Raw genomic sequence first — 144,179 nt, 5'->3', positions numbered from 1 at the left:
AGCCCTCGCTGGTCCTGGACTTAACCTGGCTAGTTCGCAGGCCAGCGAGACACTAGTCTCACCACTGCAATAGGACACACAAGAAAGGGAAGACTAACAATAGGAAGATAACAACATAAAATACACTTATCTCACCAACAGAAAACTTCACCTCTACAACAGCAACGAACACCGCAGCTTCTCCAAAGACTGGCTCCTTCAAAGAGGTCAGCATAGAATGAACTATAACCAGTGGTCAGCTGATGGATTATGTGGCTATTTAAAGGGAGGTGGGAGTGTCACCAACCAACATCAGCTGACCGTTAACAAAAGGCTGCCACCAAGAGACTAACATTATCCCTTGCTGGACAAAAAGGAAAAAAATACATTTAAATTACAGCATAACCAGAGCTGCCACGAATCTCCAAATTATTTGTGACAACCAGCAAACTAAGGAGATGGTGGCCTCTACCATCATAAAGGAGTTTGCTCGTTGTCTAGGAGACCGACCACCACTGCTGTTTACCTTGTGAACATAGTGTTGAAGCTTTATTGACCCAGGGCCCACAATCCTCTGGGTCGGGAGGATGTGTTCTATCCCAGGGTCCGACTGGGTCCCTGCTTCCACTATATTAACTCAGTGTGCCGTCAGTGAGATGTACCATCCCTGGCCACAAGCACTTGTCCATGTGTCTGCTTAGGTGGTCCTTCCCCGTAACTGCGTTGGTGAGGGTACGGGTAATGTTCTGGGACCCGTGCTTGTATAAGGCAGGGACGGCACACCGGGAGAAATAGTGGCGGCTGAGGACTGAGTACCGAGGGACAGCCGCCACGAGGTTGCGGAAAGCTTCCGCCTCCACGACCCTAAAAGGCAAAATTTCTAGTGCGAGCAGTCGAGAAATGTGGCAGTTTAGTATTGTAGCCTGTTTGGCTCGTATATGCGCTTGCATTCCAAGGACTGGGGTAGGGACAACTGAATGCTGAAGGACAACTGAGGAATATGCCGACTCCAAGCAAGAAAAAAAAATCTCCCTGATCTGCACATTCCTCAAACAAGAATCTGCAAAAACAATTGCTCTTGCCCTCATCATCTCCCGCCTCGACTACTGCAACCTTCTGCTCTGCGGCCTCCCTTCTCGCACCCCTCCAATCTATCCTAAACTCTGGTGCCCGACTAATCCACGCCCCCCTCCGCTATTCCCCGGTCTCTCCTTTCTGTCAATCCCTTCACTGACTCCCCATTGCCCAGAGACTCTAGTTCAAAACCCTAACCTTGGCATACAAAGCCATCCACAACCTGTCTCCTGCATACATCTGTGACCTAGTCTCCCGATACTTACTGCACGCAATCTCCGATCCTCACAAGATCTCCTTCTCTACTCCCCTCTTTTCTCCTCTGCCCACAATCGCATACAAGATTTGTCCCGTGCATCCCCCCCTACTTTCTAACTCTTTACCCCAACATATCAGGCTCTCTTCTACCGTGGAAACCTTCAAAAGGAACCTGAAGACTTACATCTTCCGACAAGCCTACAAGATTATTGTAATTGTTTTTGCTATCTATACCCCTTTTTCACATGTAAGGCGCTATAATAATAATAATGTGGTCCAGACTCACGCTGCGGAGACTGGACCGTGTGGAAGACAGGGTGGTGATGGTTGCAAACTGACTGGAAGCATTATCTTTTTATCTGCTATCCAACCAACAACCCTTTCACACTAGTCTGCCTTCAAGAGTGGTATTCCACGGCCTCGTAGAAAGTGGGACAGGAAGCTAGATCGACATGATGTGGGTGCTTGTTGTGCTCCCTCAGCAGGCACAGTTTCATCTTGCCCATGGCCTCGGCCTCTGCGTGCACCGTCACCATTACGTCCACTTCCAGGTCCCTTGCCATGCACCTTTCCCATTTTAAATGAAGTTTAATATTTGTCACGTTGCCAAAAATGTCTGTATTATTACCGCAATAATATAGGATCATGTCTAATGACCACAGTTTTAGGCAGTGACCTGGGAATCAGAGATGCTTCCAGGGGTCTTGCCCATACTGTTCCCATGTCATTTCAGCACTGTATGGTGGATGTGTCTGATCATGTCTCACACACATGACCAGTTTAAGATAGTAAAATGTTAAAATTACATTTACCGGTGAATGTATTTTTCACCATTGAAAGCAATGCAGAAACGCATCAAAAACGCTACATGTGAACATAGGCCAAGGTGTGGAGGAGCATTTTTGTTTTTGGTTATTTATTTTGCCTTATATACAAGTCATTACCCTGGAAAGAATGTTCCTTAACATTTTTTCCAGGAAAATCCATTTTGGCTTTGTTTTTGTATGTATTATTGTGAGTCCATAAAAGTGGCATAATACTCTGACCACATTGTTCACAGCAGTGACCTGGGAGTCAGAGATGCTTCCAGGGGTCTTCCCCATGCTGCTCCCATATCATTTTAGCACTGTTCCCATCGATTTGTTCAATTTTTAGGCCCCCTCCAGACCTCCGATGGGGGGGAGGGGCACCGGAAAATGCTTGCGTTTCCCATTGACTTACATTGGGCTCGTTAGTCGGGTCGAGCACCCGAGCATTTTAGTTCTCACTCATCACTATTCCTTACCTTTCTATATGGTCAAATAAATGGTGGCCCCACATAGTCCTCCACATGGTATAATATGGCTCCACACAGTGTAATGGGCACCGCATAGTCCTCCATACAAGTAAACAATTATTCACCTCTCCCCGGTCCCTCGCTGCTCCAGTCTTGGCACGAGCAATCTGAAGCTCTTCAGTGCTCGGCACTGCGGGCGCAAATTATTGACATGATCACGCCCTATGCACTGAAACATCAGACACAGAGAGAGAATGATGGCTGCAGGAGTGTCAGCTGACAGCTCCCTCTGTTGTCATTGCTTTCAACTATATCGGCATCCAGGATGCCGATACAGTTGAAAATGTGATGCTGGGCAGGGGGTGGCCTGCCCGGAGTTGCAGGCCAAATATGCCCGCCCCGTGGGCCAGATTTGGCCCGAGGGCCAGAGTTTGATATGTGTGATTTAAATGATGAGCAATGCAATCATAACTCACGACGCACAAACAGTGTTTATATAGGATGAGAATCATGAATGAAACAGTTGAATAGTGATAGTTACATCGTAACATCGAGCATTGTGGTTCAAGTGAACAATCTTCATTTACATTACACAATTGTGTAAGCTTTTTTTTTTTAGACACATCGATCAGTTGCTCAACCCACTCACATTACACAATTATCGTAAATAATGGGTCGTTAGCGTTCGACTCTGAACGATTATCAGCTAGTGTAAATGCACCTTAACAGTTGTCTACCACTGGTAATCATTAGTATAGATCTCATATGCAGATTGTATGTTGTAATTTATCTGCTTGAGATAATATTTAAAAATATGTTAAAATGCATTTTTTTATTGCAGGGTGGTTCAGATCTAATCATTAATGGATATGGACAGATTGTCAAGCAAAGCACAAAGAATAAATGGTTATTTTTCAAGGGCAATACTAAAGACAATGCAGGACAAGTAAGCATTTATGGTGTCAATGTTTAATACATTTCTGTATTTACCGTATTTTTCGGACTATAAGGCGCACTTTTTTCCTCCAAAATTTTGGAGGAAAGTGGGGGGTGCGTCTTATAGTCCGAATACTATATTATTGTATGGCCGCATGGTGGTGGGTGTGGGGGAGCGGCAGCGGGGGATCAGCGGGGCACAGGAGGCAGCAGCCGCCTGCTGCAGCCTACACTGTGCCCGCTACTAAGGAAAATGAATATTCCCTGCTCCCCACGCCCATGGGCGTGGAGAGCAATGAATATTCATTTCTCTTAATAGCCGGCACACTGGAGCCGCAGCACGGCTCCTGCTGCCGCTCTGCGGTCAGTGTGCCCGCTATTAAAGCTCATGAATATTCGCTACAACCCACGCCCGTGGGTTGTAGTGAATATCCATGGTCTTTAATAGCAGGCACACTGACCACAGAGCGGCAACAGGAGCCGCGCTATGGTACAGTGTACCGGCTATTGAACAGACTGAATTGTCACTGCTCCCCACGCACAGAGTCCCGGTGCGAGGAGCAGTGACTATTCCAGCACAGCATCTCACACTGTGTGAGGGCGCATGGGGGCTCAGAGGGTGCCATACATACCAGAATGGGGGCTCAAGGGGTGCCATGCATACCAGGATGGTGGCTCAGAGGGTGCCATGCATACCAGGATGGGTGCTCAAGAGGTGCCATGCATACCAGGATGGGGGCTCAAGGGGTGCCATGCATACCAGGATGGGGGCTCAACGGGTGCCATGCATACCAGGATGGGAGCTCAAGGGGTGCCATGCATACCAGGATGGGGGCTCAAGGGGTGCCATGCATACCAGGATGGGGGCTCAAGGGGTGCCATGCATACCAAGATGGGGTATAAAGGGGTGCCATGCATACCAGGATGGGGGCTCAAGGGGTGCCATGCATACCAGGATGGGGGCTCAAGGGGTGCCATGCATACCAAGATGGGGTATAAATGGGTGCCATGCATACCAGGATGGGGGCTCAAGGGGTGCCATGCATACCAAGATGGGGTATAAATGGGTGCCATGCATACCAGGATGGGTTATAAAGGGGTGCCATGCATACCAGGATGGGGGCTCAAGGGGTGCCATGCATACCAGGATGGGGGCTCAAGGGGTGCCATGCATACCAAGATGGGGTATAAAGGGGTGCCATGCCTTCCAGGATGGGGGCTCAAGGGGTGCCATGCATACCAAGATGGGGTATAAAGGGGTGCCATGCATACCAGGATGGGGGCTCAAGGGGTGCCATGCATACCAGGATGGGGGCTCAAGGGGTGCCATGCATACCAGGATGGGGGCTCAAGGGGTGCCATGCATAAGAGGATGGGGGCTCAAGGGGTGCCATGCATACCAGGATGGGGGCTCAAGGGGTGCCATGCATACCAGGATGGGGGCTCAAGGGGTGCCATGCATACCAGGATGGGGGCTCAAGGGGTGCCATGCATACCAGGATGGGGGCTCAAGGGGTGCCATGCATACCAGGATGGGACTCAAGGGGTGCCATGCATACCAGGATGGGGGCTCAAGGCGTGCCATGCATACCAGGATGGGGTGTAAAGGGGTGCCATGCATACCAGGATGGGGTATAAAGGGGTGCCATGCGTACCAGAATGGGATGGGGGCCACTTCTATCAGGAAGGAGGGGCCATACATACCAGGATGGAGGATATTAACAGAATTGGGGGACATTACCCCAATACCATTGTCAGCAGCAGACCCCCTCCCCCATAACAGGGCATCATGACCACATTTTTTGCTTGAATTTTTTTTTCCTATTTTCCTCCTTTAAAACCTAGGTGCGTCTTATGGTCCGGTGCGTCTTATAGTCCGAAAAATACGGTATATATAAAAATAGTGCATTATATTTATTTTTTTTTTTTTTTTACGCAGTACAAAAGAAAAACTAAGACTTCTGTATATTGTCCTGGCACAACGGTCCTGATGGGAGAGGACGGGTCTCCCACATCACCTGGTCATCCTGGCACATTCCAGATGTGACATAGCATAGCAGCAGATACAGAACATTCTGGGAACAGCGAGGAAAGTCATGAAACCAGTGATTCTGGGCGGTATTCCCATGAGTCTACTGATGAAATTCACCTCTGCTCTGTGATCAGTACCTCACCGCCCACACCCGACTCATTCAGTGTTGAAGAATGTGGAAAGGACCCTTCCTTAAGCAAACATGGAAAATCTCCCAGTGTCAATTCTTGAGGAGCGCATTTCCTCAATACCTCAAATTATCCATATTTCCTAAACATTTCAAGAAAAAAAAATTCCTGAAGCCAGATATTCCAGCCATTTGCCTGTTCGAAGGACAAGGACAGAGCAAAAAAAAAGAAAATGTTTGTGAAATCTGGTGTCTCAGATCAAATCTATCATTTTTCTTCAGAATGTTTCGCTGAGTAAATCTATTGACATTGAAGGTTGCTTTGCTGGATGGTGAATGGCTCTGAAACTCTCCAGGTTTTATGACATTTGTCTTTGTTGTAAAGAGACGTCAAGCAGTCTCTTTGATTTATGTCTACCTCAGCTGGTCACATTATGGACTTCATTTCGCTGCTTTACCCACATTTGTGCTTGTTTGTCTCCCCTTAACCTTCATCCAAGGTACTTCCTAAATGTATGTATGTTTGTGGGTTTTTATTATTATTGCTTTTTATGTGTGATGAATGTGTTACTTAAGGAGTTGTAAAGGCAACACCCATTACATGGCTTTTTCTAAAGCTCTGCTAACGTATTACAAATGGATAATGCTATGAACCATCTCTACCTTAATGAATTGATGACTGCCTCTATATGTGTCTTTAAGGAGACCAATTTTTCTCATGAACAGTCACTACCTTGTAACAACTGTGCCTTCAAGTATCTCCGTTACACAGAACTGCCTTACTGCGAGGAATTCAGGACATCACTCAGGACGATGACAAGATGCCTTAACTCCTAGAAATATATTGGAAACGATGAAATCAAACCATATCTTACCGTTTACAGATGCTGAGTTTTAATGAGGCAGTGATCTACCTATGCTGGTCTGTGCTGAGCTTACCCATATTGCTCAGTCCATAGTTCCCATCTGCTACCTGTGTAACACTACAACTACGATGTCCCCATGGCACAAGCCAGCCTTACCGCTGGGATCAGTAACCTGGACATCCACCAGTGATCCCCACAAGGACAGTGGAAATTACATGGAGACACAAGTCAATGTATTTTATTCTTTTTATGCTATTTAAAAGATGTAAAATCCATGTTTCTACCGAGTCTCAGGTTGACCAAGGGTGGTCAGTTTTTTTACAATAGCCCTTTCACTTCTTTTCAGTGGATGGTGTAAAAACCAGCAATTAGACTGTTCATTGCTGATTCAGTGTTAAGCAGAGGCTTTAGAAAATGACTTCTTACAGGGCTATTACTGAATGCTGCCTTTACAATCCCTGTTTTATACGACCTCTTTTTTACTTTTATGTACATTTCCTGGACTCAGGGAATAGTGTTTTTTGTGTCTATCCCATAAATATATGGGGCTAATGTGACAGGGTATCATGCTCATATTTGATTTTGAAAGGAGATGAAGTAGGTCAGTTACTTGGCTACATTATAAAAGATTACCTGTCACGTGTGACTCATTGAGAGCAGAGATAACGTGGCTAAAATTAAGACGCAAAGCCTTCTATAGACATTAGGAATGTGCAGGACAATGCTGCTTTCAGCCTAAACGGTGACGGATTCCTTCATGTGCCTGTTTGGTTGGGTCTGATGTGCATCTTCGTTCCATGGAGGAGAACGGGAGCAGTTGCCAGACACTTTGGACAAGTCGTATAGAAGTTATATCGTCCATCCTGCATATTTAATGTCTATAAGCAGCTTAACACCTGATAGTTAAGATGTGGGAGCAGATAATCTCATTTCCAACTATCCAAAATTCTTCTGTACAGCAGTTCTGGAAGCTGGGATCTGAGGAGTCCTTACACTGCATTAATGGGAGTCTGTCATCAGAAATTATCCTGTTGTTTAAATCCAGTTTTTCTGCTGCATGTATCTAAAAAAACAAAACGGGTAATTTTCTTTTTCTTTTGTTTTCTCTAAAATTTTAACACTGGTCACTTGGGCTTTTTTAGACTTCTACTTTCTTGTCCTTTTACTAAGGGTTTTCAGGAGGCTCCTTATCATCAGACATTATTACAATGACAGCTAACAACTTTATACACAGCTGATAACACAAGTTCCACCATTCACAGTAGTGATTTCACCTCCCTTCACAATGTCACTTTGCACAGGATCATCTGACACTTCAATACAAAAGATAGTCGGTAGCGGACCATTGTGGTTCCTGAATCAATAGTCTAAAAAGCCCATTGTGAAAATTGCAAGATTTCTTTTTTTTTTACATTTTTTTTAATACAGATTGCAAAATGTTTACACTTAACACAAAAAACCTGATTTAAACAATAGGTCATTTTTTGATGATGCCTGTACACATGAAATATTTGCCCACTGAACTGGCATTTTGGCTATCAGCTCCTTCCTGTCTCCCCCAAACACATGAACACTTGGTTTATCTGGCAGGAGAATAAGAGGACTGGGAATTTGATTCCAATCTGCCCAATCTTTCTCTTTCCTGACACCTTTGATTGGGCCTGAGCTGGTCCCATCAAAATATGTGGGTTCCGACTACTTTCAGGTAATGAGTATGGAAGCCTATAGTATGGAGGAGAACTAAAGGACAAGGTGATCAGTGGTGTTTTCAGGCATAAGCCAGCTCTCTAGTGTAAAGACCCTGCGGAAGGACACCCAATATCTCAGCTTCTGCAGCTCCTGAGAGTATGAATTATTTGGTGAATACTTTTGATAAAGTAATATTTTTTTAAGTTCATTAGGTACTTCATTCCTCAGTCATGTTTTTAGTACCTACAGTGGTGGCCAAAAGTATTGGCACCCATGCAATTCTGACAGATAATACTCCGTTTCTTCCTGAAAATGATTGCAATCACAAATTCTTTGGTATTATTATCTTCATTTAATTTGCTTGCAAGGAAAAAACACAAAAGAGAATGAAGCAAAAATCAAATCATTGATCATTTCACACAAAACTCCAAAAATGGGCCAGACAAAAGTATTGTCACCCTCAGCCTAATACTTGGTTGCACAACATTTAGTCAAAATAACTGCGAACAACCGCTTCCGGTAACCATCAATGAGTTTCTTACAATGCTCTGCTGGAATTGTAGACCATTCTTCTTTGGCAAACTGCTCCAGGTCCCTGATATTTGAAGGGTGCCTTCTCCAAACTGCCATTTTGAGATCTCTCCACAGGTGTTCTATGGGATTCAGGTCTGGACTCATTGCTGGCCACCTTAGAAGTCTCCAGTGCTTTCTCTCAAACCATTTTATAGTGCTTTTGGAAGTGTGTTTTGGGTCATTGTCCTGCTGGAAGACCCATGACCTCTGAGGGAGACCCAGCTTTCTCACACTGGGCCCTACATTATGCTGCAAAATTTGTTGGTAGTCTTCAGACTTCATAATGCCATGCACACGGTCAAGCAGTCCAGTCCCAGAAGCAGAAAAGCAACCCCAAAACATCAGGGAACCTCCGCCATGTTTGACTGTAGGGACCGTGTTCTTTTCTTTGAATGCCTCTTTTTTTTTTTCCTGTACACTCTATGTTGATGCTTTTTCCCAAAAAGCTCTACTTTTGTCTCATCTGACCAGAGAACATTCTTCCAAAACGTTTTAGGCTTTCTCAGGTAAGTTTTGGCAAACTCCAGCCTTGCTTTTTTATGTCTCGGGGTAAGAAGTGGGGTCTTCCTGGGTATCCTACCAATCAGTCCCTTTTCATTCAGACGCCGACGAATAGTACGGGTTGACACTGTTGTACCCTCGGACTGCAGGGCAGCTTGAACTTGTTTGGATGTTAGTCGAGGTTCTTTATCCACCATCCGCACAATCTTGCGTTGAAATCTCTCGTCAATTTTTCTTTTCCGTCCACATCTAGGGAGGTTAGCCACAGTGCCATCGGCTTTAAACTTCTTGATGACACTGCGCACGGAAGACACAGGAACATTCAGGTCTTTGGAGATGGACTTGTAGCCTTGAGATTGCTCATGCTTCCTCACAATTTGGTTCCTCAATTCCTCAGACAGTTCTTTGGTCTTCTTTCTTTTCTCCTTGCTCAATGTGGTACACACAAGGACACAGGACAGAGGTTGAGTCAACTTTAATCCATGTTAACTGGCTGCAAGTGTGATTTAGTTATTGCCAACACCTGTTAGGTGCCACAGGTAAGTTACAGGTGCTGTTAATTACACGAATTAGAGAAGCATCACATGATTTTTCAAACAGTGCCAATACTTTTGTCCACCCCCTTTTTTAGGTTTGGTGTGGAATTATATCCAATTTGGCTTTAGGACAATTCTTTTTGTGTTTTTTTTCATTGAAGACAAATTAAATGAAGATAATAATACCAAAGAATTTGTGATTGCAATCATTTTCAGGAAGAAACTGAGTATTATCTGACAGAATTGCAGGGGTGCCAATACTTTTGGCCACCACTGTATTGAATTGAACTTTGCTTTATCACAAAATAAGTTCCCATAATCTCTTTACTTCGTATGTGACTGGTAAATTATATACAGTCTTCAAAAACTGTGCTTGCTTTTTTTTTTTGCCTTATCATACCAAAGATTGTTCTTTATTGCTTAAGGGATAAAATATTTTTTTTCCCAAAAGAAAAAAAAAATCTACTATTTTGTTGTTGGCATAGCTGCCAAGTAGTAGTAGTGACTGTATTAGTGCAGAAATGCATTTTAAACTACCTTAGTCTTTAACTAGTCAAGTCCAAAAACTTCCAAGTTACAAGTTTAGTATTTAGCTATTAGCTCTTTATTATAACAGTATTAGATGACCTATTTTTTAACATATTGCTTTATATACTAAGGGAAAAATTGTAACCAAAGATGTATTTTTCGGTCGTGTCTTGCTATTTTAGTGTACAGAAAGCAGCTTTTGCTATAAAAACTGAGTAGTTTTAGATGCTTTGCGTATAACTGTTCATATCTTGTGATCATCACTTAATGTTAACCAGATGACATGCAGGGGTAATTAAAAATCATAATCCTTTACTTTGTTAATCGTTCAGACAGGTTTGCTATTGGAAAGTGTGCGCAAATTATCATGATATGGCACGCCAGGTACCATGTCTGTGCGCAGTGTCTAGCAAACATAAGTTATATGTGTCCACTAGTGTTGAGCATTCTGATACTGAAATATCGGGTATCGACCGATATTCGCGGTATCGGAGTTCCGATACTTTTAGAATATCGAATACCGGAATCGGAAGTTCCCATAATGCCTGCGCTCTGCAGTGTCTCTGAAGGATGACAAGCTGGATGGCAGCGCTCAGCTTACTGTACTTGTCATTTAGTGTTAAAGGATTTATTAAAAAAAATAATAGTGTTTTCATGCACCGTCTCTTTAAAAAAGCCGGCCGGCAATTCAGCATCGGTACCCGACAATTTTGAATAGAAAGAATAGAGCATCACACATAGATTAGATAGATAGAAACATGTCAGTCACATATATAATAAGTACAGCGATAGTGTTGATTACTGTACTTGTCATTTAGTGTTAAAATAAAGGATTTATTAAAAAAAAAATTGGCGTGGGGTTCCCCGTAATTTTAGTCTCTAGCGGAGGTTAAGCAGACTGCTGGGGCAGATGTTTGAAGCCTGGGAAGGGGGTAATACCCACGGAGCTTCGCAGGCTACTAATATCAGCCCCCAGCTGAATACCTAGCCTTTACTAGCTATTAAAATGGGGGACCCCCAAAAAAATGACGTGGGGTCCCCCCTATTTTAATAGCTAGCGAAGGCTAGGCAGCCAGCTGGGGGCTGATATTACTAGCCCAGGAAGGGTGCCATGAATATTGGCCCCCTCCCAGGCTAGAAACACCAGCCTTCCGCTGCCCCAGAAATGGAGCAACCATAGGATGCGCCAATTCTGGCACTTAGCCTCGCTCTTCCCACTGCCCATAGGCGGTGGCAGTGGGGTAATAGGCTTGGGGTTGATGTCAGCTTATAATGCCAGCTCACATCAAGCCCAGGTTAGTAATGGAGAGGCGTCTATAAGACACCCCCATTACTAACCCCATAGTCAAAGTTAAAAAATAACACAAACACCCAGAATAAAGTCCTTTAATTGAAATAAACACACAATTCTTTACTGTTCTAAATTAAACCCTACTTACCATCACGCCCATTCCAGCTGAAGCCAATGTCTTCTGCAATAAAAGTAAAATAATAAAGCAACCTCATCCTTACCTTTCCATGGTTCCCAGGACAGCTTCAGCTCTGCTAAATTCACATGACAGGCTGGATCACAGCCGAAAGCTGCCATCCAGCTTGCCATGCCGCAGACACTGAGAAGCGCAGGCATGCTTGCGCTCCTCAGTGTCTGGCTGTGACGAGCCGAGGTCATGTCCAATGAACTCAGCTCACCTCATGCATTTTTGAAAACTGCAGCGTGTCTCTTCTTTCAGCGTTTTTGCAGCGTTTGTGCAAAAACACAACAAAAATGCAGCAAAAAATACTGGTATCAGGTTTTGCTGTGTGAAAAAAGCTGGTACAGCAGAATGTGAAACGCATTTATTTTTGTGATCTTCCCAACTTTTAACCATAATGTCTTGGTCTCCTCACCTTAGAATGGCAGTTAGGATTAGTACAGTTTAATTAAATTAGTCATATGCATAAAGTAAAAATTGGCTGACCAAAGTGTGAAATTAAACAATACCCAACCAACTCAAGGACTGACCAAATTGTGAAAGTAAAGTGTCCTACAAACTCAATGCTCTGCCAATGTCTTAGGAAACCAGCTCCTGATCAATTCACTCCCCCCTGTTATGTTTGTAATTGTGTATTTTTTCATGAACTCATGTAAACTTTTTTTTTTGTTCAGAATAGTCACTATTTCTTCACATATAAAAATATTTTCCCACTACACTAAATAAATTGATCAAATTGCCTTTTTTTCCAAAATAGTTTTATGGGTCTTTCATTCGTGACCTAGCACCTTGCATTGTTCATGCTTCTGTGGTGGAAGCAAAGCTGAACTTTGTGATCCTAAAGTATGCAGCTAAACCTGCTTTTTGTAAGCAGCTTCTTTACTGCCAAGAGAGCAGGTTTTGCCTGCAGAAAAAAAAGCAACAAAAACCAATGTGTGAACATAGCCTTACAGTTTCTTGTATATGGTAATTAAGCTCGATACAATGTAGATTATTTTATTAAATACTGGCACCTGTGAAACATTTCCTACTATTAATCATAATTTATATGTTCACATGAAATCAAGCCACAAGGGTTATTAAAAATATAGGATTTGTGCCAAAAAGAAAAATATAACCATTTTAAGTAAACTTCTCTCCTTTGGTTTCTAATTCATCAAGCTGGCATATGGGTAATTTCACCATCAAAGGATGGATACGACTCCTTCATTCATAGCTAGAAGTGACCATTCTGGAATTATGTACAAACATTATTGTGGGCGTTCAATAAAAGGATTCTTTGGTATTAAAACAAAAGATTTCTTTTTAAGTCAATCACACCAGTTCATACTCATTTTGCACTTTTGCATGTCTTTACTTTACCATTCCTTTAGACAGACACCAAATGTACAACCATAATTCAATATAAGTTGTGATGTTGTGTAAATATAAAGAAAACAAGAATGCAATGATTTGAAGTCTTATAGCCATATTTTATTCACACCAGATGATAGAACATATAGTAGAAGATAAAAGTTACACATTTTTCCATTTCATTTGCAAAAAAATAATTATCTAATTTAGAAACTGAGATGAGTTGCTGCCAGTGGCGTACCGCCAATGGCGGCAGACCACGCCACTGCTATGGGGCCCGTGGCCGGAGGGGGCTCATGAGGGCCCCAAGCAGAACGTGGGAACGAGGAGGATAGGTGAGTAGGAGGTTGCGGCGGCAGAGGAGCGGGTTGCGGCAGTGGAGGAGCGGAGCACACACAGTAGCCGCTGCTGCAGCTACCACGTGTGCCCGCTGCTAAAGAGACATGAATATTCCCTCTTCTCCACTCCCATGGGCGTGGAGAAGACGGAATATTCATTCTCTTTAGTAGCGGCAGGGAGGAGCGCAGAGCAGCGGCTCCTGTCAGTGCCCGCTGCTGAAGAGAAAGCATATTCACGCTTCACGCCCATAGTCCCGGCGTGGAGAGGAGTGAATGTGCCGGCAGCTGCTCACCTCGGCTTCTGAGAGCGCGCGCAGCTCAGATGCCGACATGAGCTGCTGCAGACAGGACGCAGCGCTGGAGCAGAGGGGGGGAAGGAAGGTGAGTATAAGTGTTTATTGTTTTATGTGCAGTGATTGGGGGATGAGGGGGCCACACATACCAGGATACTTGGATTGAGGAGGCCACACATACCAGGAATGGGGGATTGAGGAGGCCACACATACCAGGAATGGGGGATTGAGGAGGCCACACTTACCAGGATTTAGGGATTGAGGAGGCCACACATACCAGGAATGGGGGATTGAGGAGGCCACACATACCAGGAATGGGGGATTGAGGAGGCCACACATACCAGGATTTAGGGATTGAGGAGGCCACACATACCAGGGATTGGGGGATTGAGGAGGCCACACATACCAGGATTTGGGGATTGAGGAGGCAACACATACCAGGATTTGGGGATTGAGGAAGCCACACATACCAGGATTGGGGGGTTGAAGAGGCCAAACATACCAGGATTGGGGAATAGAGGAGGCCACACATACCAGGATTGGGGGATTGAGGAAGCCACACATACCAGAATTGGGGGATTGAGGAGGCCACACATACCAGGATTTGGGGATTGAGGAGGCCACACTTACCAGGATTGGGGGATTTAGGAGGCCACACTTACCAGGATTGGGGGATTGAGGAGGCCACACATATCAGGGATTGGGGGATTGAAGAGGCCACACATACCAGGGATTGTGGGATTGAAGAGGCCACACATACCAGGGATTGTGGGATTGAAGAGGCCACACATACCAGGGATTGTGGGATTGAAGAGGCCACACATAGGGATTATGGGATTGAGGGGGCCACACATACCAGGGATTGTGGGATTGAGGGAGCCACACATATGAGGATGGGGAAATTTACCAGTAGCTGCTGCATTTCCCACCCTAGGCTTATACTCAAGTCAATAGGTTTTCCCATTTTTATGTGGTAAAATTAGGGGCCTCGGCTTATACTCGGGTCGGCTTATTTAAAATATACGGTATTTTAAAATCAGTGAGTACGTGGTGCCCATAATACTGCAGGACTGTGGCGTGCATTATACTATATGGGGGCTGCATTTTACCCTGTGGGGTGTGTAATATACTGTATGGAGGACTATGGGGAATGGATTATATTCTATGGAGGACCATGGGAAGTTCATTATACTATATGGAGGTTTATGGGGGGCGCATTATACTATATGGAGGTTTATGGGGGGAGCATTATACTATATGGAGGATTATGGGGGCGCATTATACTATATGGAAGATTATTGGTGGTGCATTATACTACATGGAAGGCTATGTGGGGCCATTATAATATTTTGAGGGCTATGTGGGGGCCATTATACTGTATGAAAGCAATTATACAGTGTGAATGTTTGTGTGGGGTCATTATACTGTTTGGAGGGCTGTGTGGGGGCCATTATACTGTTTGGAGGGCTGTGTGGGGCCATGAGAGTGTATGGAGGGCTCTGTGGGGTTCACAGGTGGGGGATTATACTGTGTTAGGGTCACCATACTTTGTCGGGGGAGTTGAAGTGGGGTACAAAAGGGTCATTATACTGTGCATGTGGAGGAATGCACCATAGGGGTATCATACTGTTTGGGGGGCACTCTTGTTGGCATAATACTTTATGGGGGCAATGAAAAAGGAATCTACGACTTCAGAAAGAGGTAAATTACTATGTAAAGGCTGGAAAGTTATGAGATCTGCTTTTCTGTGACACAGACAAATATTTATTTTTTGTAGGGGGGGGGGGGCCCAATTAGAGCTTCTTCTATGGGGCCCCATGACTTCTATGTACGCCCCTGGTTGCTGCCATCAAAGTTTGGCCAGGGCCATAGCGGTTATTTCAATGCAGTACTGCCTGAGGGCACATGGCTCACAATCATCCAATATTGACCGTCCGCTTTGTCTCTTGTGCACATGGATTTCTCCAGAATCTCTGAATCTTTTGATGAAATAATGTGCTATAGGTGGTGGGATATTGAAAGTTTTTGCAATTTCAGGTTGATGAACATTTTTCTGAAATTGTTCCACAATTTTTAGACACAGTTGGTTACAACCTCTGACAATCTTTGCTTCTGAGAGACTCTGCCTTTCTAACATGCCATTTTTATACAAATTCACATGATTAAGTTGAAAATTAACCCTTGAGCTGTTCCTTAGTACCGCTTACTTTTTCAGACTTTTGTTAACCTTGTCCCAACTTTTTTTTTTTTCGATGCCATTCATTTTTAGATGAGTTAATTTTTTAAAATTAAATAGAAAAATGTCCAACTTTCTTCTTGTGATCTATGTTCTGTTGTGAATAAAATATTACTATGGGAGATTTCCAAATCATTCCATTCTTATTTTCATTACATTTTACACATTGTGCCAACATTTTTGGAATTGTACAGCATTATTATGCAAAGTATTTTAGGCTACCTTCAACTAAGAGCAGTGATAACCATTTCTAACAAGTGTGCTAGCCATTAATATGGAAATAGTGTGGCATTATATATGTACAATATATAAAGAAGTTTCAAATATTTTAGTATGTTTACCTTTGCAATGTATTTTGTTTTTGTTCTTTACCTTTACACCCATTTTTTTTTTATTTGTTTTCACCGTTTCTTTCTTTATGTAAAGGTGATACTGGTAGTTTATGGTAGGTAACAGAGCTAATTTAGTATGAACTCTTCTCAGGGGATCCGTTCTGACACTCTACCTCATTCTACCCGATGTTCTCCTTGAATAGTGAATGTAACTCATATTTCCTGCTTTACTATAATTCTTTTATTATTGTGTTCTGTTAAATATTTTTTTACATTGTTTTTTTTTATATATAAATAGAGAATGGTTTTAGCTGTTTTACTCTGCCTTTTGTTTAATTATTCATTTTATTGGAGAAATGAATTGCTCCATGAGTCTTGCCAAAAAGTATAACTATTGAAATGCCAAATGTTTGTTTATGCTGTGATAAGTCAAAATATCAGTGAGTTGCACAGTTCTAATAAAGTTTTTTTTAATTTTTTTATTAAACTTGGATGAATCATGGTGTTAATTATTTTATTAATGTGTTCCAACTTAAACAATGTTAAAGGGGTTGTCCGGTCAAAGTGATAAGACTGCAGTCACTCTGTGTGACTGCAGACTTATGACTCACCCCAGCGCTCGCACTGTGCGCCTCTGGGATTTGCGGGTTTCAGACCCGGTAATAGAAGGTATGTAAAAACTATACATACCACCGGCCATTCAGCGCCGCCTCGCTCCAGATGTATGAATTTCCCCAGTGCACGCACTGTGCGCTGCGGGGATTTCTTCAGTATGAGACCCGGGACCGGAGGGTATCTATGCGCACTATACATACCCCTGGCCAAGGGGCGCGGTCTCGGTCTCCATAAACTTGTATGGAGCGAGGCCGCGCCCCGTCTAGTGACATGGACGGCCAGTGGGGGCATCCGACTAGAAGGCCTCGCTCAATACAAGTTTATGGAGAGCTAGACCACGCCCCTTGGCCGGGGGTATGTATAGCACATACGTACCCTCCGGTCCCGGGTCTCATACCGTCGAATCCCCGCAGCGCACAGTGTGTGCGCTGGGGAAATTTATAAGTCTACAGTCGCACAGAGTGACTGCAGACAAATCACTTTTGACCTGACAACCTCTTTAAGTGTTTTTCTAAGTTTAGTAAATCCTATGAAAACATTGGAGGTTTAGCAATTATTTTAAAGGTGCATATTTTTTCCATCCATGGATATTTATGCGATCTGTGGACATTATTGCTTCTTTGTATTCAAGTGCAAGGATTTTAAGCCCCGGAGCATTTTCCGTTTTTGCATTTTCGTTTTTTGCTCCCCTTGTTCCCAGAGCCATAGCGTTTTTATTTTTTGGTCAATATGACCATGTGAGGGCTTATTTTTTGCGGGATGAGTTGTACTTTTCAACGCCATTACTAGTTTTACCATCTCATGTACGGGAAAACGGGAAAAAAATTCCAAGTGCGGTAAAATTGCACAAAAAGTGCAATACCACAGTTGTTTTTTATTTATTTTTTTTACCACGTTCACTGAATGCTAAAACTGACCTGCCATTCTTATTCTACAGGTCATTATGAGTTCAGAGACACTAAACATGTATAGGTTCTTTTATATTTAAGTGGTGAAAAATTTTTCCAAAATTTGGTAAAAAAAATAGCGCCATTTTCCGAGACCTGCAGCGTCTCCATTTTTCTGGGGCTGGGTGAGGGCTTATTTTTTGCGCGCCGGGCTGACGTTTTTATTGATAACATTTTGGGGTAGATCCGATGTTTTGATCGCCCGTTATTGCATTTTATTGCAATTTTGCGGCGATCAAAAAACGTAATTCTGGCGTTTAGAATTTTTTTCTCGTTACGCCGTTTACCGATCGGATTCTTTCTTTTTTTATATTGATAGATCGGGCGATTCTGAACGCGGCGATACCAAATATGTCTATGTAGGGTTTTGTTTTTTTATATTTTATTTTGAATGGGGCGAAAGGGGGGTGATTTAAACTTTTATATTTTTTATTTTTTTTTATATTTTTAAAAACTTCTTTTTTTTTTTACTTTTTGCATGCTTCAATAGTCTCCATAGGAGACTAGAAGCAGCAACTATCCGATCACCTCTGCTACATACAGGGGATCAGCAGATCCCCTGCATATAGCAGAATTGGTCCTGTGCTATGAGCGCCAACTACTAGGTGGCGCTCATAGCGACCAGCTCATGACTACTGCAGGCGTCTGCTGCAGACCCTGGGTTGTCATGCACGCCCATCGGTGAACCGCGATCACGTGACGGGGTCACCGATGGGTGGGGCTTATGACGCGCTACCCTGAAGCGCGCGTTAAATGCCGCTGTCGGAGATTGACCGTGGCATTTAACATGTTAACAGCCGCGGGTGGATCGCGATTCCACCCGGGGCTGTTGCGGGCACATGTCAGCTGTAAGAATCAGCTGACATGTGCTCGGTTCAGTGAGGGCTCAGCGCAGCAGCCCTCACTGAATGGGGGGTACGCAAATGTGCGTACTAATACGGCAAGGGTTGTTAAGGGGTTAAGCCTTGAAAACCCCAATATTTTAATATAAATCCAAATTATGGCTCTATTATTGTGCGCGTCTAAAATGGTGAAAGTATTTTCGAAAATATAACATATGATTCCACTAGGAGGTTTCTGAAGATATGACATTCTAATATATGTGTTCTCCCATGTCTTTGCATACAATTAGCCATTCTCCTCACCTGGCCAGGAGGGAGGGTTGAGGGGTGTGGATGAGATCCTATATATTAGATCCAAAAAGTCTGGTGGTTTGCGAAAATATTCACTCCCTTGGCTTTTTACTTACAGGTTCATCTCACTAAATTAGAATATCATTAAAAAGTTAATTTATTTCAGTTCTTCAATACAAAAAGTGAAACTCATATATTATACAGAGTCATTACAAACAGAGTGATCTATTTTACGTGTTTATTTCTGTTAATGTTGATGATTATGGCTTACAGCCCATGAAAGCACAGAAGTCATTATCTCAGTAAATTAGAATACTTTATAACAAACAACTTGAAAAAATTATTTTAAAATCTGAAATGTTTTTCTACTGAAATGTATGTTCAGTAGTTCAGGGCTTGTCTCGGGTCCTACTGGTTGTCGCGGGCCCTGCTGGCTTTAGCCAGTCTCCTACCCTGCTGGCATTGACCTTGGCCTGTCTCAGGCCCTACTACTTGTCTCGGGCCCTGCTGGCTTTAGCCATGGCCTGTGTCGGGCCCTATTGGTTGTCTCGGGCTCTGCAGGCTTTGGTTTGTCTCAAGCCCTACTGATTGTCTGGGGCCCTGCTGGCTTTGGCCTTGGCTTGTCTAAGGCCCTACTGGTTGTCTCGGGCCTTACTGGCTTAGAGAAGACCTGTCTCGGACCCTACTAGTTGTCTCGGGCCTTGCTGGCTCGGCCTAGACCTGTCTTGAGCCCTACTGGTTGTCTCGGGCTTTGCTGACTTTTGCCTTGTTCTGTCTCGGGCCTTACTGGTTGTCTCGGGCCCTGCTGGCTTTGGCCTTGGCCTGTCTCGGGCTCTACTGGTTGTCTCGGACCCTGCTGGGTTTGGCCTTGGCCTGTCTCAGGCCCTACATGTTTTCTTGGGCCCTGCTAGCTTTGGCCTTCTTCTGTCTCGGGCCCTACTGCATGTCACGGGCCCTGCTGGATTTTGCCATGGCTTATCTCGCACCCTACTGGATGCCTCAGGCCCTGCTGGATTTTGCCATGGCTTGTCTTGCACCCTACCGGTTGGCTCGGGCCCTTCTGGCATTGGCTTTGACTTGTCTCGGGCCCTACTAGTTGTCTCGGGCCCTGCTGGCTTTGGCCTTGGCTTGTCTCAAGCCCTACTAGTTGTCTCGGGCCCTGCTGACTTTGGCCTTGGCTTGTCTCGGATCCTACTGGTTGTCTAAGGCCCTGCTGGCTTTGGCCTTGGCCTGTCTCGGGCTCTACTGCTTGTCTCGAGCACTACTGTTAGTCTCGGGCCCTTCTGGCATTGGCTTTGGCTTGTCTCGGGTCCTACTGGTTGTCTCGGACCCTGCTGGCATTAACCTTGGCTTGTCTCAGGCCTTACTGGTTGTTTCGAGCCCTTGGCCTTGGCCTGTTTTGGGCCCTACTGGTTGTCTCAAACCCTGCTGACTGTGACCTTGGCTTGTCTCGGGTCGTACTGGTTGTCGCGTGCCCTGCTGGCTTTAGCTTTAGCTAGTCTCGTGCCCTGCTGGCATTGGTCTTGGCCTGTCTCAGGCCCTACTACTTGTCTCGGGCACTGCTGGCTTTAGTCTTGGCCTGTCTCGGGCCCTAATGGTTGTCTCGGACCCTGCTGGCTTTAACCTTGGCTTGTCTCAGGCACTACTGGTTGTCTCGGGTCCTTCTAGCTTTGGCCTTGGCTTGTCTCGGGTCGTACTGGTTGTCTCAAGCCCTGCTGGCTTTGACCTTGGCCTGTCTCAGGCCCTACTGGTTGTTTCGAGCCTTTGGCCTTGGCCTGTTTTGGACCCTACTGGTTGAAAAGAGCACTGCTGACTGTGGCCTTGGCTTGTCTCGGGTCCTACTGGTTGTTGCGAGCCCTACTGGCTTTAGCTTTAGCCAGTCTCCGACCCAGCTGGCATTGACCTTGGTCTGTCTCAGGCCCTACTGGTTGTTTCAGGCCTTTGGCCTTGGCCTGTTTTGGGCCTTACTGGTCGTCTCGGGCCCTGCTGACTGTGGCCTGGGCTTGTCTCGGGTCCTACTGGTTGTTGCGAGCCCTACTGGCTTTAGCTTTAGCCAGTCTCCGACCCAGCTGGCATTGACCTTGGTCTGTCTCAGGCCCTACTACTTGTCTCGGGCCCTGCTGGCTTTAGCCTTGGCCTGTGTCGGGCCCTATTGGTTGTCTCGGGCACTGTAGGCTTTGGCTTGTCTCAAGCCCTACTGATTGTCTGGGGCCCTGCTGGCTTTGGCCTTGGCTTGTCTAGGCCCCTACTGGTTGTCTCGGGCCTTGCTGGCTTAGACTAGACCTGTCTCGGACCCTACTAGTTGTCTCGGGCCTTGCTGGCTTGGCCTAGACCTGTCTCGGGCCCTTCTGGCTTTGGCCTTGGCTTGTCTCGGGTCCTTCTGGTTGTCTCAGGCCCTGCTGGCTTTGGCCTTGGCCTGTCTCGGGCCCTACTGGTTGTTTCAGGCCTTTGGCCTTGGCCTGTTTTGGGTCCTACTGGTTGTCTCGAGCCCTGCTGACTGTGGCATTGGCTTGCCTCAGGTCCTACTGGTTGTCGTCGGCCCTCCTGGCTTTAGCTTTAGCCAGTCTTGTGCCTTGCTGGCTTTAGCCTTGGCCTCTCTCGGGCCCTATTGGTTGTCTCGGGCACTGTAGGCTTTGGCTTATCTCAAGCCCTACTGATTGTCTGGGGCCCTGCTGGCTTTGGCCTTGGCTTGTCTAGGGCCCTACTGGTTGTCTTGGGCCTTGCTGGCTTGGACTAGACCTGTCTCGGGCCCTACTGGTTGTCTTGGGCCCAGCTAGCTATGGCTTGTCTCAGACCCTACTGGTTGTTTCGGGCCCTGCTGACTTTGGCCTTGGCTTGTCTCAGGCCCTACTAGTTGTCTTGAGCCCTTCTGGCTTAGACCTTGGATTTTCTTGGGCCCAACTGGTTGTCTCGGGCAGTCCTGGCTTTGGCCTGTCTCGAGCCCTGCTAGATTTGGCTTTGGCTTATCTCAGGCCCTACAGGTTGTCTCGGGCCCTTCTGGCTTTGGCCGTGGCTTGTCTCAGGTCCTACTGGTTGTCTCGGGCCCTTCTGGCTTTGGCCTTGGCTTTTATCGGGCACTACTTGTTGTCTCGGGCACTGCTGACTTTGACCTTGGCTTGTCTCAGGCCCTATTGGTTGTCTCGGGCCCTTCTGACTTTGGCCTGTCTCAGGCCCTGCTAGATTTGGCTTTGACTTGTCTCAGGCACTACTGGTTGTCTCGGGCTCTTCTGGCTTTTAGCCTTGGCTTGTCTCGGGTCCTACTGGTCGTCTCGGGCCCTACTGGCTTTAACCTTGGCTTGTCTCTGGCCCTACTGGTTTTCTTGGGCCCTGCTAGTTTTGTCCTTCTTCTGTCTCGGACCCTACTAGTTGTCATGGGTCCTGCTGGCTTTTGGCATGTCTTGTTTTGCACCATACTGGTTATCTCAAGCCCTGCTGGCTTTGGCCTTGGCTTTTCTCGGGCCCTACTTGTTGTCTCAGGTCCTGCTGGCTTTGGCCTTGGCTTGTCTCAAGCCCTACTGGTTGTCTCGGGCCCTGCTAGCTTTGGCCTTGGCCTGTCTCGGGCCCTACTGGTTGTTTCGGGCCTTTGGCCTTGGCCTGTTTTGGGCCCTACTGGTATGTCTCGGGCCCTGCTGACTGTGGCCTGGGCTTGTCTCGAGTCCTACTGGTTGTCGCGGGGCCTGCTGGCTTTAGCTTTAGCCAGTCTCCTACCCTGCTGGCATTGACCTTGGCCTGTCTCAGGCCCTACTACTTGTCTCGGGCCCTGCTGGCTTTAGCCTTGGCCTGTGTCAGGCCCTATTGGTTGTCTCGGGCACTGTAGGCTTTGGCTTTTCTCAAGCCCTACTGATTGTCTGGGGCCCTGCTGGCTTTGGCCTTGGTTTGTCTAGGGCCCAACTGGTTGTCTCGGGCCTTGCTGGCTTAGATTAGACCTGTCTCGGACCCTACTAGTTGTCTCGGGCCTTGCTGGCTTGGCCTAGACCTGTCTCGAGCCCTACTGGTTGTCTCGGGCTTTGCTGACTTTTACCTTGTTCTGTCTCGGGCCTTACTGGTTGTCTCGGGCCCTGCTGGCTTTGGCCTTGGCATGTCTCGGGCTCTCCTGGTTGTCTCGGACCCTGCTGGGTTTGGCCTTGGCCTGTCTCAGGCCCTACTGGTTTTATTGGGCCCTGCTAGCTTTGGCCTTCTTCTGTCTCGGGCCCTACTAGATGCCACGGGCCCTGCTGGATTTTGCCATTGCTTGTCTCGGGCCCTACCGGTTGGCTCGGGCCCTTCTGGCATTGGCTTTGGCTTGTCTCAGGCCCTACTGGTTGTCTCTTGCCCTTCTGGCTTTGGCCTTGGCTTGTCTCGGGCCCTACTGGTTGTCTTGGGTCAAGCTGGCTTTGACCTTGGCTTTTCTTGGGCCCTACTGGTTGACTCGGGCCCTGCTGGCTTTGGCCTTCACCTGTTTGGGCCCTACCGATTGTCTCGGGCCTTTGGTCTACGCCTGTTTTGGGCCCCACTGGTTGTTTCGGGTCCTATTGGTTGTCTTGGGCTCTGTTGGCTTTGGTCTTGGCCTGTTTTGTGCCCTGCTGACTTTGGCCTGTCTCAGGCCCTACTACTTGTCACGGACACTGCTGGCTTAAGCCTTGGCCTGTCTCGGGCCCTATTGGTTGTCTCGGGCACTGTAGGCTTTGGCTTGTCTCAAGCCATACTGATTGGGGCCCTTCTGGCTTTGGCGTTGGCCTGTCTAGGGCCCTACTGGTTGTTTTGGGCCTTGCTGGCTTGGCCTAGACCTGTCTCAAGCCCTACTTGTTGTCTCGGGCTTTCCTGACTTTTGCCTTGTTCTGTCTGGGGCCTTACTAGTTGTCTCGGGCCCTGCTGGCTTTGGCCTTGGCCTGTCTCGGGCTCTACTGGTTGTCTCGGACCCTGCTGGCTTTGGCCTTGGCCTGCCTCAGGCCCTACTTGTTTTCTTGGTCCCTGCTGCCTTTCGCCTTCTTCTGTCTCGGGCCCTACTGGTTGTCATGGGCCCTACTGGATTTTGGCATGGCTTGTCTTGCACTCTACTGGTTGCCTCGGGCCCTGCTGGCTTTGGCCTTGGCTTTTCTCGGGCCCTACCGGTTGGCTCGGGCCCTTCTGGCATTGGCTTTGGCTCGTCTCGGGTCCTACTGGTTGTCTTGGACCCTGCTGGCTTTGACCTTGGCTTGTCTCTGGACCTTCTGGTTGTCTCAGGCCCTTCTGGCTTTGGTCTTGGCTTGTCTCGGGCCCTACTGGTTGTCTTGGGTCCAGCTGGCTTTGATCTTGGCTTTTCTCTGGCCCTACTAGTTATCTTGGGTCCAGCTGGCTTTGACCTTCACCTGTTTTGGCCCCTACTGGTTGTCTCGGGCCCTGCTGTCTTTAGCCTTGGCCTGTGTCAGTTGTTTTGGGCCTTGCTGGCATTGGCTTTGGCTTGACCCCGGCCCTGCTAGCTTTGGCTTTGGCCTGTCTCGAGCCCTGCAGACTTTGGCCTTGTTCTGTCCCGGGCCCTGCTGGCTTTGGCCTTGGCCTGTGTCAGGCCCTTCTGGCTTTGGCTGTCTCGGGTCCTAATGGTTTTCTTGGGCCCTGCTAGTTTTGGCCTTCTGTCTCGGACCCTACTGGTTGTCATGGGCCCTGCTGGCTTTTGGCATGACTTGTCTTGCGCCATACTGGTTGTCTCGGGCCCTACTGGCTTTGGCCTTGGCTTTTCTCGGGCCCTATTTGTTGTCTCAGGTCCTGCTGGCTTTGGCCTTGGCTTGTCTCGGGCCCTACTGGTTGTTTCGGGCCTTTGACCTGTTTTGGACCCTACTGGTTGTCTCGAGCCCTCTTGACTGTGGCCATGGCTTGTCTCGAGTCCTACTGTTTGTAGCGGGCCCTGCTGGCTTTAGCTTTAGCCAGTCTCGTGTCCTGCTGGCATTAGTCTTGGCCTGTTTCCGGCCCTACTACTTGTCTCAGGCACTGTTGGCTTTAGCCTTGCCTGTCTCGGGCACTGTTGGCTTTGGCTTGTCTCAAGCGCTACTGATTATCTGGGGCCCTGCTGGCTTTGGCCTTGGCTTGTCTAGGGCCCTACTGGTTGTCTTGGGCCTTGCTGAATTGGACTAGACCTGTCTCAGGCCCTAATGGTTGTCTTGGGCCCTGCTAGCTATGGCTAGCCTCAGACCCTACTGGTTGTTTCGGGCCCTGCTGACTTTGGCCTTGGCTTTTCTCGGGTGCTACTTGTTGTCTCGGGCCCTGCTGGCTTTGGCCTTGGCTTGTCTCGAGCCCTACCGGTTGGCTCGGGTCCTTCTGGCATTGGCTTTGGCTTGCTTCGGGTCCTACTGTTTGTCTCAGACGCTGCTGGCTTTGACCTTGGCTTGTCTCAGGCACTACTGGTTGTCTCGTGCCCTTCTGGCTTTGGTCTTGGCTTGTCTCGGGCCCTACTGGTTGTCTTGGGTCCAGCTGGTTTTGACCTTGGCTTTACTCGGGCCCTGCTGGCTTTGGCGTTCGCCTGTTTCTGGCTCTGCCGGCTGTCTTGGGCCTTTGGCCTAGGCCTGTTTTGGGCACCACTGGTTGTTTCAGGTCCTACTGGTTGTCTTGGGCTCTTTTGGCTTTGGTCTTGGCTTGTCTCGTGCCCTGCTGGCTTTGGCCTGTCTCGGGCCCTACTGGTTGACTCGGGCCCTGCTGTCTTTAGCCTTGGCCTGTGTCAGCTGTTTTGGGCCTTGCTGGCATTGGCTTTGGCTTGACCCCGGCCCTGCTAGCTTTGGCCTTGGCCTGTCTCGAGCCCTGCAGACTTTGGCCTTGTTCTGTCCCGGGCCCTGCTGGCTATGGCCTTGGCCTGTGTCAGGCCCTTCTGGCTTTGGCTGTCTCAGGCCCTACTGGTTGTCATGGGCCCTGCTGGCTTTTGGAATGACTTGTCTTGCGCCATACTGGTTGTCTCGGGCCCTGCTGGCTTTGGCCTTGGCTTTTCTCGGGCCCTATTTGGTGTCTCCGGTCCTGCTGGCTTTGGCCTTGGCTTGTCTCAAGCTCTACTGGTTGTCTCGGGCCCTGCTGGCTTTGGCCTTGGCCTATCTCGGGCCCTACTGGTTGTTTCGGGCCTTTGGCCTGTTTTGAGCCCTACTGGTTGTCTCGAGCCCTCTTGACTGTGACCATGGCTTGTCTCGGCTTCTACTGTTTGTCGCGGGCCCTGCTGGCTTTAGCTTTAGCCAGTCTCGTGTCCTGCTGGCATTAGTCTTGGCCTGTCTCAGGCCCTACTACTTGTCTCAGGCACTGTTGGCTTTAGCCTTGGCCTGTCTCGGGCCCTATTGGTTGTCTCGGGCACTGTTGGCTTTGGCTTGTCTGAAGCGCTACTGATTATCTGGGGTCCTGCTGGCTTTGGCCTTGGCTTGTCTAAGGCCCTACTGGTTGTCTTGGGCCTTGCTGGATTGGACTAGACCTGTCTCGGGCCCTACTGGTTGTCTTGGGCCCTGCTAGCTATGGCTAGTCTCAGACCCTACTGGTTGTTTCGGGCCCTGCTGACTTTGTCCTTGGCTTGTCCCAGGCCCTACTAGTTGTCTTGAGCCCTGCTGGCTTAGACCTTGGATTTTCTTTGGCCTAACTGGTTGTCTCGGGCCCTCCTGGCTATGGCCTGTCTCGGGACCTGCTAGATTTGGCTTTGGCTTATCTCAGGCCCTACTCGTTGTCTTACACCCTTCTGGCTTTTAGCTTTGGCTTGTCTCGGGTCCTACTGGTTGTCTCGGGCCCTACTGGCATTAAACCTTGGCTTGTTTCAGGCCCTACTGGTTGTCTCGGGCCCTTCAGGCTTTGGCCTTGGCTTTTATTGGGTCCTACTTGTTGTCTCGGGTCCTGCTGGCTTTGGTGTTGGCTTGTCCCGAGCCCAGCTGGTTGTCTCGGGCCCTTCTGCCATTGGCTTTGGCTTGTCTCGGTTCCTACTGGTTGTCTCGGACCCTGCTGGCTTTAAGCTTGGCTTGTCTCAGGCCCTACTGGTTGTCTCGGGCCCTTCTGACTTTGGCCTTGGCTTGTCTCGGGTCCTACTGGTTGTCTCAGGCCCTGCTGGCTATGGCCTTGGCCTGTCTCGGGCCCTACTGGTTGTTTCGGACCTTTGGCTTTGGCCTGTTTTGGCCCCTACTGGTTGTCTCGGGCCCTGCTGTCTTTAGCCTTGGCCTGTGTCAGTTGTTTTGGTCTTCTTCTGTCTCGGGCCCTATTGGTTGTCTCGGGCACTGTTGGCTTTGGCTTGTCTGAAGCGCTACTGATTATCTGGGGCCCTGCTGGCTTTGGCCTTGGCTTGTCTAGGGCCCTACTGGTTGTCTTGGGCCTTGCTGGATTGGACTAAACCTGTCTCGAGCCCTACTGGTTGTCTTGGGCCCTGCTAGCTATGGCTAGTCTGAGACCCTACTGGTTGTTTCGGGCCCTGCTGACTTTGGCCTTGGCTTGTCCCAGGCCCTACTAGTTGTCTTGAGCCCTGCTGGCTTAGACCTTGGATTTTCTTTGGCCCAACTGGTTGTCTCGGGCCCTCCTGGCTATGGCCTGTCTCGGGACCTGCTAGATTTGGCTTTGGCTTATCTCAGGCCCTACTGGTTGTCTTACGCCCTTCTGGCTTTTAGCCTTTGCTTGTCTCAGGTCCTACTGGTTGTCTCGAGCCCTACTGGCATTAAACCTTGGCTTGTTTCAGGCCCTACTGGTTGTCTCGGGCCCTTCAGGCTTTGGCCTTGGCTTTTATTGTGGCCTACTTGTTGTCTCGGGTCCTGCTGGCTTTGGTCTTGGCTTGTCCCGAGCCCAGCTGGTTTTCTCGGGCCCTTCTGGCATTGGCTTTGGCTTGTCTCGGGTCCTACTGGTTGTCTCGGACCTTGCTGGCTTTAAGCTTGGCTTGTCTCAGGCCCTACTGGTTGTCTCGGGCCCTTCTGACTTTGGCCTTGGCTTGTCTCGGGTCCTACTGGTTGTCTCAGGCCCTGCTGGCTATGCCCTTGGCCTGTCTTGGGCCCTACTGGTTGTTTCGGGCCTTTGGCTTTGGCCTGTTTTGGCCCCTACTAATTGTCTCGGGCCCTGCTGTCTTTAGCCTTGGCCTGTGTCGGTTGTTTTGGTCTTCTTCTGTCTCGGGCCCCACTGGTTGTCTCGGGCCCCGCAGGCTTTGGCTTTTCTCGGTCCCTACTTGTTGTCTCAGGTCCTGCTGGCTTTGGCCTTGGCTTGTCTCAAGCCCTACTGGTTGTCTCGGGCCCTTGTGGTCTTGGCCTGTCTCGGGCCCTGCAGGCTTTGGAATGGGCCTGTCTCAGGCCCTAGTGGTTTTCTCGGGCACGGCTTGTTTTGGCCTCTCTCGGGCCCTGCTGGTTTTGACCTAGGCCTGTCTCAGGACCTACTGGCTTTGGCCTTGGCCTGTCTCGGGCCCTACTATTTATCTTGGGCCCTGCTGGTCTTGGCCTTGGCCTGTCTCAGGCCCTACTGGTGTTGGCCTTGCCTGTCTCGGGCTCTACTGGTTGTCTCGGGCCCTGCTGGCTTTGGCTTTTGCCTGTCTCAGACCCTACTGGTTGTCTCGGGCCCTGTTGGCTTTAGCCTTGACTTGTCTCGGGCCTACTGGTTGTTTTTGGCCCTGCTGGCTTTGGCCTTGACTTCTCTCCGGCACTGCTGGTTGTCTCAGGCCCTGCTGGCTTTGGATTTGGCTTCTCTCAGCCACCACTCGTTGTCTCGGGCCTTGCTGGCTTAGGCCTTGGCTTTTCTCGGACCCTACCGGTTGTCTTGGGCCCTACTGACTTTGGTCTTGGCTTGTCTCGGGCCCAGTGGCTTTGACCTTGGCTTGTCTCGGGCCCTGAGGGCTTCGTCTTGGCCTGTCTCAGGCCCTACTGATTTTCTCAGGCCATGCAGGCTTTGGCCTGCCCGGGCCCTTTTGGATGTCTCGGGCCCTGCTGGCTTTTACCTTGGATTGTCTAAGGCCCTTCTGGATGTCTCGGGCCCTGCTGGTTTTTGTCTTGGCCTGTCTCTGGCCCTACTTGTTGTCTCGTGCCCTGCTGACTTTGGCCTTGGCCTGTCTCGGGCCCTACTGGATGTCTCGGGCCCTGCTGGCTTTGGCCTTAGCCTGTTTCGGGCCCTACTGGTTGTCTCGGTCCCTGTTAGCTTTGGCCTTGGCCTGTCTCGGGCCCTACTACTTGTCTCGGGCTCTGATGGCTTTGGGCTTGGCCTGTCTCGGGCCCTACTGGTTATCTCGGGTCTTTGGTCTTGACTTGTTTTGGGCCCTACTGGTTGTTTCGGGCCCTGGTAGCTGAGGCCTTGGCTTGTCTCGGGGAGTACTGGTTGTCTCGGGCACTGCTGGCTTTGGCATTGGTCTGTCTCGTGCCCTGATGGCTTTGGCCTTCATCGGTCTCGGGCCCTACTGGCTGTCTCAGGCCCTGCTGTCTTTAGCCTTGGACTGTGTCAGGCCTTACTGGTTGTGTCGGGCCTTGCTGACTTTGGCCTTGGCTTGTCTCGGATCCTACTGGTTGTCTCAGGCCCTGCTGGCTTAGGCCTTGGCCTGTCTTGGGCCCTACTGCTTGTCTCGAGCCCTACTCGTAGTCTCGGATCCTTCTGTCATGGGCTTTGACTTGTCTCGGGTCCTACTGGTTGTCTCGGACCCTTCTGGCTTTGGCCTTGGCTTGTCTCGGGTCCTACTGGTTGTCTCGGGCCCTTCTGGCTTTGGCCTTGGCTTGTCTCGGGTCCTACAGGTTGTCTCAGGCCCTGCTGGCTTTGGCCTTGGACTGTCTCCGGCCCTACTGGTTGTGAACTGAGGTCTAAGATGGTAGACATGCAAGAAATAGGAGCATGTTCACACTAGCAAAAAGAAGCAAAACCTACAACAGACAAAAATATATCTCATACCCTACCAGTAGGGTATGAGATATAGTAGTATATATGTAGTAGTATATATGTAGCTTACCACGGGCCTAGGTGGTCTGGAGTTGGGACCCGGTCCTATTTGTCTACCCTTTTATATGCATTACTTCAACTTTGATATACAGTAAGGTTTTTAATATAGGCAGTATAGGTACCGTCCCAATTTAGGGTCACCTTGCCGCTGGTGGGACGGCTTGTATACTTTTTTTGATCAAAAATAGTTCACTAAGTACCCTATATTTATTATGCAACTTTGCTTTACATTTATATATAATGATGGTAGGGTATGAGATATATTTTTGTCTTTTGTCTTTTGTAGGTTTTGTTTCTTTTTGCTAGTGTGAACATGCTCCTATTTCTTGCATGTCTACCATCTTAGACCTCAGTTCACATTGCTTGGTTTTTTGTCTTGTTTGCATTCTGTGCAATTTAAGGGTGTGGCATCCCCTTTGTTGAGCTGACTGGTATATATGTAGCTTACCACGGGCCTGGGTGGTCTGGAGTTGGGACCCGGTCCTATTTGTCTACCCTTTTATATGCATTACTTCAACTTTGATATACAGTAAGGTTTTTAATACAGGCAGTATAGGTACCGTCCCAATTTAGGGTCACTTTGCCGCTGGTGGGACGGCTTGTATACTTTTTTTGATCAAAAATAGTTCACTAAGTACCCTATATTTATTATGCAACTTTGCTTTACATTTATATATAATGATGGTAGGGTATGAGATATATTTTTGCCTTTTGTCTTTTGTAGGTTTTGTTTCTTTTTGCTAGTGTGAACATGCTCCTATTTCTTGCATGTCTACCATCTAAGACCTCAGTTCACATTGCTTGGTTTTTTGTCTTATTTGCATTCTGTGCAATTTAAGGGTGTGGCATCCCCTTTGTTGAGCTGACTGGTATATATGTAGCTTACCACGGGCCTGGGTGGTCTGGAGTTGGGACCCGGTCCTATTTGTCTACCCTTTTATATGTATTACTTCAACTTTGATATACAGTACGGTTTTTAATATAGGCAGTATAGGTACCGTCCCAATTTAGGGTCACCTTGCCGCTGGTGGGACGGCTTGTATACTTTTTTTGATCAAAAATAGTTCACTAAGTACCCTATATTTATTATGCAACTTTGCTTTACATTTATATATAATGATGGTAGGGTATGAGATATATTTTTGTCTTTTGTAGGTTTTGTTTCTTTTTGCTAGTGTGAACATGCTCCTATTTCTTGCATGTCTACCATCTTAGACCTCAGTTCACATTGCTTGGTTTTTTGGCTTTGGCCTTGGACTGTCTTTGGCCCTACTGGTTGTTTCGGGCCCTTGGCCTGTTTTGGGCCCTACTGGTTGTCTCAAGCCCTGCTGACTGTGGCCTTGGCTTGTCTCGGGTCCTACTGGTTGTCGGGTGCCCTGCTGGCTTTAGCATTAGCCAGTCTTGTGCCCTGCTGGCATTGGTCTTGGCCTGTCTCAGGCCCTACTACTTGTCTCGGGCACTGCTGGCTTTAGTCTTGGCCTGTCTCGGGCCCTACTGGTTGTCTCGGACCCTGCTGGCTTTAACCTTGGCTTGTATCAGGCCCTACTGGTTGTCTCGGGCCCTTCTGGCTTTGGCCTTGGCCTGTCTCGGGCCCTATTGGTTGTATCGGGCACTGTAGGCTTTGGCTTGTCTCAAGCCCTACTGATTGTCTGGGGTCCTGCTGGCTTTGGCCTTGGCTTGTCTAGGGCCCTACTGGTTGTCTTGGGCCCTTCTGGCTTTGGCCTTGGCTTGTCTCGGGTCCTACTGGTTGTCTCAGGCCCTGCTGGCTTTGACCTTGGCCTGCCTCAGGCCCTACTCGTTCTTTCGGGCCTTTGGCTTTTGCCTGTTTTGGGCCCTACTGGTTGTCTCGAGCCCTGCTGATTGTGGCCTTGGCTTGTCTTGGGTCCTACTGGTTGTCGCGGGCCTTGCTGGCTTTTGCCATGGCTTGTCTCAGACCCTATTGGTTGTCTCGGGCCCTGCTGACTTTGGCCTTGGCTTGTCTCAGGCCCTACTAGTTGTCTTGAGCCCTGCTGGCTTAGACCTTGGATTTTCTTGGGCCCAACTGGTTGTCTCCTGGCTTTGGCCTGTCTCGGGCCCTGCTAGATTTGCCTTTGGCTTGTCTCAGGCCCTACTGGTTGTCTCGGACCCTTCTGGCTTTGGCCTTGGCTTGTCTCGGGTCCCACTGGTTGTCTCGGGTCCTGCTGGCTTTGGCCTTGGCTTGTCTCGAGCCCTACTGGTCTTCTCTGGCCCTTCTGGCATTGGTTTTGGCTTGTCTGGGGTCCTACTGGTTGTCGCGGGCCCTGCTGGCTTCAGCCAGTCTCGTGCACTGCTGTCATTGGTCTTGCCCTGTCTCAGGCCCTACTACTTGTCTCGGGCACTGCTGGCTTTAGCCTTGGCCTGTCTCGGGGCTACTGGTTGTTGACCTTGGCCTGTCTCAGACCCTGCTGGTGTTGGCCTTGCCTGTCTCGGGCCCTACTGGTTGTCTCGAGCCCTGCTGGCTTTGGCTTTTGCCTGTCTCAGGCCCTACTGGTTGTCTCGGGCCCTGTTGGCTTTAGCCTTGACTTGTCTCGGGCCTGCTGGTTGTTTTTGGCCCTGCTGGCTTTGGCCTTGACTTCTCTCCTAAACTACTGGTTGTCTCAGGCCCTGCTGGCTTTGGATTTGGCTTCTCTCAGCCACCACTTGTTGTCTTGGGCCTTGCTGGCTTTGGCCTTGGCTTTTCTCGGACCCTACCGGTTGTCTTGGGCCCTACTGACTTTGGTCTTGGCTTGTCTCGGGCCCAGTGGCTTTGACCTTGGCTTGTCTCGGGCCCTGAGGGCTTGGTCTTGGCCTGTCTCAGGCCCTACTGATTTTCTCAGGCCATGCAGGCTTTGGCCTGCCCGGGCCCTTTTGGATGTCTAGGGCCCTGCTGGCTTTTACCTTGGATTGTCTAAGGCCCTTCTGGATGTCTCGGGCCCTTCTGGTTTTTGTCTTGGCCTGTCTCTGGCCCTACTCATTGTCTCATGCCCAGCTGGCTTTGGCCTTGGCCTGTCTCGGGCCCTACTGGATGTCTCGGGCCCTGCTGGCTTTGGCCTTAGCCTGTTTCGGGACCTACTGGTTGTCTCGGTCCCTGCTAGCTTTGGCATTGGTCTATCTCGGGTCTTTGCTCTTGGCTTGTTTTGGGCCATACTGGTTGTTTCGGGCCCTGGTAGCTGAGGCCTTGGCTTGTCTCGGGTAGTACTGGTTGTCTCGGACTCTGCTGGCTTTGGTCTGTCTCGTGCCCTGATGGCTTTGGCCTTCATCGGTTTCGGGCCCTACTGGCTGTCTCAGGCCCTGCTGTCTTTAGCCTTGGACTGTGTCGGGTCTTACTGGTTGTCTCGGGCCCTGCTGACTTTGGCCTTGGCTTGTCTCGGATCCTACTGGTTGTCTCAAGCCCTGCTGGCTTAGGCATTGGCCTGTCTTGGGCCCCACTGCTTGTCTCGAGCCCTACTCGTAGTCTCGGGCCCTTCTGTCATGGGCTTTGGCTTGTCTCGGGTCCTACTGGTTGTCTCGGACCCCGCTGGCTTTAACTTTGGCTTATCTCAGGCCCTACTGGTTGTCTTGGGCCCTTCTGGCTTTGGCCTTGGCTTGTCTGGGGTCCTACAGGTTGTCTCAGGCCCTGCTGGCTTTGGCCTTGGACTGTCTCCGGCCCTACTGGTTGTTTCGGGCCCTTGGCCTTAGCCTGTTTTGGGCCCTACTGGTTGTCTCAAGCCCTGCTGATTGTGGCCTTGGCTTGTCTCAGGTCCTACTGGTTGTTGCATGCCCTGCTGGCTTTAGCTTTAGCCAGTCTCGTGCCCTGCTGGCATTGGTCTTGGCCTGTCTCAGGCCCTACTACTTGTCTCGGGCACTGCTGGCTTTAGTCTTGGCCTGTCTCGGGCCCTACTGGTTGTCGCGGGCCCTGCTGGCTTTGGCCTTGGCTTGTCTCAGACCCTACTGGTTGTCTCGGGCCCTGCTGACTTTGGCCTTGGCTTGTCTCAGGCCCTACTAGTTGTCTTGAGCCCTGCTAGCTTAGACCTTGGATTTTCTTGGGCCTAACTTGTTGTCTCGGGCCCTCCTGGCTTTGGCCTGTCTCGGGCCCTGCTAGATTTGCCTTTGGCTTGTCTCAGGCCCCACTGGTTGTCTCGGGCCCTTCTGGCTTTGGCCTTGGCTTGTCTCGGGTCCTACTGGTTGTCTCGGGTCCTGCTGGCTTTGGCCTTGGCTTGTCTCGAGCCCTACTGGTTGTCTCGGGCCCTTCTGGCATTGGTTTTGGCTTGTCTCGGGTCCTACTGGTTGTCGCGGGCCCTGCTGGCTTCAGACAGTGTCGTGCACTGCTGTCATTGGTCTTGCCCTGTCTCAGGCCCTACTACTTGTCTCGGGCCCTGCTGGCTTTAGCCTTGGCTTGTCTAGGGCCCTACTGGTTGTCTTGGGCATTGCTGGCTTGGACTAGACCTGTCTCGGGCCCTACTGGTTGTCTTGGGCCCTGTTAGCTATGGCTTGTCTCAGACCCTACTGGTTGTCTCGGGCCCTTCTGACTGTAGCCTTGGCTTGTCTCGGGTCCTACTGGTTGTCGTGGGCCCTGCTGACTTTAGATTTAGCCAGGCTCGTGCCGTGCTGGCATTGGTCTTCGCCTGTCTCAGGCCCTACTACTTGTCTCGGGCACTGCAGGCTTAAGCCTTGGCCTGTCTCGGTCCCTATTGGTTGTCTTGGGCACTGTAGGCTTTGGCTTGTCCCAAGCCCTACTGATTGTCTGGGGACCTGTTGGCTTTGACCTTGGCTTGTCTAGGGCGCTACTGGTTGTCTTGGGCCTTGCTGGCTTGGACTAGACCTGTCTCGGGCCCTACTGGTTGTCTTGGGCCTTGCTGGCTTGGCCTAGACCTGTCTCGGGCTTTCCTAACTTTTGCCTTGTTCTGTCTCGGGCCTTACTGGTTTTCTCGGGCCCTGTTAGCTTTGGCCTTGGCCTGTCTCGGGCTCTACTGGTTGTCTCAGACCCTGCTGGCTTTGGCCTTGGCCTGTCTCGGGCCCTACTGGTTTTCTTGGGCCCTGCTGGCTTTGGCCTTCTTCTGTCTCAGGCCCTACTGGTTGTCACGGGCCCTGCTGGATTTTGGCATGGCTTGTCACGCACCCTACTGGTTGCCTCGGGCCCTGCTGCCTTTAGCTTTTCTCGGGCCCTACTTGTAGTCTCGGGCCCTGCTGGCTTTGGCCTTGGCTTGTCTCAAGCCCTACTGATTGTCTGGGGCCCTGCTGGCTTTGGCCTTGGCTTGTCTAGGGCCCTACTGGTTGTCTTGGGTCTTGCTGGCTTGGATTAGACCTGTCTCGGGCCCTACTGGTTGTCTTGGGCCCTCCTAGCTTTGGCTTGTCTCAGGCCCTACTAGTTGTGTTGAGCCCTGCTGGCTTAGACCTTGGATTTTCTTGGGCCCAACTGGTTGTCTCAGGCCCTCCTGGCTTTGGCCTGTCTCGGGCCCTGCTAGATTTACCTTTGGCTTGTCTCAGGCCCTACTGGTTGTCTCGGGCCCTTCTGGCTTTGGCCTTGGCTTGTCTCGGGTCCTACTGGTTGTCTTGGGTCCTGCTCCCTTTGGCCTTTGCTTGTCTCGAGCCCTACTGATTGTCTCGGGCCCTTCTGGCATAAGTTTTGGCTTGTCTCGGGTCCTACTGGTTGTCGCGGGCACTGCTGGCTTTAGCCAGTCTCGTGCACTGCTGGCATTGGTCTTGCCCTGTCTCAGGCACTACTACTTGTCTTGGGCACTGCTGGCTTTAGCCTTGGCCTTTCTCGGGCCCTATTGGTTGTCTTGGGCACTGTAGGCTTTGGCTTGTCTCAAGCCCTACTGATTGTCTGGGGCCCTGCTGGCTTTGGCCTTGGCTTGTCAAGGGCCCTACTGTTTGTCTTGGCGTTGCTGGCTTGGACTAGAGCTGTCTCGGGCCCTACTGGTTGTCTTGGGCCCTGCTAGCTTTGGCTTGTCTCAGACCCTACTGGTTGTCTCGGGCCCTTTTGACAGTGGCCTTGGCTTGTCTCGGGTCCTACTGGTTGTCGTGGGCCCTGCTGGCTTTAGCTTTAGCCAGTCTTGTGCCATGCTGGCATTGGTGTTGGCCTGTCTCAGGCCCTACTACTTGTCTCGGGCACTGCTGGCTTAAGCCTTGGCCTGTCTCGGGCCCTATCGGTTGTCTTGGTCACTGTAGGCTTTGGCTTGTCCCAAGCCCTACTGATTGTCTGGGGCCCTGCTGGCTTTGACCCTGGCTTGTCTAGGGCCCTACTGGTTGTCTTGGGCATTGCTAGCTTGGACTAGACCTGTCCTGGCCCTTGCTGGCTTGGCCTAGACCTGTCTCGAGCCATACTGTTTGTCTCGGGCTTTCCTGACTTTTGCCTTGTTCTGTCTTGGGCCTTACTGGTTGTCTTGGGCCCTGCTAGCTTTGGCCTTGGCCTGTCTCGGGCTCTACTGGTTGTCTCGAACCCTGCTGGCTTTGGCCTTGGCCTGTCTCGGACCCTACTGGTTTTCTTCGGCCCTGCTGGCTTTGGCCTTCTTCTGTCTCGGGCCCTACTGGTTGTCACGGGCCCTGCTGGCTTTGGCTTTTCTCGGGCCCTACTTGTAGTCTCGGGCCCTGCTGGCTTTGCCCTTGGCTTGTCTCAAGCCCTACCAGTTGGCTCGGGCCCCGCTGGCTTTGGCCTTAGCCTTTCTTTGGCCTTACTGGTTGTCTCGGGCCCTGCTGGCTTTAGCCTTGGCTTGCCTCGGACCCTGCTGGTTTTGGCCTTGGCCTGTCTGTGGCCATACTGTCTTTGACCTTGGCATGCCTCGTGCCCTACTGGTTGCATCGGGCCCAACTGCCTTTGGCCTGTTTTGGGCCCCATTGGTTGTCTGAGGCCCTGCTGGCTTTGGCCTGTCTGTGGCCCTACTGGCATTGACCTTGGCTTGTCTCGGGACCTACTAGTTGTCTCGGGCACTGCAGACTTTGACCTTGGCTTGTCTCGGGCCTTACTGGATGTCCCTTTGGCGTTGGCTTATCTCGGGTCCTACTTTTTGTCTCGGGTCCTACTGGCTTTGGCCTTGGCTTGTCTCGAGCCCTACTAGTTGTCTCGGGCCTTTCTGGCATTGGCTTCGGCTTGTCTTGGGTACTACTGGTTGTCTCGGGCCCTTCTGGCTTTGGCCTTGGCTTGTCTCGGGTCCTACTGGTTGCCTCAGGCCCTGCTAGCTTTGGCCTTGGCCTGTCTCGGGCCCTACTGGTTGTTTCAGGCCTTTGGCCTTGGCCTGTTTTGGGCCCTACTGGCTGACTCGGGCCCTGCTGACTGTGGCCTGGGCTTGTCTGGGGATCAACTGGTTGTCGAGGGCCCTGCTGGCTTTAGCTTTAGCCAGTCTCCTACCCTGCTGGCATTGACCTGGGCCTGTCTCAGGCCCTACTACTTGTCTCGGGCCCTGCTGGCTTTAGCCTTGGCCTGTGTCGGGCCCTATTGGTTGTCTCGGGCACTGTAGGCTTTAGCTTGTCTCAAGCCCTACTGATTGTCTGGGGCCCTGTTGGCTCTAGCTTTGGCTTGTCTAGGGCCCTAATGGTTGTCTCGGGCCTTGCTGGCTTGGCCTAGAGCTGTCTCGAACCCTACTGGTTATCTGGGGCTTTGCTGACTTTTGCCTTGTTCTGTCTCAGGCTCTACTGGTCGTTTCGGATCCTGCTGGCTTTGGCCTTGGCCTGTCTCAGGCCCTACTGGTTTTCTAGGGCCCTGCTAGCTTTGGCCTTCTTCTGTCTCGGGCCCTACTGGATGTCACGGGCCCTGCTGGATTTTGCCATGGCTTGTCTCGCACCCTACTGGTTGTCTCGGGCCCAGCTGGCTTTGGCGTTGGCTTGTTTCGAGCACTACCGGTTGGCTCGGGCCCTTCTGGCATTGGCTTTGGCTTGTCTCGGGTCCTACTAGTTGTTTCGGATCCTGCTGGCTTTGACCTTGGCTTGTCTCAGGTCCTACTGGTTGTCCCAGGCCCTTCTGGCTTTGGCCTTGGCTCATGTCAGGCCCTACTGGTTGTCTTGGGTCCAGCTGGCTTTGACCTTGGCTTTTCTCGGGCCCTACTGGTTGCCACGGGCCCTGCTGGCTTTGGCCTTTACCTGTTTCGGGCCTCACTGGTTGTTTCCGGTCCTATTAGTTGTCTTGGGCTCTGTTGGCTTTGATCTTGACCTGTCTTGTGCCCTGCTGGCTTTGGCCTGTCTCAGGCCCTACTACTTGTCTCGGGCACTGCTGGCTTAAGCCTTGGCCTGTCTTGGGCCATATTGGTTGTCTCGGGCACTGTAGGCTTTGGCTTGGCTCAAACCCTACTGATTGTCTGGGGCCTTGCTGGCTTGGACTAGAGCTGTCTTGGGCCCTACTGGTTGTCTCGAGACTTGCTGGCTTGGCCTAGACCTGTCTCAAGCCCTACTCGTTGTCTCGGGCTTTCCTGACTTTTGCCTTTTTCGGTCTCGTGCCTTACTGGTTGTCTGGGGCCCTGCTGGCTTTGGCCTTGGCCTGTCTCAGGCTCTACTGGTTGACTCGGGCCCTGCTGGCTTTGGCCTTGGCTTTTCTAGGGCCCTACTTGTTTTCTCGGGCCCTGCTGGCTTTGGATTGTCTCGGGTCCTACTGGTTGTCTCAGACCCTGCTGGCTTTGACCTTGGCTTGTCTCAGGCCCTACTGGTTGTCTCGGGCCCTTCTGGCTTTGGTCTTGGCTTGTCTCGGGCCCTACTTGTTGTCTCGGACCCTGCTGGCTTTGGCCTTGGCTTGTCTCGAGCCCTACCGGTTGGCTCGGGCCCTTTTGGCTTTGTTCTTGGTTTGTCTCGGGCCCTACTTGTTGTCTCGGGCCCTGCTGGCTTTGGCCTTGGCTTGTCTCGAGCCCTACCGGTTGGCTCGGGCCCTTCTGGCATTGGCTTTGGCTTGTCTCGGGTCCTACTGGTTGTCTCAGACCCTGCTGGCTTTAACCTTGGCTTGTGTCAGGCCCTACTGGTTGTCTCAGGCCCTTCTGGCTTGGCCTAGACCTGTCTCAAACCCTACTGGTTGTCTCGGGCTTTCCTGACTTTTGCCTTTTTCTGTCTCGTGCCTTACTGGTTGTCTGGGGCCCTGCTGGCTTTGGCCTTGGCCTGTCTCGGGCTCTACTGGTTGCCTCGGGCCCTGCTGGCTTTGGCCTTGGCTTTTCTCGGGCCCTACTTGTTGTCTCGGGCCCTGCTGGCTTTGGCTTGTCTCGGGTCCTACTGGTTGTCTCAGACCCTGCTGGCTTTGACCTTGGCTTGTCTCAGGCCCTACTGGTTGTCTCGGGCCCTTCTGGCTTTGGTCTTGGCTTGTCTCGGGCCCTACTTGTTGTCTCGGACCCTGCTGGCTTTGGCCTTGGCTTGTCTCGAGCCCTACCGGTTGGCTCGGGCCCTTCTGGCTTTGGTCTTGGTTTGTCTCGGGCCCTACTTGTTGTCTCGGGCCCTGCTGGCTTTGGCCTTGGCTTGTCTCGAGCCCTACCGGTTGGCTCGGGCCCTTCTGGCATTGGCAATGGCTTGTCTCGGGTCCTACTGGTAGTCTCAGACCCTGCTGGCTTTAACCTTGGCTTGTGTCAGGCCCTACTGGTTGTCTCGGGTCCTTCTGGCTTTGGTCTTGGCTTGTCTCTGGCCCTGCTGGCTTGGCCTTGGCTTTTCTCGAGCCCTACCGGTTGGCTCGGGCCCTTCTGGCATTGACCTTGGCTTTTCTCGGGCCCTACTCATTATCTTGAGTCCAGCTGGCTTTGATCTTGGCTTTTCTCGTGCGCTGCTGGCTTTGGCCTGTCTCGGGCCCTACTGGTTGTCTCGGGCCCTGCTGTCTTTAGCCTTGGCCTGTGTCGGTTATTTTGGGCCTTGGTGGCATTGGCTTTGGCTTGTCCCGGGCCCTGCTAGCTTTGGCCTTTGCCTGTCTCGGGCCCTGCAGACTTTGGCATTGTTGTGTCCCGGGATCTGCTGGCTTTGGCTGTCTCGGGTCCTACTGGTTTTCTTGGGCCCTGTTAGTTTTGTCCTTCTTCTGTCTCGTGCCCTACTGGTTGTCACGGGCCCTGCTGGCTTTTGGCATGGCTTGCCTTGCACCATACTGGTTGACTCGGGCCCTGCTGGCTTTGGCCTTGGCTTTTCTTGGGACCTACTTGTTGTCTCAGGTCCTGCTGGCTTTAGCCTTGGCTAGTCTCAAACCCTACTGGTTGCTTTGGGCCCTGCTGGCTTTGGCCTTAGCTTGTCTCAAGCCCTACTGGTTGTCTCGGGCCCTGCTAGCTTTGGCCGTGGCCTGTCTCGGGCCCTACTGGTTGTTTCGGGCCTTTGGCCTTGGCCTGTTTTGGGCCCTACTGGTATGTCTCGGGCCCTGCTGACTGTGGCCTGGGCTTGTCTCGAGTCCTACTGGTTGTCGCGGGCCCTGCTGGCTTTAGCTTTAGCCAGTCTCCTACCCTGCTGGCATTGACCTTGGCCTCTCTCAGGCCCTACTACTTGTCTCGGGCCCTGCTGGCTTTAGCCTTGGCCTGTGTCGGGCCCTATTGGTTTTCTCGGGCACTGTAGGCTTTGGCTTGTCTCAAGCCCTACTGATTGTCTGGGGCCCTGCTGGCTTTGGCCTTGTCTTGTCTAGGGCCCAACTGGTTGTCTCGAGCGTTGCTGGATTAGACTAGACCTGTCTCGGACCCTACTAGTTGTCTCGGGCCTTGCTGGCTTGGCCTAGACCTGTCTCGAGCCCTACTGGTTGTCTCGGACTTCGCTGACTTTTACCTTGTTCTGTCTCGGGCCTTACTGGTTGTCTCGGGCCGTGCTGGCTTTGGCCTTGGCCTGTCTCGGGCTCTACTGGTTGTCTCAGACCCTGCTGGCTTTGGCCTTGGCCTGTCTCAGGCCCTACTGGTTTTCTAGGGCCCTGCTAGGTTTGGCCTTCTTCTGTCTCGGGCCCTACTGGTTGTCACGGGCACTGCTGGATTTTGGCATGGCTTGTCACGCACCCTACTGGTTGCCTCGGGCCCTGCTGGCTTTGGCTTTTCTCGGGCCCTACTTGTAGTCTTGGGCCCTGCTGGCTTTGGCCTTGGCATGTCTCAAGCCCTACTGATTGTCTGGGGCCCTACTGGCTTTGGCCTTGGCCTGTCTCGGGCCCTACTGGTTGTTTCGGGCCTTTGGCCTTGGCCTGTTTTGGGCCCTACTTGTTGTCTCGAGCTCTGTTGACTGTAGCCTTGGCTTGTCTCGGGCCCTACTGGTTGTCTCGGGCCCTGCTGGCTTTGGCTTTTGCCTGTCTCAGGCCCTACTGGTTGTCTCGGGCCCGGTTGGCTTTAGCCTTGACTTGTCTCGGGCCTACTGGTTGTTTTTGGCCCTGCTGGCTTTGGCCTTGACTTCTCTCCGGCACTGCTGGTTGTCTCAGGCCCTGCTGGCTTTGGATTTGGCTTCTCTCAGCCACCACTCGTTCTCTCGGGCCCTGCTGGCTTTGGCCTTGGCCTGTCTCGGGCCCTACTGGTTATCTCGGATCTTTGGTCTTGGCTTGTTTTGGGCCCTACTGGTTGTTTCGGGCCCTGTTAGCTGAGGCCTTGGCTTGTCTCGGGGACTACTGGTTGTCTCGGGCTCTGCTGGCTTTGGCATTGGTCTGTCTCGTGCCCTGATGGCTTTGGCCTTCATTGGTCTCGGGCCCTACTGGCTGTCTCAGGCCCTGCTGTCTTTAGCCTTGGACTGTGTCGGGCCTTACTGGTTGTCTCGGGCCCTGCTGACTTTGGCCTTGGCTTGTCTCGGATCTTACTGGTTGTCTCAGGTCCTGCTGGCTTAGGCCTTGGCCTGTCTTGGGCCCTACTGCTTGTCTCGAGCCCTACTTGTAGTCTCAGGCCTTCTGTCATGGGCTTTGGCATGTCTCGAGTCCTACTGGTTGTCTCGGACCCTGCTGGCTTTAACCTTGGCTTATCTCAGGCCCTAGTGGTTGTCTCGGGCCCTTCTGGCTTTGGCCTTTGCTTGTCTCGGGTCCTACAGGTTGTCTCAGGCCCTGCTGGCTTTGGCCTTGGACTGTCTCTGGCCCTACTGGTTGTCTCGGGCCCTGCTGACTTTGGCCTTGGCTTGTCTCAGGCGCTACTGGTTGTCTCGGGCCCTCCTGGCTTTGGCATGTCTCGGGCCCTGCTAGATTTGCCTTTGGCTTGTCTCAGGCCCTACTGGTTGTCTCGGGCCCTTCTGGCTTTGGCCTTGGCTTGCCTTGGGTCCTACTGGTTGTTTCGGCTCCTGCTGGCTTTGGCCTTGGCTTGTCTCGAGCCCTATGGGTTGTCTCGGGCCCTTCTGGCATTGGTTTTGGCTTGTCTCGGGTCCTACAGGTTGTCGCGGGCCCTGCTGGCTTCAGCCAGTCTCGTGCACTGCTGTCATTGGTTTTGCCCTGTCTCAGGCCCTACTACTTGTCTCGGGCACTGCTGGCTTTAGCCTTGGCCTGTCTCGGGCCCTATTGGTTGTCTCGGGCACTGTAGGCTTTGGCTTGTCTCAAGCCCTACTGATTGTCTGGGGCCCTGCTGGCTTTTGCCTTGGCTTGTCTAGGGCCCTACTGGTTGTCTTGGGCATTGCTGGCATGGACTAGACCTGTCTCGGGCCCTACTGGTTGTCTTGGGCCCTGCTAGCTATTGCTTGTCTCAGACCCTACTGGTTGTCTCGGGCCCTTCTGACTGTGGCCTTGGCTTGTCTCGGGTCCTACTGGTTGTCGTGGGCCCTGCTGGCTTTAGCTTTAGCCAGTCTCGTGCCGTGCTGGCATTGGTCTTGGCCTGTCTCAGGCCCTACTACTTGTCTCGGGCACTGCTGGCTTAAGCCTTGGCCTGTCTCAGGCCCTATTGGTTGTCTTGGGCACTGTAGGCTTTGGCTTGTCCCAATCCCTACTGATTGTCTGGGGCTCCGCTGGCTTTGACTTTGGCTTGTCTAGGGCCCTACTGGTTGTCTTGGGCCTTGCTGGCTTGGACTAGACCTGTCTCGAGCCATACTGGTTGTCTCGGGCTTTGCTGACTTTTGCCTTGTTCTGTCTCGGGCCTTACTGGTTGTCTCGGACCCTGCTAGCTTTGGCCTTGGCCAGTCTCGGGCTCTACTGGTTGTCTTGGACCCTGCTGGCTTTGGCGTTGGCCTGTCTCAGGCCCTACTGGTTTTCTCGGGGCCTGCTGGCTTTGGCCTTCTTCTGTCTCAGGCCCTACTGGTTGTCACGGGCCCTGCTGGATTTGGCCTTGGCTTTTATCGAGTCCTACTTGTTGTCTCGGGCACTGCTGACTTTGACCTTGTCTTGTCTCGGGCCTTACTCGATGTCCCTGTCCTGCTGGCTTTGGCCTTGTCTTTTCTCGGGTCTTACTTTTTGTCTCGGTTCCTGCTGGCTTTATCTCTAGCCAGTCTCCTACCCTGCTGGCATTGACCTTGGCCTGTCTCAGGCCCTACAGTTTGTCTCGGACCCTTTTGGCTTTGGCTTCTCTTGGGTCCTACTGGTTGTCTCGGGCCCTTCTGGCTTTGGCCTTGGCTTGTCTGGGGTCCCACTGGTTGTCTCAGGCCCTGCTAGCTTTGGCCTTGGCCTGTCTCGGGCCCTACTGTTTTTTTCGGGCCTTTGGCCTTGGCCTGTTTTGGGCCCTACTGGTTGTCTCGGGCCCTGCTGACTGTGGCCTGGGCTTGTCTCGGGTCCTACTGGTTGAAGAGGGCCCTGCTGGCTTTAGCTTTAGCCAGTCTCCTACCCTGCTGGCATTGACCTTGGCCTGTCTCAGGCCCTACTACTTGTCTGGGGCCCTGCTGGCTTTAGCCTTGGCCTGTCTCGGGCCCTATTGGTTGTCTCGGGCACTGTAGGCTTTGGCTTGTCTCAAGCCCTACTGATTGTTTGGGGCCCTGCTGGCTTTGGCCTTGGCTTGTCTAGGGCCCTACTGTTTGTCTCGGGCCTTGCTGGCTTAGACTAGACCTGTCTCGGATCCTACTAGTTGTCTCGGGCCTTGCTGGCTTGGCCTAGACCTGTCTCGAGCCCTACTGGTTGTCTCGGGCTTTGCTGACTTTTGCCTTCTTCTGTCTTGGGCCTTACTGGTTTTCTCAGGACCTTCTGGCTTTGGCCTTGGCCTGTCTCGGGCTCTACTGGTTGTCTCGGACCCTGCTGGCTTTGCCCTTAGGCCCTACTGGTTTTCTTGGGCCCTGCTAGCTTTGGCCTTCTTCTGTCTCGGGCCCTACTGGATGTCACGGGCCCTGCTGGATTTTGCCATGGCTTGTCTCGCACCCTACTGGTTGTCTCGGGCCATGCTGGCTTTAGCCTTGGCTTTTCTAAGGCCCTACTTGTTGTCTCGGGCCCAGCTGGCTTTGGCTTGTCTCGGGCCCTACCGGTTGGCTCGGGCCCTTCTGGCATTGGCTTTGGTTTGTCTCGGGTCCTACTAGTTGTCTCGGACCCTGCTGGCTTGGACCATGGCTTGTCTCAGGCCCTAGTGGTTGTCTCGGGCCCTTCTGGCTTTGGCCTTTGCTTGTCTCAGGCCCTACTGGTTGTCTTGGGTCCAGCTGGCTTTGACCTTGGCTTTTCTCGGGCCCTACTGGTTGCCTCAGGCCCTCCTGGCTTTGGCCTTCGCATGTTTCGGGCCCTACCGGTTGTCTCGGGCCTTTGGCATAGGCCTGTTTTGGGCCCCACTGGTTGTTTCGGGTCCTATTAGTTGTCTTGGGCTCTGTTGGCTTTGGTCTTGGCCTGTCTTGTGCCCTGCTGGCTTTGGCCTCTCTCAGGCCCTACTACTTGTCTCGGGCGCTGCTGGCTTAAGTCTTGGCCTGTCTCAGGCCCTATTGGTTGTCTCGGGCACTGTAGGCTTTGGCTTGTCTCAAGCCCTACTGATTGGGGCCCTTCTGGCTTTGGTCTTGGCCTGTCTCGGGCCCTACTGGTTGTCTTGGGCCTTGTTGGCTTGGACTAGACGTGTCTCGGGCCCTACTGGTTGTCTCGGGCCCTGCTGGCTTGGCCTAGACCTGTCTCAAACCGTACTTGTTGTCTCGGGCTTTCCTGACTTTTTCCTTGTTCTGTCTCAGGCCTTACTGGTTGTCTCAGGCCCTGCTGGCTTTCGCCTTGGCCTGTCTCGGGTTCTACTGGTTGTCTCGGACCCTGCTGGCTTTGAACTTGGCCTGTCTAAGGCCCTACTGGTTTTCATGGGCCCTGCTGACTTTGGCCTTCTTCTGTCTTGGGCCCTACTGGTTGTCATAGGCCCTGCTGGATTTTGGCATGGCTTGTCTTGCACCCTACTGGTTACCTCGGGCCCTGCTGGCTTTGGCCTTGGCTATTCTTAGGCCCTACTTGTTGTCTCGGGCCCTGCTGGCTTTGGCCTTGGCTTGTCTCGAGCCCTAGAGGTTGGCTCGGGCCCTTCTGGCATTGGCTTTGGCTTGTCTCGGGACCTACTGGCTGTCTAGGACCCTGCTGGCTATGACCTTGGCTTGTCTCAGGCCCTACTGGTTGTCTCGGGCCTTTCTGGCTTTGGTCTTGGCTTGTGTCGGGCCCTACTGGTTGTCTTGGGTCCAGCTGGCTTTGACCTTGGCTTTTCTCGGGCCCTGCTGGCTTTGGCCTTCGCCTATTTCGGGCCCTACCGGCTGACTCGGGCCTTCGGCCTAGGCCTGTTTTGGGCACCACTGTTTGTTTCAGGTCCTACTGGTTGTCTTGGGCTCTGTTGGCTTTGGTCTTGGCCTGTCTCATGCCCTGTTGGCTTTGGCCTGTCTCGGGCCCTACTGGTTGTCTCGGGCCCTGCTGTCTTTAGCCTTGGCTTGTGTCGGTTGTTTTGGGCCTTGCTGGCATTGGCTTTGGCTTGTCCCGGGCCCTGCTAGCTTTGGCCTTGGCCTGTCTCGGGCCCTGCAGACTTTGGCCTTGTTCTGTCCCGGGCCCTGCTGGCTTTGGCCTTGGACTGTGTCGGGCCCTTCTGGCTTTGGCAGTCTTGGATCCTACTGGGATTCTTGGGCCCTGCTAGTTTTGGCCTTCTTCTGTCTTGGGCCCTACTGGTTGTCATGGGCCCTGCTGGCTTTTAGCATGACTTGTCTTGCACCATACTGGTTGTCTCGGGCCCTGCTGGTTTTGGCCTTGGCTTTTCTCGGGCCCTACTTGTTGTCTCAGGTCCTGCTGGCTTTGGCCTTGGCTTGTCTCAAGCCCTACTGGTTGTCTCGGGCCCTGCTGGCTTTGGCCTTGGCCTGTCTCAGGCCCTACTGTTTGTTGCGGGCCTTTGGCCTTGGCCTGTTTTAGGCCCTACTGGTTGTCTCGGGCCCTTCTGGCTTTGGCCTTGGCTTTTATTGGGCCCCACTTGTTGTCTCGGGTCCTGCTGGCTTTGGCCTTGGCTTGTCTCGAGCCCTACTGGTTGTCTCGGGCCCTTCTGGCATTGGCTTTGGCTTGTCTCTGGTCCTACTGGTTGTCTCGTTCCCTGCTGGCTTTGCCATTGGCTTGTCTCAGACCCTACTGGTTGTCTCGGGCCCTTCTGGCTTTGGCCTTGGCTGGTCTCGGGTCCTTCTAGTTGTCTCAGGCCCTGCTGGCTTTGGCCTTGGCCTGTCTCGGGCCCTACTGGTTGTTTCAGGACTTTGGTCTTGGCCTGTTTTGGGACCTACTGGTTGTCTCGAGCCCTGCTGACTGTGGCCTTGGTTTGTCTCGGGTCCTACTGGTTGTCGTGGGCACTGCTGGCTTTAGCCAGTCTCGTACCTTGCTGGCTTTGGCCTTGGACTGTCTCGGGCCCTACTGGTTGTTTCGGGCCTTTGGCCCTGGCCTGTTTTGGGCCCTACTGGTTGTCTCGAGTCCTGCTGACTATGGCCTTGGATTGTCTCGGGTCCTACTGGTTGTCGCGGGCCTTGCTGGCTTAGACTAGACCTGTCTCGGACGCTACTAGTTGTCTCGGGCATTGATGGCTTGGCCTAGACCTGTCTCGAGCTCTACTGGTTGTCTCGGGCTTTGCTGACTTTTGCCTTGTTCTGTCTCGGGCCTTACTGGTTGTCTCGGGCCCTGCTGGCTTTGGCCTTGGCCTGTCTCGGGCTATACTGGTTGTCTCGGACCCTGCTGGCTTTGCCCTTGGCTGTCTCAGGCCCTACTGGTTTTCATGGGCCCTGCTAGCTTTGGCCTTTTTCTGTCTCGGGCCCTACTGGATGTCACGAACCCTGCTGGATTTTTCTTGGCTTGTCTCGCACCCTACTGGTTGCCTCCGGCCCTGCTGGCTCTGGCCTTGGCTTGTCTCGGGCCCTACCGGTTGGCTCGGGACCTTCTGGCATTGGTTTTGGCTTGTCTCGGGTCCTACTAGTTGTCTCGGGCCCTCCTGGCTTTGGCCTTGGCTTGTCTGGGGCCCTACTGGTTGTCTTGTGTCCAGCTGGCTTTGACCTTGGCTTTTCTCGGGCCCTACTGGTTGCCTCGGGCCCTGATGGCTTTGGCCTTCGCCTGTTTCGGGCCCTACCGGTTGTCTCGGGCCTTTGACCTAGGCCTGTTTTGGGTCCCACTGGTTGTTTCGGGTCCTATTGGTTATCTTGGGTTCTGTTGGCTTTGGTCTTGGCCTGTCTTGTGTCCTGCTGGCTTTGGCCTGTCTCAGGCCCTACTACTTGTCTCGGACACAGCTGGCTTAAGCCTTGGCCTGTCTCGGGCCCTATTGGTTGTCTCGGGCACTGTAGGCTTTGGCTTGTCTCAAGCCCTACTGAATGTCTGGTGCCCTTCTGGCTTTGGCCTTGGCCTGTCTCGGGCCCTACTGGTTGTCTTGGGCCTTGCTGGCTTGAACTAGACCTGTCTCGGGCCTTACTGCTTGTATCGGGCCCTGCTGGCTTTGGCCTTGGCCTGTCTCGGGCTCTACTGGTTGTCTCGGACCCTGCTGGCTTTGGCCTTGGCATGTCTCAGGCCCTGCTGGTTTTCTTGGAACCTGCTGGCTTTGGCCTTCTTCTGTCTCGGGTCCTACTGGTTGTCACGGGCCCTGCTGGATTTTGGCCTTGGCTTGTCTTGCACCCTACTGGTTGCCTCGGGCCCTGCTGGCTTTGGCCTTGGCTTTTCTCGGGCCCTACTTGTTGTCTCCGGCCCTGCTGGCTTTGGCCTTGGCTTGTCTCGAGCCCTACTGGTTGACTTGGGCCCTTCTGGCATTGGCTTTGGCTTGTCTCGGGTCCTACTGGTTGCCTCGGGCCATGCTGGCTTTGCCCTTGGCCTGTATCGTGTCCTTTTGGTTGTCTCGGGCCTTTGGCCTTGGCCTGTTTTTGGCCCTTCTAGTAGTCTTGGGCCATGCTGGCTTTACCCTTGGCCTGTCTCGGGTTCTACTGGTTGTCTCGGGCCCTTCTGGCATTGGATTTGGCTTGTCTCGGGTCCTACTGGTTGTCTCGGGCCCTGCTGGCTTTGGCCTTGGCTTGTCTAGGGCCCTACTGGTTGTCTTGGGCCTTGCTGGTTTGGACTACACCTGTCTCGGGCCCTAATGGTTGTCTCAGGCCTTGCTGGATTGGCCTAGACCTGTCTCGAGCCCTACTGGTTGTCTCGGGCTTTGCTGACTTTTGACTTGTTCTGTCTCAGGCCTTACTGGTTGTCTCGGGCCCTGCTGGCTTTGGCCTTGGCTTTTCTCGGGCCCTACTTGTTGTCTCAGGTGCTGCTGGCTTTGGCCTTGGCTTGTCTCAAGCCCTACTCGTTATCTCAGGCCATGCTGGCTTTGGCCTTGGCCTGTGTCGGGCCCTTCTGGCTTTGGCTGTCTTGGGTCCTACTGGTTTTCTTGGGCCATGCTAGTTTTGGCCTTCTTCTGTCTCGGGTCCTACTGGTTGTCTCAGGCCCTGCTGGCTTTGGCCTTGGCTTTTCTCGGGCCCTACTTGTTGTCTCAGGTCCTGCTGGCTTTGGCCTTGGCTTGTCTCAAGCCCTACTGGTTGTCTCAGGCTATGCTGGCTTTGGCCTTGGCCTGTCTCAGGCCCTATTGGTTGTTTCGGGCCTTTGGCCTGTTTTGGGCCCTACTGGTTGTCTCGAGCCCTCTTGAATGTGGCCTTGGCTTGTCTTGGGTTCTACTGGTTGTCGCGGGCCCTGCTGGCTTTAGCTTTAGCCTGTCTTGTGCCCTGCTGGCATTAGTCTTGGACTGTCTCAGGCCCTATTACTTGTCTCAGGCAGTGTTGGCTTTAGCCTTGGCCTGTCTTGGGCCCTATTGGTTGTCTCGGGCACTGTTGGCTTTGGCTTGTCTCAAGTGCTACTGATTATCTGGGGCCCTGCTGGCTTTGGCCTTGGCTTGTCTAGGGCCCTACTGGTTGTCTTGGGCCTTGCTGGCTTGGACTAGACCTGTCTCGGGCCCTACTGGTTGTCTTGGGCCCTGCTAGCTATGGCTAGTCTCAGACCCTACTGGTTGTCTCGGGCCCTGCTGACTTTGGCCTTGGCTTGTCACAGGCCCTACTAGTTGTTTTGATCCCTGCTGGCTTAGACCTTGGATTTTCTTGGGCCCAACTGTTTGTCTCGGGCCCTCCTGGCTTTGGCCTGTCTCGGGCCCTGCTAGATTTGGCTTTGGCTTGTCTCATGCCCTACTGGTTGTCTTGGGCCCTTCTGGCTTTTAGCCTTGGCTTGTCTCGGGTCCTACTGGTTGTCTCGGGCCCTACTGGCTTTAGCCTTGGCTTGCCTCAGGCCCTACTGGTTGTCTGGGGCCCTTCTGGCTTTGGCCTTGGCTTTTATCGGGCCCTACTTGTTGTCTCGGGTCCTGCTTGCTTTGGCCTTGGCTTGTCTCGAAGCTACTGGTTACCTCGGGCCCTTCTGGCATTGGCTTTGGCTTGTTTCGGGTCCTACTGGTTGTCTCGGACCCTGCTGGCTTTAACCTTGGCTTGTCTCAGCCCTACTGGTTGTCTCGGGCCCTTCTGGCTTTGGCCTTGGCTTGTCTCGGGCCCTACAGGTTGTTTCAGGCCTTTAGCCTTGGCCTATTTTGGGCCCTACTGGTTGTCACGAGCCCTGCTGACTGTGGCCTTGGCTTGTCTCGGGTCCTACTGGTTGTCGTGGGCCCTGCTGGCTTTAGCTTTAGCCAGTCTCGTACCCTGCTGGCTTTGGCCTTGGCCTGTCTCGGGCCCTACTGTTTGTTTCGGGCCTTTGGCCTTGACCTGTTTTGGACCCTACTGCTTGTCTTGAGCCCTGCTCACTGTGGCCTTGGCTTGTCTCAGGTCCTACTGGTTGTAGCGGGCCCTGCTGGGTTTAACTTTAGCCAGTCTCGTGCCCTGCTGGCATTGGTCTTGGCCTGTTTCAGGCCCTACTACTTGTCTCGGGTACTGCTGGCTTTAGCCTTGCCTGTCTCGGGCCCTATTGGTTGTCTCGGGCACTGCAGGCTTTGGTTTGTCTCAAGCCCTACTGATTGTCTGGAGCCCTGATAGCTTTGGCCTTCGCTTGTCTAGGGCCCTACTGGTTGTCTTGGGCCTTTCTGGCTTGGACTAGACCTGTCTCGGGCCCTACTGGTTGTGTTGGGCCCTGCTAGCTATGGCTTGTCTCAGACCCTACTGGTTGTCTCTGGCCCTGCTGACTTTGGCCTTGGTTTGTCTCAGACCCTACTGGTTGTCTCGGGCCCTCCTGGCTTTGGCCTGTCTCGGGCCCTGCTAGATTTGGCTTTGGCTTGTCTCAGGCCCTACTGGTTGTCTCGGGCCCTTCTGGCTTTGGCCTTGGCTCGTCTCGGGTCCTATTGGTGTCTCGGGCCCTGCTGGCTTTAACCTTGGCTTGTCTCAGGCCCTACTGGTTGTCTCGGGCCTTTCTGGCTCTGGCCTTGGCTAGTCTCAAGCCCTACTGGTTGTCTCGGGCCCTTCTGGCATTGACTTTGGGTCGTCTCGGGTCCTACTGGGTGTCTCGGACCCTGTTGGCTTTAACCTTGGCTTGTCTCAGGCCCTACTGGTTGTCTTGGGCCCTTCTGGCTTTGGCCTTGGCTTGTCTCGGGTCCTACTGGTTGTCTCAAGCCCTGCTGGCTTTGGCCTTGGCCTGTTTTGGGCCCTACTGGTTGTCTCGAGCCCTGCAGACTGTGGCTTTGGCTTGTCTCGGGTCCTACTGGTTGTCGCGGGCCCTGCTGGCTTTGGCCTTGGCTTTTATCGTGCCCTACTTGTTGTCTCGGGTCCTGCTGGCTCTGGCCTTGGCTTGTCTCAAGCCCTACTGGTTGTCTCGGGCCCTTCTGGCATTGACTTTGGCTCGTCTCGGGTCCTACTGGTTGTCTCGGACCCTGTTGGCTTTAACCTTGGCTTGTCTCAGGCCCTACTGGTTGTCTCGGGCCCTTCTGGCTTTGGCCTTGGCTTGTCTCGGGTCCTACTGGTTGTCACAGGCCCTGCTGGCTTTGGCCTTGGCCTGTTTTGGGCCCTACTGGTAGTCTTGAGCCCTGCAGACTGTGGCTTTGGCTTGTCTCGGGTCCTACTGGTTGTCACGGGCCCTGCTGGCTTTAGCTTTAGCCAGTCTCGTGCCCTGCTGGCATTGGTCTTGGCCTGTCTCAGGTCCTACTACTTGTCTCGGGCACTGCTGGCTTAAGCCTTGGCCTGTCTCGGGCCCTATTGGTAGTCTAGGGCACTGTAGGCTTTGGCTTGTCTTGAGCCCTACTTTATGTCTGGGGCCCTGCTGGCTTTGGCCTTGGCTTGTCTAGGGCCCTACTGGTTATCTTGGGCCTTGCTGGCTTGGACTAGACCTGTCTGGGGCACTACTGGTTGTCTCGGGCCTTGCGGGCTTGGCCTAGACCTGTCTCAAGCCCTACTGGTTGTCTCGGGCTTTCCTGACTTTTGACTTGTTCTGTCTCGGGCTTTATTGGTTGTCTCGGGCCCTGCTGGCTTTGGCCTTGGCCTGTCTCAGGCTCTGCTGGTTGTCTCGGACCCTACTGGCTTTGGCCTTGGCCTGTCTCAGGCCCTACTGGTTTTCTTGGGCCCTGCTGGCTTTGGCCTTCTTCTGTCTCGGGCCCTACTGGTTGTCACGGGCCCTGCTGGCTTTGGCATGGCTTATCTCGCACCCTACTGGTTGCCTCGTGCCCTGATGGCTTTGGCCATGGCTTTTCTTGGGCCCTACTTGTTGTCTCGGGCCCTGCTGGCTTTGGCCTTGGCTTGTCTCGAACCCTACCGGTTGGCTCGGGCCCTTATGGCATTGGCTTTGGCTTGTCTCAGGTCCTACTGGTTGTCTCGGACCCTGCTGGCTTTGACCTTGGCTTGTCTCAGGCCCTAATGGTTCTCTCGGGCCCTTTTGGCTTTGGTCTTGGCTTGTCTCGGGCCCTATTGGTTGTCTTGGGTCCAGCTGGCTTTGACTTTGGCTTTTCTCGGGCCCTACTGGTTGTCTTGGGTCCAGCTGGCTTTGACCTTGGCTTTTCTCGGGCCCTACTGGTAGTCTTAGGTCCAGCTGGCTTTGACCTTGGCTTTTCTCGGGTCCTACTGGTTTTCATGGGTCCAGCTGGCTTTGACCTTGGCTTTTCTCGGGCCCTACTGCTTGTCTTGAGCCCAGCTGGCTTTGACCTTAGCTTTTCTCGGGCCCTGCTGGCTTTGGCCTTCGCCTGTTTCAGGCCCTATAAGTTGTCTCGGGCCTTTGGCCTAGGCCTGTTTTGGGCCCCACTGGTTGTTTCGGGTCCTATTGGTTGTCTTGGGCTCTCTTGGCTTCGGTCTTCGTCTGTCTTGTGCCCTGCTGGCTTTGGCCTGTCTCAAGCCCTACTACTTGTCTTGGGCACTGCTGGCTTAAGCCTTGGCCTGTCTCGGGCCCTATTGGTTGTCTCGGACACTGTAGGCTTTTGGCTTGTCTCAAAATCTACTGATTGTCTGGGGCCCTTCTGGCTTTGGCCTTGGCCTGTCTCGGGCCATACTGGTTGTCTTGGGCCTTGCTGGCCTGGACTAGACCTGTCTCGGGCCCTACTGGTTTTCTCGGGCCTTGGTAGGTTGGCCTAGACCTGTCTCAAGCCCTACTTGTTGTCTCGGGCTTTCCTGACTTATCCCTTGTTCTGTCTCGGGCCTTACTGGTTGTCTCAGGCACTGTTGGCTTTGGCGTGTCTACAGCGCTACTGATTGTCTGGGGCCCTGCTGGCTTTAGCCTTGGCTTGTCTAGGGCCCTACTGGTTGTCTCGGGCCTTGCTGGCTTGGAATAGACCTGTCTCGAGCCCTACTGGTTGTCTCGGGCTTTGCTGACTTTTGCCTTGTTCTGTCTCGGGCCTTACTGGTTGTCTTGGGCCCTGCTAGCTTTGGCCTTGGCCTGTCTCGGGTTCTACTGGTTGTATCGGACCCTGCTGGCTTTGGCCTTGGCCTGTCTCGGGCCCTACTGGTTTTCTTGGGCCCTGCTGGCTTTGGCCTTCTTCTGTCTCGGTCCCTACTGGTTGTCACGGGCCCTGCTAGATTTTGGCATGGCTTGTCACGCACCCTACTGGTTGCCTCGGGCCCTGCTAGCTTTGGCTTGCCTCAAGCCCTACCGGTTGGCTCGGGCCCCGCTGGCTTTGGCATTAGCCAGTCTCGTGCCTTGCTGGCTTTGGCCTTGGCCTGCCTCGGGCCCTACTGGTTGTTTCGGGCCTTTGGCCTTGGCCTGTTTTGGGCCCTACTGGTTGTCTAGAGCCCAGCTGACTGTGGCCTTGGCTTGTCTCGGGTCCTACTGGTCGTTGTGGGCCTTGCTGGCTTTAGCTTTAGCCAGCCTCGTGCCCTGCTGGCTTTGGCATTGGCCTGTCTCGGGCCCTACTGTTTGTTTCGGGCCTTTGGCCTTGGCCTGTTTTGGGCCCTACTGGTTGTCTCGAGCCCTGCTGATTGTGGCCTTGGCTTGTCTCGGGTCCTACTGGTTGTCGCGGGCCCTGCTGGCTTTAGCTTCAGCCAGTCTCGTGCCCTGCTGGCATTGGTCTTGGCCTGTTTCAGGCCCTACTACTTGTCTCGGGTACTGCTGGCTTTAGCCTTGCCTGTCTCGGGCCCTATTGGTTGTCTCGGGCACTGCAGGTTTTGGCTTGTCTCAAGCCCTACTGATTGTCTGGAGCCCTGCTGGCTTTGGCCTTGGCTTGTCTAGGGCCCTACTGGTTGTCTTGGACCTTGCTGGCTTGGACTAGACCTGTCTCGGGCCCTACTGGTTGACTTGAGCCCTGCTAGTTATGGCTTGTCTCAGACCCTACTGGTTGTCTCGGGCACTGCTGACTTTGGCCTTGGTTTGTCTTAGGCCCTACTAGTTGTCTTGAGCCCTGCTGGCTTAGACGTTGGATTTTCTTGGGCCGAAATGGTTGTCTCGGGCCCTCCTGGCTTTGGCCTGTCTAGGGCCCTGCTAGATTTGGCTTTGGCTTGTCTCAGGCCCTACTGGCTGTCTCGGGCACTTCTGGCTTTGGCCTTGGCTCGTCTCGGGTCCTATTGGTTGTTTCGGGCCTTGCTGGCTTTAACCTTGGCTTGTCTCAGGCTCTACTGGTTGTGTCGGGCCTTTCTGGCTTTGGCCTTGGCTTGTCTCAGGTCCTACTGGTTGTCTCAGGCCCTGCTGGCTTTGGCCTTGGCCTGTTTTGGGCCCTACTGGTTGTCTCGAGTCCTGCAGACTGTGGCTTTGGCTTGTCTCGGGTCCTACTGGTTGTCGCGGGCCCTGCTGACTTTAGCTTTAGCCAGTCTCGTGCCCTGCTGGCATTGGTCTTGGCCTGTCTCAGGCCCTACTACTTGTCTCGGGCACTGCTGGCTTAAGCCTTGGCCTGTCTCAGGCCCTATTGGTTGTCTCGGGCACTGTAGGCTTTGGCTTGTCTCGAGCCCTACTGAATGTCTGGGGCCCTGCTGGCTTTGGCCTTGGCTTGTCTAGGGCTCTACTGGTTATCTTGGGCCTTGCTGGCTTGGACTAGACCTGTCTGGGGCACTACTGGTTGTCTCGGGCCTTGCGGGCTTGGCCTAGACCTGTCTCAAGCCCTACTGGTTGTCTCGGGCTTTCCTAACTTTTGCCTTAATGGTTGTCTCGGGCCCTGCTGGCTTTGGCCTTGGCCTGTCTCGGGCTCTACTGGTTGTCTCGGACATTACTGGCTTTGGCCTTGGCCTGTCTCAGGCCCTACTGGTTTTCTTGGGCCCTGCTGGCTTTGGCCTTCTTCTGTCTCGGGCCCTACTGGTTGTTAAGGGCCCTGCTGGCTTTGGCATGGCTTGTCTCTCACCCTACTGGTTGCCTCGTTCCCTGCTGGCTTTGGCCTTGGCTTTTCTTGGGCCCTACTTGTTGTCTCGGGCCCTGCTAGCTTTGGCCTTGGCTTGTCTCGAGCCCTACCGGTTGGCTCGGGCCCTTCTGGCATTAGCTTTGGCTTGTCTCGGGTCCTACTGGTTGTCTCGGACCCTGCTGGCTTTGACCTTGGCTTGTCTCAGGCCCTACTGGTTGTCTCGTGCCCTGCTGGCTTTGGCCTTAGCCTGTCTCGGGCCCTGCAGACTTTGGCCTTGTTCTGTCCCGGGCCCTGCTGGCTTTGGCTGTCTCGGGTCCTACTGGTTTTCTTGGGCCCTACTGGCTTAGACCTTGGATTGACTCAGGCCCTACTTATTGTCTCGGGCCCTTCTGGCTTTGGCCTTGGCTTTTATCGGGCCCTACTTGTTGTCTCGGGCACTGCTGACTTTGACCTTGGCTTGTCTCGGGCCTTACTGGATGTCCCTGTCCTGCTGGCTTTGGCCTTGGCTTTTCTCGGGTCGTACTTTTTGTCTCGGGTCCTGCTGGCTTTGGCCTTGGCTTGTCTCGAGCCCTACTGGTTGTCTCGGACCCTTCTAGCATTGGCTTCGGCTTGTCTTGGGTCCTACTGGTTGTCTCAGGCCCTTCTGGCTTAGGCCTTGACTTGTCTCGGGTCCTACTGGTAGTCTCAGGCCCTGCTAGCTTTGGCCTTGGCCTGTCTCGGGCCCTACTGGTTGTCTCGGGCCCTGCTGACTGTGGCCTGGGCTTGTCTCGGGTCCTACTGGTTGTCACGGGCCCTGCTGGCTTTAGCTTTAGCCAGTCTCCTACCCTGCTGGCATTGACCTTGGCCTGTCTCAGGCCCTACCACTTGTCTCGGGCCCTGCTGGCTTTAGCCTTGGCCTGTGTCGGGCCCTATTGGTTGTCACGGGCACTGTAGGCTTTGGCTTGTTTCAAACCCTACTGATTGTTTGGGGCCCTGCTGGCTTTGGCCTTGGCTTGTCTAGGGCCCTACTGGTTGTCTCGGGTCTTGCTGGCTTAGATTAGACCTGTCTCACACCCTACTAGTTGACTCGGGCCTTTCTGGCTTGGCCTAGACCGGTCTCGAGCCCTACTGGTTGTCTCAGGCTTTGCTGACTTTTGAGCTGTTCTGTCTCAGGCCTTACTGGTTTTCTCGGGCCCTGCTGGCTTTGGCCTTGGCATGTCTCGGGCTATACTGGTTGTCTCGGACTCTGCTGGCTTTGCACTTGGCCTGTCTCACACCCTACTGGTTGTCTCAGACCCAGCTGGCTTTGGCCTCGGCTTGTCTCGGGCCCTACCGGTTGGCTCGGGCCCTTCTGGCATTGGCTTTGGCGTGTCTCGGGTACTGCTAGTTGTCTCGGACCCTGCTGGCTTTGACCTTGGCTTGTCTCAGGCCCTACTGATTGTCTCGGGCCCTTCTGGCTTTGGCCTTGGCTTGTCTCTGGCCCTACTGGTTGTCTTGGGTCCAGCTGGCTTTGACCTTGGCTTTTCTCGGGCCCTACTGGTTGCCTCGGGCCGTGTTGGCTTTGGCCTTCGCCTGTTTCGGGCCCTAAAGGTTGTCTCGGGCCTTTGGCCTAGGCCTGTTTTGGGCCCCACTGGTTGTTTCGGGTCCTATTGGTTGTGTTTGGCCCTGTTGGCTTTGGTCTTGGCCTATCTTGTGCCCTGCTGGCTTTGGCCTGTATCAGGCCCTACTACTTATCTCCGGCACTGCTGGCTTAAGCCTTAGCCTGTCTCGGACCCTATTGGTTGTCTCGGGCACTGTAGGCTTTGGCTTGTTTCAAGCCCCACTGATTGTCTGGGGCCCTTCTGACTTTGGCCTTGGCATGTCTTGGGCCCTACTGGTTGTCTTGGGCCTTGCTGGCTTTGGCCTTGGCTTGTCTCGAGCTCTACTGGTTGGCTTGGGCCCTTCTGGCATTGGCTTTGGCATGTCTCGGGTCCTACTGGTTGTCTTGGGCTCTGTTGGCTTTGGTCTTGGCCTGTCTCGTGCCCTGCTGGCTTTGGCCTGTCTCGGGCCCTACTGGTTGTCTCGGGCCCTGCTGTCTTTAGCCTTGGCCTGTGTCGGTTGTTTTGGGCCTTGCTGGCATTGGCTTTGGCTTGTCCCGGGCCCTGCTAGCTTTGGCCTTGGCCTGTCTCGGGCCTTGCAGACTTCGGTCTTGTTCTGTCCCGGGCCCTGCTGGCTTTGGCCTTGGCCTGTGTCGGGCCCTTCTGGCTTTGGCTGTCTCGGGTCCTACTGGTTTTCTTGGGCCCTGCTAGTTTTGGCCTTCTTCTGTCTCGGGCCCTACTGGTTGTCATGGGCCCTGCTGGCTTTTGGCATGACTTGTCTTGCGCCATACTGGTTGTCTCGGGCCCTGCTGGCTTTGGCCTTGGCTTTTCTCGGGCCCTACTTGTTGTCTCAGGCCCTGCTGGCTTTGGCCTTGGCTTGTCTCAAGCCCTACTTGTTGTCTCAGGCCCTGATGGCTTTGGCCTTGGCCTGTCTCAGGCCCTATTGTTTGTTTCGGCCTTTGGCCTGCTTTGGGCCCTACTGGCTGTCTCGAGCCCTCTTGACTGTGGCCTTGGCTTGTCTAAGGTCCTACTGGTTGTCGCAGGCCCTGCTGGCTTTAGCTTTAGCCAGTCTCGTGCCCTGCTGGCATTAGTCTTGGACTGTCTCAGGCCCTACTACTTGTCTCAGGCACTGTTCGCTTTAGCCTTGGCCTGTCTTGGGCCCTATTGGTTGTCTCGGGCACTGTTGGCTTTGGCTTCTCAAGCACTACTGATTATCTGGGGCCCTGCTGGCTTTGTCCTTGGCTTGTCTAGGGCCCTACTGGTTGTCTTGGGCCTTGCTGCCTTGAACTAGACCTGTCTCGGGCCCTACTGGTTGTCTTGGGCCCTGATAGCTATGGCTTGTCTCAGACCCTACTGGTTGTTTCGGGCCCTGCTGACTTTGGCCTTGGCTTGTCCCAGGCCCTACTAGTTGTCTTGAGTCCTTCTGGCTTAGACCTTGGATTTTCTTTGGCCTAACTGGTTGTCTCTGGCCCTCCTGGCTTTGGCCTGTCTCGGGCCCTGCTACATTTGGCTTTGGCTTGTCTCAGGCCCTACTGGTTGTCTTGGGCCCTTCTGGCTTTTAGGCTTGGCTTGTCTCGGGTCCTACTGGTAGTCTCGGGCCCTAATGGCTTTAACCTTGGCTTGTCTCAGGCCCTACTGGTTGTCTCATTTCCTTCTGGCTTTGGCCTTGGCTTTTATCGGGCCCTACTTGTTGTGACGGGTCCTGCTGGCTTTGGCCTTGGCTTGTCTCGAGCCCTACTGGTTGTCTCGGGCCCATCTGGCATTGGCTTGTCTCGGGTCCTACTGGTTGTCTCGGACTCTGCTGGCATTAACCTTGGCTTGTCTCAGGCCCTACTGGTTGTCTCGGGCCCTTCTAGCTTTGGCCTTGGCTTTTCTCGGGCCCTACCGGTTGGCTCGGGCCCTTCTGGCATTGGCTTTGGCTTGTCTCGGGTCCTACTGGTTGTCTCGTACACTGCTGGCTTTGACCGTGGCTTGTCTCAGGCCCTACTGGTTGTCTCGGGTCCTTCTGGCTTTGGTCTTGGCTTGTCTCGGGCCCTACTGGTTGTCTTGGGTCCAGCTGGCTTTGACCTTGGCTTTTCTCGAGCCCTATTGGTTGTCTTGTGTCCAGCTGGCTTTGACCTTGGCTTTTCTCGGGCCCTACTGGTTGTCTTGGGTCCAGCTGGCTTTGACCTTGGCTTTTCTCGGGCCCTACTGGTTGTCTTGGGCCCAGTTGGCTTTGACCTTCGCCTGTTTCGGGCCCTATCGGTCCACTCGGGCCTTTGGCCTCGGTCTTTTTTGGGCCCCACTGGTTGTTTCAGGTCCTATTGGTTGTCTTGGGCTGTGATGGCTTTGGTATTGGCCTGTGTTGTGCCCTGCTGGCTTTGGCCCGTCTCAGGCCCTACTACTTGTCTTGGGCATGCTGGCTTAAGCCTTGGCGTGTCTCGGGCCCTATTGGTTGTCTCGGGCACTGTAGGCTTTGGCTTGTCTCAAGCCCTACTGATTGTCTGGGGCCATTCTGGCTTTGGTCTTGGCCTGTCGCGGGCCCTACTTGTTGTCTTGAGCCTTGCTGGCTTGGATTAGACCTGTCTCAGGCCGTACTGGTTGTCTCGGGCCTTGCGGTCTAGGCCTAGACCTGTCTCAAGCCCTACTTGTTGTCTCGGGTTTTCCTGACTTTTGCCTTGTTCTGTCTCGGGCCTTACTGGTTGTCTCAGGCACTGTTGGCTTTGGCTTGTCTAAAGCGCTACTGATTGCCTGGGGCCCTGCTGGCTTTAGCCTTGGCTTGTCTAGGGCCCTACTGGTTGTCTCGGGCTTTGTTGGCTTGGCATAGACCTGTCTCGAGCCCTACTGGTTATCTCGGGCTTTGCTGACTTTTGCCTTGTTCTGTCTCGGGCTTTACTGGTTGTCTCGGGCCTTGCTAGCTTTGGCCTTGGCCTGTCTCGGGTTCTACTGGTTGTCTCGGACCCTGCTGGCTTTGGCCTTGGCCTGTCTCGGGCCCTACTGTTTTTCTTGGGCCCTGCTTGCTTTGGCCTTTTTCTGTCTCGGGCCCTACTGGTTGTCACGGGCCCTGCTGGATTTTGGCATGGCTTGTCACGCACCCTACTGGTTGCCTCGGGCCCTGCTGGCTTTGGCTTTTCTCGGGCCCTACTTGTAATCTCGGGCCCTGCTGGCTTTGGCCTTGGCTTGTTTCAAGCCCTACCGGTTGGCTCGGGCTCCGCTGGCTTTGGCCTTGGCCTTTCTTGGGCCCTACTTTTTGTCTCGGGCCCTGCTGGCTTTAGCTTATCTCGAGCCCTACCGGTTGGCTCTGGCCCTTCTGGTATTGGCTTTGGCTTGTCTCAGGCACTACTGGTTGTCTCGGGCCCTTCTGGCTTTGGTCTTGGCTTGTCTCAGGCCCTACTGGTTGTCTTGGGTCCAGCTGGCTTTGACGTTGGCTTTTCTCGGGCCCTACTCATTATCTTGGGTCCAGCTGGCTTTGACCTTGGTCTATCTCGTGCCCTGCTGGCTTTGGCCTGTCTCGGGCCCTACTGGTTGTCTCGGGCCCTGCTGTCTTTAGCCTTGGCCTGTGTCGGTTGTTTTGGGCCTTGCTGGCATTGGCTTTGGCTTGTCCCGGGCCCTGCTAGCTTTGGCCTGTCTCGGGCCCTACAGACTTTGGCCTTGGTCTGTCCCGGGCCCTGCTGGCTTTGGCCTTGGCCTGTCTCGGGCCCTTCTTGCTTTGGCTGTCTCGGGTCCTACTGGTTTTCTTGGGCCCTGCTAGTTTTGGCCTTCTTCTGTCTTGGGCCCTACTGGTTGTCATGGGCCCTGCTGGCTTTTGGCATGGCTTGCGTTGCACCATACTGGTTGTCTCGGGCCCTGCTGGCTTTGGCCTTGGCTTCTCTTGGGCCCTACTTGTTGTCTCAGGTCCTGCTGCCTTTGGCCTTGGCTTGTCTCAAGCCCTACTGGCTGTCTCGGGCCCTGCTGGCTTTGGCCTTGGCCTGTCTCGGGCCCTACTGGTTGTTTCGGGCCTTTGGCCTTGGCCTGTTTTGGGCCCTACTGGTTGTCTCAAGCCCTGTTGACTGTGGCCTTGGCTTGTCTCGGGTCCTACTGGTTGTCGCGGGCCCTTCTGGCTTTAGCTTTAGCCAGTCTCGTGCCCTGCTGGCATTAGTCTTAGCCTGTCTCAGGCCCTACTACTTGTCTCAGGCACTGTTGGCTTTAGCCTTGGCCTGTATCGGGCCCTATTGGTTGTCTCGGGCACTGTTGGCTTTGGCTTGTCTCAAGCGCTACTGATTGTCTGGGGCCCTGCTGGCATTGGCCTTGGCTTGTCTGCGGCCCTACTGGTTGTCTTGGGCCTTGCTGGCTTGGACTAGACCTGTCTCGGGCCCTACTGGTTGTCTCGGGCCCTGCTGACTTTGGCCTTGGTTTGTCTCAGGCCCTACTAGTTGTCTTGAGCCCTGCTGGCTTAGACGTTGGATTTTCTTGGGCCCAACTGATTGTCTCGGGCCCTCCTGGCTTTGGCCTGTCTCGGGCCCTGCTAGATTTGGCTTTGGCTTGTCTCAGGCCCTACTGGTTGTCTTGGGCTCTTCTGGCATTGGCCTTGGCTCATCTCGGGTCCATTGGTTGTCTCGGGCTCTACTGGCTTTAACCTTGGCTTGTCTCAGGTCCTACTGGTTGTCTTGGGCCCTTCTGGCTTTGGCCTTAGCTTTTATTGGGCCCTACTTGTTGTCTCGAGTCCTGCTGGCTCTGGCCTTGGCATGTCTCAAGCCCTATTGGTTGTCTCGGGCCCTGCTGGCTTTAGCCTTGGCTTATCTCGGACCCTGCTGGCTTTGGCCTTGGCCTGTCTGTGGCCATACTGACTTTGACCTTGGCCTGTCTCGTGCCCTACTGGTCTCATCGGGCCCTGCTAGCTTTGACCTGTTTTGGGCCCCATTGGTTGTCTCGAGGCCCTGCTGGCTTTGGCCTGTCTGTGGCCCTACTGGCATTCACCTTGGCTTGTCTCGGGACCTACTAGTTGTCTCAGGCACTGCTGACTTTGACCTTGACGTGTCTCGGGCCTTACTGGATGCCCCTATCCAGCTGGTTTTGGCCTTGGCTTTTCTCGGGCCCTACTTGTTGTCTCGGGACCTGCTGGCTTTGGCCTTGGCTTGTCTCGAGCCCTACCGGTTGGCTCGGGCCCCGCTGGCTTTGGACTTGGCCTTTCTTGGGTCCTACTGGTTGTCTCGGGCCCTGCTGGCTTTAGCCTTGGCTTGTCTCGTACTCTGCTGGCTTTGGCCTTGGCCTGTCTGTGGCCATACTGACTTTGATCTTGGCCTGCCTCAGGCCCTACTGGTTGCATCGGGCCCTGCTGGTTTTGGCCTGTTTTGGGACCCATTGGTTGTCAGAGGCCCTGCTGGCTTTGGCCTGTCTGTGGCCCTACTGGCATTAACCTTGGCTTGTCTCGGGACCTACTAGTTGTCTCGGGCCCTGCTTACTTTGACCTTGGCTTGTCTCGGGCCCTACTGGATGTTCCTTTCCTGCTGACTTTGGCCTTGGCTTTTCTTGGGTCCTACTTTTTGTCTTGGGTCCTGCTGGCTTTGGCCTTGTCTTAACTCGAGCCCTACTGGTTGTCTCGGGCCCTTCTGGCATTGGCTTCGGCTTGTCTTGGGTCCTACTGGTTGTCTCGGACCCTGCTGGCTTTAACCTTGGCTAGTCTCAGGCCCTACTGGTTGTCTCGGGCCCTTCTGGCTTTGGCCTTGGCTTGTCTCGGGCCCTACTGGTTGTCTCGGGCCCTCCTGACTGTGGCCTTGGCTTGTTTCGGGTCCTACTGGTTGTCGCGGGCCCTGCCGGCTTTAGCCAGTCTCCTGCCCTGCTGGCATTGACCTTGGCCTATCTCAAGCCCTACTACTTGTCTTGGGCCCTGCTGGCTTTAGCCTTGGCCTGTCTCGGGCACTGTAGGCTTTGGCCTTGGCTTGTCTAGGGCCCTCCTGGTTGTCTTGGGCCTAGCTGGCTTAGACTAGACCTGTCTCGGACCCTACTGGTTGTCTCGGGCCTTGCTGGCTTGGCCTAGACCTCTCTCGAGCCGTACTGGTTGTCTCGGGCTTTGCTGACTTTTGCCTTGTCCTGTCTCGGGCCTTACTGGTTGTCTCGGGCCCTGCTGGCTTTGGCCTTGGCCTGTCTCGGGCTCTACTGGTTGTCTCAGACTCTGCTGGCTTTGGCCTTCTTCTATCTTGGGCCCTACTGGTTGTCACGGGCCCTGCTGGATTTTGGCATGGCTTGTCTCGCACCCTACTGGTTGCATTGGCCCCTACTGGCTTTGGCCTTGGCTTTTCTCAGGCCCTACTTGTTGTCTCGGGCCCGGCTGGCTTTGGCCTTGGCTTGTCTCGGGTCCTACTAGTTGTCTCGGACCCTGCTGGCTTTGACCTTGGCTTGTCTCAGGCCCTACTCGTTGTCTCGAGCCCTTCTGGCTTTGGCCTTGGCTTGTCTCGGGCCCTACTGGATGTATTGGTTCCAGCTGGCTTTGACCTTGGCTTTTCTCGGGCCCTACTGGTTGCCTCCGGCCCTGCTGGCTTTGGCCTTCACCTGTTTCGGGCCCTTCTGGCTTTGGCTGTCTCGGGCCCTACTGGTTGTCTCGGGCCCTGCTGGCTTTTCCCATGGCCAGCCTTGGGCAGTTCTGATTGTCTCGGGTCTTTGGCCTCGGCCTTGTTTTTGGCCCTACTGGTTGTCTCGGGCCCTGCTGGCTTTGATCATGGCCTGTCTTGTGCCCTTCTGGCATTGGATTTGTTGTGTCTCGGGCAACAATGGTCATCACAGGCCCTGCTCGCTTTGACCTTGGCTTGTCTAGGGCCCTAATGGTTGTCTCGCGCCCTGCTGTCTTTCGCCTTGGCCTTTCTCGGGCCTTACTGGTTGAGTAGGCCATTTTTACCTTGGCCTGTTTTTGGCCCTACTGGTTGTCTCAGGCCCCGCTAGCTGTGGCTTCGGATTGTCTCAGGTCCTACTGGTAGTCTCGGGCCATGCTGGCTTTGCCCTTGGCCTATCTCGTGCTCTTCTGGCTTTGGCCCTGGCTTGTCTTGGGCCCTACTGGTTGTCTCATGCCCTGCTGGCTTTGGCCTTCGCCTGAAACATGCCTTGCTAGCTTTGGCCTTGGCCTGTCATGGGCCCTGCTGGCTTTTCCCATGGCCTATCTCAGGCCCTTCTGGTTGTCTCGGGCCTTTGGACTTGTCCTGTTTATGGCCCTACTGATTGTCTCGGGCCCTGTTGGCTTTGGCCTTGGGCTGTCTCGTGCCCTACTGCCTGTGGCCTTGGCTTGTCTCGGGTCCTACTGGTTGTCTCTGGCCCTGCTGCCTTTGGTCTTGGCATGACTCGGGCCCTACTGGCTCTTGCCTTGGCTTCTCTTGGGCCCTGCTGATTTGACGTTGGCTTGTCTCAGGCAGTACATGAAGTCTCTGGCCCGGCTGGCTTTGACCTTGGCTTGTGTCTGGCCCTACTGGTTGTCTCAGGACCTGCTGGCTTTGATCTTGGCTTGTCTCAGGCCCTTCTGGCTTTGGCCTTGGCCTGATTCTGGCCCAACTGGTTGTCTTGGGCCCTGCTGACTCTAGCTTTGGCCTGTCTCAGGTGCTACTGGCTGTCTCGGGCCCTGCTGGCTTTGGCCTTGGCCTGTCTCGGGCCCTACTGGTTGTTTCGGGCCTTTGGCCTTGGCCTGTTTTGGGCCCTACTGGTTGTCTCGTGCCCTGTTGACTGTGGCCTTGGCTTGTCTCGGGTCCTACTGGTTATGGCGGGCCCTGCTGGCTTTAGCTTTAGCCAGTCTCGTGCCCTGCTGGCATTAGTCTTAGCCTGTCTCAGGCCCTACTACTTGTCTCAGGCACTGTTGTCTTTAGCCTTGGCCTGTATCGGGCCCTATTGGTTGTCTCGGGCACTGTTGGCTTTGGCTTGTCTCAAGCGCTACTGATTGTCTGGGGCCCTGCTGGCTTAGGCCTTGGCTTGTCTACGGCCCTACTGGTTGTCTTGGGCCTTGATGGCTTGGACTAGACCTGTCTCGGGCCCTTCTGGTTGTCTCGGGCCCTGCTGATTTTGGCCTTGGTTTGTCTCAGGCCCTACTAGTTGTCTTGAGCCCTGCTGGCTTAGACGTTGGATTTTCTTGGGCCCAACTGATTGTCTCGGGCCCTCCTGTCTTTGGCCTGTCTCGGGCCCTGCTAGATTTGGCTTTGGCTTGTCTCAGGCCCTACTGGTTGTCTCGGGCTCTTCTGGCATTGGCCTTGGCTCGTCTCTGGTCCTATTGGTTGTCTCGGGCTCTACTGGCTTTAACCTTGGCTTGTCTCAGGTCCTACTGGTTGTCTCGGGCCCTTCTGGCTTTGGCCTTGGCTTTTATTGGGCCCTACTTGTTGTCTCGGGTCCTGCTGGGTCTGGCCTTGGCATGTCTCAAGCCCTATTGGTTGTCTCGGGCCCTGCTGGCTTTAGCCTTGGCTTGTCTCGAACCCTGCTGGCTTTGGCCTTGGCCTGTCTGTGGCCATACTGACTTTGACCTTGGCCTGTCTCGTGCCCTACTGGTCTCATCAGGCCCTGCTAGCTTTGGCCTGTTTTGGGCCCCATTGGGTGTCTCGAGGCCCTGCTGGCTTTCGCCTGTCTGTGGCCCTACTGGCATTGACCTTGGCTTGTCTTCGGACCTACTAGTTGTCTCAGGCACTGCTAACTTTGACCTTGACGTGTCTCGGGCCTTACTGGATGTCCCTGTCCTGCTGGCTTTGGCCTTGGCTTTTCTCGAGCCCTACTTGTTGTCTCGGGAGCTGCTGGCTTTGGCCTTGGCTTGTCTCGAGCCCTACCGGTTGGCTCGGGCCCCGCTGGCTTTGGACTTGGCCTTTCTTGGGTCCTACTGGTTGTCTCGGGCCCTGCTGGCTTTTGCCTTGGCTTGTCTCGTACTCTGCTGGATTTGGCCTTGGCCTGTCTGTGGCCATACTGACTTTGATCTTGGCCTGCCTCAGGCCCTACTGGTTGCATCGGTCCCTGCTGGTTTTGGCCTGTTTTGGGACCCATTGGTTGTCAGAGGCCCTGCTGGCTTTGGACTGTCTGTGGCCCTACTGGCATTAACCTTGGCTTGTCTCGGGACCTACTAGTTGTCTCGGGCCCTGCTGACTTTGACCTTGGCTTGTCTCGGCCCCTACTGGATGTCCCTGTCCTGCTGGCTTTGGCCTTGGCTTTTCTCGGGTCCTACTTTTTGTCTTGGGTCCTGCTGGCTTTTGGCCTTGGCTTATCTCGGGCCCTACTGGTTGTCTCGGGCCCTTCTGGCATTGGCTTCGGCTTGTCTTGGGTCCTACTGGTTGTCTCGGACCCTGCTGGCTTTAACCTTGGCTAGTCTCAGGCCATACTGGTAGTCTCGGACCCTTCTGGCTTTGGCCTTGGCTTGTCTCGGGTCCTACTGGTTGTCTCAGGCCCTGCTAGCTTTGGCCTTGGCCTGTTTAGGGCCCTACTGGTTGTCTCGGGCCTTCCTGACTGTGGCCTTGGCTTGTTTCGGGTCCTACTGGCTGTCGCGGGCCCTGCCGGCTTTAGCTTTAGCCAGTCTCCTGCCCTGTTGGCATTGACCTTGGCCTATCTCAAGCCCTACTACTTGTCTTGGGCCCTGCTGGCTTTAGCCTTGGCCTGTCTCGGGCCCTATTGGTTGTCTCGGGCACTGTAGGCTTTGGCCTTGGCTTGTCTAGGGCCCTCCTGGTTGTCTTGGGCCTAGCTGGCTTTGACTAGACAGTCTCGGACCCTACTGGTTGTCTCGGGCCTTGCTGGCTTGGCCTAGACCTCTCTCGAGCCGTACTGGTTGTCTCGGGCTTTGCTGACTTTTGCCTTGTCCTGTCTCGTTCCTTATTGGTTGTCTCGGGCCCTGCTTGCTTTGGCCTTGGCCTGTCTCGGGCTCTACTGGTTGTCTCGGACTCTGCTGGCTTTGGCCTTCTTCTATCTTGGGCCCTACTGGTTGTCACGGGCCCTGCTGGATTTTGGCATGGCTTGTCTCGCACCCTACTGGTTGCATTGGGCCCTACTGGCTTTGGACTTGGCTTTTCTCGGGCCCTTCTTGTTGTCTCGGGCCCAGCTGGCTTTGGCTTGTCTCGGGTCCTACTAGTTGTCTCGGACCCTGCTGGCTTTGACCTTGGCTTGTCTCAGGCCCTACTCGTTGTCTCGAGCCCTTCTGGCTTTGGCCTTGGCTTGTCTCGGGCCCTACTGGATGTATTGGTTCCAGCTGGCTTTGACCTTGGCTTTTCTCGGGCCCTACTGGTTGCCTCGGGCCCTGCTGGCTTTGGCCTTCGCTTGTTTCGGGCCGTTCTGGCTTTGGCTGTTTCGGGCCCTACTGGTTGTCTCGGGCCCTGCTGGCTTTTCCCATGGCCTGCCTTGGGCAGTTCTGGTTGTCTCAGGTCTTTGGCCTCGGCCTTGTTTTTGGCCCTACTGGTTGTCTCGGGCCCTGCTGGCTTTGATCTTGGCCTGTCTTTTGCCCTTCTGGCATTGGACTTGTGTCTCGGGCAACAATGGTCATCACAGGCCTTGTTGGCTTTGACCTTGGCTTTTCTAGGGCCCTACTGGTTGTCTCGCGCCCTGCTGGCTTTCGCCTTGGCCTTTCTCGGGCCTTACTGGTCCTTGGCCTGTTTTTGGCCCTACTGGTTGTCTCAGGCCCCGCTAGCTGTGGCTTCGGATTGTCTCAGGTCCTACTGGTAGTCTCGGGGCATGCTGGCTTTGCCCTTGGCCTATCTCGTGCCCTTCTGGCTTTGGCCTTGGCTTGTCTTGGGCCCTACAGGTTGTCTCATGCCCTGCTGGCTTTGGCCTTGGCCTGAAACATGCCCTGCTAGCTTTGGCCTTGGCCTGTCATGGGCCCTGCTGGCTTTTCCCATGGCCTATCTCAGGCCCTTCTGGTTGTCTCGGGCCTTTGGACTTGTCCTGTTTTTGGCCCTACTGATTGTCTCGGGCCCTGTTGGCTGTGGCCTTGGCCTGACTCTGGCCCAACTGGTTGTCTTGGGCCCTGCTGACTCTAGGTTTGGCCTGTCTTAGGTGCTACTGGTTGTCTCGGGCCCTGCAGGCTATGGCCTTGGCCTATCTCGGGCCCTACTGGTTGTCTCGGGCCATGTTGGCTTTGGCCTTGGCTTCTCTCAGGTCTTACTGGTTGTCTCGGGCCCGGCTGGTTTTGGTATTGGATATTCTCTTACCCTACTGGTTGTATCGGTCCTGCTTGCTTTGGCCTTGGCCTGTCTCGGTTCCTACTGGTTGTCTCTGGCCCTGCTGCCTTTGGTCTTAGCTTGTCTCGGGGCCCTACTGGCTCTGGCCTTGTCTAAGGCACTGCTGGTTGTCTTGGGCCCTGCTAGTTTTGACCTTGGCTTGTCTCAAGACCTTGTCCTGACTTTGGCCCAACTGTTTGTCTCGGGCTCTGCTGGCTTTAACGTTGGCCTGTCTTTGGCCCAACTGACTTTAGCCTCGGATTTTCTCGGGCTCTACTAGTTCTCACCTGCCCCACTTGCTTTGGCCTTGGCCTGTCTCCAGCCCAACTGGTTGTCTCCGGCCCTGCTGGCTTTGGCCTTGGCTTGTCTCAGGACCCACTGGTAGTCTCAGGCGCTGCTGGCTTTGGCCTTGGCCTGTCTCAGGCCCTGCTGACTTTGGCCTGACTATGGCCCTAATGGTTTTGACCTTTGCCTGTTTCGGGCCCTACAAGTTGTCTCGGGCCCTGCTGGCTTTGGCCTTGACTTGTCTCGGGCCCTACTGGTTGTCTCGGGCCCTACTGACATTGACCATGGCTTAGCTTGGGCCTTACTGGATGTCTCAGGCCCTACTGGATTTCGGCATGGCTTGTCTCGCACCCTACTGGTTGCCTCGGGCCCTGCTGGCTTTGGCCTTGGCTTGTCTCGAGCCCTACCGGTTGGCTCAGGCCCTTCTGGCATTGGCTTTGGCTTGTCTCGGGTCCTACTGGTTGTCTCGGGCCCAGCTGACTTTAGCCGTAGCGTGTTTCAGGCCCTACTGGTTGTCTCAGGCCCTGCTGGCTTTGGCCTTGGCTTGTCTCGGGCCCTGCTAACTTTGACATTGGCCTGTCTCAGGCCCTACTGGTTGTCTCGAGCCCTGCTAGCTTTGGCCTTGACCTTTCTCGGGTCCTATTGGTTGTCTCGGGACCTGTCGCTTTGGTCTTGGCCTGTCTCAGGCCATACTGGTTGCCCTGCTGGCTTTAACCTTGGCTTCACTCGGGCTCTACTGTTTGTCTCCACCCAATCCAGATGGTTTGGGGTGAGCTGGACCGCAGAGTGAAGGCAAAAGGGCCAACAAGTGCCAAGTAGTGTTGAGCGAGTATGTTCTATTAACCCTTTCGCCGAGTATGCTCGGGCTGAGCTCCGAGTATTTACAGCTGCTCGGTGATATGTTTGAATCGCTCCCGTCTGCATGATTTGCGACTGTTTGACAGTTTTAACACATGGGAGGAATGTCTATTTCTTACACATTCCTCACATGTAATAAGGCTGTCAAACAGTTGCAATTCATGCACACGGGAGCAATTCAACTATATCACCAAGCAGCTGTAAATACTCGTAGCTCGGCCCGAGCATACTCGGAACAGAACATTTTCGCTCAACACTAGTGCTAAGCATCTCTGGGAAAGCCTTCAAGATTGTTGGAAGACCATTTCTGGTGACTACCTCTTGAAGCTCATCAAGAGAATGCCAAGAGTGTGCAAAGAAGTCATCAAAGCAAAAGGTGGCTACTTTGAACAACCTAGAATATAAGATATATTTTCAGTTGTTTCACACTTTTTTGTTAAGTATATAATTCCACATGTGTTAATTCATAGTTTTGGTGCCTTCAGTGTGAATATACAATTTTCATAGTCAAGAAAATACAGAAAAATCTTTAAATGAGAAGGTGTCCAAACTTTTGGTCTGTACTAATTATATATATATATATATATATATATATACACACACATATATATATATTTACATATATACACTGCATATGTTTACATACAGTTCAAAAACTCACCATACACACTCATGCACTATTAACATATATGCAGCCATTTCACACATGTATACACACAATTACACAATTATACATACACTAACCATATGAAATAAATAACGCCCCTCTTTCCTGGCACATACTTGTAGCTTATTCAGCGTTTAGTTTCTCTGTCATGTTGTGGTGACATGGGGGAGGGGCACAATCACTACTCCAGCAGGCATCAGCGCTTAATAGTGTGAGCAAGGGAAACGGGGAGGAGGAGGAGGATGTGAAGGAGGAAGCACAGGAGAAGCCTCCAGCTCACTGACTTATGGAGCACAGTCAGCACATACCCAGAGCCGCACGCTGGACTGAACACATCCAGTCCAGTCACAGTGCCTGGGCTCAGACCGGCAGACTGCCGTTCACTTTCCTTGATGCACTGCATCATGGGAGAGTGACGTCAGCACAGCAGAGAAGCCGGGGAATCCCCATCCCTGCCTGGAGGAGACTTCAGCTGAAGTCGCTCAGTTGGATCAGAGGCTCGTGCAAGAAAGGGAGTTTTTCTCCTACCTACTTAATTTAAATACCCCCCCCCCTCCACTGCCCTTCCCGCACGTCACCGCGCCCTGTGACGTGCAGTCTAGGTCTGGAGATCCAGCGCATGTGCAATGCGCCAATAACGTAAGGAGCATTTTTTTCTCTCTGGCATATTTTACACTGCTGGGCTCTAGTGCGCAGGCGCCGGGGAGTCACTGCGACCTCCGGCGTGCTCAACAATAAGGTTTGGTGCCCGCTTCCTCCCGACATCCTGATAGTTAGGAACTATGTTGTATATACTCGTGTATAAATATATACAATATAGTTCCTAACTATCAGGATGTCGGGAGGAAGCGGGCACCAAACCTTATTGTTGAGCACGCCGGAGGTCACTGGAGTGGAAGTCGCGGTGACTCCCCGGCGCCTGCGCACTAGAGCCCAGCAGTGTAAAACCGGGCAGGGAGAAAAAAGAACGTGCCTTGCGTTATAGGCGCATTGCGCATGCGCGGGTTCTGCAAACATGGCAGGGGAAGGAGGGAATATTTAAATTATGTAGGTAGGCAGGAATTTCTTGGCGTCACCCAGACCCCAAGAATAGGGATTTTATAAAAAGATATTTCAAAGCAAGCAGACCTCTACTGTGGGCCATACAGGTAAGTATAGATTTACATGTCTATCACCTGTATGCCCATAGTAGAGGTCTGATAAGTCCTAGGGGGTGACACATTCCCTTTAAAGCTTGTGTCCTGGTTGGCCCCTGGCCCAGTGTCTCCTGGGTTGGATTTGCCCACCCCGGGTCCTCCTGAAGGAGGGAGTAGGAGTGGTCTTTATATTTTGTGCTTTTGGCTTCTTGTCCAGTGATAGGGGCAGATCTCATTCTCTCAGGCGCTTCCAAAGTTTCAGGAAAATCATATTACCGGTACGTTATTAGCATTTTTTTGCATAAAAGAAAAAAACATTTCCATATTGATGGTAGAAATAGAGACATGGACCAGGTTGAAAATTGCTCTGTCTGATTTTTTTCTTGGACACAAAAGCGCAAACCTGGTTGTCTGAATGAGGTCCAAGAGACATTTTCTTGGAAATGTATTTCTGTAAAGGGATCACTGTGCAAAGGCAAGTGATGTAATGGACTGTTGATGATGTCACGTGCCCTGTGATGTCATCATTACTATCACTGTTTTTTATGGATCCATATTTCAAGATTAACAAGAAATTAATTTAATAAAAAGACAAAAAACCCTGCCCCCTTCTATAATTATAATACACATTTAAAGAGGCCTTTTTATTTTATGTATATTACCTACTGCTCTATGTACTAAAAGAAAACACAGGACTTCTTACTGCCATTCTGACCGCATTAACCTTTTAAAGACTATGGGATTTTTTTTGACATTTGTTTTTTATCCCCCCCTTCTTCCCAGAGCCATAACTTTTTTGATTTTTCCATCAATATGGCCATGTCCGGCCTTGTTTTTTGTGGGACGAGTTGTACTTTTGAACTACACCATTGCTTTTACCATATTTTGTACTGGAAAACAGGAAAAAAATTCCAAATGCGGTGAAATTGCAAAAAAAGTGCAATTCCACAATTTTTTTTTTTTTTTACCATATGCATTAATTGCTGAAACTGACCTGCCATTATGATTCCCAGGTCATTCTGAGTTCTTAGATAGCAAACATGTATAGGTTATTATTAAAGTATGTAAAAAAAAATGACGCCATTTTCCGAGACCATTTCTCCATTTTTTGTGATCTGGTGTTTGGGGAGAGTTTATTTTTTGCGCGCAAAGCTGTAGTTTTTATTGATACCAATTTAGGGTAGATACAATGTTTTGATCGCCCGTTATTATATTTTATTGCAATGTTGCAAAGACCAAAAAAACATAATTCTGACGTGTTGACTTTTTTCCCCGTTATACCGTTTACAGACCGGATTAATTCTTTTTATATTTTGTTAGATCGGGTGATTCTAAACACGGCGATACCAAATATGTGTATTTATTTTTTAAAATTGTATTTATTTTGAATAGGGCAAAAAGGGGTGATTTGAAATTTTTATATTTTTAAACATATTTTTTTTTTTTACTTTTTACCTCCTCCAATAGTCTTCATGGGAGACTAGAAGCTGCGATCTTCTGATCGCTTGTGTTACCATTTGTGTAACAAAAATGCTCCTCTGCTATGAGCACCAACCACCGGGCAGTTTGGCAATGAGAACCATAGGGGTCATGCCAACCCATCAGTGCCCCGTGATCATGTGACAGGGACGCACATCCGGTTTGCTCAAGTTAAATGCAGCTGTCAGAGATTGACAGCGGCATTTAACTAGCTAACAGCTGCGGTTGGATCGCGAATCCAACCGTGGCTGTTAGAGGCCCATGACAGCTGATCAGATTAGTGATCAGCTGTAATGTGCCGGAAGAGGTGCGGGTTCATCGACGGAGCCCGCACCAAAGAGAGGGAGGCGACCTATGACATGTATACGCGTCACTGGTCGTTAAGGGGTTAAACTACAACTCCAATGTCAGCCCCTAATTCAATAGGAACAAAAGAGCTGAAAACAGAGAATGATAATAATATAATTTGTCCACGTAAATGGCAAAACTACCCAAAAATGGAGCCACATAACGATGTCCCAACTTGATCACCCCCTTTCTACATGCCTTACTAGAGCATAGGGATTGTAACCAGGGGAGGAACCAGGGGAGGAGTCCTGAGGAGATAATTTGCATATTCCCACTGCATTTTGGGGTAAGTGAAGAGTCTCCGCGAGCTCAAAGAACACTGGATTTTGGCTGTTGGAGCTGAAAAGAGGACATCGGTAAACCAGGGGAGGAGTCCTGAGGAGATAATTTGCATATTCCCACTGCATTTTGGGGTAAGTGAAGAGTCTCCGCGAGCTCAAAGAACACTGGATTTTGGCTGTTGGAGCTGAAAAGAGGACATCGGTAAACCAGGGGAGGAGTCCTGAGGAGATAATTTGCATATTCCCACTGCATTTTGGGGTAAGTGAAGAGTCTCCGCGAGCTCAAAGAACACTGGATTTTGGCTGTTGGAGCTGAAAAGAGGACATCGGTAAACCGCGCGCGCATTTTGAAGCTTTTTTTTAAGCTTTTTTCACTGTTTTCAGAACATTAACAATAAGAACATGGAAGAGTCCAGGAGCCATTTGGTGAGCTGCATATCCTGCTACATGTTCACAGACTTGCCAGTGGAAAAGCCAAACTTCACATGCCAGAAATGCAAGCTTGTGTCCCTGTTGGAGGAAAAGTTGCGAAATCTAGAAGAGAGGTTAACTACCTTGAAAATCATTAAGGAAGGTGAAGAGTTCTTAGACAGAGCAGAATTATCTCTTCATGATTCAGAAAGAGAAGAAATTCTCTCTGCACCTGAGGAAACAGAGGAATGGAAGCATGTGACCCACAGAAGCAGGAGGATCGAGAGGCAGTCAGCACCCATACTGCTCAGGAACCAGTACCAGGCTCTCTCGCAGGAGGACCATGAAGAAATACAGCAAAATAAGACTTTGCCAGCAATGAATAACCTTGTAAGCCCTCAGAATCCTCCTGGATGGAGAAAGAAGAATGTTGTGAAGAAACAACGGAGAGTGGTGGTCATGGGGGATTCCCTGTTAAGAGGAACAGAGGCCGCTATCTGCAGACCAGACATAACCTCAAGAGAAATGTGCTGTCTTCCAGGAGCAAAAATTAAAGACGTGTCTGACAGGATATCAAGACTCTTCAGACCTACAGATCACTACCCATTCCTGCTAATACATGTGGGGACAAATGACACCGCAAGAAAGGACCTGGAAACCATCTGCAGTGACTTTGAAGACTTAGGCAAGAAAGTGAAAGAATTGGGAGCGCAGGTGGTCTTCTCATCCATCCTCCCAGTGGATGGCCATGGAACAATGAGGTGGAATAAGATTCTACAGGTGAACAACTGGCTACGTCGATGGTGCCGTCAACAAGGATTTGGATTTCTGGATCACGGAATGAATTACCTATACGATGGACTACTTGCTAGAGATGGGGTGCACCTTACGAAGACTGGAAAACATGTATTTGGAAGTCGCCTTGCTACACTCATCAGAAGAGCTTTAAACTAGAACAATGTGGGAAGGGAAGCAAAAGGCCAGAAAAAGCCATACAGCTGACAAATACTATTGAGATCTCTGCTACTGGAAGTGGAAAGGAAGAACAAAGACAAAAAAATCTAAATAATAAAAATATGGGAGGAAGAGAAACCAATCACAAACTAAAATGTTTTTATACAAATGCACAAAGCATGGGCAACAAACAAGGAGAATTGGAAGTACTAACGCAGGAAAAGAAATATGATGTCATTGGAATCACTGAAACTTGGTGGGACGATACACATGATTGGAATAAAAGGCTAAAAGGATACAACTTATTTGCAAGAAACAGACTTGATAAACGAGGAGGAGGTGTTGCATTGTATGTTAGAAAAGCGTATATCTGCACAGAGATTGAAGCTTCAGAGACTGGGAGTTCTGTGGAAACTGTTTGGGTAAGAATACAAGGAGAGAACAACGGAAAGGACACCATTGTAGGCATTTACTACAGGCCACCTGGGCAAGCTGAAGATATGGATGAACTCTTTATGTATCAAATGACCAAGTTCTCCAAAAAATATGACTTAGTGGTCATGGGAGATTTCAACTATCCAGACATTTGTTGGGAATCTCTCTCAAGTAAAACTAACAGGTCAAGCAAATTCTTATCCTCTCTTGCTGACAACTTTATCTTCCAAAAGGTAGGGGAGAAAACAAGGGGATCTGCTACTTTGGATCTAATTCTTATAAACAGGGAGGAAATGGTTGAGGAGGTAAAGGTGGCTGGGACCCTAGGAGGCAGCGATCATGCTATTATAGAATTTTGGATAACTAGAGGAGGAAGACATGTGAAGACTCAAACTTCAAGGTTAGATTTTAGAAAGGCAGATTTTAAGAGACTCAGAAAGAGAATAGGAGGGATCCAATGGCTGGATGTCCTTAAGGACAAAAATGTCCAGGAAGGATGGGAAATTTTTAAAAATGAGATTCTCAAAGCACAATCGTTAACAATCCCGAAAAGTAGGAAGAATGGGAGGCATTTAAGGAAACCAGGATGGATGAACACAGAACTTAAACACATGCTAAAAAGAAAGAAAGAAATGTTTATTAAATGGAAAGAGGGAGGCATATCTAAAGAAGATTATAATGCAGTCTGCAGATCCTGCAGGGCACGTATCAGGTTAGCTAAAGCTGACAATGAATTAAGGCTTGCAAGAGATGTCAAAAGCAATAAAAAAGGATTTTGGGGGTATGTCAAAAGTAAAAGAAAAGTCAAAGATGCTATAGGATTTTTACAGGATGAAAATGGAGAAATGGTAAGAGAGGATGTTGAGAAGGCCGAACTTTTTAATTCCTATTTTGCATCTGTTTTCTCTCAGAAAGAAAATGTAACATCAACTGATCTTCACTGTCCTTTTAAAGGAATAGAGGAATCCAAGTTATCAGTAAACAGAAAGATTGTGAGGGAATATTTAGCTAACATAAATGAGTTCAAGTCTCCAGGTCCAGATGAATTACACCCCAGAGTACTGAAGGAGATTGTAGAAGAAATTTTAGAACCACTCTCCATAATCTTTGAAAATTCTTGGAGAACAGGAGAAGTCCCAGAAGACTGGAGAAGAGCAAATGTTGTTCCTATCTTCAAAAAGGGGAAGAAGGTGGACCCAGGGAACTATAGGCCGGTGAGTCTGACTTCTATACCAGGAAAGATCTTTGAACAAATTATTAAACAACATGTATGTAAGTACATGGATAAGAATGAAGTGATTAACCAGAGTCAGCATGGGTTTGTAACTAACAAGTCATGTCAGACTAACTTAATTTCCTTCTATGACAGAATCACTGACTGGGTGGATCAGGGAAATGCTGTAGATATAGTATATCTTGACTTCAGCAAAGCATTTGACAAAGTATCTCACATCATCCTTATTGAAAAAATGACCAAGTATGCAATGGACCAGGCAACTGTTAGGTGGATTCATAACTGGCTTAGTGATCGGACTCAAAGGGTGGTTGTAAATGGCTTCACATCCAGCTGGATGAATGTCTCAAGTGGGGTACCACAGGGCTCCGTCCTGGGACCTGTATTGTTCAACATCTTTATCAATGATTTAGATGAAGGAATTGAGGGTAAACTGATTAAATTTGCTGATGACACAAAGCTAGGAGGGATAGCTAATACTAGAGAAGAGAGAGAGAGGATTCAAAAAGACCTAAATAAACTGGAGCAGTGGGCAGCAACCAACAGAATGGTTTTTAACAGGGAAAAATGCAAAGTACTACATCTAGGCAATAAAAATGAAAAAAGCATATACAGAATGGGAGGAATAGAGCTAAGCAACAGTACATGTGAAAAAGACTTAGGTATACTAATAGATCATAGACTGAACATGAGTCAACAGTGTGATGCAGCAGCAAAAAAGGCAAATACAATTCTGGGATGTATTAACAGAAGCATACAGTCTAGATCACGTGAAGTCATTATCGGTCTTTACTCCTCTTTGGTCAGACCTCATCTGGAATACTGTGTACAGTTTTGGGCACCGCATTTTAAAAAAGACATAGACAAACTGGAGCAAGTTCAGAGAAGAGCGACCAGAATGGTGACTGGTCTGCAAACCATGTCCTATGAGGAACGGTTGCAGGATTTGGGAATGTTTAGCTTGCAAAAAAGAAGACTGAGAGGAGACTTAATAGCTGTCTACAAATATGTCAAGGGCTGTCACATTGTAGAAGGATCATCTTTATTCTCATTTGCACAAGGAAAGACTAGAAGCAATGGGATGAAACTGAATGGGAGGAGACACAGATTAGATATTAGAAAAAACTTTTTGACAGTTAGGGTGATTAATGAGTGGAACAGGCTGCCACGAGAGGTGGTGAGTTCTCCTTCAATGGACGTCTTCAAACAGAGGCTGGACAGACATCTGTCTGAGATGATCTAGTGAATCCTGCTTTGAGCAGGGGGTTGGACCAGATGACCCAGGAGGTCCCTTCCAACTCTACCATTCTATGATTCTATGATTCTATAGAGGGTGAGCTACATTGAAGACTTCCATAGTGGGGAGCCAGTGCACAGAGCTGAAAGACTCCTTACAAACATGTTTTATTACATTGTCATCCTCCTACTATAGGTGTCCTGTAGGGGTTGTTACTTCCTCAGCAATATAGCAGCTAATTGCTAGGGGATTTAGCTGCCATACCCTTTAATATCAACTGATCATCAGCAACTCCTCATTTAGGCAAGGAGTTATTCTGAAAATGTGTTATGACAGTGTTCCCGGCAATCCATGATAAATCCGGTGGATACGCTATAAGTATACCAAAGCTTAAAAGTAAAGAGCGGCCTACCTGGAATTGTCCCCTTCCAACTGTCAGGTTCTAGTGACACAAGATGGCTCCCGTGCAGAACTTTATACAACTTACTCCAATTGTGATGTCTACGATGTCCTGCTCCTTTTGTCTAAAGACACAAAATAATTCAGGTTTAGAAATTTGCACATTCTATTCCTGTAATGTCATAGAATGTCAATGATATTACATGACCTGTGATAGTGCAAAAAAACACTGCACTACTGGACCAAGGTGCACGAGTAGGGTCCAATACCGTGATTGTATAGAGAAAATCTCGGCATTCAAAGACTTATGTTCATCAGAAAATATAATTTAATAGCAGTCCACAGCAAAGAAAAGTGTTTCGGTCAACATGACCGTCATCAGTGACTGCAATATGAGAAAAAACAAAACAAAACATGACAAAAAGAAAGAAAAACAAAAAAAGAAAACAATTTATCGGAGGAAATGCAGAGTGATAAAGTAAACCCTACACTAAATATCACCCACCTAACCCAGGAGGAAGTTCAGAAACGCCTAAATAATATAAAAATAGACAAGTCACCAGGGCCAGATGGCATACACCCCCGGGTACTAAAAGAATTAACTAATGTGATAGACCGCTGTATCTTATATTCAAGCACTCTTTATGGACAGGGACTGTCCCACTAGACTGGCGCCAAGCAAATGTGGTACCAATATTCAAAAAGGGGTCTAAAAGTGACCCTGGGAACTATAGACCAGTAAGCTTAACGTCTGTTGTGGGTAAATTGTTTGAAGGATTTCTTAGAGATGCTATTGTAGAATATCTTAATGATAATAACTGTCTAACTCCATATCAACATGGATTCATGAGGGATCGCTCCTGCCAAACAAACCTGATCGCCTTCTACGAGGAGGTGAGCTCACAGCTGGACCGGGGAGAGTCAGTGGATGTTGTATACCTTGACTTCTCCAAAGCGTTTGATACCATGCCACACAAAGGTTGGTATGTAAAATGAGAATGCTTGGTCTGGGGGATAATGTGTGCAAGTGGGTAAATAGCTGGCTGAGTGATAGCAGAGGGTGGTTATCAATGGAGTAAGCTCAGGGTGTGTCAGGGTTACTAGCGGGGTGCCTCAACGGTCTGTCTTGGGCCATATATTATTTAATATATTTATTAATGATCTAGTGGAAGGGTTGCATAGTAAAATAGCAATATTTGCAGATGATACTAAACTTTGTAAAGTAGTTAATACAGATGAGGATAGGGCACAGCTACAGGAGGATTTAGATAAATTGGGGAGTTGGGCCAAAAAATGGCAAATGCGGTTCAATGCCGATAAATGTAAGGTCATGCACGTGGGAAAGAAAAACAGCAGTCACCCATACATATTAAATGGGAAACCGTTGGGGAAATCTGACATGGAGAAGGACCTGGGCATCTTGGTTAACAGCAAATTAAATTGGAGTGCCCAGTGTCAGGCAGCAGCTGCGAAGGCAAATAGAGTCATGGCATGCATCAGAAGAGGAATAGGGGCATATGATGAGAACATTGTTCTTCCTCTGTATAAAGCGCTGGTAAGGCCGCACTTAGAATATTGTGCACAGTTCTGGGCTCCGGTGCTCAGGAAAGACATATTGGAGCTAGAGAGGGTACAAAGGAGGGCGACTAAGGTAATAAAGGGAATGGAGGGACTAGAATACCCAGAGAGGTTGTCAAAATTAGGCCTATCTACGCTGGAAAAGAGAAGGCTTAGGGGAGACCTCATAAACATGTATAAATACATCAGGGGGCAGTACAGAGATCTCTCCCATGACCTGTTTATACCAAGGATGGTGACAAAGACGAGGGGGCACACTATGCGTCTGCAGGAAAGGAGGTTCCTGCACCAGCATAGAAGGGGATTCTTTACGGTCAGAGCCATGAGACTCTGGAACTCTCTGGGAGAGGAAGTGGTGATGTCCAACTCACTTAATGAGTTAAAGAGAGGCCTGGACGCCTTTCTTGAGAACAATAAAATTACATCTTATGCTTAGTGATAGTTAATTAATCCAGGGATTTAATCTGACTGCCAGATTGGAGTCGGGAAGTGAATTTTTCCTCAATGATGTAAATTGGCCTATACCGCATGTTTTTTTTTTGCCTTCCCCTGGATCAACGCTGCGGAATAGCTGCAGTGCACAAGAAATAGGCTGAACTGGATGGACGCTTGTCTTTTTTCGGCCTTATAAACTATGTAACTATATAGATAAATAAAAATTGGTCACAGTATCGAGTTCACAGGTAAAAAAACTATATGCAGGCAAAGATAATAGGATGTACAGAAATAGCACCTACCCAATACCTGGGAGTAGTATGGGCGAGACATTGCGTCCTCACTCTCTTTTGCCCATACTACTCCCAGGTATTGGGTAGGTGCTATTTCTGTACATCCTATTATCTTTGCCTACATATGTTTTTTTGACCCGTGAACTTGACACTGTGACCAATTTTTATTTAGCTATTATGTATATTGCGAATTGTTTGTGTCATGTTTTGTTCTTTCTCATATTACAGTCACTGATGAAGGTCTACTGTGGACTACTATTAAATTATATTTTCTAATGAACATAAGCCTTTGAGTCCCGAGGTTTTCTCTATACATGTCCTGTGATATCATCAAAACGGTCACTGTTTTTTTTTATGGATCCAATTTTCAACATTAACAAGAAAAGAATAAAAAGACAAAACCCCCTACCTCGTTTTATAATTGTAAGACACACATTTAAAGAAAGTCTTTTATTTTATCTATATTACCTACTGCTCTATGTACTAAAAGAAAATACAGGTCTCCTTACTGCCATTCCTGATCGTAGTGAACTATAACTCCAATGTCAGCCCATAATTCAATAGGAACCAAAGATCTGACAACAGAGAATGAAAATAAAAAAATTGTCCACATAAATGGCAAAACTACCCAAAAATGGAGCCACATAACGATGCCCCAACTTGACCACCCCCACCCACCTAATATCAACTGATCGTCAGCAATTTCTCATTTAGGCAAGGGGTTGTCCTGAAAATGTCTTATTACAGAGTGTTCCCGGCAATCCATGATAAATCCGGTGGATGCGCTATAAGTATACCAAAGCTGAAAAGTAAAGAGCTACTTAGCTGGACTCGTCCCCTTCCAGCTGTCAGGTCCTAGTGACACAAGATGGCTCCCGTGCAGAACGTTCTACATTCTATGTTCTATCTGATGTCATCATAGCTATCACTGTCATTTCAAATTTACAACTGCAAGAAAAAGTTGATTTCATTGTTTAAAAAAAAACCCTGGTGGGTAATTGCAGCCTGTGATTATTTTACATACTGTTATTAATATTTATTGTGTCCTTCACTGCCGCCTCCTGCACTGCGCTTTATATACTGTTTATTTTAATAATGGACAATTCACAAGCCCTGCATGTAGAATATATAGTTAATGGCCTCTGATGAATGACTAGATGCCTATTAGAGCAATAAGATATACTTTAGCAACACCATCTCTATTTCTACAATCTTTTGGTTGAGTCTAAGGCTGTGTGCCCACTATGCGTTTTTCAAGTGTTTTTGATGCGGAATTTCCGCAGCAGAAACGTTTTAGAAACGCTTGGTAATCCGTGCCCCATGATCCCCAATGAAAATCTGCATGTTCTGTGCCCATGCTGTGGAATTTTCCGCAGCGGATTTTCCTTGCGGAAAAATCCGCAGCATGTCCATTATTTGTGCGTTTCTGCATGCGGATTTGAGGTCCCAATGCATTTGAAAAACGCAAGTCAAATCCTCATGTAAAAATGCTGCAAAAACGCCTCAAAAACACGTTTTTGACTGCCAGGAACATGCAGAAACGCTGCAGAAATTTTCTGCTTCATTTCTGCACCGTGGGCATATACCCTAAGGGCTCATACTCATCTGTGTTTGAATCACACGAGTGCAATCCGATAAAAAAAAAAATCAGATTGCACCTTGACTCTTGTTATTGAATGATTGTGTTCATCTGTGATTTTTTTTTTTCCCAGCTCGGATCGGACTGAGGAAAAAAAAAATCGCAGCATGCTGCAAGTGGCCGCATATATCAAACGAGACTCACCAATGCAAGTCAATGTGTGCGAGAAAAAAAACGCACAGCACACGGACCATGCTTATGCCATCCGTATAGCGTCCGTATAATACGCATCTATGTAACACCTTTCAGTGGCTGTGGCAGCATCTTAGCACACAAATCCTGTGTCTCAGATCTTTGTCTGGCCTTGTCTTCTGTGTTTTGGCCATCATGCCAACAAGACAAGGGTGATTGGGGCAAGAGACATGCTGGTGAGAAGGTTGTTGGCTGCCATGATGCTGGCACTGGAGGTGGCTGCCGTGATGGTGTCACTGTAGGTGGTGGTGGCTGCTGTGATGCTGTGACTGGAGGTAGTGGTGATGACTGCTGTGATGCTGGTACTGGAGGTGGTGGTGACTGCCGTGATGGTGTCACTGTAGGTGGTGGTGGCTGCTGTGATGCTGTGACTGGAGGTAGTGGTGATGACTGCTGTGATGCTGATACTGGAGGTGGTGGTGGTGACTGCCGTGATGCTGGCACTGGAGGTGGTGGCTGCCGTGATGGTGGGTCTGCTGAGTGCCCTTCTTGGGGATCTAATGACCGTTTTTTGTTGTCCTCAGAAAGCTGCTACATTTCGAGGAATTAAAAAACGGCCATTGGTGAATTTGGTGGTATGGCTTAAGACAAAACAATTTGGAGGGCAGCCCTGGTCTGCAGCCTCAATGAAAAGGAACATGCCTGAAATAACGGGCCAAGCTCAGACAAAAACTCTCCTCATCATCATCACTCACAGGCATTCCCATGTCACGTACGCCAGTGATGGTGGGGTAAACCTCCTTCGGCGGTAGCAATGCTGGCTTATTAGTGCATGAGGGGAGGTGTCGAGGGGCTGTGGTATACTGGTGCTCTCCGCAGGCTCTTCTTCTTTCTGGCCCCCAGCTCCGGCCTCCACTTCAGATTCCTCTCTGGCCTCCAGCACCTCCGAGCTAGAGGTATTTCCCTTTTTGGCCCAGTCAGATCTGTAAGGTCAGCGATGACAGAGAAAAAAGCACTTTTAGTATGCAAAATCCTAATAAAACCATTACAACAAATAAAACTGAAAAAGATAGCCACTTACGGGTGAAAATCTAGGACTAGGGTCAAAAACTGGAGCCGGTCATAATATAGGTATGGCCTTTCTTTTTAAGACCGACATCATCACTCTTCCTACCCTGTTGTCGCTCGTGGCTTCACTGGTCCCGGCAACTGCTCCATAATCTTGTCACTACACCCACTGGAAAGAAAAGTGGAAGAGATTATAAAATTTTTTTATAGGTAAAGGACGCTATATGTAATAACATGTATAGTGTGTATTCTAATATCACTGCTAGCAGGGGCTAGCTGGCAAATTTTAGCCTTGGGGGCAAGCACACAGCAGCGGTCCATGAGTAGCGGCCCATCCTTAAAGGGGTTTTCCCACGAACAAAAGTATATTTTAATCAATAGATCTTGGAGTAATAATAATTTCCACAATTGGATGTGATATAATAATGTTCCTGTGCTGAGATAATCTATAAATGTGCTCCTACTGTGTACTGTGTAGTGGCTGTGTCTGACCATGCTATGCTGGAACAGGGTCTGATCATACCACATCTCCTGGGCAGGGCGGGAGAAAAAGAGAGGATACAGGCAAGACAGTAGGGGATTATAGCTGATTCTTTTTGTGAGTAAAACATTTCACTGCCTGTTTTTAAACAATATTTTAGCTCAAAGAAAGACTCAGCTGTGATCCCCTGATGTAATATCTATATACTCTCTTTATATATAGAAGATTAGCGTGCACACAGTCTATAGGTCAAGGTGCAAGTACACGGGATGTGGAATCCCCAGAATCGGCGTAGATTAAATCACTGCACATTCTAGTTTCAAGATGCAAACTAAGGTCCATTTGAAGACGTGCAATAAGACACATTTAAGGTGCAGGGAATAATGCAACAGTAAATGAACGTTTCGACCCTTCGTTTGCATCTTGAAACTAGAGTGTGCAGTGATTTAATCTACGCTATATACTCTTTTACTTCCTCTCCTGCCCAGGAGCTGTGGTATGATCAGACCATGTCCCTGTATGGTAAGACACAATCATTACACAGTACACAGCAGGGACACATTTATAAGATTATCTCAGTACAGGGACATTTTATTTAAACACATCCAATTGTGGAACGTATTATTATTCCAAGATCTATTGATTAAAATATACTTTTGTTCTCGGAAAACCTCTTTAACATGTTTATTACCAGCTGCTTCATAGGCTGGGCGGCACGGTGGCGCAGTGGTTAGCACTGCAGCTTTGCAGAGCTGGGGTCCTGGGTTCAAATCCCACCAAGGACAACATCTGCAAGGAGTTTGTATGTTCTCCCCGTGTTTGTGTGGGTTTCCTCCGTGTTCTCCGGTTTCCTCTCACACTCCAAAGACATACTGATAGGGAATCTAGGTTGTGAGCCCCGATGGGGACAGCGACGATAATGTATGTAAAGCGCTGCGGAATATGTTAGCGCTATATAAAAAAAAAAATAAAGAATATTATTATTATTATTATTCTTATAGGCTATATTCACAAAAACGTATTGTCTAAGTGCTGCCCGTGGAAAAAAATGACAGCACTTGGTCCAGTTCAGGTGAGTATTTAAAAATGGTAATGCATAAGCATAATATGTACAATGTCTGACCACTACAAAGCAGATTTAGGTTGTTAGAGGTGTAATGCAAGTAATCCAAGGTACGCTGTGCTTTTCTACACTCCTAAACACAGAGTAAAGGTGGCCACTAGTGTTGAGCGAGCATGCTTGACACTGCTCGGTACTCGCCCGAGCATCACGCTACTCGGGATGTTCGGCGAGCACTGAGCATTTCCAGGTTACTCGGGCGGGAGCTCGGGTCTCCGCCCTGCATGTTTGGCGCTCTTTACAGAGCCAATGAACATGCAGGGATTGCCAGCCAGTCACTGTAATGCCGCAGCCATGTTGTTTGTGGGCATTACAGTGATTGGCTGGCCGCACAGCGTCACCTCGAGTATTTAAAACCGGGCGCCGCCATCTTGGACACAGTCGCTCCGGATCAGACAGTGTATGGACAGCGCTGCTGATTTAGGGAGAGATATATCCTGCGAAATAGTTAGTGTAGGGTCTGTAAAGGCTGCCAGATCAAACAAACAGTCCTTCTCAGGACTAATATCCATCCCAGATATCAGGCAGGCAGGCTGTATAGGAGACGCAGTGGTTATACCAGCAAACCCTGAATTACAGTACTGTGTGCTCCTGTTGCTGAAATTGCTGGACTTAGCTCCAGGTCTCGAGGGCCAGGAAAAATCCTTTTTTTTCTTCATCTAAATCCTCTTTTTTTTTTTTTCCTCCTTCACACTGTACAAATACCCGTCTTATTAACCTTTTGGTGTCCCCCCCCCCCCCCCCCCCAAAAGAAAAGTGTGTCTCTGATTTTTCAGACACAAATATATCTGTTGAAAATAGTCTGGTGTAGGCCCTAGAAATACAAGTGTGGTTTTGCAGTTCCACGGGTCAAATCTCTGTATTATCCTGCTTTTGCCATTTTTTGCTGTAAAGAAAAACAGTAGTAGTTATCTCCTGATTGTTCAGACACAAATATATCTGTTGAAAATAGTCTGGTGTAGGCCCGAGAAATACAAGTGTGGTTTTGCAGTTCCACGGGTCAAATCTCTGTATTATCCACTTTTGGGCCATTTTTACCTAAAAAAAACTGTTTGAGTGTGTCGCTCACTGTTCAGCCGCAAATATATCTATTTAAAATTTTCTGGTATACCCTAGTAAACAATAACTGTGGTTTTGCCATTCACTGTAAAAAATTTCTATTATTCAGCTTTTGGTATTTTTTCCATAAAGAAAAACAGTAATAGTTTCTCCCTGATTGTTCAGATTGTTTAAAAGAGTCGGGTGTAGGCCATAGAAATAGAACTGTAGTTTTCCTCTTCCACAGTTCTAATCTACTTTTTATTACCCCTTTTCCATTGATAGTGCGAGTGTAAGCTATTTTACTTCCTTTACAATGGGCAAGGGACGTGGAACTGGACGTTCTGGTGATGGTGCGTGCAGAGGACGGGGCCGTGGCCAAGGTGAAAATGTGCCACAACCAACAGCCACATCTTCTCGCTCCCACTTCTTGACCGAATTACTAGGGAAGCACAGAACAACACCAGTATTGCGAACTGATCAGTGTGAACAGGTTATTAATTGGATAGCAGATAATACTTCCAGTTACCTGGGCACCACCACCTCCGTTCAGTCTTCCACACGGTCAACTCTTAGTAGCCGTGAGTCTCGACCGCATACTCCTCCTCACCCTGATGCTCCTTCCTCCCACCATGCCGAGTGTCGTCAGACAGCAACTGATCCCACACTTGGACACTCTGAAGAGCTGTTCACTGGTCCATTTCCAGATTCGTGCCCCTCGCCTGCTCCTCTTGAAGTGGTGGAAGAGGAGATCCCATGTAGCGATGCCCAAATATTTGAACAGCCACGGCCACAAGAAGTCAGCGCTGGCAATTTGTCACAAGAGGTGGACGATGACGAGACACAATTGCCAGGAAGTGAGGAGGAGGATCGTGGTGCGCAAGTGGAAGACGAGGAGGTGGTGGATGATCTAGTAACTGACCCAACGTGGCAGGAGGACATGCAGAGTGAGGCCAGCAGCACACAGGGTGAGGGAGGCCGAGTACCCCATTAGGCAGGAAGAAGCAGTGTGGTGGCCGCACACAGAAGGCGGGCAACAGTTCCCCGTAACACCAACACGAGGGACGTTGCCAGTACAACCTGTAGGTCTTCCAGAGTCTGGAATTTTTTTAAAGACTCTGCTGATAACCCCAAAAAGGCCATTTGTACCATCTGCCATGCCAACATCAGCAGTGGTGACAAAACTACCAGCCTGACCACCATCAGCATGATCAGGCACATGGCAGCAAAGCACCCGACTTTGTGGGGCGAACCCCAGGGTCCACGACCAGTGTCAGCGGGTGTCACTACTGCTTTTTCCGCTGTTGTGCGTGCAATAGAACCCCCTGTTGTGTGTGCAAGGCAATCCCCTGTCCATACTGCATGCAAAGGTGCCCCCTCCTCTCAGTCTTCACTTGTTATGGCAGTTTCTCAAGAAACAGCATCAACGTCCACGTCCCACCGCAGCGTTCAATTGTCCATATCCCAGACCTTTGAACGAGAGCGGAAATTCGCAGCTAACGCCCCACAGGCCACAGTCCTAAATTTGCACATTTCACGACTGCTTGCGTTGGAAATGCTGCCTTTTAGGCTGGTGGAGACGGAATCCGTCCGCAACCTTATGGCGGTGGCCGTCCCTCGGTACTCGGTCCCCAGCCGACACTATTTTGCCCGGTGTGCGATCCCCGCACTACACAAGCACGTGTCCCAAAACATCTGCCGTGCCCTCAACAACGCAGTTACTGGGAGAGTCCACCTGACAACAAACACGTGGACAAGTGCTTGTGGCCAGGGACGGTACATCTCCCTGACGGCACACTGGGTAAACATAGTGGAAGCCGGGACCCAGTCGGACCTTGGGACGGAACACATCCTCCCCACACCGAGGATTGCGGGCCCTATGTCAGTCAGAGTTGCCCCCAGAGTGTACAGCTCCTGTGCATCATCCTCCTCCTCATGTTCAGCCTCCATCTCAGATATCACCACATCAGTTACGAGCTGGAAGCACTGCAGTACTGCCTCCGCCAAGCGGCAACAGGCTGTGCTGAAACTCATAAGCTTAGGGGAGAAACCTCACACTGCTTGTGAGTTGTGGACAGCTGTGAAAGAGCAGGCAGATCTGTGGCTGAGACCGCTGAACCTACATCCAGGCATGGTCGTGTGTGACAATGGCCGTAACCTGGTGGCGGCTCTGAGGCGAGGCGAGTTCACACACGTACCATGCCTGGCTCATGTGCTTAACCTCGTGGTTCAGCGGTTTCTTAAATCGTACCCCGAGTTGCCAGATCTGCTCGTCAAAGTACGCCGCCTGTCAGCTCATTTTCGCAAGTCGGCTACAGTTTCCACCGCCCTTGCTGTGTTGCAGCAGCGTTTGCAGCTTCCGTCACACCAACATGTTGCAAAGGATTTCTGAGCAGAAGAGAGCAGTTGTGGAGTACCAGCTGCAACAAGGCCGTCGATATTCAGGTCAGACTCCACACATAAGACCTCAGGAGTGGACCTGGATGTCTGACATATGTACCATCTTGACAAACTATGAGGAGTCCACCAAGATGGTGAGTGGCGATGACGCCATCATTAGCGTCAGCATTCCACTTGACTGTCTTTTGCAACGCTCTCTGCAGAGAATTAAAGAGGAGGCATTGCAGCCAGAGTATGATGAGATGGATCAAGAAGCTGTAGCGGTCGATTACACACAGCCCAGCCAAATCTCATCCCAACGTGCATTGGGGGACAAAGAGGGAGAGGAGGAGGAGGAAGAACAGGAGCTTGTATCATGCGCTGTAGACGGTAGTACCTGTACAACTGTCATACCGTCGGTTCAGCATGGGTGGCCTGAGGACAGGGGAGAGGAGGAGGAGACCATGGTCAGTCGTCATCTTGGTGAGGACACGAAAGTCTTGCCTGTTACCAGTCTGGCACGCATGGCTGACTTTATGTTACGCTGCCTTAACCGTGACCCTCGCGTTGTCAAAATGTTGGGTGACAGTCATTACTGGTTGGTGACACTTTTAGACCCCCACTACAAGGAGAACTTTCACTCTCTTATTCCTGAGGTGGAGAGGTCTACAAAAATGGGGCAGTACCAGAAGGCCCTTGCTGCAGAATTGTTAAAAAAATTCCCATCTGAACACGCTAGCGGCAGAGGTCACAGTTCATTGACCAACCAAGGCGTACAAGCGAGAGAGAGGCAACTCTAATCCAGCAGAGGCAGGGGAACACTGTCAACGTTCTGGGACAGTTTTCTCAGACCCTCCCTTCGGACAGACCCTGAGGTGCGAGGTACTCTCACAATGAGTGGAAAGTTTCAAAAGATGATGAGGGAGTTACCTTGCCGACCGTACCAGTGTCCTCTGTGATTCCTCTGTGCCTTTTAATTATTGGGTATCCAAGCTGGACACTTGGAATGAACTCTCGCTGTACGCCTTGGAGGTCTTGGCCTGCCCTGCCGCTAGCGTGTTATCAGAGCGTGTTTTTAGTGCTGCTGAAGGAATTATAACTGATAAGCGCACTCGCCTGTCAACTGACAATGCTGACAAGCTGACCCTTATCAAAATGAACATGGGCTGGACTGGGCCAGACTTCTCATCACCACCAAATGACAGCAGAGTAACATAAATTCAAATCAACTGTGTTATTTCGGGAGGTGTATTCACATGCACCGCTTCACACCCACACATGGGTATACACTTCCTCATTTCGGTTGTTTTATGTTTTTCTCCTTATCCTCAGCCTCCACCCCCACTATACCACCAGGGTGACCGTGGTCCGTGTTGCCATTTTTGAAAGTTCCTCTGTCCTTATTTTTGTCAGCTTTTGCTTGGAAGGCTTAAGCAAAGACTATGGGAGACCCACTCCCCAATAATGGGAATAATATTTTTAAGATGCTGTACTGTATGGCTCTCGGAAGGGGCATTAAAAGCGTCTTGTTAAGCTACTGCGACCTCCACCACTTTTCCGAGGGGCATTCAAACCATCTTGTTAAGCTACTGCGACCTCCACCACTTTTCCAAGGGACATTAAAAGCGTCTTGTTAAATCACTCTGAACTCCACAGCTCTTCCAAGGGGCATTGAAATGTTGTTTTTAATTAACTCTAACCTCCACGACTCTTCGAACGGGCATTGCATTTCCTCCTAATTTTTGGCAGCTTTTGCTTGGAAGGCATAAGCAAAGACTATGAGAGACACACTCCCCAATAATGGGAATAATGTTTGTAATATGCTGTACTGCATGGCTCTTGTAAGGGGCATTGCAAGTTCCTCCGTCCGAATTTTTGGCAGCTTTTGCTTGGAAGGCATAAGCAAAGACTATGGGAGACACATTCCCCAATAATGGGAATAATGTTTGTAATATGCTGTACTGCATGTCTCTTGTAAGGGGCATTGCAAGTTCCTCCGTCCTAATTTTCTGCAGCTTTTGCTTGGAAGGCATAAGCAAAGACTATGGGAGACACACTCCCCAATAATGGGAATAATGTTTGTAATATGCTGTACTGCATGGCTCTTGTAAGGGGCATTGAAAGTTCCTCCGTCCTAATTTTTGGCAGCTTTTGCTTGGAAGGCATAAGCAAAGACTATGGGAGACACACTCCCCAAGATGCTGTACTGTATTGCTCTTGTAAGGGGCATTAAAACCGTCTTGTTAAGCTACTGCGACCTCCACCACTTTTCCGAGGGGCATTAAAACCGTCTTGTTAAGCTACTGTGGCCTCCACGTCTCTTCCAAGGGGCATTAAAACCGTCTTGTTAAGCTACTGTGACCTCCACGTCTCTTCAAAGGGGCATTAAAAGCGTCTTCTTAAGCCATTCTGAACTCCACAGCTCTTCCAAGGAGCATTGAAATGTTGTTTTTAATTTCCTCTAACCTCCACGACTCTTCCAACGGGCATTGCATTGCCTCCTAATTTTAGTCAGCTTTTGCTTTTCAATGCAAAGGCGAAAACTAAGGGAGACCCACTCCCCAATAATGGGTAGAAGGTTTTAGTACGCTGTAATCCACTTCTGTTTCAAGGGGCATTGCAGTTCCTCATCATTTTTGGAAAGCCTTCCATTCACTCCTTAGGCCAACAGTGTACAGGAGACCCAGTTGCTATAAAATGGAAAAAACTGTTTAGTTAAGGCCCTCTGACCTCCATGTCATTTTCAAGGGGCATTGAAGTGGCTCAAAATTTTTGGTAGGCATTGCACTCACTGTATGCCCTATAACTGTGTAGCCGAACCGCTCCTTTTGGTACAGAAACATATCCTACAAGACATATGTGGTTGACTGGCCTGATATTGATGTGAATGGTCCCTGTTCCTCCTGCTCTTTCTCCTTTGCCACCACCTCATCCATCATTTATCACCTGAAGCTTTGTTTTAACGGGAGTCATAGAACTGGGATAGTAGCAGAAAAACATCCAGCAATCCTCGGAGGAGGTAGGATATGCGCCAAAACGCTGACCACCTCAGGCCTAGCCGCTACTACATACATGCGCTTGCATTCCAAGAAAACAAAGCGGATGCTAACTTCTATCACCATCATCATGCTCCTCACCTTGGCACTCTCAACTCCCCTGATGGAGAAGCCAGGGCCCACCGGAGGAGTCTGGTTCTCTGGTGGGCTCTTCCAATGCTGCCCTAAAGCAGGCCGGGCTAAGAAAAGTGTGGGGGGATGTTCCAAGGAGAAATAGGGGCGGCTGGGGACCGTGTGTGGACACCCGGCTGCCGGGCGGCTGGGGACTGAGTATGGATACCAGGCCGCCAACGCAGCCATGACTTGGTGGCCATATTCCGCCTCCACATACCTAAACGGCCCAATTTCAAGTGCAAGCAAGCAGTATGGTATTGCAGCCTGGGGGTGGGTGGGTGGTTGGCTGCATATTTGCGCTTGCATTGCAAGGAATGGGGGAGGTACAATTGAACACTGCCCTGGGACAAGAACTTGCACGGAGATAGTGGCAAGTCTGCATCTTCTGATGCTGCAAGGATGACTTCTGATGGGCACATTTTTAGGCAGTGACCTGGGTGTCAGAGATGCTTCCAGGGGTCTTCCCCATGCTGTTCCCATGTCTTTTCAGCACTGTATGCATGTGTCACACAGCACATGGCCAGATAAGGTTGTAAAATGTTAAAATGACATTTCCCGGTGAATGCATTTGTCACGGTTGAAAGCAATACAAAAGTGCAAAAACGCATAAAAGATGCTACTTGTGAACATAGCCCAAGGTGTGGAGGAGTATTTTTTGGGGGGGTTATTTATTTTACCTTATACACAAGTCTTTACCCTGGAAAGGAACTTCCTTAACATATTTCACAGGAAAGCAGTTTCAGTTTAGTTTTTGAACGTTTTATTGTGAGCCCTTAAAAGTGGCTTAATACCTCTGACCACGTTGTTGTGAGCAGTGACCTGGGGGTCAAAAATGCTTCCTGGGGCGATCCCCATGCTGTCCCCATGTCATTTGAGCACTGTCCCTATCGTTTTTGGCACTTGTTAGGCTTTTAAAAGACTGCCGGGGGTGCCGCCGCAAAAATGCTCGGGTCTCCCATAGACTAACATTGGGCTCGTTGCTCGGGTCGAGCACCCGAGTATCACGGCGAGCTCGGCCCGAGCTTCGAGCACCCGAGCATTTTAGTGCTCGCTCAACACTAGTGGCCACACATAAGCACAGGTCTGCCAGATAGATACCTATGAATTATTATTTTGTGTATTTTTTCCTACAGACTTGTTCCAGCAAGTCATCAATGTAGACGTCAACTGCACATTATAGTATATGATGTACGAGTCACTAATTGTCATGTGTGTCCCATCTGATGTCTGTGCACACAGTGAATATATTATACCACATACAGTACAATATACATAGGAGAATATATGACTGGTATATAGAGACTAGATGGTGGCCCGATTCTAACGCATCGGGTATTCTAGAATATGTATCCGGCCGACCGGGCGCAATCAGCAAAGCGGTGTTTAAATTTGGCGCCAAAATCGCTGATTGGTCGAGGCCGGCAACCGTGAACAATCAGCAAAGCGGTGTTAAAATTTGGCGGCTATATCGCAGATTGGTCACGGTCGGCAGTCGCGACTAATCAGCAGAGCGGGGTTTAAATTGGGCGCCAATAATGCTGATTGGTCGCGGCCAGCGAACGCAACCAATCAGCAGAGCATGGTTTAAATTTGGCGCCAATAATGCTGATTGGTCACGGCCAGCGAACGCGACCAATCAGCAGAGCGGTGTTTAAATTTTGCGCCAATAATGCTGATTATTCGCGACCAGTAACCGCGACCAATCAGCATAGCGGTATTAAAATTTGGCACCAATATCGCTGATTGTTTGCGTCCGGCCACCGGGACAAATCAGTAAAGCAGTGTTTAAATTTGGCGCCAATAATGCTGATTAGTCGCGGCCGGCAACCGCGACCAATCAGCAGATCGGTGTTAAAATTTGGCGCCAATATCGCTGCTTGGTCGCGGCCGGCCACCGCCACCAATCAGCGAAGCGGTGTTTAAATTTGGCGACAATATCGCTGATTAGTCGCAACCACCGGCCGTGACCAATCAGCAGAGCGGGGTTTAAATTTGGCGCCAATACTGCTGATTGGTCGCGGCCGGCAACCGTGACCAATCAGCAGAGCGTTGTTCAAATTTGCCGCCAATACTGCTGATTGGTCGCGGCCGGCAACCGCAACCAATCAGCAGAGCGTTGTTTAAATTTGGCGCCAAAATCGCTGATTGGTCGCGGATGGATTCACTGCTCTCCAGTCCAGCGTCCAGATCAGTGTTACCTGGCGGCTGGACTGGAGGCGGCGAATCTCCTATTTTCCGGTGCAGTGCGGTGTCATCTGTGCGTCCTGCTCATCTCTCGTTGGGACCTGAGGATTATTTTTTGTTCCCTCATTCACAGTTGGAGCCGCCAGAACTTTCTCATCTTTTTGTAGCTTCATTATACGACATCTGGCTTTTTTGTGGTGGCTCATACTGTATATTGGGGGCTATGCAAGGGCTCATACTGTAGGTAGGGGTGGTGTGTGCTAATACTGTATGTATAGGGATGTGTGGGGGCTCATACTGTATATAGGGGGATGTCAGCATACTTAAATCTGCTTAATATTAAGTGATAATATAAATATACAAAAAATATATAGTTAATATTAATATTGAGCAGATTTTATTTGAACCTATTGGTTCGGCCTCCACAACAGTCACGGTCGCTCATGTGGTCCCTTGGGAAAATTAATCTCCCACCACTGCTCTATTTTATATAGCGCTATGCTATACATCACACGGACATCATACACACTGCGGGCACAATCATCACACGGACATCATACACACAGCGGGCACAATCATCACACAGACATCATACACGCAGCGGGCACAATCATCACACAGACATCATACACACAGCGGGCACAATCATCACACAGACATCATACACACTGTGGGCACAATCATCACACAGACATCATACACGCAGCGGGCACAATCATCACACAGACATCATACACGCAGCGGGCACAATCATCACACAGACATCATACACACAGCGAGCACAATCATCACACGGACATCATACACACAGCGGTCACAACCACCATCACACGGATATTATACACACCGTGGGCACAATCATCACACAGACATCATACACACAGCGGGCACAATCATCACACGGACATCATACACACAGCGGGCACAATCATCACACAGACATTATACACACAGCGGGCACAATCATCACACAGACATTATACACACCATGGGCACAATCATCACACAGACATCATACACACAGCGGGCACAATCATCACACGGACATCATACACACAGCGGTCACAACCACCATCACACGGACATTATACACACCGTGGGCACAATCATCACACAGACATCATACACACAGCGGGCACAATCATCACACGGACATCATACACACAGCGGTCACAACCACCATCACACGGACATTATACACACCGTGGGCACAATCATCACACAGACATCATACACACAGCGGGCACAATCATCACACGGACATCATACACACAGCGGGCACAATCATCACACAGACATTATACACACAGCGGGCACAATCATCACACGACATCATACACACAGCAGGCACAATCATCACACAGACATTATACACACCATGGGCACAATCATCACACAGACATCATACACACAGCGGGCACAATCATCACACGGACATCATACACACAGCGGTCACAACCACCATCACACGGACATTATACACACCGTGGGCACAATTATCACACAGACATCATACACAGCGGGCACAATCATCACACAGACATTATACACACAGCGGGCACAATCATCACACGGACATCATACACACAGCGGGCACAGACATCATACATACAGAGGGCACAATCATCACACGACATCATACACACAGCGGGCACAACCATCACACGGACATCATACACACAGCGGGCACAATCATCACACAGACATCATACATACAGAGGGCACAATCATCACACGACATCATACACACAGCGGGCACAACCATCACACGACATCATACACACAGCGGGCTCAATCATCACATGGACATCATACACACAGTGGGCGCAATCATCACACGGACATCATACACACAGCAGGCACAACCATCACACGACTTCATACACACAGCGGGCTCAATCATCACATGGACATCATACACACAGCGGGCACAATCATCAAACAGACATCATACACAGTGGGCAGAATCATCACACAGACATTATACACACAGCGGGCACAATCATCACACAGACATCATACACACAGCGGGCACAATCATCACACAGACATCATACATACAGAGGGCACATTCATCACACGACATCATACACACAGCGGGCATAACCACCATCACACGGACATTATACACACAGTGGGCACAATCATCACACAGACATCCTACATACAGCGGGCTCAATCATCAAACAGACATCATACACAGCGGGCACAATCATCACACAGACATTATACACACAGCGGGCACAATCATCACACGGACATTATACACACAGCGGTCACAACCACCATCACACGGACATTATACACACCGTGGGCACAATCATCACACAGACATCATACACAGCGGGCACAATCATCACACAGACATTATACACACAGCGGGCACAATCATCACACAGACATCATACACAGCGGGCACAATCATCACACGGACATTATACACACCGTGGGCACAATCATCACACAGACATCATACATACAGCGGGCACAATCATCAAACAGACATCATACATAGCGGGCACAATCATCACACAGACATTATACACACAGCGGGCACAATCATCACACAGACATCATACATACAGAGGGCACAATCATCACACGACATCATACACACAGCGGGCACAACCATCACACGGACATCATACACACAGCGGGCACAATCATCACACAGACATCATACATACAGAGGGCACAATCATCACACGACATCATACACACAGCGGGCACAACCATCACACGACATCATACACACAGCGGGCTCAATCATCACATGGACATCATACACACAGCGGGCGCAATCATCACATGGACATCATACACACAGCGGGCACAATCATCAAACAGATATCATACACAGCGGGCAGAATCATCACACAGACATTATACACACAGCGGGCACAATCATCACACATACATCATACACACAGTGGGCACAATCATCACACAGACATCAAATATACAGAGGGCACAATCATCACACGACATCATACACACAGCGGGCACAACCATCACACTGACATCATACACACAGCGGGCACAATCATCACACAGACATCATACATACAGAGGGCACAATCATCACACGACATCATACAGTGGGCACAACCATCACATGGACATCATACACACAGCGGGCACAACCATCATACGGACATCATACACACAGCGGGCACAACCATCACACGGACATCAAACACACAGCGGGCTCAACCATCACACAGACATCATACACACAGCGGGCACAACCGTCACACGGACATCATACACACAGCGGGCACAACCGTCACACGGACATCATACACACAGCGGGCACAACCATCACACAGACATCATACACGCAGCGGGCACAATCATCACACAGACATCATACACACAGCGGGCACAATCATCACACGGACATCATACACGCAGCGGGCACAATCATCACACAGACATCATACACACAGCGGGCACAATCATCACACGGACATCATACACACTGTGGGCACAATCATCACACAGACATCATACACGCAGCGGGCAAAATCATCACACGGACATCATACACACTGTGGGCACAATCATCACACAGACATCATACACGCAGCGGGCACAATCATCACACAGACATCATACACGCAGCGAGCACAATCATCACACAGACATCATACACACAGCGGGCACAATCATCACACGGACATCATACACACAGCGGGCACAATCATCACACGACATCATACACACAGCGGGCACAACCATCACACGACATCATGCACACAGCGGGCTCAATCATCACATGGACATCATACACACAGCGGGCGCAATCATCACACGGACATCATACACACAGCGGGCATAATCATCAAACAGACATCATACACAGCGGGCAGAATCATCACACAGACATTATACACACAGCGGGCACAATCATCACACATACATCATACACACAGTGGGCACAATCATCACACAGACATCAAATATACAGAGGGCACAATCATCACACGACATCATACACACAGCGGGCACAACCATCACACTGACATCATACACACAGCGGGCACAATCATCACACAGACATCATACATACAGAGGGCACAATCATCACACGACATCATACAGTGGGCACAACCATCACATGGACATCATACACACAGCGGGCACAACCATCATACGGACATCATACACACAGCGGGCACAACCATCACACAGACATCATACACACAGCGGGCACAACCATCACACAGACATCATACACACAGCGGGCACAACCATCACATGGACATCATACACAGCGGACACAATCATCACACAGACATCATACATACAGCGGGCTCAATCATCACACAGACATCATACACACAGTGGGCACAATCATCACACGACATCATCCACATAGCTTCCTATATAGAGTGTGAGCCTGCACATAGTCTCTCTATATACACAATATGAGCCCTCAAATAGCCTCCTATATACAGTATGATTCTCACATAACCTCTTATATACAGTGTAAGGCCGCACATAGCCACCTATATACAGTGTGAGCTCTCACATAGCCTCCTATATACAGTGTGAGCCCTCACATAGCCTCCTATATACAATAGGAGTCCTCACATAGCCCCCTATATGCAGGCACACATTCCATGCACATACGAAAAAAAAAAAAAAAAAAGAAGACATACTCCCCTCACTCTCGTTCCCCCACAGTCTGTTCTGGTCTCTGGTGCTCTGACTCTCCGCACAGCAGATGTGATGTAGTGATGTCGTCATGTTTGCTGTGTCAGTCGCACGAGCTGATCTGTGGAAGTAGGAACCGGTGGCTCCGTCTTCCACCAACGTATTCAGCACAGTCTGCATCCTGAGGATGCAGATACCAGTGATATCGGGATAGGGGAGAGTATGGTGTGGCCCGTGCGACACAGTTTTGCTTGCCAAATTTTCCCTTTTGGTGGCGATATTTTTTGGACAAAACATTAGACACATAATGTTCTGGCTTCAATAGTTATTCGTGTTAAAGCTCACCTACAAAATAACACATATTCAGACAATCCTAATATACCGTCTGTATTTGCCATACTTATATCATCTTGAACCTGCTGTGAGCTGACTTCCAAATTAGGATATAATTGGCAGCAAATATAGTTCCACAGTGCTTTCCGTCGACTCTGGTCCCCATAGCCATCATCTTTTCTGTCTCACAATTCTGGCCTTTGCTGAACCAGAACCAGCATCATTTCGACATCAATGGTATGAGCCATGTTGTTTGTTTCCATGGAGGCGTGTTTTTTTGATCACTTTATAACAACTCTTGTCCCAAAAGATGAGCTTCCTGGGCTGGGATAATGAACCACAGCAGTAGGGTGGTATCTATGGCCAGGACCAGCCATACCTACCAAACCCTCCGGACCATGGTGTATTTCAACCCTTTAGTCCACTTCCCTCACTTACCCTCTACGTCTCCACTCATGTTGCTGATCCCCCAAATTTTTCAACACCCAATCCTGGCCCTGATTCCAGTTCCACACCTTATTATAATTTGTAATGTTTATTTGTTTTATTTTGCATGTTTTGGCGCATGACAGAAATATCCCTTTTTCATTGTTTTGTTTAATAAATTCAGTTTGTTTTTTCCTATCTGCTTGTTTTATTCTTTGCCACCTTATAAAAAAGGTTAAATGTAATGTTCAAGGGTATATGATTTTCACAATAATCTTGGGTAAATTAAATTTATTATAAAGATTTTGAGAAAGGGGGACTTCAGATACATAAGTAGGGCTATAGCAGTGATGACTTAGGACCTTATATTGTCTTTTCATATATAGTTTAGTCTACAACGTTTTGGCGTTGTTTTACATCCTTACAAATTTAGGTATTTATTTTGGAAAAAATGGGGTGGGGTCCATTTAATTTTCTTAACAAAAATACTCCTCCACACCTTGGGCTATGTTCACACTTAGCGTTTTTGATGCGTTTTTGCACTTTTGCATTGCTTTCAACCGTGACAAATGCATTCACCAGGAAATGTCATTTTAACATTTTACAACCTTATCTGGCCATGTGGTGTGTGAGATATCATCAGACACATCGTGTTTCATTTATGAAGGAGGTACTCTGAAAGTCACAAAGCCTATTTTATAGGTCGGTCTTTACTATTCTTAAAGGGTCAGCAGTCGGCCCTCACTATTCTTAGAGAGCCATCAGCCGGCTATGTTTTATTGTTCCCATTACTAAACAGTGGGTCTCCTATACTGTTATTGCATATGCAGTGAATGGCAGGGCTGCCCAAAATTTGGACACACCCCAATACCCCTTTGAAGAGACTTAGAGAAGGGCCTCCTGAAAACAATGTTCCCATTATTAGGAAGTGGGTCTCCCATTGTGTTTGCCTATGCAGTAAATGTAAGGGTTGCCAAAAAATTGGGAGGCACTCAAATGCCCCTTGGAAGAGACATGGAGGAGGGCCTCATAAAAAATGTTCCCATTAGAAAGGAGCAGGTCTCCTATACTTGTAATGCCCATGCACTAAGTGTATGGGCTGACAAACATTTACCCCTGGGGGTATACATGAACATACTGTATAAAAAAATTTTTTACGGGCATCATAAACAGCCTTTAAAAAAATTATGTGGGTGTTGCATCACGGACCACGGTCACCCTGGTAATATGATGGTGGAGGATCAGGATGTGGAGAAGCAGGAGGACAAGAGCAAATAGCCAAAATAAGGAAGCGTATACCCATGTGTGGGTGTGAAGAGGTGCATGGGAATATACCTCCCAAAAAAAGACACTGGATTTGAGTTTATGTTACGCTGCTATCATTCGGTGGTGTTGAGAAGTCTGGCCCAATCCAGCGCTTGTTCATTTTTATAAGAGTCAGCCTGTCAGCATTTTCAGTTGACAGGCGGATGCGCTTATCAGTTATAATTCCACCAGCGGCACTAAAAACCCGCTCTGATAAAACACTAGCGGCAGGGCAGCCCAGGACTTCCAAGGCATAGAGAGCCAGTTCATTCCACGTATCCAGCTTGGATACCCAATAATTATAAGGCACAGAGGAATCACGGAGGACGTTGGTACGGTCAGGATCTTCCCAAACTTTGCACTCCTTGTGAGAGTACCCCGTGCCTCAGGGCCTGTGCGATGGGAGGGGCTGAGAAAATTCTCCCAGAACTTTGACGGTGTTCCCCTGCCTCTGCTGGATTGAAGTTGTGCCTCTCTTGCCTGTACTCCTTGGTTATCCAAAGACCTGTGACCTCTGCCCCCAGTACTTTCAGATGAGAATTTTTTTAATAGTTCCGCAACAAGGGCCTTCTGGTACTGCCCCATTTTTGTAGACCTGTCTTCCTCAGGAATAAGAGATATAAAGTTCACCTTATAGCGTGGGTCTAGAAGTGTCACCAACCAGTAATGACTGTCACCTAAAATTTTGAGAACGCGAGGGTCATGGGAAAGGTAGCCTAACATAAACTCAGCCATGTGTGCCAGACTGCTAACAGGCAAGACCTCCGTGTCCTCACCAAGAGGATGACTGACCATGCTCTCCTCTTCCTCCTCCTCTCTGTCCTCTGGCCATCCACGCTGAACAGATGGTATGACAGTTGTGCAGGTAGTACCATCTATAGCGCATGAAACTAGCTCCTGTTCTTCCTCCTCCTCTTCCTCATTGTCACCCAATCCATGTTGGGATGAGATGAGGCTGGGCTGTGTGTAATCACCCTTTATGGTTCCTTGCTCCATCTCATCGTGCTCCGCCTGCAATGCATCCTCTTTGATTTTGAGCAGAGAGCATTTCAGAAGACAGAGAAGCGGGCTGGTGACTCTAATTATGGCGTCATCGCCGCTCACCATCTTGGTGGAGTCCTCAAAGTTTTGGAGGATGGTACATATGTCTGACATCCATGTCCACTCCTGAGGTCTTATGTGTGGAGTCTGAACTGAATACCGATGGCCTTGTTAATGTTGGTACTCAACAACTGCCCTCTTCTGCTCACAAATCCTTCCCAACATCTGCAGTATAGAGTTCCAACGCGTGGGGACATCACATACCTGTCTGTGAGCCGGAAGCTGCAAACGCTGCTGAAACACGGCAAGGGCGGCGGAAGCTGTAGGTGACTTTCTAAAATAGGCACACATGCGGCATAGTTTAACAAGCAGATCCGGCAGCTCTGTGTAGGATTTGAGAAACCGCTGAACCATGTGGTTAAGCACATGGGCCAGGCATGGTACGTGTGTGAGCTCGCCTCGCCTCAGAGCCGCCACAAGGTTCTGGCCATTGTCACACACGACCATGCCTGGCTGTAGGTTCGGCGGTGTGAGCCACAGATCTGCCTGCTCTTTCAGAGCTGTCCACAACTCTTCAGCATTGTGCGGTCTGTCACCTAATCATATTAGCTTCAGCCTGTTGCCACTTGGCCGAGGCAGTGCTGCAGTGCTTCCAGCTTGTGACTGATGTGGTCATTTCGGAGATGGAGGCTGAAGAGGAGGAGGAGGCTGAGGAGGATGAGGTGCAGGAGCTGTAGACTCTGGGGGCAACCTGATTGACCTAGGGCTTGCAATCCTTGGCGTTGGGAGGACGTGTTCCGTCCCAAGGTCTGACTGGGTCCCGGCTTCCACTATGTTAACCCAGTGTGCCGTCAGCGAGATGTACCATCCTTGCCCACAAGCACTTGTCCATGTGTCCGTGGTTAGGTGGACTTTCCATGTAACTACGTTGTTGAGGGCATGGCTAATGTTTTGGGACACCTGCTTGTGTAATGCGGGGACGGCACACCGGGAGAAATAGTGGCGTCCGAGGGATGGTCGCCGCCATCAGGTTGCGGAATGCTTCCATCTCCACGAGCCTAAAAGGCAACATATCGAGCGCAAGCAGTCGTGAAATGTGGGAATTTAGTAGTGTGGCCTGTGGGGCGTTGGCTGCGTATTTGCGCTTGCGTTCCAACGACTGGAGTATGGACAACTGAATACTGCGCTGGGACAAGGATGTGGACGTGCTTCTTGATGCTGCTAATCTTGAGAGCGTGCAACAACAGGTGCAGGGCAGGAGGCAGGAGGCATCTTCGCATGCACCATGGACAGGGGATTGGCTTGCATGCACAACAGCGGAAGAAGCAATTGTGCCACCCGCAAACACTGTTCCTGGACCCTGGGGTTCGGCCCACAAAGTCGGGTGCTTTACTGCCATGTGCCTGATCATGCTGATGGTGGTCAGGCTGCTAGTTTTGCCACCCTTACTGATGCTAGCCTGGCAGGTGGTGCAAAATGGCCTTTTTGGGGTTATCAGCAGAGTCTTTAAAAAACAACCAGACTCGGGAAGATCTAACAGTTGTACTGACAACTTCCTTCGTGTTGGTGTTACGGGGAACGGTTGCCTACCATTTGTCTGTGGCCACTACGCTGCTTCTTCCTGCCTGTTGGGGTGCTCTACCTCCCCCCCCCTGTGTGCTGCTGTCCTCACTCTGCATGTTCTCCTGACAGGTTGGGTCAGTTACTATATCATCCACCACCTCGTCTTCCACTTCCACACCCTGGTCCTCCTCCTGACTTTCTGGCAATTGTGTCTCATCATTGTTCACCTCTTGTGACACTTTCCCATCGTCACCTTCGTGTGACCGTGGCTGCTCAAATATTTGGTCATCGCTACATGCGATCTCCTCTTCCCCCGCTTCAAGTGGACCGGGTGAGAGGCCGAATCTATAAATGGCAAAATGAACAGCTCTTCAGAGTGTCCAAGTGTGGGATCAGTTGTCTCCAGGCACTTGGAGTGGTGGGAGGAAGGAGGATCAGGGTGAGGAATATGCTGTCCATACTCACGGCTACTGAGACTTAACGGTGTTGTGTGGAAGACAGGGTGGTGGTGGTGGTGGCTGAGTGACTGGAAGCATTATCCGCTATCCAACCAACAACCTTTTGACACTGCTCTGAGTTCATTAGTGGTGTGCTGCGGTCCCCTAGGAATTGGGACAGGAAGGTCGGGTGAGAAGATGTGGGTGTTTGTTGTGGCACAATTTTAGCTTGCCCACGGCCTCGGCCTCTGCATGCACCATCACCATCAACATCACATCCAGTTCCCCGTCCCTTGCCAAGCTCCTTGCCCATTTTTAATGGAGGACAATATCTTCCACGCTCACTACAAATGGCTGAATTTGGAGCGAAGTTATATGTAATCCGTGTGATGGAGAAACCACAGTTTTAAATACCTGGCCTTTAGGTAACTATTTTGAACAGCAAACCGGTGTTGAAAACTTTGCTGACACACTGAAAAAAAATTAGAATGGAGGCCAGAAATGGCAGAATTTTCAGAAAACGTATATGTGATCCGTGTGATGGACAAACCACAGTTTTAAATACCTGGCCTGTAGGTAACTATTTTGAACAGCAAATCGGTGTCAAAAACTTTGCTGACACACTGAAAAAAAATTGGAATGGAGGCCAAAAATGGCAGTATTTTCAGCGCAATTATATGTGATCCGTGTGATGGACAAAACACAGTTTTAAATAGCTGGATTTTTAGCGCTGTAATATGGAAAGGACCTGGCTGAATTCTGCAGTGCCAACAAGCAAATGGCGTGTTCTTTGGATTGCTTTTCAAGCAAATAATGAGGATTAAGATCCAAAAAAAATTATTTCTGGCCCCTGAGACCTAGGCCTTTGTCTAGAAATGTCTAACAGCAGCAGAACTGGAATGGAGCCTCTTGTGCTATATGCACTGCAGTCTGCTATATACACTGCCTGCCTGATATCTCTGCAGATGGATTAGTCCTCAGAAGGTCTGTTGGTTGAGATGTATATGTGTAATGTACTTGTTTTCTCCCTACACTACCTAATACACAACCAAATCTCTCCCTAGCTCATCAGCACCTGCCTACACTGCCTGATTGCATCGCGGCGCCAGGTCTTATATAGACCTGATGACGCTGTGCAGCCAGCCAATCACTGTAATGCCATAACCAACATGGCTGTGGCATTACAGTGAGTGGCAGGCAATCCCTACCTGTTGATTGGCGCTCTAAAGAGCATCTGCCCGAGCATCTCGCAAGTACTCGGCGAGCTCCGAGCATCTCGAGTACTGAGATGCTCGAGTGATTACCGAGTACTTGCAAGTATGCTCGCTCATCACTAAATAACAGTAATTTTTAACCAGGGGTGCCTAAAGTTTTACATGTCACTGTAAGAGACGCACATCGCTATTTACATTACTCATAAAACCGCATGGCACTGTACACATAACATGATGGTTGCCTTCAAGGGTAGAAATGCAGCAGAACAGTCCATCACTCTTACATTCCCTCTTTGGACATGGTCATCCTTGACCATTCTGGAACCTGGAAGACCACACACAGCTTTTACAGTAGGGGCCCTGGAAAACGCACACTGCAGCCGCAGCGCTCGCTGCAACTGTCAGGCCTGAGGCTGTGGTACTGCCCGTGGAGGAGTCATTGCTGGATATGGTCTTCCCACTGAGGGCTGAAATATTGGATGTGACATTTGGTCAATGACTTCACCACCTCCTGTGTGCTCGAGTTGGGCCCTCACCCATTTCTCCCACTCCTTCTTTCCCTCAATGACCTTCACCACCCATCTGGCCTTAGCGGCGTCCAGGGCTGGTGTCTCTTCCATGTACTCTGTGGCCAGGGGATGAGGGCTGTTTCCCAGGCTGATACCTCTCCAGGATGCTTAGGTGTACTCACGGCCAGGGCTGCCACCATAACTTTCAGTCGCACTGCCTAGTCACAGGACCTCAGCCACGCTGACACTGCTGCCTCCGCCTTGGAATCGGGTTCCGGTTTTGGGACCTGCGGGCGATCCTTTGTCTTGAGGTCAGGCATTGGATTCTAGGCCTTCCCCGGACCTTGGTTGGTGCCTCTACTGATGTCAGTCCACCTGGCTGTACCTCTTGCTCCAGCTGAGTCATCTTTCTTTTCCACTCGACCTTTCCTATGCCCACTGCGGAGCACAATGCCGTAGCACCGACCATCGCTTTCCATAGGTAAGCCGTAGCACTACATCTTCTCTTGCCGCTTCACCTCCTCACCACCAATGGTCCCAGCCCACTCTGCTGTGGGTGTGCTCTTACGTTGCTCTGCCCATTCTTGGGGGAGGCCGCTTCTGGCTCACCTGCGCGTTTCCTGGGAGTCTCTACCCGTTCTCCCTTGGCTCGCTGCTATGGGCATGATTTATTTTTCTTCCACCGTGCCCATTGGGGGCGGGCATCACTCACTAGAGGCCATCCTCTCAAAACAAGCCATTTCCCAGGCTTTTTCACTTCTCTTACACACATGATGGGAAGGGTCCGTCTCACCCTTTCGCTCCACTCACCGACATCTTGCAGTCTCTATCCATTAACTATATCCTATCCTAAAGACTAAAGCTTTTATCCTTATCTTATGCCCTGTACTGTTGCTAAGCCACTTAACTATATGAACAGTTCTTATACGCTGTTATAAGTTTTGTCCTAATAGTGTATATATGAGTACTTATATATCAGTTTATCATAGTGTAAAGCGTTAGATGTTTTGCACTCCTAATTAGAAGATGTAGTGCACAGAAGGAATATCAATAAGATCCAGTAAGAAAACCTTTGACACTATAGATATGACACTTGAGATGCAGAGTAAATTCACTAGTACATTACTCACAACCGACATATAGCTTATCCTATACTTCTCTTTTTTTAAATCTTTAGATATTATTAATAAAGTGTTTAATTGAAAATATAATGAATAAGGTTAATGTCAGATGAAACACATTGATCAAATGATATGTAAAATGACTAAAAACGGAGTGGTAATGGTGGAGATTAGGTCCTGCTCTCTCATGAGCAGCATAGCTGAGCTCAACATGTCTTCCTGACACTGGTGGACTAAACATGCACAGATACCCTATTACGGAGATCTCCCCTCCTTTATCACTGGCACCAGGAATTTTATGTGAAAATAACTGGAGGTGGCTATGACCACTACACATGTATCCTTACAAGGTTGGTTTTATCTCGTCACATCTTGCATTCAGTGACACACTCCTTCCTGCTTTATTGCTGATGTTTAGGAGTACGGGGGCGACTTGCATAGTGACATGCTTCTGTACATCACACGGATGAGATGGTGTTTTGTTCCTACAGATGGCTGTGATCTCGTACTATAGTGATGGAATACATCAGCCGCCCATCAGATGACAGCAGCAGTGATGCAGAATGAGAGGATAGCACTTATGTTATCAGGCATCAGCCACAACATGTGAGAACCGCTCATATGTTTAAAGGGAACAGACAAGTCCACCATGTACAAGGGTGTGTCTTCAATAACCAATCACAGACCCCTCGTCGCAGGCAGTAGTAAAGGGCGCAATGTCCCGCATAGCAGCATTGGTGGTGCCAGACTGCTGTCATTCAGGTGATGCACACTGAAGCCCTGATTCCTGATCTACAAGCTGCAGGGATATAGCAGAGCACATCCCATTCATAGCATGATGCGATCTGCTGATGAACAATAGAAGACAGCTACAGCACATCTACTGTAGCATCTCTGCTCAGCAGCGGGGGTGAGCTCCTGTGTTCTCTCCCTTCTTTAGTATTGGTTCAGTACCACAGTGGTGGGCAGCTCTTCTCTGGGCACTACAGTCCTAGATTCAGCACCACAACGGTGGGCAGCTCTGATCTGGGCAATACTGTCTAGATTCAGCACCACAGAAGTGGACAGCTTTTATATGGGAAGAACTGTCTAGATTCAGCACCACAGCAATGGACGGCTTGTCACCAGGACATTATAGTAGCATTTTCGTTCAACAGCACAACGTTGGAGGGCAGTGCCATCCAGATTCAGCACCACGCTCGTGGCCAGCTCTGGTGCTTCTGGATACAACAGTTTCAGCACTTCTGCCTAGGACAGCTCCAGCATCTTCACCTCTACCTTGAAGAACCTGTCCTTCTCCTCTCCCCCCTCTCTGATATCATCAATTATAAACCAATGCACTGGTTATTGGCCCAATAATAAGTCAGGGACCGAATCCAAGTACACAGCAGGATTGGAGAAGGATATTTGTATTGGAGGGAAATGGCTCTTAAGCCTGTCCTTTCCTTCTGCGCACTTATCGGAGTGATATGTTTTGTTCATGGATTTCCTAAACCAGAAAGTAGACAAGGTAAATCTACTTCTAAATATGCAATTATTGCTATCATTTAGCATCGCTTACATAGTGTTTATGGGCCAGATGTTCAATAGTAACTATGAACCAGATCCTGTGTGCTAAAATGTGTATTGCCCTCTAGAAAGAGGTAAGACAGAATGTATGGGGAGAATGCAGCTGACATGTTCTCTGTAATCCAACTAAATCCATGTTCACGAATCAACTCTTAAAGGAATAAAGCACTTTTTCTGTAGAAAGCAGTCTTAGAAACGTGTATTTGTGTATTTAGAATCCTTCTTCTATAATTTATATTCAGTAATTATTTCAGAATTTATGCATATTTAATTTACATATATGAACTCGGTGATGAGTTAATTGAATTTTTTTTGCCTCTTTATCCCTTCTAGACAAGGCTCTGCATAACAGAGAATTAAGTGTAGAGAGACCACTGGAAGAACAGGCAAGTTTCCAGACTTTTGCATGGTTTACTGCATTTTGTGCAGAGAATTTATACAAAACATTTCCAAACAGATGTATTGTTTATTAATAATATCATATATATAACGTATACTGTAACTGTTAGCCAAATTACCATAATTATTATACAACCTAGATTGTTTCTAAAACAGATGCACTAATATGTCATGCAACAGATGTACAGACTAGACCAGTGTCGGACTGGGGTGCCAAGGGCCCACCAGTAACCAACTCCAGGGCCCCACTTTTCAGCTACATGCAAATGTGACATTATCCTCAATCACAAATTTATATAACAATGAACTGGTAGATTGTTACATGAATAAGATGCTGCCTTTGTCTGTACATAGTGATTCATGTATATAGTGCCAAGTACAGCTCATATAAGAGGGTGGTGGCTCACTCCTGCACAGGGCCCACCGGAGGATTCTCCTGTTCTCCTGTGGGCCAGTCCAAGCCTGGACTAGACTACTATTGCCCTACTGTCGGATACAACAATATTCTTGCAAACAAACATTTGCATTTAGGAGCATATATACTTTGGGTAGTGGGATCTATTATAATTTGGCAGTGCGTCAGCTCCATGCAGCTGTGTTGTGGAGGATGGAGCTATGAACTCTGGAGACTGTGCTAATGTTTGTCTGTTTTTCATTATTTCTCCTTAGATTGCTGAAGCGGATACAGTAAGCAGAGGAGCAAGTAAAGGTAAAATATATTAACTACAGCCATTCATTGCTACTAAAAGTGAGCAGCAACAGTAAGAGCTACAGTTTTTCCTGTTTTTCCATCCTGTAGATAAAGTAAAAAATGATTCCTTGTGGATGACTTAAGCTTCTTGATGTCAGTAGCGGAGAAAGAAAAAAATGTCAAAAGAAGAGGTGGGATAAAGACCACAGGCAGTGACCACAAGACCCCAATGGATGAGGCAGACTCAACAAAAAGCTTAAAGCCAGTGGAGTATTGTGATTCCACTAAAAGTGGATTGAATGATAAATATGAAGGTATTTGATAATCATCACAGCCATGTCATATTATTTCCAGTGATAAAATACTCTTCCAAACGTTATATATTGCTGTACATCTTTTGAATTTGGTTTAGGACTTCAATTTCTCAAAAAACAGACATCACAACATAAAAGTAGAACGCTTGACAGGCCGCAGATCACAACATAACTGGGTGGCCAGACATATAGCATATACATCTCATGACAGAGCATCACAAAATCATGTTTTGTTTTCGTTTTTTATTAAAAGATGGTAACCTTGCTCAACGCTGTAGTTGATGATTAATCCATCTACTTCATTAGTGGAATCAGGTATCATGTACATGAGAAAGCCAACAAAAATTATCTTCTCATAGGACGCAGATGGGACGACAACATTAGTGCGGGCTGTGATTCAGAATGGTATTGATTTTATGAATAAAGTGGCTCTAAGTAATGATTAATCCACTTTATCTGCTCTGATATTTCAGTTACTGGAAATCTCATCATTCGTGAGACTAGCCATGTGTTTAGAGTGTTCCAGTGATAAAAGAAATCTCTCAGTGATGCTCGAAGGGTTTATTGCACTAAACAATTGGAAACTGATCAAGCTCTTTTTTTAATAATACTGATATTATGTAGTAATAATAAAAATTAACCCCTTAAGCCCCGCGGGTGGTTTGCACGTTAATGACCGGGCCAATTTTTACAATTCTGACCACTGTCACTTTATGAGGTAATTACTCTGGAACGCTTCAACGGATCCCCCTGATTCTGAGTTTGTTTTTTCGTGACATATTGTACTTCATGATTGTGGAAAAATTTCTTCGATATCACTTGCGTTTATTTGTGAAAAAAACGGAAATTTGGCGAAAATTCTGAAAATTTTGCAATTTTCAAAATTTGAATTTTTAAGCCCTGAAATCAGAGCGATATGTCACACAAAAGAGTTAATAAATAACATTTCCCACATGTCTACTTTACATCAGCACAATTTTGGAACCAAAATTTTTTTTTGTTAGGGAGCTATAAGGGTTAAAAGTTGACCAGCGATTTCTCATTTTTACAACAAAATTTACAAAACCATTTTTTTAGGGACCACATCACATTTGAAGTCACTTTGAGAGGTCTTTATGACAGAAAATACCCAAAAGTGACACCATTCTAAAAACTGCACCCCCTCAAGGTGCTCAAAACCACATTCAAGAACTTTATTAACCCTTCAGGTGCTTCACAGGAATTTTTTGAATGTGGAAGAAAAAAATGAACATTTAACTTTTTTCACAAAAATGTTACTTTAGACCCAATTCTTTTTATTTTCACAGGGGTAACAAGAAAAAATGGACCCCAAAATTTGTTGTGCAATTTCCCCTGGGCACGCAGATACCCAATATTTGGGGAAAAAACACTGTTTGGGCGCACTGTAGGGCTCGGAAGGGAAGGAGCGCCATTTGACTTTTTGATTGTAAAATTTGCTTGAATAATTAGCGGACACCATGTTGCGTTTAGAGAGCCCCTGTGTGCCCAAACATTGGAGCTCCCCCACAAGTGACCCCATTTTGGAAACTAGACCCCCCAAGGCACCTATCTAGATGCATAGTGAGCACTTGCAACCCCCAGGTGCTTCACAAATTGATTCGTAAAAATGAAAAAGTGAAAAAAAAAACACTTTTTCATTGTTACGAATCAATTTGTGAAGCACCTAGGGGTTCCAAGTGCTCACTATGCATCTAGATAGGTGCCTTGGGGGGTCTAGTTTCCAAAATGGGGTCACTTGTGGGGGAGCTCCAATGTTTGGGCACACAGGGACTCTCTAAACGCAACATGGTATCCGCTAACAAATTGAATGGAAAATCGGCTCAAATTGTTAGCGGACGCCATGTTGCTTTTGGAGAGCCCCTGTGTGCCCAAACATTGGAGCTCCCCCACAAGTGACCCCATTTTGGAAACTAGACCCCCCAAGGCACCTTTCTAGATGCATAGTGAGCACTTGGAACCCCCAGGTGCTTCACAAATTGATTCGTAATAATGAAAAAGTGAAAAAAAAAACACTTTTTCATTTTTACGAATCAATTTGTGAAGCACCTAGGGGTTCCAAGTGCTCACTATGCATCTAGATAGGTGCCTTGGGGGCTCTAGTTTCCAAAATGGGGTCACTTGTGGGGGAGCTCCAATGTTTGGGCACACAGGGGCTCTCTTGGAGAGCCCGTGATGTGCCTAAACAGTGGAGCTCCCCCACAAGTGTCCCCATTTTGGAAACTATACCCCTCAAGGATTTTATTAAGGTGTATAGTGAACATTTTGAACCCAGAGGTACGGCACAGAATTTGTTTACATTAGGTCATCATATTGAATAAGTTGTCATTATTCTTGAGCGCAAGTGCTCGCTACTTGAGTTTGCATCGGGTACTCAGGTATGCACCATGTACAGCGTGTGCTCGAGTGACATGCTCGAGTCCCTGCTCCGCATGTTTCACGGTTATTAGAAAAAAAACATGCGGGGATCGCTCGTGCATGGCAGGCAATCCCCGTAAAGTTTTTTGGCTGCGAAGCATATGGGGCAGAGACTCGAGCATGTCACTCAAATACCCACGATACTCAATGCATACCAGAGCACCCGATGCAAACTCAAGTAGCGAGCACTTGCTCTCAACACTAGTCGCCATATCGTCATCTTTTTTTCTTACTTTTGAAAAAAATCCCAACCCCAGCCCTAACCCTAGCACAACCCTAGCCCCAGCACAACCCTAGCCCCAAACCCAGCCCTAACCCTAGCCCAATCCTAACCCAAGAGTTTATTTTTGACGCCGTTCCTTGTGCGGTATAAGTGATTAGACGACTTTATTCTTCGGGTCGGTGTGATTACAGCAATGCCAGAATCATATGGGGTTTTTATGAATGACAGCTGTCACACACTAAAAGACGCATTTTTTGTAAAATCTAGTTTTTGCATCGCCATATTTTGAGAGCTATAATTTTCCAGATTTTGGCAGACAGTCATGTGACGGCTCGTTTTTTGCGGGATGACTTGACGTTGTTATTGGTGCCATTTTCAGGCACGTGACATTTTTTGATCGCTTTCTATTCCGATTTTTGGGAGGCAGAATAAACAAAAACCAACAATTCAGGAATTGTTTTTTTTTTTTTTTTTTATTCTGTTCCGCGTGTGGTAAAATTGATGAGGTAGCTTTATTCTTCGGGTCAGTACGTTTACAGCGGTACCACATTTGTATCATTTTTCTATGTTTTGGCGCTTATACACAATAAAAGCTATTTTATAGAAAAAAATATTTTTTTGTATCGCTTTATTCTGAGAGCTATAACTTTTTTATTTTTCTGCTGATGGAGCTGTATGGCGGCTTGTTTTTTGCGGGACGAGATGACGTTTTCAGCGGTATCACTTTTATTTATATGCGTCTTTTTGATCGCGTGTTATTCCACTTTTTGTTTGGCGGTATGGGGATAAAGCATTGTTTTTTGCTTCGTTTTTTTTTTTTTTTTTTTTACCGTGTTCACTGAAGGGGTTAACTAGTGGGACAGTTTTATAGGTCAGGTTGTTCCGGACGCGGCGATACCAAATATGTGTACTTTTATTGTTTTTTTTTTATAATAATATTTATTGATGGGTACATTATATTTTTATTTTTGGTGTATTATTATTTTTTTTTTTTTTATAATATTTTTGCACATTTTTTTTTTTTTTTTTTCCCACTTTCAGACAGTTTGTACACTTTATTACTTTGTCCCACTCTGGGACTTTCACTTTTTTTTTTCTCATCGCCTGCATGGCACAGGAATGGAGCATCATCCCTATGCCATGAAGGCTGTCAGAAGTGCACAGTGTGAAGATTGCTTGGAGATGCACTGCGCATGTCCAAGCAATCTTCCTGCTCTCTGGTGACCCGGATGTTGTCATGACGACATCGGGTCGTCATGGCAACACTCGGGAAGCCTTTGCAGACTGCGCTGGAAGCCGGAAGAGGAGGTGAGTATCGCCGATCACCTCCCCTTGCCCCCGCAATGCCGCGATCGACTTCGATCGCAGCATCGCGGGGGTTAATGTGCTGGGAACGGTGCAGGACCGCTCCCTGCACATAGTACCGGGTGTCAGCTGTGACAATCAGCTGACACCCGGCGGCGATCGCGCCCACACAGCCTGTGTGCGCGCGCGATCGCGATGACGTACTAATACGGGTCTGGCTCTTAAGTCTCAGGGCACAGATGCGTATTAGTACGTCAGATGTTATTAAGGGGTTAAAGGAGTTGTCCACTACTTTTTATTATCCCCTCAATGTATCCCCCCAGGGCCCATAAGGGTTTCTGTAAATACCTTCTGTTGCTGTTACTGCCTGTGAGTGGCGCTATCACTGGCCGCTCACAGGCATCACGTGACCCCCGGCTGCAGCCGGCGCTGACATCCGCTGATGTCACGTCATGGTTCCGGATGTAGCCAGGCGTGACTTACTTCTGCGTTCCACGGTGGATGCTGGGTGTGACACACGGGGAAACCTCGCCCACAACCCAGCATCCACCACGGGGACCGCATCACTGATGTCACGCCTCAGTTGACGTGACATCAGTGGTGGGTCACGTGATGCCTGTGAGCGGCAGTAACTGCAACAGAAGGTAATTACAAAGACACTTATGGGACCCGGGAGAATACATTGGGGGCATAATAAAAAGTTGTGGCCATCTTCTTTAAACTACCATATCAAAAAAAAAAGTCACCACCATAGTCAAAGACTAAATACAGTAGCGGTACACATAAAATATATGATCACTTATGGGTGGATTTCCCCTTAAGGATTCATTCCTGTAAATTAAATATAATGCATGTCTGTTTTGCGCTTTTTTTGTTCTTTGAACCCAATTCATTATTCTATTTTGCCTTTTTTGTAGTGTATTATATACTGTATGTGCTCGCTTGCTTGTTTTTTTCTACTTTGTGGGCCGAGTTTGGCAATTACAGATGTAAAAGTCACAAAATTTGGCACAACTCAACTCCAGTCCCTCCTGGTGTATTTTTGTTGCATTTTTTAAGTCATGTTGCTGAACGTGTGACTTTTGGCATCGAAAAGTATTAAAAACAGTTCAAAAAGATAATTTTTAACTCATCAAATGCCAAATTCATGAATCCTGTGCGCCATTTTGAACAATTTAGCAACAATAACGAGTACTAATATCACAAAACAAAAAAGGAAAGTGGCAACAAAAGCAGCAAATGATGAATTTGGGACCAAAGTTTCATAGACATGTACTTTTTAACCCCTTCACTCCCGGGCCAATTCCCATTTTTGTGCTTTCAATTTTTGCTCTCCTTCTTCCCAGTACTATACCATTTTTATTTTTTGGTAAATATGGCCGTGTGAGGGCTTATTGTTTGCGGGACAAGTTGTAGTTTTGAACGGCACCATTGGTTTTACCATATCGTGTACTGGAAAACGGGAAATAATTCCAAGTGCGGTGAAATTGCAACAAGAGTGCAATTCCACAGTTGTTTTTTTGTTGTTGTTTTTAACCATGTTCACTAAATGCTAAAACTGACCTGCCATTATGATTCTCCAGGTCATTACGAGTTTGTAGATATCAAACATGTATAGGTTCTTTTTTTATTTAAGTGGTGAAAAAAAAATCCAGAGTATGTTAAAAAAAAAATGGCTCGTCACATTGCCTAAGCCTGGAAAGAACCCTGATTCTCCAGGTAATTTTAGACCAATAGCACTTTTGAATAGTGATGTAAAGATCTTTACCAAGCTCTTGGCTGTTAGACTAAATCGTGTCGTTCCTTCCCTGATATCCTCGGATCAAGTTGGTTTTGTAGCTGGTAGGGAAGCTAAAGATGGTACCAGGAGGATGTTGGATCTGATTAAAGTGGCAGAGTTGAGCGGCCTCCCCAGTGCACTCCTGTCGCTAGATGCTGAGAAAGCGTTTGATAGGGTGCACTAGGGATACCTTAAAAGTGTTTTGCTTAAATTTGGACTAAAAGGACCTATTCTGTCTGCGATTAACGCATTGTACTCCACTCCTTCCGCTAAGGTTTTGACGTCTGGTTTCCTCTCTGAATCCTTCCCCATAACAAACGGGACACGGCAGGGCTGCCCCTTATCTCCAGTCATATTTGCTTTATGTATGGAGTTCTTGGCTGAAAAGATTAGAAATAACTCAGAGATTTTCGGGCATCTCGGTGGGGGGGTCCTTCCACAAAATCGGTCTATATGCAGATGATGTGGTTATCCCGTGCACTGATCTGGACTTGTCCTTCTCTGCCATTATGTCCGATCTCAAAACGTTTACAAACATCTCGTATTGTAAACTGAATGCAGCTAAGACAGTTGTCCTGCCGATTCTTGTTCCGTTGTCACTTAGGCAAAGACTGGAAGGGGCATACCCTTTTCAGTGGGCGCAGGAAGGAATGATGTATTTGGGTATCACCTTAACCCTTTCAAAACAATTGGTGGAAGTAAATTTTACTAGACTGATAAATACGGTGCGGGAGGAACTGGCGGTATTACAAAACGTTGTTGCATCGTGGATAGCCAGGATAAATATTTTTAAAATAAAGGTCCTTCCAAAAATTTTATACTATTTACCAATTAAAATCCATTCTAAAATCATAAATACCCTTTAAAGACTGGCTAATAATTACGTTTGGGACAATAGGAGACCGAGGGTGTCTAGTAGACTTCTGTATTATCCATATGACATGGGAGGGATGGGCATGCCCAATCACATAGCCTACTATAGAGCGGCGGTCTTGACGGGAATCAGGGACTGGTGGAACATGGACAGCGGCCACAAATGGTTGCAAATAGAGTCCTTACTTGCCCGAAACCATTCTACCAGATTGATATTGGAGATAGAAGTAGTTAAGCGAAGCACTATGGTCGCCGAGTTACCAACATCGGAGGCTACTATGCATTGTTGGAGGAATTTGGCACCCAAACTGCTGTTACTCCCCAGGACTGAGATCTCTTTACGAGCTCTAGAATATCATATTCCATATATTAACCTTCAACGTTGGGTGACAGCTGGAGTTCAATCGCTAGCAGACCTGTTGGAGGACAATGTAATAATTCCTTTTGATAAACTAGTTATGAGATTCCCGGACCTACGGCCCTTGTTTTACCAGTATTTGCAAATAAGGCATTTACTCCACTCTACACAGACATCCCCCTTTTTTATTCTACCTAAGGATAAAAGAGCTATGGGTTACTTTCTCCACTCTAAGACAGGTTCTAAGGGGGTTTCTATACTTTATAGGGCTCTAAACGACCCAGATCTGGACGATAAATTGATGTATATGACTCGTTGGGAACGGGATCTAAGAATTTCGACGGACCCTCAGGACTGGCGGGATGGTTTGGATGAGGTCCAGCGAGTTTCGTCGTGTTTAAACCACCTAGAGCAGCTTAAAAAGACGCACATGAGATGGTACTACTACCCGACACAGATGGTACACTTCGGGTCAGAATCATCATCTTTATGTTGGAGAGGATGCAATGGGGAAGGCTCGTTGGGCCACATGTGGTGGTTTTGTCCAAAACTTCAATCACTATGGGGGGCATTGGATAGTTTGATATGGGATGTACTGGGGACTCACCTAGAGATAACACCTAGTATGGGAATACTTCTTATAGGATTAATGGATGTCCCCTGGGAAATTAGAGGAATTTTGTAACATATTCTGATCTCAGTTAGATCAGCTATCGCGGCTAAATGGAAAGGAGTGGGCATCCCTACGGTGGGGGAGATAGTGACCAGACTGAACACGAACTGTCAATATGAAAGGGCTCTGGCTCACACACTCAAGGCAAAGAAGAAAACTGATAAAATATGGGAACCTTGGTTAAGCAGCCCATTGTCTATACATGGGGAACGTTGAGGAAGTGGGATATTTTGTGTGCCGTTCTGAGTTTGGGTGACGCGCGGGACGATTCTGGGCCCCTCTCCCTACCTTGCACCTCCGATCTTGCAATAGTGTAAATATGAGCCATGCGACACTCACAGCACTTACGGATATAAATTATTTCTCACAACCATCTAATATATGGGGAAATTAATGTAATTAATCCATTCTTTTTTCTTTTGTTTTCTTTTATGAATATGTATTTTCCTTTTATTTTATCTCTATACTGTTCACTTTGTACATTTTGTAAGCCCAGAGGTTGGGACACAGTTTTGGGCATCTGTTGGCCCTATAGATTGTATGTTCTGATTTTTGTGCAAAATTCAATAAACAAATTGTTTAAAAAAAAAAAAAAAAATGGCACAATTTTCTGAGACCCGTAGCGTCTCCATTTTTCGGGATCTGGGGCCAGGTGAGGGCTTATTTTTTGCGCACCGAGCTGATGTTTTTACTGATACCATTTTGGGGTAGATAACATGTTTTGATCGCCCAGTATTGTATTTTTATTGCAATGTTACAGCGACCAAAAAACTTAATTCTGGTGTTTTGATTTTTCTTCTCATTACGCCGTTTCCCAATCAGATTAATTGTTTTTTATATTGATAGATCGGGCGATTCTGAACGCGGCTATACTAAATGTGGGTATTTGATTTTTTTTTATTGTTTTATTTTGAATGGGGCGAAAGGGGGTAATTTAAACTTTTATATATTTTTTTATTTTTTTAAACTTTTTAAAAACATTTTTTACTGCCTTCTATAGTCTCCATGGGAGACTAGAAGCTATGACGTTCTGATTGCATCAGATCGCCTGTGTGTAGCAGAAATGCTCACTGGCTATGAGCGCTGACTCCTAGGCAGCGCTCATAGCATCCTGGCAATGACTACAGCAGGAGTCTCCTGCAGACCCTGGGTTGTCATGCCAACCCATCGGCGACCCGCGATCATGTGATACGGACGCTAATGGGTGGGACCAGTGACGTCCTTCCGCCGCGGCCATGTTAAATGCCACTGTCAGGGATTAACAGCTGCATTTAACATGGTAACAGCCTGGGTGGATGGCGATTCCACCCGTGGCTGCTAGGGGCACATGACTGCTGATCAGTTCAGCTGTCATTTCCCCGGAAAGGTGCGGGCTCAGTTCCGGAGCCCGCGCCAAAGGGAAAGACACGCCATGTGCCGTACATGTATGGCACATGTCGTTAAGAGGTTAAATAAGATTAATTTTAGTTGGAAAGATAGAATAAGCTAATGAAACTTCTCTTATTATAAATCATACTGTAGATTAATTTCTTTTCATGGCTATCCCTAATAACCAATTTAATAGCACATAGATTTTTCTCTATTTAGGTTACTATTTTATGAATGGAAATGAATGCCTGATTGAGTCAATGGGGGCTTTAAGTTTAAGCACTCAGCATCAATGAAGGAGACATTAAGTGCAGCTCTCCAGAAATGACCTCCAGTTAGATGGAGCTCCTCTCACCGCAGAAGATATTGTTCTGAAGATTGCTATGAGAATATACAGTATGAAGAGAATGACAAAGGAGTATTTGACAAGATTGTTTCCAAGCTTCTAAACCTTGGTTTGGTAAGTGAAGATTTTCCATACTTACAGATTATCAATTAACCAGTTATTCCCTGGAGGAAATATTGGAACATTTCTTTGTAATTTATTCAGGGGTCACCCAAATTCATTTTATCTTGGTCAGGGATGTTTGGCTTGGAGGCAGTAACCAATTTTGGGCTTGTGTTTGATGATGTAAAGTTTGCATGCGGCTGCTCAGCTATTAAAACTCATTTCATTAAGCTCCTGATGCACAATTTTTGTTCTGACATTAAAGGGAACCAGTCATCAAGTTTTCCCAATATAAATTATGGCCTGCACCTTTAAGCCCTCTTTTACAGCATTCTAGTATGCTGTAAGTATGTCTCCAATCCCCTATGCAAGGCACAAAACAGACCTTTTATTATACTTAGACAGCTCGATCCAGTTTAATGGGTGTCACTGGTCTTGATCCGGTGCCTCCTCTCTTCCTTCAGTCTCCGTCCTAACTGCTTCATGTGGATGACGTGTCCTATGTCATCCACACAGTGTCATCCATCGCGCTCCTGCACAGGCGCCCTTCTCTCTTCCCTGCCGAGGGAAGAGCAAAGCACTGTAGTGCGCATATGCCGGCTTTACCTAGAGGTTATCTGTGCTCTTTGGCCTTTTCCAGTGCATGTGCACTACAGTACTTTGCTCTGCACTCGACAGGGCAGAGAGACGTGCACCTACGCTGGAGCACAGTGGGGGACACCATGTGGATGAAGTAGGACACGTCATCCTTATGAAGCAGGGAAGGAAGACTGTGATTGTAAGAGAGGAGACGTCGGATCAAGACCAGAGATGCCCATCGGTCCGGACCTGTGAGCATAATAAAAGGACTTAAATAAATAAATAAATAAAAAGCATAGAATATCTAATGGGGCGATTAATCATTTGCGATTTTTTTGAAAAGGCACTTTCTTTTTTTGGCTTGTGGTATTAGTTGCATTGAAATGGAGAATGTGATTCATTAATTTGGTGCAAAGTTAAAAATAGGCTTTGCTGCTGTCTTTAGCTGTATTTACGACTTTCGGCACCAAAAGTTGCAAAGATTGCACCAAACTGAAGTGAAGATGCCCCTAATTTTTCAACTTTTTAAAAAGTCGCAATTGATGAATCAGGCTAAAACATCTGGAATTGCTAGACTCTAGCTACAAAAACAAAACAAAACAGGTGAGCACATATAAAATGAGATCAAAGAAAAAAAAAGGCACAAAACTAGAACAAAAAACAGGCAGACAGGCATTGATGAATTGTGGGCTATGTCTGGCAGAAGTAAGACTGACCTTATTTTAATAGCATTTAACACAGCAGTGTACCAATCCATTAATTTCCAAATGTGATTATGCCTGTGTACATTAGATGAGATTTACAGTACAGACCAAAAGTTTGGACACACCTTCTCATTTAAAGATTTTTCTGTATTTTCATGAATTTGAAAATTGTACATTCTCACTGAAGGCATCAAAACTATGAATTAACACATGTGGAATTATATACTCAACAAAAAAGTGTGAAACAACTGAAAATATGTCTTATATTCTAGGTTCTTCAAAGTAGCCACCTTTTGCTTTGATGACTGCTTTGCACACTCTTGGCATTCTCTTGATGAGCTTCAAGAAATGGTCTTCCAACAATCTTGAAGGGGTTCCCAGAGATGCTTAGCACTTGTTGGCCCTTTTGCCTTCACTCTGCGGTCCAGCTCACCCCAAACCATCTTGATTGGGTTCAGGTCTGGTGACTGTGGAGGCCAGGTCATCTGGTGTAGCACCCCATCACTCTCCTTCTTGGTCAAATAGCCCTTACACTGCCTAGAGGTGTGTTTGGGGTTATTGTCCTGTTGAAAAATAAATGATGGTCCAACTAAACGCAAACCGGATGGAATAGCATGCCGCTGCAAGATGCTGTGGTAGCTATGCTGGTTCAGTATGCCTTCAATTTTGAATAAATCCCCAACAGTGTCCAAAGATCTCAAATTTGGACTCATCAGACCAAAGCACAGATTTTCACTGGTCTAATGTCCATTCCTTGTGTTTTTTTAGCCCAAACTAGTCTCTTCAAAAGTTTGGACACACCTTCTCATTTAAAGATTTTTCTGTATTTTCATGACTATGAAAATTGTACATTCACACTGAAGGCATCAAAACTATGAATTAACACATGTGGAATGATATACCTAACAAAAAAGTGTGAAACAACTGAATATATGTCTGATATTGCTTTGATGACTGCTTTGCACACTCTTGGCATTCTCTTGATGAGCTCCAAGAGGTAGTCACCGATAATGGTTTTCACTTCACAGGTGTGCCCTGTCAGGTTTAACAAGTGGGATTTCTTGCCTTATAAATGGGGTTGGGACCATCAGTTGTGTTGTGCAGAAGTCAGGTGGATACACAGCTGATAGTCCTACTGAATAGACTGTTAGAACTTGTATTTTGGCAAGAAAAAACAGCTAAGTTAAGAAAAACGAGTGGCCATCATTACTTTAAGAAATGAAGGACAGTCAGTCCGAAAAATTGGGAAAACTTTGAAAGTGTCCCCAAGTGCAGTTGCAAAAACCATCAAGTGCTACAAAGAAACTGGCTCACATGAAGACCGCCCCAGGAAAGGAAGACCAAGAGTCACCTCTGCCTCTGATAAGTTTATCCGAGTCACCAGCCTCAGAAATCGCAGGCTGACAGCAGCTCAGATTAGAGACCAGGTCAATGCCACACAGAGTTCTAGCAGCAGACACATCTCTACAACAACTGTTAAGAGGAGACTTTGTGCAGCAGGCCTTCATGGTAAAATAGCTGCTAGGAAACCACTGCTAAGGACAGGCAACAAGCAGAAGAGACTTGTTTGGGCTAAAGAACACAAGGAATGGACATTAGACCAGTGGAAATCTGTGCTTTGGTCTGATGAGTCCAAATTTGAGATCTTTGGTTCCAACCACCGTGTCTTTGTGCGACGCTGAAAAGGTGAACGGATGGACTCTACATGCCTGGTTCCCACCGTGAAGCATGGAGGAGGAGGTTTGATGGTGTGGGGGTGCTTTACTGGTGACACTGTTGGGGATTTATTCAAAATTGAAGGCATACTGAACCAGCATGGCTACCACAGCATCTTGCAGCGGCATGCTATTCCATCCGGTTTGCGTTTCGTTGGACCATCATTTATTTTTCAACATGACAATGACCCCAAACACAACTCCAGGCTGTGTAAGGGCTATTTGACCAAGATGGAGAGTGATGGGGTGCTACGCCAGATGATCTGGCCTCCACAGTCACCAGACCTGAACCCAATCGAGATGATTTGGGGTGAGCTGGACCGCAGAGTGAAGGCAAAAGGGCCAACAAGTGCTAAGCATCTCTGGGAACCCCTTCAAGATTGTTGGAAGACCATTTCCGGTGACTACCTCTTGAAGCTCATCAAGAGAATGCCAAGAGTGTGCAAAGCCATATTTTCAGTTGTTTCACACTTTTTTGTTAAGTATACAATTCCACATGTGTTAATTCATAGTTTTGATGCCTTCAGTGTGAATGTACAATTTTCATAGTTGTGAAAATACAGAAAAAAATTTAAATGAGTTGTGTCCAAACTTTTGGTCTGTACTGTATGTGTATGTGCATTGCTTCTACATGTGGACATATATGTGCAATGTTTATTCACTTTCTTATCATATATTTTTATATACATGTGTATTATTATTATTATTTATTGTATTATTATCGTCCAGGGATGGGGGTATCCGATCACGTGACCAGGCCTGTGCTCACGTGCTGGCGTGAGCGGGGCCTGGGTCCCGTGGTAGTGCCGCTGGCCTTGACGCATTCGTGGGATGCGCCCCTTTTCCGTGCGGCAGCGCAACATGCACATTACCTGATGGTGATCCGTTAAAAGCTTCTGAACTTCTCCTTGATGTGCAAATACGGAGGAATGATCATCAATGTGTGCTCATTTTGAAACACGCCCCTTCTCTTTGCTGATTGGCCACCTAGATGTTTATATACTCCCATTAGTAAGCCTGTTGTCTGAAGATCCTCCCCAAACCAAGTAGTCACCATTTTAAAGATTTACATATGTAGCTCCGGCCATGTTTACACATCGTGGATTGCACTGAGCGATTTGACTGGTCTGATTTTATGCTTACTATGTGTTCCTTGTGATGATTGGTCATCTAAGAGTTTAAATACCTGATCTTACTGGTGTGATACCACCCCCAGAAGAAGGCTTATTCCGAAACGTGTATAGGGGCTAGTAACACTGCCCAGTAATAGGTAATGTATGATCCTTTTTTGATTGTTTAGTTTATACTTTTGTGCAAGGACAACGGATTGTCCTGTATGTCTATATTAGAAACTAGGTTTCTTCCCTTGACTTATGTTCCCTGCTACACTACAAACTTTACTTCCCTTCTCTTGCTTTCACTATTATAGGCTTTTGCTGCCATCTTGTGGTTTCCCACTGTAACTTTTAATGTTATGTGTTTTAGTTGGTTGATTCTTTGTATTTAATAAAATATTCTACATTTTATATATTGGTTCTTGAGTACTTTATTTTTATATGAATTGAGTTTCTCTGGTACTGAACCCTTTTCCATGGTGGTTTGGGATACCCGGTGATAGTTGCAGATAATCTGCACTGCACATTTCATGTAGGGGTATAACACACCAATTGATTCAAATCTTTTGTATTAACTTTTCAATAATATGACTCAAAGTTTATTGTGAAATATATTTTAGGGAAGAAATTTCATGAAATGACTTGTTAAAATGGTGTCATCCTATTACAGGACCATGCTTGAATTCAATAGTAAAATCTCGGCACACCAATGGTTAGAATTTTACTGATTTTATTTAGAGCAGTCCACATTAACGTTTCGGTCCGGTTGTTGGACCTTCATCAGTGTATGAGTGTGAGTGTGAGTGTGAGTGTATCAGTGCATGACTTAATGTTTAGAAATACTAAGGGGTGTTTCTAAATTCTTTTGTTCATATACTGTATCTAAAGTCTGTCAGAAACTGTCTACCAAAAAGGCTACCTCGCACAGACTTGGCTCAAGCCATTCCAGTTAACAGAGCCCAGAGGAAGCCCAGAGGAACCCCAGCCTTCACACTTTAACCACCATAAAGGGATCTGCACTTACTACAGGGTCCAATTTAGTCAAGGTTACAGCCAAGGTCAGCTAGGTGTTCAGTGAAATCAGAAGTCAGGCTAGCTGGGGTCAGAGTCAGGAGGATTTCAGAGCAAAAAAAGTGTCACAAAAGTCACAAGTTCAGTCAAGATTAGAACTAGAGATGTGCGAGCACTAAAATGCTCATTATTCGGACCGAGCAATTCCTAATACATTCATGCTCGTTTCGAGTAACGAGTATAATGGAAGTTAATAGAAAATTTGAGCATTTTTCCAGCAGACCCTACAAGGAGGTCTGAGGGGCAGTGAAAAAGTGCTGAATGGAAGGAAGACCCCTGGAAACATGTCTGACTCCCAGATTGCTGCCGAGAACAATGCTGTCACACTTTTAGGCTGTGTGCCCACGATGCAGATTTAACTCATTAAAATCGCTTGTTAAGATGTCTGCCATGTTTCCCAAATTATCATTGCGGAAAAATCCGAAGCACAACCAATTTGGGCACGATTTCGTGTGACCATCAGCTGACTAAATGACGTTACCGCATGTCCTGCCAGTACACCGCGGGCCGCCGAGGAGAGAGGATCGCCTCCCGGAGACCGGGGGCCGCCAGAGAGGTGAGAATAAGGTTTTTTTTTTCTTTTTACTTTTTAATTCTTTTTATTTACACTAGATGCACCATTTGAAGCAGAAATCTCCTCATAAGTTGGTCGCACAATATAAATCCATGCCAGTTGCATGGATTTATATTGTGTGACCAACTTGTCAAGCCCTTTTCCAAGTGATGCTCAAAATCGCTTGGAAAACCGCTTGAAAAAAGCGCAAGCATAAACGCATGTAAAAACGCTTGAAAACGCTGAAAAAACGCATGTAAAATCCGCATGCTTTTTTTCTGCCAAGGAGATGCAGAAATGCTCAGGAAATTTCTGCTTCAAATCTGCATCATGGGCACATAACCTTACTCCACTTTAAGGACTGACAATTAAACATTCCAAATCGACGGGAAATTGCAGTTTACAGGAAAAAATGTTAAGAAACACTTTTTCTTGTATAATGACTTGTATATAAGGCTAAATTTAAAAAGGATTAAAAAAATATTATTTAAGGTTCCAAAATGGAATTATTAAAAAAAATAGAAAATTTCAGTGTAATTTCTAAAGGAAGCAAGAAATTAGGCACTTAGAGGGACTTTGATACACCCTGTATTAGACATAAAGGAGGGCCTCATACATATTCTGTTCAAATTGTCATGTAGTGGTACTCATAAACTCATAAAGGCTATGCACTAAGTGCAAATGCTGCCAAAAATTGCATGCAGGGTCATCCATACACCATTGAAGGTACCAACTGTAGAGCCTTATTGAAATTTTGTGAACAAAGTGTAGTTGTGGTACTCCTATACTCATAAAGGCTTTGCACAAAGTGCAAAGCAAGGAAAAAAATATAAGTAGGGTCCTCCATAGACCCTAGAAGACAACAACTGGCGGGCCTTATTCATATAAAACATTAAAACACTTCATGTGCTGCTATGATCTGGTGGTGTGTAAAAGTCGGGTCTAAGCCATGCTTTGTTCATTGTTATCAGAGTGAGCTTGTCAGAACTTTCTGTTGACATGCGAAAGCGCCTGTCTGTTATGACTCCCCCCCCCCGGCAGCATTAAAAATCCGCTCAGACAAGAGGCTAGCTGCAAGGCAGCACAGCACCTCCAAAGACATAGAGGGACAGCTCATGCCAAGTATCCAGCTTTGAGACCAAATAGCTGAATGTCGCAGAGCAATTAGGGAGTACTTTGTTTTGGTCAGCCAGGTATTGCTTGACCATCTTTTAAAACTTTTCCCTCCTTGTCAAAAAGGGCAAGAACGCTGGGAGGGTGTCATGAAATTGGCCCAGCCCTTTGACAGTGTACCCCTGCCTCTGCTGTACTTGGTGGGTGTCTCTCTCACTTCTCCTCAATGGTTGTGCAATGAAGCTTGCTCCCTGCTCCTAGCATTGTCTGATGGGAATTTTTTCAACAAATTTTCCACAATGGCCTTCTGGTATAGCACAATTTTAGAAAACCTCTCAGGAAGAAGAGATGCAAAGTTCTTCTCTTAGCTTGTGTCTAGCTTGGTGAACAACCAGTACTCTTTTTTTTGACAAGATGAATGTAACGCTAGGGTCTAGGGAAAGGCAGCAGTACATAAAGTCGGCCATAAGTGCCAAGCTCCCAACAACCAACAATTCCCAGTCTCCACTATGATGACGACTCTCCATCTCCCTGTCTGCCTCTTCATTCACATCCTCAGGCCATCCACGTCGGAGAGATGGGATGAAGCTTGTGTGGGTACTACCGTCTTTTACGCCAGCTCCTGTTCCTCCTCCTCAGCCTCCACCTCCTCATTGTTAGCCAATCCGTGCTCAGCAGATGAGATGAGGCTGGGTATTATCTCTCGGTCTCATGTCTTTCTCCATTTCCACCTGGTCCGCTTGCAAAGCTTCATGTTTGTCACCAGCCACTGTTTAAATAGTCACAGAAGCGGGATCATTGCACAGATGATGGGCGTCATCGTCGCTCATCATCTTTGTGGAGTCCTCAAAGTCTTGGAGAACTACACAAATGTCAGACATCCATGCCCACTCTTAAGTTATTATGTGCGGAGGCTGACCAGAATACCGACAGGCGTGTTGGAGCTGATATCCACAACTGGCCTCTGATGCTCACAAAGCCTACCCAGCATGTGCAGTGTGGCGTTCCAGTGTGTTGCCATGTCGCACACCAGTCAGTGAGCTGGCACTTGAGTGCACTGCTGCAGCACTGCCAGAGCAGCAGCAGCTGTAGCTGACTTGTGTGAATGGGCGCTGATGCGGCATATCTTGAGCAGAAGCTTTAGCACATCTGGGCAGGTTTTCAGAAAATGCTGAACTACCAAGTTGAGCACATGTGTCAAGCATGGTATGTGTATGAGCTTGCCAAGCTTCACAGCCGCCACCAAGTTACCCACATTATCACACATGACCATGCCTGGTTGGAGGTTCAGCGGCAAAAACAGAAAACCAAAACAGATAAATTAAGGGGTCCTTAGTCAGTGCCTGAAACCAGAAAAAAAAACACCTCTCTAAAATTATTCTTTATTATATATTATATTAAAAATTTATACAAAGACACAGCACACACAGGCATGAAACTGTTCGGTAACTAAAATACCAGAGGACTCAAAAACACTGAAAGGTCCCTAGCAGGAAACCTATTCTTGCCCCTGCCTGCTAGCTGAGGTTGGCACCCTAACGTGTGGTCGAAATGGCGCCCCCGCTCCACGTAGGCTGACCCTATAGGTCCCTGAAAGTCCCTATATCCTCAATTAGATATGAGCAAAGCGATATGTATACAAGTATCTCGTGGTGTCACCTCACACAATCTCACCCAAACACTTGTTGAATTGGTGTCAGGTAACAAGGTCAGACAGGTGATTTAGAAAAAGGAAAGAAAACTATCTGAGGCCTAAATCCAACCTTATATTTGCCCCTATCTGTCAGCAGAGGTTGGCACCCTAATTTTTATTGGCGCCCCGGCTCCTCGTCGGCTAGTCCTATAATTCCCTATAAGGCCCTTAACAGAAAGGAAAAGGGAACCAGACAGGACAGAAAAAGGTTGGGGGCAGTGTTATTAATGGTCCCACATTTATCATTGACAGCTCAGATATCAACAAAGACATGAGAATACAAGATATGCAAGTCATGCTACATTGAGGTATCTAAATATTCGGGACTCCCTTCAGTCCTCCATTTACCGATAAATACATAATGATTATTGCAGCTCCAAAAGGACAAAAGGGATCAAATGTCCCCTCTAATATATGTGCATGCAATGACACTTCAATGTCTCCAACCGCGGTGAATCTCTGTCCGCAGTGAATGCAATGGTGGAGGTGGGGCCGCCCCCCCTCTTCCACCAATCAGCATGAGAAACAGGTGACGCGATGACGTAATTTCAGTGCGTCCCAGACAGGAGCAGAGGAAGAGCGCCGGGCTAATAGGAACGAGGTGAGTATGTGGTGGTCTTTATGTGTTTGGAATGTTTGGCTGGACATAAGGGGAGGCTGTCATGCTGGACATTGGGGGAGGCTGTCATGCTGGACATTGGGGGAGGCTTTCATGCTGGACATTGGGGGAGGCTCTCATGCTGGACATTGGGGGAGACTCATGCTGGACATTCCACTGTTTGTTTGGACCAGATACTACTTCCCTATGTTACAGCTTCGCCCTCACATTTATGGGATACTATGGACCTAATAAACAAATTAGAGGGTATGGTTGTACACAAGTAAGCTATACTTGTCTACAAGGTGCTGTACAGCAGCATACCACATAGGTCGTGGAAAAAAGCTGTGGAATACTACCTCAACACCAGAGGTCTGCATTTAAAACCACATAATAGATTCATCCTTGAACTACTGAAATTTCATGGCAAATATTACCACCAGCTCAGGGGCATGGCAATGAGGAGCCCCGGCGCCCCCACATATGCCAATCTATTTCTGGGCTGGTGGGAGGACACAGTAGTGTTCAGGGATGAAGAGACAATCTGAGGTCCCCAAATCATCTATTGGGGCAGATACATCGACAATGTCTTTGTGATTTGGGCAGCTGCAAAGACATCATTCGAATCCTTCGTGTCACATCTTAATTCTAATGACATTAGCCTCTCATTCACATTCGAGATCAAGAAGGATAAACTTCCCTTCTTGGATGTCTTTGTGACAAAGGGCGAGGATAGCTCCCTTGCTACATCAATATACAGGAAACCAACAGCAAAAAACAGCTTGTTGCATTGGGAGAGCCACCACCCAACTAACTTGAAACGAGGCATCCCGAAGGGTCAGTTCTGTAAATTATGCAGAAACTGTTCTAGTTTGAGGGACTTCTGTTCTGAGAGTAGAGATCTCAAAAGGAGATTTAGAGAAAAGGAAACCCGCAGATGGTCATAGACACAGTTTTTCATCAAGCACGCAAAGAAGATAGGACAACTCTACTGATACCTAAACCCAAACAAAGTACTGAATCACTTACCCTGATCATAGGGATGTATGATGACCATGTGGACCAGGTGATAAATATTCTAAGACGCCATTAGGGGATCTTGAAAGCCAATCCGGATATTAGCAACTGTATTCCATCTACACCATCAGTCACGTTTAGGCGAGGAAAATCACTCAAGGATCACCTTGTTCACAGCCACTAGGACGCCTTGAGGTCGATGGGGACGTGACTTGACAGAGGTGTGGTTGGCACATTTAGATGCGGTTTCTGCAGCTTCTGTCAATATATAATATAGTAACGTAGGTTGAATAAAGACCTATGTCCATCCAGTTCAACCTTTCTCTCCCAATTGTACTCCCTACACTAACATACTAACTTACTGGGACTAGGCCTCTCAAATGTATTATTACCATTTTTATTATTACTGTATTATTACAATTAAAAATTAACCTGTTTATAATGTTTTAATTAGGTTTATATTTTGTATTACTCTTGTGATTCTAATAATGGTATTACTAAAATTACTAGGCCTAAAGCTGTTGATCCAGAAGAAGGCCAAAACCCCAGGACACATTCAGCCAATTTGCATCACAGGGAAAATTTCCTTCTTGACCCTGAGAAAAGGCGATCAGTCCTAGTACCTTGGATCAAACCTAAATATGATACTAGTTATGTAATTACTATTATCGTATTAAATGTACTATTAGGCTGTGTGCCCACGATGCATTTTTTAAGCGTTTCCGCAGCGGCAAAAACGCTGCAGAAACGCTTAAAAAATGCATGGTAGAAGGCCTGCCATGTTCCCCAATGATAATCCGCATGTGCTGTGCAAATGCTGCGGAAATTTCCGCTGCATATTATCATTGCGGAAAAAAGCGCAGCACTACCAATTATTTTGAGGGAAGTGCTGCGTTTTCGCCACCATTGACTTGCATTAGAACGCATGGATTACGCATCACTGTATATGTAGATGCGCAATCCACACGTTCCAATGTGCGGTCTAGAGGAGAGGAGACTCTCCTCCGGACCCGGGTACCATAGAAACTGTGAAAAAAAGAATGAAATAAAAAATATATATGATACTTGCCTTCTGACGGCCCCCGCTGCGCTCCTCCTCCCATGCCGGCAGATCACGATGGACTGAAGGACCTGCGCTGACGTCATAGTCATGTGACGGGTCACGCGATGCTGACGTCGTCAGGTCCTTCAGTGCAGTGTACCGCGAGCTGCCGGCAGTGAGCACCGAGTGAAGCAAGACTGCGGGGGCCATCGGAGGGTAAGTATAGATTTATTTTTTATTTTTATACATTCTCTCAGGTCACACTATATAAATCCATGCCTTTTGCATGGATTTATATAGTGTGACCAAGTTGTCAAGCACTTTCCAAGTGATGCTAAAATCGCTTGGAAAGCGCTGGTCAACCCGCATGCGGAAATGCATGTGAAGAACGCTTCTCATCCGCATGTCCCTGGCATTTTTTTCTGCCAGGGAGATGCAGAAATGCTCAGGAAAAATCCAGAGCATTTCAGCATCGTGAGCACATAGCCTTATAGGTGTAATATTTTGTCTAATTTAATTGTAACCCACAATGTTATGTGTATCAAGGAAATTGTCCAGCCATTTTTTGAAAGCTGTTATAGTGTCTGCCATTCTTCCACCTGTAATGAGTGCCCCCTGGTCCTTAGTATAGTCTTTGGAAGGAATGAGTCATGTGCTAGTCCTTTCTACTGACCACACATATATTTATACATGGTCATAAAGGAGGAACGAGGGAGCTTACACTATTTATTATATAGTGTTAAATTATTTGATGTAATAAAATTGTTCATTGTTTTCTACCATTTAAGCTCCCTCGTTCCTCCTTTTTGACCATGTTCCTGGAGTTGGTATACTTATGCTGATTCTGGCACTGTCCAGTTTGTCAGTAATGTTCCTCTCTTTTTGAGTATGTATAAGGCCGATTTGTGTATACTAATATATTTATACATGTAAATGAGATCTCTGAGGCGTCGTTTTTCTAAGCTAAACAGACTCAACTTTTTCAACCTCTCATCATATGAGAGGCCTTCCATCCCTAGTAATAATCTGGTTGCCCGCCTTTGAACTGACTAACGTTTGAATATCCTTTTGAAAATGTGGAGTCCAAAACTGGATCCCATATTCCCGATTTGACCTCACCAGTGATTTATAAAGGGGTAACAGTACATTGGGATTGCCAGATTTTATTTCTGTTCTTATACATCCTAAAATCTTGTTTGTTTTGCGGCTGCTGCTTGACATTGAGTACTGCTGCTCAGCTTACTTGTAACCAGAATACCCAAGTCTTTCTCCTGTTCTGTAGTCCCAAGTATACTCCTATTTAATCTGTATGCAGCAACAGGATTACTCCGTCCTAGGTGCATTACTCTACATTTATCTACATTAAACCTCATCTGCCAAGTGTTTGCCCATACAGTCATCTTACCCAGACCGTTCTCGAATATTGTAATGTCAAGATCAGATTTTAATATCCTACATAGTTTGGTGTCATCAGCAAAAACCGACACTTTACTCTCAATCCCATCCCCAAGGTCATTAATAAAGAGGTTAAAAAGAATCGGTCCTAGCTCAGATCCCTGCGGCACCCCACTGCTGACTATATTCCATTTAGAGAACGTACCATTTATGACGACTCTGTTTCTTATCATTTAGCCAATTCCTTACCCATCTGCATATAGGTCCCCCAAGTCCTTGCTTCTGTAGCTTCAGTATAAGGCTGATATGTGGTACAGTATCAAATGCCTTTGCAAAGTCCAGATAAATCACATCACCCACATTACCAACATCCAGATTTGCACTTACCTCCTCATGGAACCCCAAGATGTTGCTTAGACACAACCTGTTTTTCATGAATCTATTCTGATTATCATTTATTATATTATGATCTGCGATATAACTCTGCAGGTCATCTCTTACGATGCCCTCAAAAACTTCGCACACTACTGATGTCAGACTTATCGGACGGTAGTTACCTGTATCCACCTTTTTATCTTTCTTAAATATCGGTACCACATCGGCTATCCTCCAATCCTATGGCACTACCCCTGTTACCAGGTAGTCTAAGAATATGAGATACAGCGGTTTGTCAATTACTGAGCTTAATTCCCTCAGTATCCGTGGATGAATACCATCTGGACTGGGGATTTATCAATGTTTAATTTTCTCAGACGCAGGCGTACTTCTTTTTGAGTTAATCTATATTTATTATTTGGTGAACTTTGATTTTTGCCCTTTTGAAAGATCCCTGAAATGGACGTTTTGTTGGTGAACATGGATGAAAAGTGCCTGTTTAAAATCTCAGCCTTTTATTTGTCCTCTATAATTATCTTGTTGTTACCGTTTTTTAAGGGGCCGATACCATCTGATTTTTTGGGGGCATTATTGGAACATCAAAAACGTTTACAAGCGCTTCCACAGGGAGGACCTACAACATGAGTAGCTTTGCTAGTTGTAGAACTACTGGGGTCATCTATTTGTACACATGCTCATGTCCCATCAACTATGTAGGGAAAACAAAGAGACAATTAAGGATCCAAATAAGCGAGCATTTGGGCAACATCAGAAACTTCAGGGATACGCCTCTGGCTCGCCATGTCACACAAATACACAACGGTGATCTTAGGTCTATCTCGTCTGCGGTACTAGAGGTTGTTCCCCGCTCTGTACGTTTGGGCGACTGGGATAGAAAAATCCTACAGCAGGAGGCCAGATGGACTTATTGGCTTGACACAGTGTCTCCTAAGAGATTAAACAAACATCTAAGTTTTATTAGTTTCATTTAATCACCAACCCTGTGGTCATTTTTTACTTGTATATTACTCTGAGCATATAAAAATCTAGCCAATATAAAATATAAAAATAGGATGGCTTGAAACCCTAAAGAAACTATCTAGTTTCTGTCCCAATGATTATTATGGAAAAACATAGATTGACAATAAGAAAGATAGGATTGCTAATAATGATCCTATAGGATCCTTCATTTTATATGTTAAAGGTGTGTTATATACCCCTGTATCTACACTTTAATGCTTCCTGTACACTATGGACTACATCACCTCTGGATGGGGAGACATGTAACGCCCACAGTGTCAAGCCAGGAAGACTGATGTGGAACTCGATCTGTGCTCCAGTACGCAGAGGATCGCGTCACTTCCGGGCAAGGTACATAGGTCATTTCTGCTGACGCAAACAGCAAGACAGGGTTTTGCGTTCTAACATTCACGATGCTCCGGTAGGAAGTGAGGTCACTTCCTCCCTTCTATGTATGACCCACGTGCCACAGGCGGAGTGCACGCAGCGTTCCACTGTGTCACTTGCTGTGCACTTGGGTGCACATTGGAGCAACTAGGTGACTTTCTCTGCCACCCCTGATGAACCTCTACAATGAGGAAGGGGGAAAACGCATTGGGTTTTGGTGTTTCTGCTAACTAAGATAAGTGTCACCTTTTCTATATTATACACTTATTGAAGTGTCATTGCATGCACATATATTAGAGTGGAAATTTGATACCCTTTGTCCTTTTTGAGCTGCAATAATCATTATGTATTTATTTGTAAATGGAGGACAGAAAGGAGTCCCGAATATTTAGATACCTCCAATGTAGTGCGACTTGTGTATCTTGTATTTTCTTGTCTTTGTTGATATCTGAGCTGTCAATGATAATGTGGGGCCATTAATAACATTCACCCCCTTTTTTCTGTCCTGTCTGACTGGTTCCCTTTCCTTTCTATTAAGGGCCTTATAAGGAATTATAGGACTAGTCGACGAGGAGCAGGGGTGCCAACCTCCGCTGACGGGTAGGGGCAACTATAGGGTTGGACTTAGGCCTCAGATAGTTTTTTTTCCTTTTTCTAAATCACCTTTCTGACCTTGTTACCTGACACCAATTCAACAAGTGTCTGGGTGAGATTGGGTGAGGAGACACCACGAGTTACACATATACATATCCCTCTGCTCATAACTAATTGAGGATATAGGGACTTTCAAGGACCTATAGGGTCAGCCAACGTGGATCGGGGGCGCCATTTTGACCCACATTAGGGTTCCAACCTCAGCTGGCAGGCATGGGCAAGAATAAGTCTCCTACTAGGGACCTTTCAGTATTTTTGAGTCCCCTAGTATTTTAGCTACCTAACAGTTTAATGTATTTGTGTGTTGTGACTTTGTATAAACTTTTAATACAATATATAATAAAGAATAATTTTAGAAAGGTTTTTTTTTCTGGTTATGTCAGCGGCAAAAAACACAGATCTGCCTGGTCTGTTATTCCTTTAAGTAACTCTGCCACGGTGTGCGGTTTGTCTCCTAGACAAATTAGCTTCAGCAGAGTCTGTTGACGCTTTCCTGAGGTACTGCTGCAGAGCTTCCGGCTGATGTGGACGATGTCCTCTTAAATAGTACATCAGAGATTGAGGATGAGGAGGAGCCAAAGGTGGTGCTGGAACTGATGTAGGACGTGGAGAAAACTCCGATAGAAATAGGGCCAGCAATTCTCGGCATCGGGAGCACATGCCAGGGTGTGACTCGGCACCAGCCTCCACAATGTTCACTCCGTGTGCCATCAGGGAAATGTAGCATTCCTGGCCTTAAGCGCTTGTTCACTTGTAAGTCATTAAGTAGACAATACTAGTAAGTGCGTTGGTAAGGGCATGGGTGATGTTTCTGGACACATGCTGGTACAAGGCAGAGATGCCACAGCAGGAGAAAAAGTGGTGGCTGGGGACCGAGTACCAACTCACGGCTGCCGCCATGAGTCAGTGGAAATCCTCCGTGTCTACCAGCCTAAATGGCAACATTTCCATGGCAAGTAGCCTGAAAATGTGCCCATTTAGCGTTTGGGTGGGTGGCTGGGAACTTTTTTTTTCATTCCAAGGCCTGGGGTAGGGACAGCTGAACCCTGTGCTGGGACAAGGATTTGGAAGTGACTGATGAAGGTGCCTCAGAATGTGCAAGGACAGGTGCAGGGTGGAAGGCATCTGCACCAATGTCATGGACTGGGGATTGGCATGCACCTAGCACAGGGAAAAAAGCAGTGATGTCACCCACTGGCACCAATCATGGACCCAGGCATTCGGCCCACCAAGTCGGGTGCTTAGATTATGTGCCTGATCATGCTGGTGGTTGTTAGGTTCTTAGTGGTCAAGCCCCTGCTGATCTTGGCATGGCACAGGTTGCAAATGGCTATTTTGTTACTCTCAGAACTCTCTTTAAAAAGTCCCAGACTGGGGAACACCTAACTCTATGACGGAGAAATTCCCAAGTGTCTGTGCTTTGTGGAACAGTTTCCCGCCTCCTCCATCTGGTCACCCCTCTGCCTCTTTTTGTCTGTTTTGGTGCTGCCGATATCTCGCCCTCAGCGCTGCAGGCCTCACTCTGCATGCCAGTGACGTGCCGCCTGGGCCGTGGGGTATTCGGTAGCCGGGCCGGTCCTGTATTGGGGTAGTCATGGTGGCAGTGACCCGGTCCGTGGCCCAGGGCGGTCAATATAATAAAGTGAATTGGGAAAGTCAATTTGGGAATAAAGAAAAGGGGAATAAAGTTTGTGACGACACCCGTGGTATGCGGCTATAGGGGGCCGCCGCTGCGGTGCAGATCCACTGGGGCTGTTGGTGACACAGCAGAGATAGTGCAGGTCTCCACGGGCAGAGCTAAGCCCCAGGGCAGTACATAGGACTTGATGAGGTAGATGTTGTTGGCAGGGACATTGTAGTGCAGGCCCGGTGATGCAGCAATAAATCAAGGACACTGGGGTGCAGTCTTCAGGCTTTACTCACAGTTCTTAGGCAGTTCCAGGTTACCGCTGCAGCTGGTTATAACCCCCCACGTCATCCTGTGTTCTCCAAGGAAGGGATGCAGCCAACTCCCAGGCAGTTCAGGTACACTTAGTCAGGATCCCCTTCTTCTGTGCCTCTCTGGCCGTCTCCCTGCTCTGGTTCTCGCCCTCCTGCCCTGCACCTCACAATCAGTGTCCCAAGCCGAGTGGCCTCGGGCCTTGTCGGGCGACTTACTCTCAGTCCCCTGGACCCTATGTGGCCACCTTTTTGGGGGTTGTAATTGTGGATTTCGATTGCAACACCTTGAAAATGCTGCGGCCTCCGGTTGGCTAGCTGAGCCTGGTTGTTCTCTACTAGTCTGTGGCCGGTCCCCTTCTGCGGCCTGGTCCCTCTACTCGACGGCGGTCGGGTGGATGCGGGTCCCACGGAGAGAGTCCGCGCTCCCGTGCCCCTGAGACCCCCTCTGTCTCTTCTTCCTTCTTCCGGGCCCCTTACTGTGGGCCCCCTCCTGTCTGGAATTGTCACTAGCAGGACCTCCCTCCTGGGCTTACAGCCCTGACTGTACTGAACTCCTTCTAGAAAGTTCCCCTTCTTCTTATACCCTCTTCTAGGGTGCTCCTCTTTGCTGCTTCCTCCATCCACACCCATTACATGGTTCCCTCTCCTTTGGTCCCCCCCCCCTTCAGCCAGGGACAGGACTCAGCCGTGACCAAGTGCATCTTGCCCCATCTGCTGGTCTGGAGTGGTGTAGAGCTGGATGCAGGTGTGTCGGTCCCGGGTAGTGTTCCTTCCTTACCTGGGAGTGGGGTACCACACCTCTGGGTGAGGTGCAGTACCTCTGTGGCAACTGGACCCGCAGGGGCGCCACATACCCCCCTTGTTAAACACAGCACGTCCGCGGGCTGGAACAGAATAAAAAGGTTTGTAAGACATGTAAAAACTTTTAGGATGCATCCACATAGAAGACAGTAAAACTTTTTCTTCCCTTTATGGGAGGCACTTTCTCTTAAACGTTACACATAACTACTTAGTATATAATTCAATATAAGATCATTTTAAATAACATTTTATCAAACAAGTTCAGTAGGTCGTAGTGAGATCCTTATCAGGGTGTCCATCTCACTGGTGTAAGTGCAAAGTGGGGGGATCCGTCCACAACAAACCCCCAACGTAGGCCCTGGGCGTGGCTGCAGGGCATATCTGATCCACTCATTGGACCACGTCTTCGGCCATGCCAAACGGGATTTTGTTCAGTGGTCTATAAAACCAACAAAAAGCACCTTAAGAAGTGCTAACTTTTTACAATTAAAGTTTGCAGGTTAATCATTGTCCTTAACCACAATGTCCTTTTTTTAACTGGATCCACACAAAATGAACAAAAACTTTTCACACATGAATTGTACTGATACCCTTCCAGGTAACTATATACAGTTTCAGATTTTTCAACTCTGTTTAGTTCAGTAATGGTGCTCCCTCCGGGGAAACACCTGTCCACCACTGGATGGCCCAGCCTGGTCATCAGCCTCCGATAGCAGGGGTGCACTCTCCTCCTCTCTACACACATGTATTGTGTACCACCCACGTTCTCCATGGTGATGGGTGTAAGTGACCCTGTCTCCAGGGTACTTAGCTGCAGCCAGCGCAGAAGCTGCTTGTGGGTGGCCAGGGTCAGCGACACCAGTTAACTGACCAATTAGAATGCTGACCTTCTGCCCTTCGGCCAAGGGATAAACGTCAAACAGGCTACGCAGTCTCTCGTTGAAATCGCTAAGGGTATGCGACTCCCCTGAGTATTGTGATAACCAGGCTGCTCCTGGGATATATGGCATAGACAGTGGCATTATGGGGGCTGCGGCAGCCCCTGCTGTTGAAGCTTCACCTAAGTTGGGCATCTTTCTTCCCCCTTAGTTCACCCTTGCCGGTGTAGGACTCACCACTCCGGATGCTTATGTCGTCACTCCTTGCACAGCCGGTCAATGAGGCTGCTGCTGGTCACTGTACAGCCGCACTCTTGCTGCACAGCTTCTCACACTTGTGTTGTATTCACAGAGCTGCAGCAGCTGGGATCACACAGCACAGGGCTGCAGCGGCTGGATGGATGGGATTACACAGCCCTCTGCAGGGGGAGGCGACAATCTCCCCCCGCAGTCTGATGCAAAGGGGAAGGCTGGCACCTTTCAGCCTAAGTGACAGACAACTCTTTTACAGTCTATGCAAGTGGGAGGGGCCTATTTTGGCACAATTTTTGAGGCTCCGCCCATGATGGGACACCCCACATATCATTAACTCCACATATGCTACAGTAATGGCTGCGGTTTATACAGTTGTACACAGTCTTTGTGACACACAAGACCTGGTTAACAGGTTGGTTCATTTTGTTCGTGACGCCAAGTATGACGCGCCCCCTGGGCCGTGGGGTACTCGGTAGCCGGGTCGGTCCTGTATTGGGATAGTCACAGTGGCAGTGACCCGGTCCGTGGCCCAGGGCGGTCAATATAATAAACTGAATTGGGAAAGTCAATTTGGGAATAAAGAAAAGGGGAATAAAGTTTGTGACGCCACCCGTGGTATGCGGCTATAGGGGGCCGCCGCGGCGGTGCAGATCCACTGGGGCTGTTAGTGACGCAGCAGAGATAGAGATAGTGCAGGTCTCCACGGGCAGAGCTAAGCCCCAGGGCAGTATATAGGACTTAACCATAAGAAAGGAAAATGAGCTGCACTCACCAGTCCTTAAAAGCAGTATCTTTATTCCATGAGGATAAAAAGTCCGGCAAGCAGGGAGAGCGGGGAAGAAAAAAGCAGACAACAGCTGTTTCGCGTGAAGACGCTTCTACAGGTCTGTGTTACACACAAAACATGACATCACATCCTTTATATGCAAATTTAATAAAAACACATGATCACAAAAATAAAAAAACACAAATCAGAACAGAATCATAAAAACATAGAAAAATCCAGACGATCATTTAAGCCCAATGGACCATTAGCATTCAAGCGAATGATCCATTTAGTTTCGATTTGAAGCATCAGCTTATTCAGATTGCCGCCTCTACTGGGAAAATGAAGCTGTTCTAAGCCAGCAAATCTCAATGATTTAGGGTTAGCATTATGAAATTCAGTAACATGCTTAATAAATCTTTTGGAGCCCTTTTGGGTTTCTAGGGAATGTAAATGCTCCCTGATCCTAATAAATAAAGAACGTATAGTCTTCCCTATGTAAAAAAAAATTACAAGGACAAAAAATTACATAAACAATATTCTTTGGACCTACAGGTAATGAAATCCTTAACAAAATGTGTAATCGGACCAATACGCAAGGGATTAGTCGTGAGGTGCAGATTACAAAAAGAACAAGAACCGCATCTAAAATTCCCAGAGGAAATGTTTTTCTGCAACCAATTTTTAGATTCCACTGGAAGTCTGTGTTTACTGACTAAGTCTCCTATATTCTGACTACGCATGTAGGATACTATAGGTTTGTTTTTGGCCACTGATAATAAATCTGGATCAGACTCCAAAAGATGCCAATTGTTCAAAATGGCTTTTTTAATCGTGTCATTAATGGGACTATGTTTGAAATGAAAATCAAACCTTTTAGTAGCCATTTGTGCATGATGGGAGGGTGACTTATAGCGTTTTAATAAAAGACTATCTCGTGTAAATTTTTCTGCTTTCTCAAGTGCGGTATTTAGTTCATGTCTAGGATAACCACGAGCAAGAAAGTTGTTATTCAACTCTGAAGCCTGATCAAGAAAGGTTTGGTCAGAAGTATTCAATTCGCGCAGACGGAGAAATTGGCTGTATGGAACCCCAGATTTAGTATGTGTGATGCCCAGCTGCGCTTGGTATCACAGATCCTAGAAGAGTGCATTGATGGATTCCTCCACAAGAGGCCCCCATAAACATTCACACATCTCCACCTTCCACCTCAGACCAGCAGAGGGAGCCAGTTAGGTATGTAAATAGGGAAGGTGGAGCCAGGCAGTTCAGTATAGCCAGAACAGAGTTCCTGCTCACAGTCAGAGAGGGACAGAGTTCTCAGTTCAGTTCCTGCAGAAGTCTGTCTGCAGAGGTAAGGCCAGTCTAGACTCAGTTGTAGCTCAGAATAGTGAGCTTTAGGTGTGCCAGCGCCATAAGATCGGTGAAGCACGGCAAGCTGCCGTTAGTGTGAGTAGCCTAGTGAGGGCCCGAGTAGGCCGAAGGCGAGTGGAGAGTTAGTACATAGGGGGCAGAGGAGCTTAACTTGCTGACCCCAAAGTATACACCGTACACCGGGTCCGAAGCTTACCGGGATCTCTATGACCCAGTAAGGCATAACCGGAATCCCTGGAGAACTACAAGTCCCAGGATCGCTAAAGCGCTGATACGTAACAGAGCCAGGAGACACATAGGCCCCGCAAGCAGGGAGCGTGTACTCCAAGGAAAGGCCCTACCACAAGGTCAGCCAGCGCTGGACAGAGACAAAGTTAGGGCTAGCTCCAGGCAGGTCAGAAACTTACTACGCAAGAGGCAAGAAACAGGAGGCCCTACACCCGCTCCTTGGGGAGGATCCTGATATGCACCCTTCACCCTACAGTGCTCCGGGATGTGCCTGAATTTTCATCAGTAAAAGGTAATGAAGTGACTATCGTGTCCATCCTCGTTCTTGCTCTGACCCGGCTGGGTCTAGTCTGTCCTGCATCCCCCTCTCCGTATGCTGCCCTGAGGCCTAGCTCCACCTGTGGGGAGCTATACCATCGAGCTGCCTTATCACCGGCCTCAGTGGACTGCAGCAGCGCTGGTGATTCTCACCAGAAACCACAAGTGGCGTCACGAACTTTCATAAAATTAACAAACTATCACCCTTTTAAAGAGTGACCCCAGGGTACGGTCCCCGGGAGCCGACCACCGTGACGTACCCAAGGCCAGGCAAAGGCCCGGGTACCGAGTCATCCCCATCCCCTGGGCTAGTCATATGCACTGAGCACTATTATAATGTAACAAAGTGTTACCAGCTGAAGGTTTTTTAAATAATTCTGTGTGAATGGTATTATTTTCAATTGAAATGGAAACGTCCAGAAAATCAAGAAAAAGTCCTCCAAAATTCACAGTAAAATTCATATTAGCTGTATTTGTGGTGTTCAAAGACTGAACAAAAGCCATAAAATCTTCTGCGGTACCCGACCAAACGATGAAAATATCATCAATATATCTTAAAAAAGATATAATATACTTAACAAATGGATTTTTGCAGGAAATGATAAATTGCGTTTCAAAAAAAGATAAAAAAAAATTGCATAGACACACGCTGCGGGTGTGCCCATCGCAGTCCCAATATTCTGGTGGTACCATTGGTTCTGGAACTGAAAACAGTTATTTGAGAGCACAAAATCAAGGCTTTCTAAAATAAAGGAGGAAAATTCCTCACTTTTATTAGACTGCATCAGGAATTTTTTTACTGCCTCCAACCCTAGTGCTTTGGGGATGCGAGTGTATAAACTGGTAACATCTATAGAACATAGAGAAAAATCAGGTTGCCAGTTTACCTCCTTTAGAGCAACCAGAAAACTATCAGTTTATGAATGAAGGTATTTTTTGCAGAAACAGTTTTAAAAGCCAATCTATAGATCTCGAGAGAGGCTCCAAAAGGGAGCCCACCCCCGAGACAATAGGGCGGCCTGGGGGCATTTTGGTACACTTATGAATTTTTGGTATAGTATACCAATAAGGTCTCAATAGGAATTCTGGCAGAAGCTTTTCAGCAGTAGATTTAGATAGAACGCCTTTCTCTACGTATTTTCTTAATAAAGATCTCAATAAATTTTTATTTTTAAATGTGGGGTCACTAGGTAAAGGTGTATAAGTATTGGAATCTGCCAATTGCGACAATGACTCTGCCACATAGAAATCTCTATTAAGTAATACTATTTTACCACCTTTATCTGGTTTACGTACAACAACATCCTTCCAAGATTTAATTTCATTCAAAGCCGATTTCTCATTTTGTGACAAATTAGAAAGCAGGGGTACATAAATCAATGATTCAACTCCCGAATAACGCGATCCTGAAAGGTGTCAATAATATTACCAGGACTAATGGGAGGTAGAAAAGAAGACAAGATGCCACCAGTGAAGGCTGCATTCTCATTACCGGCAGGTAAGTCAGACAAAACCTCATAATCAGCATCAAAATCAGCTGGTGGAATGGTATTCAAATTAGCCAAAACAAGCTCATCATCCATAATATGGTGGTCTGTAGGATCATTGACATAAAAGCCAAGGATGTCAGAACTGCAAGGAGTCTCACACTCAAGAGGTGCATAAACACGGGTATCACTTTTTTTGTTGGAAAAAAATTTGTGCAGATGTCTCTTTCTGACGGCTTTGAACAAATTGACTCTGAAATCCACTGGATCAAAAGCTTCAAGTAAACAAAAATTTAGTCCCTTGGACAGCACAGACAGATGCAACTGAGATAGGCCATGATCTGTAAGATTAAGGACACAGTCAGTGGGAACTAGTTCTTCCAGGAAACTTTCTTTCTCTTGCTGTTTGGATATCTTTTTCTTTTTCTTTCCACCTCTCCTGATCTTTCTTCTAAAGGGAGGGAGCACAAAGCAGTTGGAGAAGCCGCAATTTCAGATTCAGAAAGATCATTAGATTCATTGTTGATACTAGAGTCTGAATCCGTGGTCCAGAACTCTTGTGGTGTTCTTTTGTTGTTATAAAACCGATTCCTCTTATTGGCAGCGTGTCTGTTATTGGAACGGGACTGTTTATGACCCGAATTTTTATTTTTATTCCATGAAAACACATTGCCTGTTTCAAAGTCGACTTTGTCTCGGATAAATTTGTCTTTCTTTCTGGACTTAATATCCGCTTGGATCGGCAACAATTTCTTATTCAGTCGACTTAAAAAAGAAGACACCTGTGTTGTTGAGAGCCTGGAACGAATTTCTGTTTCGGCAGCTTCCAACTCATTTTTATTTTCGCTCCGTTTAAGAACTATATGCATCAAGTCCATGGAGCATTTCAAATGAATGGCTTCCCATTCCTTCTGGAAGTCAGGGTCCTCTCGAAATTAAGATATTTCTTTAAACACTCTTAGACCTCTTGGTACCCGACCACAGTCATTGTACGATTTCAGAGAGTGAATGGTCCAAAACAGCCTTATTTCTCTTTCACACAGGGAAGACACCTTCCATTCAAGTGTTTTAAGACCCAGGGCCTGAATTTCGTTTTGAGAATTACAAGCAGAAAAAAATTCCTCCGCATTTTCTCGACCTGCATTAAGACCGGTTTGCCTGCAACTCCTGCATATCTATGTTAGGAGTGTCCATTATCAGTGGAAAGCTGCTGAACCAATCTCAAGGAGCAAAAACAGGTGTGCTAGGATAATAAAGTCGATAAATCTTACAGCAAGGAAAGTGAAAAACCTGCACCACCTGCAAGCAGCTGCAATAGTCAGTGCAAAGCTGAACATGTACAATGCAGACACCTAAATAGGACTTGGTAACATATCAGGTGCAAAAGCTCATAAAGTTTAAACAGTCCAAAATAACCATAAGAAAGAAAAATGAGTTGCGGTTGTGACGCCTCTACTCGTAAAGCTCGTGTTTTACCCTGGGTGTTAGGGGACTCGGTGTCGGGCCCTGTGATGGAGAGGTGGGATGCAGCCGTGGCCCGGGCCCGACTCGTGCTCAGGGCCGTCACATTAGAAAGAGATGGTGTGGGCTTGTCCGGGTTGAGTGGCTGATTAACGACTACGCCACCTGTGGTGCCTGGTGAAGGGCCACCAGCGCCGCTACAGTCCGCTGAGGCCTGGTGTCATGGCGGCCTAAGTTCTCACTGCTCCCCACAGGCGGAGCAAGGCCCCAGGGCAGCGGGACAGGAGGATGGGGGTAGTAGTAAAGGTAAACGGGCGCCGCATCTCGCGGTGTAGCGCAGAATAAACAGTCCAGAGGCCATAGGGGTGAACTTCCAAGGCTTTACTCACTTTAGAGATGGCAGAAGGTAGGTGACTCCCTGCTCCTCACGGGGTCCTGCGGTCACCAGGGATGGGGGTCCGACAACCTCTGAGTAAGTCCAGCATTCAGTCGCGACCCTACAACAGAGTGTTCCTGAACTACAGACCGAATCCTTTCCTGTCCGTGTGTACCTAGATAGGCCGGGTCTCCCTCTGAGCTCCTCTCAGAACAAGGGTACGGGTGGCAATTCCTCTCCATCCAATACCCGGTGGGATCCTCAGGGCTTCACCGGGCTTTCCCGTCCAGGACGTAAAGTAGCAAGGTCGGGTGTCGGGGGCCGGTACCCCTCTTGCAGCCGGAGTCCCTCTGACTATATCAGCATGGCGAGGACAGGTGGCATACACCGCTCCGTCTGCATCCTGCCTGGGATCCATTTGCTGTGGAGCCCTGATCTTAGGCTCCCGGCCTTCTTCATCTTGGTCCTTGGCCGGGTTGAGACATTCCGTGTCTACAACCTACCTCTCGTCCCAAGACCAGGGTACGAGGGCTGTGTCCCATTCCGGTGCAGGCCCACACAGGATCTGCGCTCCCGGAGGGAAGTCACATTACACACAGTATTTTTGACAGCACAGCACGACCAAGGCCGACTAGCCAGGTTGCACCAAAAGGAAGAAGAACTCTGGACCAAGATCAAAGATGGCTTTTTATTAAATATGAATTCTAAAGTGTCACTAACTTGTAAGTCCTCCACCCTCACCCACTAACTGGTTCCTACCACTTTGTGTTCCCCAGTCTCCCTGTAACCAGGGGAGCAGCACCTAGTGCATACTAGCTCCCTCTGGTGGAGAAGTGTGGTGTTGGATGCAAAAGGTTAGGTCACGACTATCACACTGGCCTTACCTCAGAGGAGGAACACCACACTCCATTAAAGAAGTGCAGCATCCCTGTGGCGGTCGAACCCTCAGGGGCACCACACACTCACCAGTCCTTAAAAGCAGTATCTTTATTCCAAGCAGGGAGAGCGGGAAAAAAAAAGCAGACAACAGCTGTTTCGCGTGAAGACGCTTCTACTTTTTTTTTTCGGACATCGGGTCGGATGTCCAAAACTAGAACCTGTTGAGCTTCACTGAGAAGCTTCTCAGTGTCTGCGGCATGGCAAGCTGGATGGCAGCGTTCTGCTGCGGTCCAGCCTGTCATCTCGATGTAGCAGAGCTGAAGCTGTCCTGGGAACCAAGGAAAGGTAAGGATGAGGTTGGTTTATTATTTTAATTTTATTGCAGAAGACATTGGCTTCAGCTGGAATGGGTGTGACGGTAAGTAGAGTTTAATTTAGAACATTAAAGAATTATGTGATTATTTCAATTAAAGGACTTTATTCTGGGTGTTTGTGTTTTTTTTTAACTTTCACTATGAGGTTAGTAATGGGGGTGTCTTATAGAGGCCTCTCCATTACTAACCTGGGCTTGATGTCAGCTGGCATTATAAGCTGACATCAACCCCAACCCTATT

The sequence above is a fragment of the Phyllobates terribilis genome, unplaced genomic scaffold (assembly GCF_046119375.1).
Source record: "Phyllobates terribilis strain yellow unplaced genomic scaffold, ASM4611937v1 Scaffold_11__3_contigs__length_659146591, whole genome shotgun sequence".
In the NCBI taxonomy this organism is placed as follows: domain Eukaryota; kingdom Metazoa; phylum Chordata; class Amphibia; order Anura; family Dendrobatidae; genus Phyllobates; species Phyllobates terribilis.
This window is presented reverse-complemented; position numbering follows the sequence as displayed.